Source organism: Chenopodium album, chromosome 9 (genome assembly GCF_948465745.1).
Source record: "Chenopodium album chromosome 9, dcCheAlbu1.1, whole genome shotgun sequence".
In the NCBI taxonomy this organism is placed as follows: Eukaryota; Viridiplantae; Streptophyta; class Magnoliopsida; order Caryophyllales; family Amaranthaceae; genus Chenopodium; species Chenopodium album.
Window position 1 is genome coordinate 35,257,193 of NC_137842.1, and position 144,179 is coordinate 35,401,371.

A 144,179-nucleotide genomic window follows, 5' to 3' on the forward strand; every position below is an offset into this window, starting at 1 on the left:
ACCATTCAGCAAAGCTCCTGTTCGCAGCCAACCGAACGATCGCAGCAAACATTCAACTATCAAAGCTCTTTTGTTCAGAGACGCGTGGACATATCATCAAAGCTCTATTGTTCAGAGACGCGTGGACAACCCTATCAAAGCTCTATTGTTCAGAGACGCGTGGACAGTCCTTTCAAAGCTCTTTTGTTCAGAGACACGTGGACATATCATCAAAGCTCTTTTGCTTAGAGACGCGTGGGCATATTATTCAAAGCTCTTTTGTTCAGAGACGCGTGGACATATTATCAAAGCTCTTTTGTTTAAAGACGCGTGGACATATAATCAAAGCTGGTTTGTTCAGAGACGCGTGGACATATCAAAAAGCTCTTTTGTTTAGAGACACGTGGACATATAAAAATGATCTTTTGCTCAGAAACGCGTGGGCACATTATTCAAGCTCTTTTGTTTAGAGACGCGTGGACATATCATCGAAGCTCTTTGTTCAGAGATGCGTTAACATATCCAGAAAAGCTCCATTGTCCAAAGACGAGTGAACAATCCTCAAAAAATAAGCTCTTTGTTCAGAGACGCGTGAACATATCCAGAAAAGCTTCATTGTTTAGAGACGAGTGAACAATCCTCAAAAAAGAAGCTCTTTGTCCAGAGACGCGTGAACATATCTAGAAAAGCTCCATTGTTTAGAGACGAGTTAACATCAAAACAGCAGGATGGCGTTCCCTAGCTTGTGGAAGGTTGTCACAACAGCAATGCAGCAACAAATACTATATGCGGTTTGGTTCTTATATGCGGCCCAATGATCTAGAGGAGGGCCTATTATTAATTATCATTCCTAAATATATAAGAATTGATTGTAGTATTCTAGAATACTCTAGAAGGTTCTTCTAAATCCTAATAGAGTTAGGATTGATAATTATGTTTCAAAGAGGTTTGAAATTGAATAAAACTACTCCTTTTTAGAATCCTTGTTTTGCACGAAGTAGAATATATTCAGATTTTATTTTTGTGCCTCATAATCTTTATCCAAATTTTATATTATTGGATAGATCTTGAAATTATATTTCTAATTATATATTATAATATTAAATCCGAGCTATAACGAAAAAGATATGAATTAGATATGAAACTCTATCCAAAACTGACACCCTTTCACTATTTCTACCATATCTTTTTATCTACAAAATATTTTAATCTAATTCTAATTGGGTTGGAAATTATACTTCAAGATATTTCCAACGACATATTATATGACTTTTTTGGACTTCTGGATCAAAAGATATGATAAAAACAAAATCCGCAAAAACTATTTTGCAGCGCCGGACGCCAAGCCTAGCGTCTGGCGCCAGACTTAGCGTTTGGCGCTTGTAGACACCCATTTGTGTCTCCCCAAAACCAAACCCAGTGATGAGTATCTTTCACGTTGAATCATAATCGAATGAAGTGAAAGTGTGGAAAGTCTAGTGTTGCGGATAGTTTTTAATTTCTTTTCTCTTCTCTCTGTTTTTGAAAACTTATTTAAGAAAACAGCCAATCCAGTTTGGTTGGTCCATGATATGGGTCTAATAGTAGTGTAGTTGGATGGGGCTTGACAAGAGCTTTCCAACGATATATTATAAGCCCAATTCCGATGAATATTGAGGAAGTTATGGCCAATTTACCAAACTGGGCCCGGTTTGAACCTTATATGCGGCCCAATGATCTAGAGGAGGGCCTAATATGATTTATCATTCCTAATGCAATTAGGAATGGTTTTAGTCTTCTAGATTCTTCTAAAAGGTTCTTTTCATTCCTAATTCAATTAGCATTGATAAATTGACTTTTGTTGACTCTTCAAAGTTTTAATTAAAATCAAAGAACATTTTTGAGGAAAAGATACGATTTTATCCTCCTGTATGGCAAAATTTATCTAATTTGAGAAAAAACGCGTCAAAAACTGGGTTAGCGCCAAACGCCAGGCATTGGCGCCTGGTGCTAGCATTGGCACCTGGCGCCAATATCTGGCGATGGCGCCAGCTCTGTTCCAGTTGCGCCAATGCTCTGTTTTTTTAATTTTATCTTTTTGGCTGATTTTCTCTATAAATAATGTCGTAAAAACTCCGTTTTCATTCACCTACAACCAGTTTTCAATTCTCTTTCATTCTCTTTAATCATTCGCTAATTCTCATCAAGATTTCTTTAATCATTCACCATCTCTCTCTTTCTTTCTCTTTTCTAAACTAGCTTTCACATACAAAATTCCGCATTCATTAGATCTAGAAACACCTAGCCATATTCAAAGTTGCCTTCACCCTAGACGTGAAAGGTTTAATTTCTGAGGGTTTAGTCCCAAATCTCTCTTTCAATTATTTAATTTAATTGTTTTGTTCATTATTTTCCTTGAGGTTACTAACGTGTGTGTTTTGTTATTAGAAAGAGGTACGAGGCATCAAAGTAAGTAATTTAATGGTCTTTATTGATGTTATGATGTAGAAATCATGTTTAAATTGTTATTATGATATTCCTAGTATCATGTCTAGGGTAATTTTAATATTAAATATGATTGTTACGATGCCTTTTATTTTCTTCCTAATATTTATGATTATTAGTATCATGCCTAGGATCTTGCTATTTTTATTATGCTTTAACGTGATTTATGATTATTTTTATAATTGTTTTGATTGTGATTATAATTTTATTATTGCTATAATCATTATTATTATTATTGTTAACATGATTATTATGATTAATATGATTGTTATTATGATGATTATTGTTTTGATGATTATAATTATTATTTTGATTATTTATTATGTTGCTTTATTATTTTATTTTTATTGCTTGATCACGCCTTTTATGCATGTTTAAAGGGAATTTGCACTTGTAATCACGCTTAATAAGATAATTAATAATCTTGTTTAGGGTTAATATGATTATAATTTCAAGTGATCGCCAATAATATTTTTGTTTGTGCATTAAATTCAACCAACATAGATAAACAGGTTTAGGGTTAATCCTATTGCTTGCATGTTAATCGAAAAGCGCTCATGAATACGATCAGAATAAAGTAGAGGCCTATTATTAGGGCAGGTTCAATCTCTTTTAGGTTGGATTTGTACCTTCATCCCCAAACCCTTATTTGGTTCTAGACCTTATGGACTTGACAATATCTTGGATCGTTAAGGGGTGTAACCTTCACCTCGTGAACGGCTTACAAGTTCCTAAAACTTGTTGGCGACTCTTTTGCTCTATCTTCTTTCCCTTTGGAGGCCACCGTACTTAAGTGTATGATCACAGTGAGATTCAAGCTAGGGGTAATGCTTGAAATATTCCCTACAGCGCTGCACTTTAGCGTTTGGTAACACGCGCGTGTTTGGCGCTGCGATCGTGTTTTATTCTTTTCAAAACTCTGATTCGTTTTTTATCATATCCGGCTGATTTTCTCTATAAATAGCCTCCTAAAATTATGTTTTCAATCATCAACAATTCTCATCAATTATCATCAACTCTCTAATTCTCTCTCTCATCAAGAATTTCTTGATTCCCTCTCTCTTTCTAAACCAACCCTTTTACAAACACAATTCCTCATACATTAGCACTAGACACACCTAGCCAAATTCGAAGTTGCCTTCGACCTAGACGTGAAAGGTTTTAATTTCTGAGGGTTTGGTCTCAAATCTCTATTTCAATTATTTAATTTAATTGTTAATTTTATTACTTTCATTGAAGTTACTAACGTGTGTATTTTGTTATTAGAAAGAGGTACGAGGCATCCAAGTTAGTGCTTTAATTGATTTATTGATATTATGATGTAGAAATCATGTCTAGGTTATTGTTATGATCCCTAGTGTCATGTTAGGGAGTTTTTTATTTTCCTAGTATCATGTTTAGGAAAAAGGTTATAATATCAAATATGACAATTATGATTCCTGTGATGCTTCCTGTTCTTTTCCTAATATTCATGTTAGTATCATGTTAGAGCTATATATTTGATCTTTATTGTTTAGTAACATGCTAGGTGTTGTTATTAATCTTGTTAGTATCATGCCTAGGATCTTGTTATTAATATTATGCTTTAACATGATTATGATAATTATGATTATGATTGTTGTGATGATTATTATTATGTTGCTTGATATTTATTGTTATTTCTTGATCACGCCTTTTATTGCATGTTTAAAGGAAATTTTGTACTTGTAATCACGCTTAATAAGATAATTAATAATCTTGTTAGGGTTAATTTGATTATAATTCAAGTGATCACCAATAATAGATTTATTTGTGCATTAAATTCAACCAACATAGATAAACAGGTTTAGGGTTAATCCTGTTGATTGCATGTTAGTCATAAAGCGCACATGAATACGATCAGAATAAAGTAGAGGCCTATTATTAGGGCAGGTTCAATCTCTTTTAGGTTGGATTTTTACCTTCATCCCCGAACTTCCAGTTTTGGTTCCACACCTATTTGAGTTAACGATCTCCTGGATCGTTAAGGGGTGTAACTTTCACCCTGTGAACGGTTTACAAGTTCCTAAAACTTGTTGGCGACTCTTTTGCTCTAGCTTTCTTCCCTTTGGACGCCACCATACTTTAGTGTATGATCATAATGGGGTTCAAGCTAGGGATAATGCTTGAAATATTCCCTAAAAAGTGATATTGTAATAAATTCATCCTGTCCTACAAATGGGGGAAATCTGCCTATTTATAGGGTCATTTTGGAAAGGTGTGCCCTTACGTAGGTCATTTGACCTAGATTTGTTGGGCTGCTCGCTCTTTTGGCGGCTTTTCGAGAATTGGGCCTATGAAGGCTGATTTGGGTATTTTATACCCGGCCAGGTGGCCCAATCAGAAAGTGCCACGTGTCCTCTGTATAGGTGCCATTTGGACCTATGGAATGATGACACGTGGAGGGTGGACTCTTCTCCGTCCTACGTGGACTGAAGGTCCAGCAGGGACCATTCAGGTGGCGAAACGTGTCACTCAGGAAGTGCTTCAGAATCCTTTTGGGCACAGTGACACGTGTCACTCAGGCATTGGCCCTGGGATGGCGGCCTTCCAAGGCCCAAATCCCGAGGCGCCGCAAAACGGCGTGACCTAATTCCTAGGTCACCAGATCCTAGGAAGGGACACTCTTCAAAAGGACCCTATAAATAGGGACATTATGTCATTTATGACAGGGAGAGAATTTTTGACACGCAATACGAGACAATACGTCACTTATCACACTTTACCTGAGCTTGGAATCCAAGCAGATAACTTTACTTCCGCACGTTTTATTTCCGAACGGTTGCTGACTTAATATTCAGAGGCAGACCCCCAACCATCCGGAGGTCCGTTTGCTTTGCAGGTACAGGCGTCCTCAGTTGAATCCAGTTTCAGTGTTGTAACTCTCCCAAGGGACAAAAACCCCGAAACATTTGGCGCCGTCTGTGGGGAGAGTACCTCTGAAATGGCTTCACAAGAACTTGTACCAAATCCGGAGGCCATTCGGCCTCCAAATGATGTACTAGTCCAAACGGACCATGACTCAGGTGACGACGCTGATGTCGAAACCTATGTGGATCCAAATGGATCCCTTATCTCTAAATGCATCCGTAGTAAGGAAAGGCGGGAGCGCCACCATGACCAGGCAGGGCCAAGCAAAACTGCTGGTCAGCCAAAGAAGCTCTCGGGGCGGCCGGTTGATCCTTCCCAGGCGGCAGGATCAACTCCCGTCACTCGGGATGAGCTAATGACTCTCCTGAGCAGTCTCAGGGGAGAAATCAAACAACTCGCCTCTAAGAAGTCGCCTGCCCCTAGAAAGGAGCAGTCGGCCAAGAAGCCAGCCCAAGTTGGCAAACAGAAGTCGGTCAGGGACCGTCAGCCAACTCCTCATCCTGCCCCTAAGGAGAAGGCCCGGCCCCAATTTGATCTCACTCGGCTCTGTTTCCCAGAAACGAGCACAAGAAAGCCCATCCGGCATGTACAGCCGGATGGCAGCAAGAAGACGTTCTCCGACGCTCGGCAATACATCGAGGAGAAGAGAACTCAGCTATCAGAGTCGGTTTCAACGTCGACTTATCATGATAGCTTTCGGAATACCTCTGTGAGTGTTCCCAGTTTGTACATGAGACCCCAGCAAGCAGCCAAAGGGTTCAGTCTGGGCCTCATGTGATTCAATCCGCCCAGTACATGGCACCGCCACTGTACCAGGCGCCAGTAGTACCTTACATGCAGCCTACCGTCTACGGGGGACAGGCGGCATACGGCTATCAGCCGATGGACTGGCAGCTTAGGCTGCAGCACCTTGGAGACCAACCCTCTGCTTTCTCCAGAGAAATAACTGACGAAGCCGTGCAGCCGGCTAAAGTTAAAAACGTTCTGGTTGGAGCCTATGACGGGACCTCCAACCCAGAGGACCACCTGTTGGCATACACCCACCTCATGTATTTACAGGGGTTGGATGATGCCGCATGGTGTCGTTGCTTTCCAGCCATCCTGAAGGGCATAGCCCAGCAGTGGTTTGGCAACCTGCCGGCTGGCTGCATAAATAGCTTCAAGACGCTTGCGTTCTTGTTTGCATCAAACTTCTCTATGAACATCCCTGCCAAAAAGACAAGTCTTGACTTGGGCAATGTACAGCAGGGAGATAAAGAAGGTTTGCGATCCTACGTCAGGCGGTTCAATCTGGTCCGAATCCAGATTCATGGGCTGTCTGATGAGGTCGTCTTCACAGACTTCTTTAAGTGTCTGAAAGACGGGTCTACTTTTAAGTACGAACTCGTCCGCAAACAAATCTTTACCCTACAAGGAGCCTTGCGAGAGGCGGAAGCCTACATACAGGCGACCGAACTCTGCTCCTCCAATAAGCAGTCGGACCATAAGAAGTCCGACCGGCAGAAAGAGAGTCGGCCTGCTCAGCCGGCTCCTAAGCCAGAAGAGAGCAAAAAGAAAAAGCAAGTCTGGGCCATTGATAACTCTGATCAACCGGCCCAGAAGAAGAAAAAAGAGTGGAAACCGTACGTCCCAAGGTACGAATTCCACAAGGACTGCTGCTCCATCCTTTTGGAAATTAAGGATCAGCTAACTCTTGAAAAGCCGACTGCTATGAAAGGTTCCGCTGAAAATCGGAACAAGAACAAGCATTGCCATTTCCATGAGGATGTTGGCCATGACACGAACGACTGCTTTAGTCTCAAGCAGGAGCTCGACCGTCTGGCTGACAAAGGACAGTTGAAGTCCTATGTGAAGTCCAAAGTGACTTTAAAAGCAAATCCGGGGCAGTCCAAGAAAAAGACTCCCCAGCCTGCTGTGAGTGCCGAAACTGATGAAGAACCGGTGTACACAATAGCAGGCGGATTTGCCGATGGTGGCCCGACCATTCGGGGTACCAAGGACCATCTGAGAAAGATGGTCAATTCTGTCGAGGAGGGGGGTGCAGCTAGCACATCCACCTTCCCTAAAGTTGTCATCACCGAGCAGGACAGAGGCAAAGTCCGTCGGCCGCATGATGACCCTGTTGTCATTGAGTGCAAAGTCGCCAACCAGCTGGTTGGCCGAATTCTGATTGACATAGGAAGTTCCTCTGACCTCATCAGCCTCAAATGCTTATCCAATCTCAAGTACAAACCGGATAGCATGATGGAGGTCACCCACACCTTAGTTGGGTTTGGGGGAGGACTTGTGCACCCAGTCGGACGAATTGACCTACCTGTCCGTCTGGGAAGCAGGGGAGACGGTCGGCACATGACCATCCGTTTCCTAGTGGTTGAAGAGCTCACGGCTTACAACCTCATCTTTGGCCGACCCACTCTTAATGAGTGTAAGGCCGTCATCATCCCTGCTCTCATGCTACTCAAGTATGAGAAGGATGATGGAACAGGTGGTTCCCTTAATGGGGACCAAAAGACGGCTCAAGAGTGTTACCTCTCGGACGTCAAGCCTGCGGCCGCAGCATCCGGCCGGGGCAAGCAAATGATTGACCTCGACGATGTCGAGGAAGAACAGTCGGCCCCACCAGCCGGAAAGAAAAGAAAGACTGATCAGCTGGTGGTGGTAAAAAAAGAAAAGCAATAGCAATCACTGACCGGGGAACGGTCGGATGATCTTCGTCCCCAGCCTGCTGGTGAACACATTGATATCCCTCTGGATGACAGCCGTCCAGAGCGGACTGTTAAGGTGGGGACGATTGCCTTTGCAAAGCTGGGTGAAAACCTTCACCAGTTGCTCAAGGAATTCAAAGACATCTTTGCCTTTGAAGTGGAGGAGATGCCAGGCATCAGCCCGGATCTCGCTGTCCACAAACTCGCCGTGGATCCTAAAAAGAAGCCCATCCGGCAAAAGAAAAGAAACCACGGCGAAGAAAGAAGTCAGGCGGCAGCGGCCGAAGTAAAAAAGCTGTTAGATGCCAAGTTCATTCGGCCGTGCAACTTCCCTGAGTGGGTAGCTAACGTTGTGTTAGTAAAAAAGCCGAATGGAACTTGGCGGATGTGTGTTGATTACACAGACCTCAAAAAGGCATGTCCAAAGGATAGCTATCCACTGCCTAAGATCGACAGTCTGGTCGACTCAACAGCCGGACATGCCCTGATGAGTTTCATGGATGCCTATTCAGGTTTCCATCAGATCCCCCTGTGGAAAAAAGATCAAGAAAAGACGGCATTCGTCACTGATCAGGGGTTGTTCTGTTATACGGTGATGCCGTTTGGTTCAAAGAATGCGCCTGCTACCTTCCAACGAATGATTAACACGGTCTTCATTAATCAAATCGGAAGGAATGTAGAGGCGTACATTGATGATATGATAGTCAAATCCAAACAGCAGGCGGATCACCTTGTTGATCTCCGAGAAACATTCGTCACACTCAGGCGGCACAAGGTCATGCTTAACCCAAAAAAGTGTGTCTTTGGTGTTGAGTCTGGGAAGTTTCTCGGATTTTTGATTGACCAAAGGGGAATAGAGGCCAACCCTAAGAAAATACAGGCGGTGATCGACATGCAGTCGCCCCGTACTGTGAAGGAAGTGCAAAAACTAACAGGTTGTCTGGCGGCCCTGGGGAGATTCCTCAGCCGGTTAGGCGACAAGTGTCTTTACTTTTTCCAGGTAATCAAAAAGAAGACAAACTTTGAATGGGGGGATGATGCAGAGGCGGCCTTTCAAAGGCTAAAAACTCATTTGCACTCTTTGCCAAGGCTTGTCAGCCCTTTGCCTAAAGAGAAGCTCTTCATGTACTTAGCCGTCTCTGATCATGCCCTCAGTGCCGTCCTCTTAGCTGAAAGAGACGGCATCCAGCTCCCGGTGTATTTCATAAGCCATGTTTTGAGAAACGCGGAGCTTCGGTACCCCATGGTTGAGAAATTCGGCCTTGCCCTTTACATGGCCATCAAGAAGCTTAAACCTTACTTCTTGGCGCATGCGGTAGAGGTCTATACTGACCAACCGATCAAACGGCCACTCACAACCTTGGAGTCTTCTGGACGAATGCTCAAATGGGCGATCGAAATGCAAGGATTAGAAATCACTTACGAACCAAGGAAGGCCATAAAGGGACAAGCATTCGCTGACTTTATTGTCGAAATGACAAGGCCGGTTGTTCCGGACAATACAGACCAGGTTTGGAAAGTGTATGTGGATGGGAGCTCCACTGTGAACGGCTGTGGTGCGGGGATTATCTGTCAATCTCCTGAAGGAGATAAGTACGAATACGCACTACGGTTCAAGTTTCAGGTCTCTAATAATGAGGCCGAGTATGAGGCCCTGCTGGCCGGCATCCGGTATTGCAAGGCGACAGGGGCGAAGAAGATATCCGCCTGCTCTGATTCTCAATTGGTCGTACTCCAAGTTAATGGAACGTACGAGGCCACTCATCCGGCCATGATTAAATATTTGCAGGCGGTCAAGAGTGAAGTTGGGTCACTTGAAGAATTTCATCTAACTCAGGTGCCCAGGTCTTCAAACAATCAGGCGGATGCTCTGTCCAAGTTGGCATCATCCGCCTCCTGTGAAACGCCTCGGTCAGTTTTCTGGGAGGTCATGGAAAAAAGAAGTATATCTGAGGAAGACCCCATTGGAATTCTTGACCGAAGCTCAACCTGGATGGACAGCATCCAGGCCTATCTTGCAGACGGCACGCTCCCTGACTCACCACGGGAGGCGGCTGTTCTAAAAAAACGAGCAGCTAACTTTGAGTTGCGACAAGGAGAACTCTTCAAGGCTGGCTTTTTGAAACCCCTGTTGAAGTGTGTTACCCCTGAAAAGGGGAAGGAAGTCCTCGAAGAGTTGCATTCGGGATTCTGCGCCTCCCATATAGGCGGCAGATCCCTCGCGGCCAAGGCCAGGCGGCTTTACTTTTGGCCAACTCTGGAGTCGGATGCCATGGAAATGGTAAAAAAATGTGACAAGTGCCAAAAGTTTGGCAAGCTCATCCATCGTCCGGCTACAGACCTGACGGCCATCCACAGCCCAATACCCTTCGCCAAATGGGGCATGGACATTCTGGGGCCATATACAACTGCACCAGGCGGCAAGCGCTATATATTGGTGGCTGTGGATTACTTTACCAAGTGGGTAAAGGCTGAGGCAGTCAAAAACATCAAGACTAAAGACGTCATTTCCTTTATCTGGAGGAACATAATAACTCGTTTTGGGGTGCCCATGTCTATGGTTTTTGACAATGGTCCTCAATTTGAGACGCCTCAACTGAAGACTTGGCTGGGAGACCAGGGGGTCTCAAGCTTCTTCGCATCAGTCGGCCGGCCGCAAGCAAATGGCCAGGTCGAAGCCTTCAACAAGTTAATCTCAGACGGGATTAAAAAGAAAATTGAGCGGGCTGGTGGCCTTTGGGCGGATGAATTACCACATGTCCTTTGGTCCATCAGAACGACTGTTAAAGGGGCAACGGGAGAAACCCCATTCCTAATGGTGTATGGCGCAGAAGCTGTTCTGCCCATTGAGCACTATGAGCCGACCCTTCGAATCATGTTGTATGATGAAGAGGCGAATTGGGAGGCCATGCGCTTAGCATTGGACTCACTTCCAGAGCGCAGGGGCAATGCTGCCTTGCGTCATGAGATATACCGTCTGAGAATGACTCGGGCTTACAACAAAAGAGTACACAAGCGTCCTCTCAAAGTGGGGGACTTTGTGCTACGGAAAATGGAAGCGGTCGGTAGGGCGAATGAACAGGGAAAGCTAACCCCAAATTGGGAAGGCCCCTACCGAATCTATGAGGAGGTAAGAGACGGCACCTACCGCCTGGAAGAACCAGACGGCAGGCAGCTGCCCAGAACTTGGAATGTAGACAACTTGAAAAAGTACTACTTCTAAGTACGAATGTAAAGACCTCAATTTGGTAATCTCAAGTTTTGTTAATGAGAATATGCCTTCATTTCCCAACTTCTCTTTTTATTTAAGTTTTTTAAGTGTCGCCTGTACCAAATACAGACGGCCAATATGTTTGGAAAGCGTCTGTCCCAACAGCAGACGCCCCAATCCCTCTTAAGGAGCCGATTGTTTTAGAACAGTCGTTCCTACGAAATTCATCAAGTTTACACCAACACTTGACGAATATTTACTTAATCATCTAAGAGGCCTAAGGCCAGATAAAATCATGATGAGGCCCATGGCCGGATGTTAATAAACAAAAAGAGACCGAATGGTCACAGTCTGCTCCAACATGAGTATGACCGTCTGCTCCAACATGAGTCAGCTAACCGGCGACGTCCATTCGGGCGAATTTGTCGAGGAGAAGCATCTCCCATTTGGGTGGCACATTGCTCTACGAATATATCAAGCGGCCCTACCGAATGCTAAGGCAGCATTCGCAGTCGTTTGTTTTAATCGAAAGTGAAATCTAAAAGACCTGACTTTTCTATCTAGCGCAGTTCAGAAATGGTCACTGTTTCATAAGTAGAGGCTAAGCGAGGCATAAAGCCGGATGCGCCTGTTATTGCTCAGGGGCAAAACAGGCGGAATATTTGATTAATATACAAGTTAAGTTAACTACTTAGCACTTATTGAGGCTATTGGCCGGATGACGCCTGATCCTTGCCTATGGGGCAAGACAGGCGGACAATTATTTTTAAAGAAAATTGGTTAAGTTACAAACTTAGCATTTTATCTCAAAGAGGCCTATGGCCGGAGGCGCTTGTTTTTTCTTATGGGGCAGAACAGGCGGAGGTTTACCCTTAGCAAATTAGCTAAGTTGGAAATTTGAGTTAGTTCGAGCCAATGGCCGAATGAACACTTATGTTTGCCAATTTTGGATGGATGTCTGCCGCGTGGTTTGGGGCAATCACCATAGTGATTGATTGACTTAGAAACCATGCATACCCTTCTAAGTATCAAAAATTTCTAAGTCAATCAATCCAATAAACCGAAACCACTCGACATCCGTCCAGGGGCAAGAACATTCGCATGGTATACAGGTTATAATACTTAGCCAAAAACATTCAATGAAAAATTCAAAATGCAAAGGACAACAATATGGATAACTTTAGCCAAATGGCCGAATGATTCAAATTAAAAAGCCCAATCGTCCCCAGACGATTGGTTAAGATTGTTATCTGGCAAAGCCAGAAAGATTGTCAAATTACCCGACCCCTTGGTCGGTAAAGATACAAATACTCGGCACGCAGGCCGGAAAAGAAAAGTACATGGCCATTCGGCCGCAGAAAAGCATAAAAGCTTAAGTGATCAGGGGAGAGCCTCTTCAGTGGCAGCCGGCCTGTCATCCTTCGGCTGCTCTTCATCCTTTTTCTCTTGCTCCTCCGCCTGATCCTCCTCCTCGCCACCAGAGGACGACTCCCCAGAAGAGTCGGACCCATAACTTTCCTCGGCCTCAGCATTCTCAGCCTCTTCAATAAGGCGAGCGTCGAATGCTTTGCTGGCTTCGTCAAATTTGGATTTCCAAATCTGATAGTCCGAGTCCGGCTGTACAGCCGCCCAAGTGTCCCGCATGATGGCTTCATAATCGCTCACCATTTTCTTAACAAGAACCTCTCTCTCTTGATCAGCCACGGACTCAAACTTGGACTTTAGCTGATGCTCCTGGTTGCTGAGGCGCTGCTCCAGGCGGCCCACCTTCTGCTTGGCTCTCTCGGCCTCTTCTTTGGCATCTTGAAGAGGCTCGAGCTTCTCCTTAAGAGTTGTAATCTCTTTCTTAAGGGAAGTGATGCGCAGGCGGGCCGAGTCCAGGTCCTTCTTCACCTGCATATTGGCTTCCGCCTGCGAATACATCATATCAAGCGTCAGATACTCATTCTGAGCAATATCAAATTGAGCTCGATCCAAGGCGGACTCGGCCCGAGCTTTAGCGACTGTTACCTCTTTGGATTTCTCCTTGAGGGGTTGCATGAGCCCTTGGACGCGCAGCATGGCCTGCAAAAGAGCCGAATGGTTAAAACCAGGCAGAAAAAGACAAAAAAAAAAATTTCTTGAGCTAAGACTCATACCTTGCAGAGGTTCCCCAAGATGCCATCCAAGTCAAGGGTGTCGACTCTTCTGACAGACGCCTTGTCGTCAGGATCAACCGCCCTCAGCATGGACTTCACCATCTGGACTACAGTCAGCCTCTGCACAGGAACTGAGAAGGAAAGAAAGTTAGAAAAATAACTTAAGTACATCTAAATGGAAGAACAATAGAGGCGAATAGGTTTTACCGTCGTCCTTATGTTCCTCCTCTCTCCCCAGGCTCCCCTTCTCTCCTGCTGAGCCGACAGCAGTGGTGGGTTGCTTGAAGCCACCCTTCGATGCCCTCTGGGCGTCCGGTTTGCTGATCTCCTTTTCAGCTTCGAGAGAAGAGGCGTCTGGGCCCTTCTTGGGCTTATGAGCAACGTGCTTCCGGCCACCCTTGCCGGATGCGCTCACATCACCCGTCCTAGTCTTTTGGATTTTAGGGTCGGATGGTTTTGAAGGAGATTTGGATGGCGCACCCTACATCAATACAAGACAAACACAAATTAGAAATCATTCGGGCAAGTTAAATATTGGCCAAGAATGAAAGTATAACAATTTCCTACCTTGGAGGTGCCGCCAGTTCTCTGCTCATCCACTTTGGTGTGAGTGGTTGCTTCTGCCCTGTTTAGGACATTCGACCTGTATCGAGCAGCAGATACAGCCGGTTTCCTTGTGGCCGAGAGCTTCTCCATTGCTTTGTCTGCAAAAATGAACAAGTGTTAGCACCATTGAACAGGTACTGAAAAGCAAAAGTAAATTGCATATAAAACAGACGGCCGACTACCTCTCGGCATTTCAGAACTTAGCCCACAAGCGGCTAAGAATGTCCCTTCTTCAAACCACTTGTACAAAGGGAGATAGCATTGTGGGGTGACCTCCTTGTCCCCCTCATCATTCGTCCACACGGACACGGTAAACAACCCCGCGTCCATGATCTCCTCCTTTGCCCGCCTGGGAATAGGCGGCAATGCGCTCCTGCCTGCTAGGAGAGGTGGATCCTTATTCCACCTGTTATACTTTTGGTTCAGGCGGCTGTCGGCAGACTTGACTATGTAGAACTTAGTCCTCCAGTCTTTCCACTTGTTCTCTTTGCCAACAACCATCATGTACCCCTTGCAAGTGGTCAAGGTGTACCAGCCCTCGCCGCCCCTAGCAGGCGCCCTGCTCAGATAGTGCATGTGGGCGAACGCTTCAAAGCTCGCCTCCACCTGCAGCATCTCACAGGCGGCAACGTACCCTAGAATATTAATCCAGGAGTTGGGTACAAGTTGCCAGATACCCAGTTGGTATCCGTCCAAGATCCTCTCCACGGCCGGATGGAGAGGGAAGCGGAGGCCAACCTGTAAGGCCGCTTCATAGCAGCCGAATGCTTTGTCTTGATAGCTGGCCAGGCTCGGCCAGGTTATGGTGTCGCCCTTGTTAGGGACCGACAAAGTGTAGCCATAGCCTAGGACGACCTTGCGCCTAAAATTGGCAAGGCCGGATGCCATGGCGCTCCGCCTGCCTGGCGGAACATGCTGATAGTAGGGGGCTCTCTCCAAGCGCCTGAAAGCACTCGGCTCGGCCCAGCTTTCCCCCCTATCCACTGTCAGGGACTCTCTGGCAGAATCTATTTTTGATCTAGCCTCCTCTGAAGTTACGGAGGCATTCTCTGAAGAAGATGACGAGGCCGACTCGTCATCAGAGCTCTCATCAGAGCTAGGGGACCGCCGACTGGTGCCAGCGGGGTCCTCCCCTAAACTCTCTTCCGGCGCCTGTCCAGAAGGCCCGGGGTGATATTCTTCATCCGCCTCCCCCAGGATTCCATCACTGGGAGTTCCACTAGATGTGGGCGAATGGTAATAGGTGGGGGTAGGAGGAAGATAGGAAGGGCTGTCAGGGTGTTCCGACAGCTCACTTCGAGGCACTCTTATTGAGCCGTCTGAATAAACAGTCGACCCATCTGAATGGTAGAAAACTCCATCGGAGCTACACTGCCTTGCTGTTCTTTTGATTCTGGCCATAGTGTCCTGCACAGACACGGAAACGGTCGGATTCGGAGAAGTTCGCAAAGCAGGGTCTTTGGCCAGGCATTCGGCACTACTAGTTCTAGATTCAGCCGTCCCCGGTGACCGACTGATCACTATCCTACGCCGTGCCGCATGCAATTGGGGAGCCATTTTTTTGAAAACAAAGAAAAAATGAAGAGTAAAAAGAGAAAAAAAAACAGGCGTTACCTTACAAGAAGGGAGAAAGACGCCTGGTTGATTTAAGAACGGTCGGACTGTTGGCCGAGTGTCGGATGCTTGAAAAACGCTTATGGAATTTTGAGATTCTTTAAGTCAAAAAGTCCAAGATTCTCCAGAGATTCGCCAAGGTGTGAATCTAAGGGGGGGTCAAACCTCACTATTTATAGGGGGGTAAAACCCTAATTTTTTCCCTCCAGTAATTTTTTAATCTGACCACTCAGATAATGACACCTGTCACAGGAGTCACGTGCAATGCACGTGACCCCTGTGAGGGGCAAATGATTTGGGTATTTTATACCCGGCCAGGTGGCCCAATCAGAAAGCGCCACGTGTCCTCCGTTTAGGTGCCATTTGGACCTATGGAATGATGACACGTGGAGGGTGGACTCTTCTCCGTCCTACGTGGACTGAAGGTCCAGCAGGGACCATTCAGGTGGCGACACGTGTCACTCAAGAAGTGCTTCAGAATCCTTTTGGGCACAGTGACACGTGTCACTCAGGCATTGGCCCTGGGATGGCGGCCTTCCAAGGCCCAAATCCCGAGGCGCCGCAAAATGGCGTGACCTAATTCCTAGGTCACCAGATCCTAGGAAGGCACACTCTTCAAAAGGACCCTATAAATAGGGACATTATGTCATTTATGACAGGGAGAGAATTTTTGACACGCAATACGAGACAATACGTCACTTATCACACTTTACCTGAGCTTGGAATCCAAGCAGATAACTTTACTTCCGCACGTTTTATTTCCGAACGTTTGCTGACTTAATATTCGGAGGCGGACCCCCAACCATCTGGAGGTCCGTTTGCTTTGCAGGTACAGGCGTCCTCAGTTGAATCCAGTTTTAGTGTTGTAACTCTCCCGAGGGACAAAAACCCCGAAACAAAGGCCGCCATTTCCTTCTCTTAACAGTGGATTCCACGTGTCAAGCTGTTATTGGCTTCTTTGGAACCAATTACGAGTGGACTAGTCTCCCGATTTAACTAGTCCACGGAGCGGGGTAATTTTTTCCTAAACATTTGCCCCTCACAGATTTGATGTGGCATGCCACATGACATCTGTGACACTTGTCACTCAACAACTAGTATAACAAATTATACTGTTCACCTTTTGGGAAAATTACCATGGTGTCCCTGGAATTACCCCTTCATAAATAAACATTTCGCCCCTCTCTTTTTCGCTCATTTACAAAAAATCCTTGAGAAAATCTAAGAGAATGTTTGACTTTTTCTTGAAAAAATGCTTTCGCCTGCCGCTTGCTTTTTGCCGCCTGACCTAGTCGGCTCGATCAACTTCCAGTAGTACCTCTTTAAGGTAACTGCCTGCTCTTTCTCTCTCTTTTTATTTTACTTTCATTTTCCCTGTGTTTTTTTTCTTAGAAATGGTATCACAAACACACACGGCAATGCCTAGGATAGCTGTTAGCCGGTCACCTAGGACGACTCAATCTAGAACTAGGGGTGCCGCATATCTTGAACTACTCTCGCCAACGAATCCGTTTGTGTCTGTGCAGGACACTATGGCTAGAACAAAAAGGACAGCTCGGCCGCCTCGTGATGAAGAGGACGAGAGTTTTATTAGGTTCCTAGGAGCAAAGTCTCCTACTATCCATCAGGCGTCCCAATGACGCTGGATGAATCGATTTTGGGTGAACTAAAAAATGATTCAAGCGATGAGGTATCCGGCTTTGAAGAGGGCTCATCTTAGTCGGATGCTAACACAGGAGGTCTTAAAAGTGAGGAAGAGCAGCTTGTGGATGCTGAAGAAGCATACGGAGAAGAGGCCGCCTCAGTAGAGCGAGGCCAGGAAGAAACTTCTTCTTCCCTTCAAGAAAAATTCACTCCATACTTCACCCACATATTCGCACCTACTTAAAGAACCATGCGGAAACTTAGAAGATTTCAAGGACACCTATGTCATGGGTGTCGGCTACAAAATAAACGTCCCTTCCCTTGACGACGCAGTCCTCTGGCCGCTTGATCGGAGCTTTGGGGATTCATGCTTTGGGTGCTATGCGACTTCAATACAGGCGAGCCTTAGATTCCCATTAGATCTGACTATTGAAAGGATCTTGGATCGGTTTAATATCTTAGGGTTTGAAGCCGCCTGCAGGATGCAGGATGTTGAGCCTAGCTTTGAGGCCTTCGCCCATATGCATTACCTAAGCACAGCTCCTAAATTAGCCGGGCTCGGAGGGTTCATTTTGCCATGTAACAAAGGTTACATGATGAATTTGGGGAAAGAAAATAAATGGAAAGATTAGAGAAACAAGTTTTACATCATTTCCTCCCCCGACACCATCAAGAAAAGGAAATTCAATTCCTGGAATCAAAATCCCTATCTACTAGGTCAGAAAGCCATCCTCCTGCTTGTGTCTGATGAAGGCTGAGATCAGATTTTGACGCCTGGGCTTTTCAAAGTTGAAGTAAAAACTGTTACGGGGGGAACTGAGAAAGAGATAATCCCCAAAAGTTATATCCTTGAGTTTAGCTGGCTAACTGATCCCTTCTATCTGGCCGCTTGTGGCCTCAGTTGTGAGAAGGGAAGAGGTGGTCAGCCGCATGAGTCTTTTAGGTAGCTTGTTTGTTTCCCATTTTTTTTACTAACATCTCATTCGGCCTTTTGCAGAAGAATCCATGTCTCAGTTAGACCCCAACAAGAAACCAAGAGGCAGCGCCTCAGCTTACAGCCAGATGGTTAAGCATAAAAACCAAATGTTAAAAAAGGAGCAGCTTGAGCATGTAAGTTTCTCAACATCCGTCTTCTTGTCGTTAGCCTTTTTAAAATTCCTCATTTAAAATTTGTGTTTTTTCAAGAAGGGTCGGTGAAGTTGCCTGTGCTGCTAACGCTTAGGCTAAAGACCCCGAAGCAGCTAGCTCCAGATGAGGGCTAGACTCCGGCCAAGAGGAGGAAGACGGTTGCTCACAAGCCGTCTGCAAGCCAGTCCGAATCCCATCCCTCTACAGGCGGCAAATCACCGGCTTTCATGGCTGCTCTTAAACAATCGGAGGAGTCCAAGTTGAACAGGGACAAACCTCCAACTGGGGCCGCCGACTCTCCAGGTGGCCTCTCCAACACGCGGTGGGATAAAAATACCAATGATCTAGTAGTTATCCTAGGTACCTCCGCCTTTGATCCTTTACCTTACCCTTGTAGGCTTAAGACTTATAGTCATTCGCTAACCAACTCTGAAAACAGCCGGTCTATTAGCCAGATCTATGCCAGCCTCTCACCAAGTGTTAATTGTGTAGATGCTCCCTAGGCGCCGAATGTGAAGTGAATCGCCAAGGATATAATCGCCGCCGTCTTTGCTGAACAGCGCGACTCTATTAAAGGAGTCGGCTCCCTGAACTTTGATGCCATCCTTCTAAATTTGGCATAGGTATTTTCTCAAGTTATTTTCCAAGTTTTTCCTTTGCCGACCATATACTAGCACTCATATTCTTTTGGCCGGATGTAGGCCATGTTGCGAGTTAATGGTCTTAAAAAACCATTCAACGACAAGCAGAAAAGAGGTAAGGGCTGCCAACTTAAGGGCTGCTTCCAATCTTGACAAAGCCATGTTTGGTGTAAATAAAACTGAGTTGTTGAATCGAGATATCCTATACTCACATGCGACTGCGAATTAGCAAGTGAAGAAAGATTTAGAGGCGACCCAACAGAGGGTGACTGAGCTGAAGGCGACTAAAGAAAAAGTTGAAGAGCTTCAGGATGTTGGCAAAGAGACCAATAGTCTCAAGCGCAAGAATGAGAAGTTGCAACACAAGCTAGCCAGCCAAGAAAAGCAGCTCGCATCCAAATGGGCCGCCAGGGTAGAGGAAGAGAAGAAGCGGCTCATTTAGGAAAATGAGGCCGACTGCGTTACTCCCATGAAGATGGCGTGGAAGGCTCTCTTTCCCAAGGATGATTACTCTATTTTGGAGTATCGTTTTGAGCAAGCTACGGAGGAGCTGGATGCCCAAGTGAACCAGGGAGCAGATAGCGACGAGCCGATATAGAATGAGGATGGGGCTAAGGAGGGCGATGGAGAACATCCGACCAATGATGAAATTACAGATGAAAATGAAGCCGAGTCCTCTCCTAAAGCTGATTAAATTTGATATTTCTCTGCGGCCGAATGGCCATTTTAAATACATTTCTGGTCTGCGTGCCGAGTATCTCTTGTTTCTTTACCGACTTTAGAGGAGATTAATCAACAATTTCTTTTTTCTTACTTTCACCGGCTGTTTAGCCGGTTAACAATTTGTCTTTTGAATTTGGCTGGCCAAGGGGTCAGCTTTTAATGATGAATCATTTGACAAGTAGGTCGGTTTTTAACGCTTGCATTTGGTTTCTAACACTTTCGTTTTATTTTTTTAAATTTGAATTTTGTATTTGGATGGTATACCAGATGGTTTTGCCCCCGAGCGGTTGTGCGCTTGGATTTACAAGTTGGTTGATTGACTTGAAAATGTGTGATACCAGATGGGGGTATGACTAATTTTCTAGTCAATAAATCACTAAGGTGATTGCCCCAAGCCAATCGCGCAGTCGACCAATCGAGCAGCCGGTGCTTATTGCACGCAGTCATTAGACCTTTTTGCCATGGTCGGATGGTTGTTCATGCAACAAGTACTACAAGTTACATGAACTAGAATGTAAAGTTGGCATTGGTCCGCCTGAAGTTCTTATACAGTAACAAGCGGTCCTATATTTTCCAAGCGGCCTTTTGCGCCTACACAATTTAAAATGGGTCCGGATGAGTGGTCATACTACAAATATTACATGTTGCATGAACAAGGAAGTAAAGTTTGTACTTGTCCGCCTACTAATCTTTTATCACAATAGCAGGCGGTTCTATAGGCCTTATGTTGTCACCCCATTTCAGATGGGTTTTTGAGACTTAGTCATCCTACTTGGGCCAATTTTAAAACTAGCCGTCAATGTAGGTTGGTAGCCATAATCTAATTATACTAAATGTCCATTTGCCCCTGCTGGGAGGACTTGTATAATTTCGCGAGGTAACTTAAGTTAGAACTTCGGTCGGCTGCCGATTGATGTGTCTAACATCCGGCTTCCGCAGTCTTAGTCATTCTTTAGATTACCCTGGTCAGGCGGCTATGAGTTAACCAATTAGGTCGTTCAATTTTTTCCGTTTGTATATGGTTGTAGAGCAGACGATAGAATGCCCTATGTGACGATAACACCTGGAGGGGCGTCGTCGGACGCCATATTTCATATTAGAGCAGGCGAATTTATAATGGGTAACCACCCGGCCATCGGCCTCATGTCTCTTTTTAAAAGACGGTTGTGTAGCCACTAAACCTTTTTGTGCTAGCTTATTATCTGGCCATTAGACTCACATTACTTGGACGCTAGCAGTTAACTTCCAATTTCAATTTTCAAGTTATTAGGCGAAGGTGTACCGTCTGTAAATCAAATAGGCGGCACTTGTGATATGACGCATGTATAAATAGGAATAGATAAAATAATTTTTAAACAAAAATCAGCTTTTCATTGATAGGCTTTCTATTTACAAATATTTACAGCACTTAGAAGTAGTATTTTTTGAGGTTGTCTACATTCCTAGTTCTGGGAAGCCGCCTAGCGTTTAGGGTCTCCAGGCGGTAGGTGCCGTCTCTTACTTCCTCATAATTTTGGTAGGGACCTTTCCCATTATGAGTCAGATTTCCAAGCTCATTCGCCCTACCGGTTGCCTCCATTTTTCGTAACACAAAGTCCCCAAATTTCAAAGGGCGCTTGTGTACTTTCTTGTTGTAGGCACGAGTCATTCTCAGACAGTAAATCTCATGACGCAGGGTGGCTTTGCCCCTGCCTTGTGGGAGTGAGTCCAATGCTAGCGGTATGGCTTCCTAGTTTGCCTCTTCATCGTATAGCATGACTTATAGAGTCGGCTCGTAATGCTCGATAGGCAAGACGGCTTCAGCACCGTAAACCATGAGAAATGGGGTTTCACCTGTTGCCCCCTTTGCAGTTGTCTAGATGGCCCATAGGACATGAATTAATTCCTCAGCCCATAAACCTCTGGCTCTTTCAATTTTCTTTTTAATGCCGTCTACGATGAGTTTGTTCAAGGCTTCAACTTGGTCGTTTGCTAGGGGTCGGCCGACTGATGCAAAATAATTTGAGATCCCTTGATCTCCCAACCAAGCTTTGAGTTGAGGCGTCTCAAATTGACGGCCGTTATCAAACACCATAGACATAGGTACCCCAAACAAGGTGATAATGTTCTTCCATATGAAAGAAATGACATCCTTGGTCTTGTTGTTTTTTACCGCCTCCGCCTCCAGCCACTTGGTGAAGTAATCCATTACCACTAAGATATAGCGTTTTCCATATGGAGCAGGCGTGTAAGGACCTAGAATGTCCATGCCCCATTTAGCAAACGGGACTGGGTTGTGGATTGCCGTCAGGTCAGTAGCCGGACGATAGTGTAGCTTGCCAAATTATTGACACTTGTTGCATTTTTTTACCATCTCCATGGCGTCCGACTCCAGATTAGGCCAGAAGTAATGCCACCTGGCTCTAACGGCTAATGATTTGCCGCTTGCGTGAGAGGCGCATTATCCCGCATGCAAATCTTCAAGAACTTCCTTCTCTTTTCTCAAGGGTAACACACTTCAATAAAGGCTTCAAGAAACCTGCTTTGAAGAGTTCTCCATTTTTATATCTCAAAGTTTGCAGCTCGCTTTTTCATGAAGGATGCTTCCTGAGGTCAATCAGGAAGCTTGCCATCTGTTAGGAAGCGTGCCATTGGTCAAGAATTCCAATGCGTTCCTCATGTATACTTTTTTTTTCTAGAAATTCCTAAACGATTGACTAAGGCGTATCACAGCAGGCGGGGGATGCCAGTTTGGGCAATGCATCTGCCTGATTGTTCTCTAACCTGGGCATCTGATACAGATTTAATTCTTCAAGTGTCCCAGTCTCCTCTTTGGCAGCCTGAAGATATTTGATCATAGCCGGATGGGTGGCTTCATACTCACCTTGGTAATGGCTAATGACCAATTGCAAATCAGAGTAGGCGTGAATTTTGGTTGCCCCTGCCGCCTTGCACATGCGGATACCGTCTAGCAGGGCTTCATACTTCGCCTCATTGTTTGAGACTTGGAACTTGAACCGTAGTGCATACTCAAATTTGTCCCCCTTAGGGGACTCATAAATAATTCCTGCTCCACAACCGTTCATAGTGGAGCTCCCGTCCACGTACACTTTCCAAACCTGATCAGTATTATCCGGTGGAACCGGTCTTGTCATTTCGACAATGATGTCGGCAAACGCCTGACCCTTCACTGCCTTTCTTGGTTCGTAAGTGATTTCAAGACTTTTAATTTCAATAGCCCGTTTTAGCATTCTGCCGGATGACTCCAAAGTTGACATAGGACGCTTGAGGGGTTGATCTGTGTATATCACAACCGGATGCGCCAAAAAGTATGGTTTCAATTTCTTGACTGCCATGTAAAGGGCAAGGCCAAAATTTTCAACCATGGGATACTGGAGTTCAGCATTTCAAAGCACATGGCTAATGAAATAGACCGGGAGCTGGATGCCATCTCTTTCAACAAGGAGAAAGACACTGAGGGCATAGTCTAAGACGGCTAAGTACATGTATAAAGTCTCTTTGGGAAAAGGGCTAACTAGCCTTGAAAAAGAGTGCAAGTGTTCTTTTTAACTTTTAGAAGGCCACCTCAGCATCATCCCCCCATTCAAATCTAGTCTTCTTCCTGATTGCTTGGAAGAAATATAGGCATTTGTCACCTGACCGGCTGAGAAATATTCCCAATGCCGCCAGACAACTAGTTAGTTTCTGAACTTCCTTGACAGTGTGGGGTGACTTCATGTCAATGACCGCATGTATCTTCTCGAAGTTAGCCTCTATCTCCCTTTGATCAAAAAGGAATCCTAGAAATTTTCCAGACTCAACACCAAAGACGCATTTCTTGGGATTCAACATAACCTTATGCCGCTTGAGTGTGATGAAGGTTTCTTAAAGATCAGCAAGGTTATCCGTATGGAACTTGGTTTTGACTATCATATCGTCAATGTACGCCTCTACGCTCCTTCCAATTTGATTAATGAAGACTGTATTAAACATTCGCTAGAAAGTAGCAGGCGCATTTTTCAAACCAAACGGCATCACAGTATAGCAGAATAACCCTTGATCTGTGACGAAGGTCGTCTTCTCTTTATCTTTTTTCTACAAGGGTATCTGATGGAAGCTAGAATAAGCATCCATGAAACTCAACAAGGCATGGCCGACTGTAGAATCAACAAGGCTATCAATGTTTGGGAGCGGATAACTGTCCTTTGGACATGCCTTGTTAAGATCTGTGTAATCAACACACATGCGCTAGGCTCCATTTGGCTTCTTTACAAGCATAACATTCGCCACCCAATCAGGGAAGTAACATGGCCGAATGAACCCATCATCCAGCAGCTTTTTAACTTAGGAAGCTGCCGCCTGACTTCTTTCCTAGCCGTGATTTCTTTTCTTTTGCCAAATGGGCTTCTTTTTTGGATCCACGACGAGTTTGTGGATAGCAAAATCCGGGCTAACGCCTAGCATCTCTTCCACTTCAAAGGCAAAGATGTCTTTGAATTCTTTCAGCAGGAACCCAACATTTCAAAAGCAGCCGTCCCCACCTTAACAGTTCTCTTTAGATGGCTGTCGTCCAAAGGAATATCAACATGCTCTCCAGCCAGCTAGGGACGGAGATCATCTGACCGTTCCCTGGTCAATGAGTGCTATTTCTTCTCCTTCTTCACCTCCACCAGTTGTTCAGTTTTTTCTTTTCTTTGCGGCTGGAGGGGGTAAATCATGGTCCTTGACTTCGTCAAGGTTTATTGGCTCCTTCAGCTGTCCGGTTGCTGCGGTAGTTGGCTTGACGTTTGGGAGATAGCACTCCCTTACCGTCTTCTGATCCCCGTTGAGGGAGCCAACAGAGCCATCATCCCTTTCATACTTTAGAAGCATGAGAGCTGGGAAGATGATGGCCTTGCACTCATTCAAAGTGGGTCGACCGAGAATTATGTTGTAGGCGGTCAGCTATTTAACCATCAGGAACCGGACGACCATGGGTTGCTCTATCCCCTTCTCCCCCAGCCGGACGGGTATATCAATTTGTCCGACTAGGTGCACGACCACCGAATCCAACTAATGGATGGGAGACGTCGCGCAAATTGTCAAGCTTGTAATTAAGCTTAGACAGACACTTGTAGCGATGAGGTCAGAGGAGCTACCTGTGTCTATTAGGATCCGGCCAACTAGGTGGCTGGCGACCTTGCATTCAATAGCGATTGGGTCGTCATGCGGTCGGCGCACTTTGTCCCGGTCCTTTTCAATGATAAGGACATCTGGAAATGTTCCACTAAAGGACGCTTGTCCATTATCAACTGAATGGATCATCCTTTTCAGGTGATCCTTGGTGCCCCGGATTGTCGGGCCACTACATGCAAATCCGCCTGCTATTGTGAAGACCAGATCCTTGTTGGTATCCGAGCTACAAGCAGGCTGGACAGTTTTTGACAACTGTTCCGGATTCGTCTTAGAAGTTGCTTTGGACCTCAATACATAGGACTTTAGCAAGCCCTTGTCCGCCAAACGGTCCAACATCCGCTTGAGACTGTAGTAGTCGTTCGTGTCATGGCCCACTTCTTGATGGAAGTGGCAGAATTTATTCTTGTTCCGTGACTGAAGGAAACTCTTCATAGCATTCGGCTTCTTAATGGCCAGCCGATCCTTCACCTCTGTAAATAAGGTGTAGCAGTCTTTATTGAATTCATACCGCGAGATATACGGTTTGAATTCTTTCTTTTTCTTCTTAGACGGCTGATCAGGTTCCTCAACCGCCTAAACTTCCTTTCTCTTTTTGCTCTCTTTAGATTTCTAAGCCGGCTGAGCAGACTGACTCTCTTTTTGCTTGTCGGACCTCTTGGAGTCCGACTGATGGCTGGACGAGCAGAGGTCGGTAGCTTAAATAAAGATCTTCACCTCTATCAACGCCTCTTGAAGGGTGAAAACCCTCTTTCGGACAAGGTCGAACTTAAAGGTCGACCCGTCCTTCAGACGCTTGAAGAAGTTTGTATAGGCTACCTCGTTAGACAGCCCCTAGATTTGGATTCTTACCAGGTTGAACCGCCTGACGTAGGAGCGAAGGCCCTCTTTGTCTTTCTGCCAAATGGTGCTAAGATTAGGACTGGTTTTCTTAGTAGGGATGTTCATTAAGAAGTTAGAGACAAACAGCAAGACAAACTTCCTAAAGCTATCAATACACACGGCTGGCAAGTTGCCAAACCATTGTTGGGCAATGCCCTTCAATGTAGCTGGGATGCACCGGCACCACATAGCATCCTCCAACCCCTGCATGTGCATGTGGTTAGAATAGGCCATAAGGTGGTCTTCTGAGTTGGTGGTACCATCATAAGCACCTACAACACATTCTTAACCATGGCCGGCTGTGCGGCCTCGGTTATCTCCTTGGTGAACGCAGAAGTTTGTTCACCAAGTTTGAGCTGCCAGTCCAAGGGTTGGACGTTAAATGCCGCCTGACCCCCAAAGAGGGCCAGATGTATGAAATGAGGAGTATATGGACCGTAGACCATAGGGGGTATGCACGGTGCATTCCCAATCATCTGAGGGCTAGAGTGGATGGTATTATTGCTTGTATGGATCTCATGCAAGGATTGAACATTCCCTGCTGATGTATTCTTAAAGCTGTCTGGAAAGCTCGAGGTAGAGGCTAACTCAGACAGTTGCTGACTTCTCCTGCGGGTGATGATTTCCCGGGCGTCTGAAGTAGATTTTTTGTTACCCACTGGTTGTTCACCCCGGCAGGGGTTTCTTGTATTCTTTTGGGGCAGAAGAATTTTGGACCAGTCAAGGGTCCCGACTGCCTTGTACTTTGGATGCGGAGTTGGCTGCCTTTCCTTGACGGGCTTCCTCCTCTATGGAGGAGTCTTCCTTGTTGACTGACCCTTGTTTGGGCCAGCCTTGCTCATGGTGATCAGATCCTTAATTTATCCCTTGAAACTAGTAATGAATTTCATGAGCTCGTCCAGAGTGACTGGGGCGGATCTGTTTGCCGTTTGGATTTCCCCTTCCAGCTGACCAATGGGCCTGCTTGTACCCGCCTAGCTTACACCCCGCTCCAGAGTGTCTCCAGAACGGATGCGTTTGGTGATGAGAGAGCCATATTTGGCTATGTACGTTTCAAACTGAGGATCCTCATCCTCTTGGTCGGTGAAGACCTCTAGCTGATAAATAGTGAGGACAGGAGGCGGTACAGACTCTTGAACCATCTTTGAAGTACTCTCCCCACAGACGGCGCCAAATGTTTGGGTGTTTTTTGTCCCTCGGGAGAGTTACGACTCGAAGACTGGTTGAGTAGTGCATGTACCTGCAAAACAACGGAGACTCCAGGTGGTTGGAGCTCCACCTCCGATGATCAAGTTAGAACGTGATGGAGTAAGTAAGAAGTACGAAAAAATGTAAAATTGAGATCTTCTCGGATTTCGAGATCAGGGGATTTCTCTAATGTATGAGAATGTCAGTGACATTGTAATAAATTCAATCTGTCCCACAAATGGGGGAAATCTCCCTATTTATAGGGTCATTTTGGAAAGGTGTGCCCTTACGTAGGTCATTTGACCTAGATTTGGTGGGCTGCCCGCTCTTTTGGCGGCTTTTCGAGAATTGGGCCTATGAAGGCCGCCATTTCCTTCTCTTGACAGTGGATGCCACGTGTCAAGCTGTTATTGGCTTCTTTGGAACCAATTACGGGTTGACACGTGTCTTGATATAAGTGGTCCACGGAGCGGGGTAATTTTCCCCAAAACAAGGCTCATGTCAAGGATGTTACTAGTAAAGCAGTTTGTTTGGCGGGTGAAGTAGAGAAGGCAAATAAATGTAATGCCATGGATAAGAGTGCAGGGAGCTCGTCGTCTCAAAAATGGATGGCACCTAACTAAGGCTACTATAACATCAATTGAGGATATTCTAGAGCTTGCAAATTAGTGTAATGTCTTTAATTTTGCTCATGTTAGCTCCCCATTGAGAGAAAACATATTTAACATGGAGAATGGTGTCTATTCTTGGAAAAGTTTTCTGATTCTTTGCGATCATTTTGTGTTGGGGTTTTTCTCATTTATTCTATGCATTGTTCTTCATACGGTGAGGGGAACTGCATTATGCATTTGTTTAAGACACCATGAAAAATTTGAGAATTGCAAGCATATTGAATAGATAGTGGTTTTTCTATATATTTTTACTTTTGTCTAAAAAAAGTTTTTCATTTCTCTGTTAATACAAAATATGATGTTCGCCGATAAGGCTTAGATACAATGTGTATGCGTGTATATTGGATGTTTCTAATGTGGTCCTCTTTATTTGGACTACCACTATACTCAAATATCATTGGCTGATTTTACCTTCTTTTTTTTAGCTTAGTCAAACCTTATTTTAGGTATTTTCCTTTTTTATTATTTTCCATTATTCAATTAATAATTTTACAAATATATTTTAATTATATATTCGAAATATAAAATTAAATTTATTTTTTAATTAAATCAAAAATTAAGATATAATTAAAAACAAACAAAATCAAAAAGAAATTCATCAACGTTCTTCATAGTTCATCATTGTTCATCGAGCATTCTTCAACAACCTTCAAATTTGTTCAACAATCGATGCATTTCTCTATAAATTAAGACCTACAGTGGTGAAAATAGTATAGTGCACGGAAAGAACATTAGACATATTTCAAAGAACATGGGCAAAAAAAAAAAGAACATGCTAGTCTTTGAAAAAGAACATACATGTGTTTGACAAAAGAACATGTTTGTGTTTGACAAGAACATGACATTACAAAGAACATAAAGTCTTTGCAAAAAGAACATGTTATTTTTCATGGTTATTTGGGTGGTTAAACGTGTTTGAAAAAGAACATTATATTTGACAAAAAAGAACATGTTCGTGTTTGATAAAGATATAGGTGATCATTGGGCGGACCGGGCCAAGGTTAAAAAATCAGCTCACTTCTCGAGTCGGGCCAAGTTTTGGGCTGAAGTTTTTGTGCCCAAACCTGCCCAAAATGGTCCGGCCGTGCGGGCTTTTCATGTTGAGTATAAAAAAATCAACTAAAATGCATAATAACGCAATCCCAAACCCGCCCAAAAATTTAAATTTACGGGCCGGGTCCGACCGAATTTAGTGGTGAAATTTTTTTTGCCCAAAATCCGTCCAAAATCAAGTCGGGTCGGTCTAACTTTGATCACCTCTAACCAAATAACATAAAGTTTTTACAAAAAGAACATGATAATACAATAAAGAACATGTTCTTTTTTCTAGTTACTCGGGTGATTTTTATTTTTTTTAAATGTACATACATTAAAGAACATATTGTATAATATAAAGAACATATAGTTCAAACTCAAAGAACATATTAATCAAATTTAAAGAACATATTATGCTCATGTTCTTTGTAAATATCTATAATGTTCTTTTTTTCGCCCATGTTCTTTTAAATATACCTAATGTTCTTTCCGGGTGCACCATGCGCATGGTGCACCCGGGTGCACCAACTATACATTACCTACAGTCGTGCGTCGATGAAGAAACCGCAGTCAGATCTACAGTCGAGCGTGGTTGTAGAAAACGAAATACGATCCCTCGTCCCGATTCATATCGAATTTGCAAAGTCCAGGTTGTAATGCGTATCGGCGTCAATTGTAGGAAATTAGTTTTTTAATTTGTACAATATTCAATGGAAAATGCAAAAACATCAAATTCATGTTTTCGATCACAAATAAAACTCAATTATTTCGGTAATCCAGGTTATTCAAGACACCTTGTTTAGAAACCGTAAGGTCTTTCTTCGAAACGCTGTTTTATCTGAAAAATTTTGAGTCGTAATTACAAATTGTGTTTGTATCTAAGGAATTAACCCACATATGCATCAGACATTACCTATTGTATTCATCTTTAATTATAAACAGTTATGACTCGACAATATGTTGGACATTACCAATTAATTTAAAGTTCAGAAATGCGACCATTGCAAAATATTTATAGATACACATGTACAAAAGTTTAAACTGAATCTAATTAAAAAATATAGTATAAAAAAATAGAATCTATATCTTTTAGGATATCTTTTAACATTTGATATATTTTTTAAAAAACATTATAATCACCAATTATAATAATGATAGTTTCCTAATTTTTTTTATCTTATTATTATAATAAGGATAATATTTATGGAAGATTTTAAAATCAGTATAACTTTCAAATTTGAAAATATTATATTCTAATTTTTTCAAACTATTAAACGTTGTACATCTTCATCGTTCTACACTGAAAACTCTTTGCAAATTTGCGACTTCCGAATATTGTGTTTGAACACCAAACATGGTTAAAAAGAAAGCAGATGTAAGTGTACTCAACACAGATTTGTTTACCTGTAGTTGTACTATAACTTAATTATGAAATATTTGTACTATAATTTAATTATGAAATTATGTATTTGAAGAATTGGACAACAAATTAATTTCATATATTTAGGGTTTATGTTATCGAAAAAAAAATTTCAATTTCCTGAATCATGAGTAATTTAAATTCAAATTATTATTGCTTTTTCGTTGTAGAAAGATAAGGAAATGATGAAAGAGATTCACAGCAAAGTATCAAACATGGAGGTATCATTGGCTGCACTAATTACCGAAGTTGCTAGTATAAACAAATGTTTATCCAATAGTATCTCCAAGGTTCCAGAATCAATTGGTACCATTGCGAGTCAACCACTTTTAAATCGTTCTAAGTCTCCTTTCCTAAGCCCTAATGGTGAGTTGATTATTAGTACACGGGTCTCAACCACTAAGCGAAAGCTAGATGTGGAAAACTCTGCCGACAAAGAAGATGAACAAGCGAAAGGCTTCGATATTGATTCATTCAACATTCGTAATATCCGTTTTAATGAGCCTCAATTTCCGCCGAGACTTGAAACACTAAAGGACCTTATTGAGAAGGAGGAAACATTGAAGGACAAAAAAGAAAAAGAGAAGGCGAAAAGCCTTGACATCAAATTGAAAACTCCAAAGGAAAAATCAACATCAAAGACTGGTAACAACAAATCAGATGACATGATTTCGTCAGATTCATATTCAGAGAAGAGGCCGCATAGGAGGCTAAGGACTAGACCAATAAGTCAATTAATAGAGATCTTTGTGATTGTAGAAAAGGTAATCTTTAATTATTTTATTGTTCCTTACATTTAATAATTAGATTTTGGATTTGTTGTAATCATTCATTAATATTTTGGTCACTACATTTAATAAAGGCTTTAGCGTCCTCAAATCCAGAAAAAAGGAAATAAGAGCAAATCAAAAGAAAAAGTGGAAAAGGTAATACACTTGAATAATTCCTTACAATTAAATTTTTATACTGAGTTTTTTGTAACTCTTTATTGTAGCAACATACGCCTGTTCATGAAAAAACATCAACGTGCTCTACCGAGAAGGAATACCAAACTCTTGGAGAATTGGTAATCGTATTACCATTATGTTTCTTATTTTTTATATTCTTCTCTATTTGATCCAAAAATGTGACATCATAGACACAATTATATGCAGGCCGAGTTATGAAAATCAAAGAGGCAGAATAAATGCATCACGAATGCAATTACCGGCGAGGTGATCTTGTATAAAATTAATTGTTTGTATAGCAATGACTAAACACAGTATTGGTTAATGCATAATTAATTTATTACACTACGTTTTATGGGTCATTGTTATCTAAATTACCACGCATAACACGCAGGGACCAAGAAATAAGGTTAAAGTACAAAGTTGTGATGATAATGGTGATGTGAAACGGTATCAAGATCAGCATTCTCCAACTCCCCTATTTCTTGAATATGTATCACAACTAACATCCTTAGAGAAACATATATGTATCATGGTTCACAAAGAACGACATTCTAAAGCATTTTATTGTGCCAAAAATAAACCAATTATCAGGTTGACCATTGGTGAGTCTTGGTCTTTGTATCCAGATAGATTTTTATTTGATCAAGTATGCTATATCGTAATCTTCCAACCCTTTTTAGTTTAATGTACATAGACATGTTAACCTATTAAATGGAATTTGTTGTGGTTTTTTTTTTCTTCATATGCAGGTTATAAATGTGTACTTATATGATATGGTAATGGGATTAAATGACCTAACTAAGCTCATATTGCTGGCAATATTTCAGGTATTAACAATAGTTGATACTACACATGTCAATTTATTATGATATATAACAGTAGTATAATTACATGCTGCACCCAGACTATAGTAATGAGATCAGATGATCGGAGCCCGCATATGATAAATCAATAGAATCTTAATTACTGTCACAAAGTGTTTGAACCCTTCATACCATGTGGAGATCTCGACAAGATTGAATAGGTTTGAGTTTTGTTTTTTTTGTTCAAAGTTTCATATGTGTTTAATGATATGTGCGTCACAAAATGATGTATGTTCATCAGATATTCATCCCAATTATTGAAATAGGCGCACTTAATTGGTTCCTTCTAGTTTACAATGTCTTCGATAAAATGGTGCACATCGTTGATTCGCAACAAAATACTAATAGCTGATTCGTTCTTTCAATGGATATGGTAACTACGTGACTATGTGTTAGCCTTATAAACACTTGTTATGTGATGATGATGGAACCTTTAAACTGTGAATAGATGAAATATGCTTGTTTAGGGTAATTTTACCCCGCCACGTGGTCCAATTAGAGGATGACACGTGTCAGCCTCAGGATGGCCCAAAGTGGACCAATCCCTGCTTGACACGTGTCACTCCAGAAATTAAGGGAAAAAGGCAGCCTTCAGGCCCAAATCCCGAGAAAGCCGCAAAACGGCGCGGCCCACCAATGATTATGGTTCAGTGACCTAATCAGGGGCACAATTCCCAAAGACCCTATAAATAGGGAGATGTCCCTCTTTTTGAGGGCACGTTTTACCATCTATTACACTTGCATTCTCTCACATCAGAGAAACACCTGAGCTTGGAATCCGAGCAGATACCCACCTAAATTTCCGTCCTCTTTATTCCTTTTCAAGTTACTAACTTGACCATCGGAGGCGGAGCTCCAATCACCCGGAGTCTCAGTTATTTTGCAGGTACAGCTTGGCCGGATCAGACATCGTGTTGTAACTCTCCCGAGGGACAAAAACACCCAAAACATTTGGCGCCGTCTGTGGGGAGAGTACCTCGAAGATGGTTCAAGAGTCTGTACCACCCCCTAACCGTCTGGGCGATGACCCAGAAGTCTTTACAGACCAGGAGGATGAGGATCCTCAGGTCGAAAACTTTACAGCCGATGATGGCTCGCTCAGAATCAAGAGCATCCGGCCTAGAGATATTCTGGAGCGGGGTGCCTCCCAGGCGGGTCCAAGCCGACCCACTGGGCAGCCGGAAGGGGAAACCCAAACGGCCGCTGGATCATCCCCTGTCACCCGAGACGAACTTATGAGATTCATGACAAGTTTCAAGGGTGAAATTAAAGAGCTGATCACCAAAAGCCGGACTGGCCCAAGTAAAGGTCAGTCGGCGAAGAAGACTCCTCCAGAGAAGGGGAAGTCAGTCAGAGACCGGCAGCCCACTCCTCATCCAAAGGAGAAGGCAGCCGGGACCATTGATTGGTAAAAAATTCTCCTTCCTAGGAAGAACACCAATAACACTCGCCGGACTCAACAAGAGGTGAGAAGTAAAAAATCAACTCTTGATGCCCGGGAGATCATAAACCGAAAGAGAAACCAATCGCTGTATGAGTCGGCTTCAACGTTGAACTTTCCAGACAGCTTCAACAACATTTCTGCAGGGAGTGCACCCTCCTTGCATGAGAGCCAGACAGGCAGAAATACCGTCCATTCTGGCCTTCACATGATTGGAGCTGTACCGTATGTGCCTACTCAGGCTTACGGACAGTATCCCCCTCACTTCATGCAGCCAGCCTTCTTTGGAGGTCAGGCGGCATATCCAAATGTCCAGCCATTGGACTGGCAGCTTCGTCTGCTGCGCCTGGGTGAACAGCGTTCTGCGTTCACCCGGGAGATAACCGAGGCGGCCTGGCCGGCCAAGTTTAAGAATGTATTGGTTGGTACCTATGATGGTACCACCAATCCGGAAGACCACCTTATGGCTTACACCAACCTCATGTATCTACAGGGGTTGGATGATGCCACTTGGTGTCGGTGCTTCCCGGCTACATTGAAGGGTATTGCCCAACAATGGTTCGGTAATCTGCCAGCCGGGTCCATCGATAGTTTCAGGAAGCTCGCCTTCCTGTTTGCTTCCAACTTCTCAATAAACATCCCTGCTAAGAAAACAAGCCTTGATTTGAGCACTGTTAAGCAGAGAGAGAGAGAAGGGATGCGCTCATATGTCAGGCGGTTCAATCTGATAAGAATTCAAATTCAAGGACTGTCTGATGAGGTAGCTTTTACAGACTTTTTCAAAGGTCTGAGAGACGGGTCGACCTTTAAGTTTGACCTAGTTAGAAAAGGGGCTTTCACCCTACAGGCGGCCCTGAGGGAGGCGGAAAGCTACATTCAAGCTACCGACCTCTGCTCGCCTGGTAGCCAGTCGGATTCTAAGAAGTCCGACAAGCATAAAGACAACCTGCCTGCTCAGCCGGCTAAAAAGAAAACAGACAGCAAAAAGAGAAAAGAAATCTGGGCGGTTAGTGATTCTGACCAGCCGTCCCTGAAGAAAAAGAAAGAGTTTAAACCGTACGTCCCCAAGTACGAGTTTAATAAAGACTGCAACTCCATCCTCATGGAGGTAAAGGACTGGCTGTCCATTGAGAAGCCGAATCCTATGAAGAGTTCTGTTCAGTCACGGAACAAAAATAAATTCTGTCAGTTCCATGAGGAGGTCAGCCATGATACCAACGACTACTTCAGTCTTCAGCGGGCGTTGGACCGTTTGGCTGACAAAGGGCTGCTGAAGTCCTACATTTCTAAGTCCCCAGCCGGGGCAAAAAAGAAAAACAAGGGTCAGTCCTCTAAGACTACCCCCAGCCTGCTAGTAGCTCGGATACCGACAAGGAGCCGGTCTACACAATAGCAGGCGGGTTCTCCTGTGGTGGCCCTACCATCCGGGGCATCAAGAGCCATCTTCGAAAGATGGACAAGGATGATGACGAGCAGGCGTCTGCAAGCACCTCCTTCCCAGACGTCTTGATCACTGAGAAGGATAGGGGCAGCGTCCGCCGTCCGCATGATGACCCGGTTGTCATTGAATGTAAGGTTGCCAACCAACTGGTTGGAAGAATCCTTATTGACACCGGCAGCTCATCAGACATCATCAGCCTCCGGTGCTTGCAAAAGCTGAAATACAACGTCATCAGCATGCATCTGGTCACCCACCCCTTGGTTGGTTTTGGGGGTGGGATGGTCTACCCAGCCGGAAGAATTGACTTACCCATCCGGCTGGGAGAGAAGGGCCAAGGACGACATATTGTCGTCAGATTCTTGGTCGTTGAGTAGTTGACCGCCTACAACATTATCCTTGGCCGGCCGACCCTCAACGTAGCCAAGGCAGTAATCATCCCGTCTCTCATGCTCATCAAGTATGAGAGGGATGACGGCACTGTTGGTTCCCTGAATGGGGATTAGAAGACGGCCCGAGAGTGTTATCTCTCAGCCGTCAGAGACACTGTGGCCCTAGACGGCCAGGAACCAATAGACCTCGACAATGTCAAGGATGCCGACCCAGCACCTGTCCCACCAGCAGCCGGGAAGAAAAGAAAGGCACCTATGCTGGTGGAGGTGAAGAAGGAGAAAAAATAGCAATCACTGACCGGTGAACGGTCAGATGAACTCCGTCCTCAACCGACTGGTGAAAGCATTGATCTCGTTCTGGATGACAGCCGTCCAGAACGTACTGTAAAGGTTGGGACGGTTGCTCATGCTACTTTGGGTGCAAGCTTACACCTTCTACTGAAGGAATTCAAAGACATTTTTGCCTTTGAAGTGGAAGAGATGCCAGGCGTCAGCCCGGATCTCGCTGTCCACAAACTCGCCGTGGACCCCAAAAAGAAGCCCATCCGGCAAAAGAAAAGAAACCACAGTGAGGAAAGGAGTCAGGCGGCAGCTGCCGAAGTCAAAAAGCTGCTAGACGCCAGGTTCATTCGGCCTTGTAATTTTCCCGACTGGGTGGCCAATGTGGTCCTTGTTAAGAAACCGAATGGGTCCTGGAGCATGTGTGTTGATTACACAGACCTCAACAAGGCGTGTCCAAAGGACAGTTACCCGCTTCCAAAGATCGACAGTCTGGTCGACTCTACAACCGGTCACGCCTTGATGAGCTTTATGGATGCCTACTCCGGCTTCCATCAGATACCCCTGTGGAAGAAAGATCAAGAGAAGACGGCCTTCGTCACTGATCAGGGGTTATTCTGTTATACTGTGATGCCGTTTGGCTTGAAAAATGCGCTTGCCACTTTCCAATGGATGATTAATACGGTCTTCATTAATCAGATTGGGAGGAATGTGGAGGCGTACATTGATGACATGATAGTCAAATCCAAGTTACAGACGGATCACCTTGCTGATCTCCGAGAAACATTCACCACCCTCAGGCGGCATAAGGTTATGTTAAATCCTAAGAAATGCGTCTTTGGTGTTGAGTCTGGGAAGTTTCTCGGATTCCTGATTGATCAAAGGGGGATAAAGGCTAACCCTGAAAAGATACAGGCGGTGATAGACATGAAGTCACCCCGTTCTGTCAAGGAAGTGCAGGGGCTCACCGGCTGTCTGGCTGCCTTGGGGAGGTTCCTCAGTCGGTCAGGCGACAAGTGCCTCTACTTCTTCCAAGCAATCAGGAAGAAGACCAGATTTGAATGGGGGGAGGATGCTGAGGCGGCATTCCAGAGGTTGAAAGAGCATTTACATTCTCTACCTAGGTTGGTCAGTCCTTTACCTAGGGAGACGTTGTACATGTATTTAGCCGTCTCAGATCATGCCCTTAGTGCCGTTCTCCTTGCTGAGCGAGACGGCGTGCAGCTCCCGGTTTACTTCATTAGCCATGTTCTTAAAAATGCTGAACTCCGGTATCCCATGGTTGAAAATTTTGGCCTTGCTTTGTATATGGCATTCAAAAAACTGAGGCCTTACTTTTTGGCCCATCCGGTGGTGATTTACACCGACCAGCCACTCAAGCGGCCAATGTCTACTTTGGACTCATCCGGGAGAATGTTGAAATGGGCTATTGAAATGAAAAGTCTTGAAATCACTTACGAACCAAGAAAGGCAGTGAAAGGTCAGGTGTTTGCCGACTTCATTGTTGAAATGACCCGTCCGGTGGCTCCGGATAATCTTGATCAGGTTTGGAAAGTGTATGTAGACGGGAGCTCTACTAAGAACGGTTGTGGTGCAGGCGTAATCTACGAGTCTCCTGAAGGGGACAGATTTGAGTATGCACTACGCTTCAAGTTTCAGGCCTCAAACAATGAGGCGGAATATGAAGCCCTGCTAGTCGGCATTCGCATGTGTAAGGCGGCAGGGGCCATGAAAATTGACGCCTACTCTGATTCCCAATTGGTTGTTAGCCAGTATGAGGGAAGCTACGAGGCTACTCATCCGGCTATGATCAAATATCTTCAGGCAGTCAAAGAAGAGGCCGGGGCACTTGAGGAATTCCGGCTGAATCAAGTGCCTAGGTCAGAAAACAACCAGGCGGATGCGTTGTCAAAATTGGCGTCTTCCGCCTGCCATGATACGCCTCGGTCTGTCTTTTGGGAAGTTCTTGAAAAGAGAAGCATCTATGAAGATCCCATTGGAGTGTTGGACCGAAGCTCTACCTGGATGGCAAGCATCCAGGCTTATCTTTCGGACGGCACCCTTCCTGATTCGCCACAGGAAGCAGCCGTCCTGAAGAAGCGAGCTGCAAGCTTCGAGTTGAAAAATGGAGAACTCTTCAAGGCGGGGTTTCTTAAGACCCTGTTGAAATGTGTCACCCCTGAAAAGGGGAAGGAAGTTCTCGAAGACTTGCACTCGGGATTCTGCGCCTCCCACATAGGCGGCAGGTCCCTAGCCGTCAGAGCCAAACGACATTATTTTTGGCCTACTCTTGAGGCAGACGCCAGGGAGTTGGTAAAGAAATGTGACAAGTGCCAAAAATTTGGCAAACTCATTCACGGTCCGGCTACTGATCTGACGGCCATCCACAGCCCAATCCCGTTTGCAAAATGGGGCATGGACATTCTAGGTCCTTACACGCCTGCTCCAGGCGGAAAGCGCTACATCTTGGTGGCTGTGGATTATTTCACCAAGTGGGTGGAGGCTGAGGCGGTTAAAAACATCAAGACCTCAGACGTAATTTCCTTCATTTGGAAGAACATTATCACCCGGTATGGGGTACCTATGTCTATGGTTTTTGATAATGGTCCTCAGTTTGAGACGCCTCAGCTAAAAACTTGGTTGGGAGATCAGGGGATCTCAAGCTATTTTGCATCTGTTGGTCGGCCCCAAGAAAACGACCAAGTTGAAGCCTTCAACAAACTCATCTCAGACGGCATTAAGAAGAAAATAGAAAGAGCCGGTGGCTTATGGGTAGAAGAGTTAATCCATGTCCTATGGGTCATCCGGACAACAGCAAAAGGGGCAACCGGTGAAACCCCATTTCTCATGGTTTACGGTGCTGAAGCCATCTTGCCCATCGAACATTACGAGCCAACTCTTAGAGTCATGCTATATGATGAAGAGGCAAACTAGGAAGCAACGCGCCTGGCATTGGATTCACTACCAGAACGCAGGGGCAATGCCGCCTTGTGTCATGAGATTTACCGTCTGAGAATGACTAGAGCCTACAACAAGAAAGTACACAAGCGTCCGTTGAAAGTTGACGACTTAGTGTTACGAAAAATGGAGGCAACCGGTAGGGCCAATGAGCTGGGAAAGGTAACTCCAAATTGGGAAGGCCCCTAGCGGATCTATGAGGAAGTGAGAGACGGCACCTACCGCCTGGAAACTCCAGACGGCAGGCACCTGCCTAGAACTTGGAATGTAGACAATTTGAAAAAGTACTACTTCTGAGAATGTAAGATTTTGTAAACAGTCAGTCAATTAATAAAGATTCAGACTTTGTTTGCAAAATTGTTTTGTTGCTTTTTGATTATCCGCCTGGGTAATACTCAAACGAATTCTTCACTTACCTAACTAGGTTTGATACTTAGTTGGTTTGCTTGACCGCCTGGGTAATACTCAGATGGATCCTTTGTTTATTTACTTAAGTTTGATACTTGGTATGATTTAATAAATGCCCGTCCGTCTGGGTAATACCCAGACGGGCTTTTTGGTTTAACCGACTAAGTTCGACACTTAGTGTAAATTAACTGATTAAAAGCTAAGCACAAAAACGCTTGGCGGCTATACAACCGGTCCTAAACAAGACCAAAGGCTAAAATGGTCGGATGGTTGCTCATTCTATAAAATCGCCTGTCCCAACATGGACAAAGGCGTCCGGCGACACCCCTCCAGGTGCAATCGTCGCAGAGAACAGACTATTTGTCGGTTCTACGTGCCCATGCAGACGGCAAAAATTAAACGACCAAATTGGTCAACTCATAGCCGTCTGACCAAAATGACCTATGAAGAACGATAAAGTTCCCAGATACCGGATGCCCAGAGGCATCAGTCGGTCACCGGCTGAAGTTCTCACGTAGGTTATTTATTCTAAAAATTGCACTTCCCACCCCAATTGGGGCAAAAGAGTTGTTCAATGGCTACGAAATATCTACCAAGACGGACAAACGCCGTCTGGGTAGTGATTGGAGCGCCTGTTGGTGTACGGCTGTGCACTTGGTTTGGGGAAATCACTACTGTGATTGATTGACTTACAAACATATCATGCTCTTTGCAGCATCAGACGTTTTCAAGTCAATCAACCAACTCCACTTGAAACCAATCACACAGCCGTCCAGGGGCAAGGACAGCCAGACTATTGATTAGTTAGGCAAAAATGAAAAATTAAAATTCGCAAAAATTGAAATTTAAACGCAAACGCAAGATGATCGAAACCGACTCAGTGGGTGCATTTCATAAAGTCCACCCAACCAAACGGTTGAGGTGGAATAAAGTGTTAACCGGACCTCGTCCGGGAGAAATGAGAAATTGTTAATTAACCCGGCTCCTTCGCCGGTAAATACAAATGTACTCGGCACGCAGGCCGGAAAAAACAAGTTTTGGCATACTGCCGCTGAATAAAAGAAAAAATAAAAAAGAGATTGGCATACTGCCGCTGAATGGTCACTTCTTGCCTGTAGGCGGTGCCTCCTGGTCCTCCTCCTTCTCCTCATCGTCTAAGGGCATCTCTTGTGCTTCACCAGGACCCGGTAGCTGAGGCACGGACGGCTCATTGTTGGAGTTGACCCAGGCTTCGAAAGAGTCAGGCTCTGGCTCACCTTGCTCTCTCAAGTACACCACGTACTCGGCATAGCTGTGCACCAGTGCCCCGACACTGTAATCCGTGTCTGGGTACAAGGCAGCCTAGGCGATCTTCATACGGGCGTCATTGTCGGCGTCACTCTCAGCAACAAGGCGGTTTTGCTCCGCCTCCAGGGTTGCTGCAAAGTTCTTCTGAGCCTGAGCAGCCTCCTTCTCCAGTTTTTGAACCTTGGCCTTCAGTTTGGTGTTCTCTTCAGAAACACCCTGAAGTATGCCAAGGTCCGTCTGGGCCTTCTTGAGCGCCTCATCAGCCTTTTTGGCGCTCTCATCCACCTTTTTCTAGGCCTCCTCCGCCTTCTTCTGGGCCGTCTCAGCATCACCCGCCCGCTGTTTGGCCGTCTCCAGATTCGCCTCCAGCTGCTGGATTCTAGACGCCAGTGTCATTATGATTGCTTTAGTTTCAAGTTCATTTACGATAGTGGAGTGTAAAGCAATATTGTCAGCATCTATGGCGGACTTCTTGGCCCTTTTTACCTCTTCCCGTTTGCGGGAATAAGGACGTTTGAGCCCGTCCACCCGCAGCATGGCCTACAAAAAGCAGGCGGTATAAGTATTGCAGGCGGGATAAAACACTTGGAAAAAATAAAATTGAATTGACAAGTTTCCTACCTCAGCCAGAAGGGATAGAATACGTTCCAGATTGAATGTCTCTATCCCAGGGATACTGTCTTTATCCCTCTTCCGGACGGCTTCCAGCATGGCCTTGGCATGCTTCTAGACGTCTGGCCAGCGGGGAGATTGATCTGCACCACAATCAATACGTGATGAGTGCGAAACTAAGGCAGCACCTATTTGTTGCCGACCGTCTGAAGATGACGTCTGTTGAGAATGGGATTTCACCCGCAAAAGCCACCCCACCCCAGCTCAAGCGGGGATTCAAAAGGGTTCTTACCTTCAGAGCTGGCCAAGCGGGAACCGCTTGCAGGCGTGCTGAACCCCACCGCTGTTGATAAGGGGTTGACGAGATCAAGGCACAAGCTGCCGCCTATCTTCTCGTTTCGCCCCGCTATCCGCATCTGCTGATGCCCGGCTGAGGCGCCTAGAGTTGACGCGGAGGTGGATTTTTTGATTTTGTTGAGAACGGCGGGGGTCTCCTCTCTAGCCCATTTGAGTTGTTTCTCAAACGACTTTCCAACCTCTCCTCCCTGCAAAAATAACCAAAGTTAAGGTAAGCATCCGGGAAAAATAATTTTAAAAGATCAACTTATGAAAGGGTCAGGCGTTTGTTACCTTGGCTTTGACCTCAGCCGCAGCCTTTTCCGCAAGCTCCTTGCGGATGACTGCAGAGGATCGCTTGGGGGTTTTATCTGTCTGCAACATGTTTAATGCTTCTTCTGCAAAAAGAAGGAAATTGGTCAATATCATAAATCAATTTCGATAGAAAAATACTACAGACGGATATAAACTCAGGCGCATACGTTTGGTACACATGTGCCCTAGCCCGCAGGCGGCTAGGAAACACTCGTCCCTGAACCATGCGCTCTTGGGGATCCAGTTATTGGGGACTTTTATTGTTTCCCCGGTTGACAAGGTCGCGTCTGTGAGGCCAAAAAAGTCTGCCTCAATGATCTTGTCAGCCCGGATCTCGCTGTCCACAAACTCGCAGGCGGCAACATACCCCAGAATGTTTGTCCAAGAGTTGGGGGTAAGTTGCCAGACTCCGAGGTCGTAGCCTCTCAAGATTGCCTTCACCGCCTAGTGAAGGGGAATGCGGAGACCAGCCTTGAACGCCGCCTCATAACAGCCAAAATAGTTGTTGGCGTTCTCTTGATCGTCCTCCCAGGCGACGGTGCCATTCTCAGGCGGCACCCGGATCCTATACCCGTCTCCTAGCGGGTGCATTTTAGTAAAATTCTTCAAGTTTTCCTCCATTTGGATCCGGTCCTTGGAGGAGACGTGGATGTTGAAGGGATCATCCTTCTAGTTCCACTTTTTCCTTTCTTCCTCCTCGCTATCCGGAAGCGGGGGTAAATCGTCACTGCTCTCAGAGGTAGAGGCGGAGCTGTCGCTCTCCGTCTCCTCCTCACTTTGACTCAAGGGGGCAGAGACGGCCTCGTCGCCGCCTTGGTCGCATTCCTCCAAGAAGGAATCAACAGGAGTTGAAGGGGCGCGCGGAGGGGATCTCTCCAGAGCCGTCTGGTCTCCCTGACCAGACGTTTCTCCCTCAGGCGTTTGGCCGCTTGAGCCTTCGCTCTTGTAATTTGGATCAGTTTCCGTCTGCATTGTCCGAGCCATGGTGTCCTGCACAGACACATAACTGGTCGGAATCCAAGGCAAAGGGTGGTCCCAACACCCCGAGACGACACTCCCAGTCCTAGGCTCAGCCGTCCCTGGTGACCGGCTGGACTCTAACCAAGGCTGTGCCGTGTGTGTTGGTGATGCATCCATTTATTGCAGGAAATATATACAAGCGGTGATAAAAGAAAAAGAGATGAGAGAGGCAGAGACGGTACCTTTTGAAGTGAAATCTGAAACTAGGCGGATCCGGCTGGGTCGGTGGAAAACGAGCTCTCTTGCTTGCGCCTGACTCAGACGGATGACTTCTGCTCTCTCAAAGTTTTCTCTATAGAAAATTTTTGTAAACGTACAAAATTATGAGGGTAAAACGGCTATATATAGAGGGTAAATATGGGGGCATTTCCGTAATTTACCCAGAAGGTGAACAGTTACTCTTTAATGGTAAAATTACCGCCAACCGGAGCGTGACATGTGTCACAGATGCCACGTGGCGTGCCACGTCACATCTGTGAGGGGCAAATGTTTAGGGTAATTTTACCCCGCCACGTGGTCCAATTAGAGGATGACACGTGGCAGCCTCAGGATGGCCCAAAGTGGACCAATCCCTGCTTGACATGTGTCACTCCAGAAATTAAGGGAAAAAGGCGGCCTTCAGGCCAAAATCCCGAGAAAGCCGCAAAACGGCGCGGCTCACCAATTATTAGGGTTCAGTGACCTAATCAGGGGCACAATTCCCAAAGACCCTATAAATAGGGAGATGTCCCTCTTTTTGAGGGCACGTTTTACCATTTATTACACTTGCATTCTCTCACATGAGAGAAACACCTGAGCTTGGAATCCGAGCAGATACCCACCTAAATTTCCGTCCTCTTTATTCCTTTTCAAGTTACTAACTTGACCGTCAGAGGCGGAGCTCCAATCACCCGGAGTCTCCGTTATTTTGCAGGTACAGCTCGGTCGGATCATACTTCGTGTTGTAACTCTCCCGAGGGACAAAAACACCCAAAACAATGCTAGCTTTGCTACGCGGAGAAATCCATTGGGTCGATTTTTCAAAGACTACAAAGTTATTTCACATGAAGTTCTAGATGTTCATCATGATGCGCAACCACACGGGTATATATTTCTAAGACCATACCATTAACATTCGCATGAACATGTTTAATTTATATTGCTAATTTAAATTATTTTTCTCTCTCTTCAGTCGTGATTGTGGAATGTATGTGTTGAAGTACATCGAGTGTGGTGATATCAATGCCATGAAGGACATTACCTATATAGTATAATTGAAACTATATTACTTGTGAAAATTATACTATTGTATAATTGCAAAAAATTTAACTCTCTTTTTTCTTGTGTCATTAAATAGACTGGTGAAATGCGTGTTGAACGGTTAAAGTACCTGGCAAAGCTTCTTACCAGCGAGCATAATAATGATGACAACATCAAGAGATTGTGTAGTGATTTTTCCGGTTGAGCGGTGCTAATTACATTGTTTAGCCAACGAACATGTTTTCATTTTTGGCAAGAATCAAGTCAAATTCGTGTTATGTTAATATTTTTCCTAAATGATCACATTCTAGCATTATCTAATCAATTTTTTATATGGATATGTAATGCCTTATTTATAATTAACACAATACCTTTGTTTTTTTTTTTCTCTTCTTTGTTGTATCATGTAAAAACTTGCACTATATTTTTGTGTACATGGTACGATTGGGCAATGTCCTACTCATAAACATGACAATACATACTTAAAATTAAAACTAAAAAACAGTAATACTTTCTTGTTTATTTGTATTACCTTCGGTCATTTTTTTTAAAGTTATAGGCACAATTACAACCACAAAAGGAAACAAATAACACCAAGCCTGTGTTTTTTTTTTTTTTTTGGTTTTATCATGTTAAAACTTGCACAACATTTTTATGTACATGGTACGTTTGGGCAATATCCTAATAATACACAGGACAATACAAATGTTAAATTAAAACAAAGAATAGTCACCCCAAGCCTGTGTTTTTTTTTTTTTTTTGGTTTTATCATGTAAAAACTTGCATTATATTTTTATGTACATGGTACGATTAGGCAATGTCCTAATAATAAACTGGACAATAAAAATGTAAAATTAAAACAAAGAAATAGTCACCCCAAGCCTTTTTTTTTTTGGGTTTTATCAGTAAACACTTGCACTACATTTTTATGTACATGGTACGATTGGGTAATGTCCTAATACTAAAAAAGGCAATACAAATGTAAAATTAAAACAAAGATATAGTCACCCCAAGCCTGTTTTTTTTTTTTTTTTTTTATCAATAAAAACTTGCACTACATTTTTATGTACATGTACGATTGCGAAATGTCCTAATAATAAATAGGACAATACAAATGTAAAATAAAAACAAAGAAATAGTCACCCCAAGCCCCCCCCCCTCCCCCCGTTTTTTTTGGTTTTATTAATAAAAACTTGCACTACATTTTTATGTACATGTATGATTGGGCCGTGTCCTAATAATAAACAGGAAAATACAAATGTAAAATAAAAACAAAGAAACAGTAACCCCAAGCATGTGCTTTTTTTTTTTTTTTTTTTTTTTTGTGTTTTATCATGTAAAAACTTGCACTACATTTTTATGTACATGCTATGATTGGACAATGTCCTGATAATAAACAGGATAATACAAATGTAAAATTAAAACAAAGAAACAGTCATGCTTTCTTGTTTACTTATATTCCCTCTTGTCATATTTTTTCTGATAAATTAAAAATGCTAATATTTGGAAAGACTGTTATGCAAATTAATTAAAATTAAATTAATCGAAGTGACTTTAAATTAAAAAATATAAACAAGTCTAAAGCATCAAACATAAGGGTTATTTGATATAACAACATATACTGTTTCTACAAACATACTACTACTACGTAATTGTTAATGCAATCCTATAAACATTTAAATCTTAACTTGTGCAAATAAAAACATAAACATGTCCATGACAGAAATAATAAAATATCAACTATTTTACATATGTAATATCTAATAATGTGTCATGTTAAAACCAGTTCAACCTAAATAATCTTCATGTAGCAGAGACCTCTGGACCATCACCACTTTGATCAGCTGCCCTCTCAACAGGTTCATCACCTTACTGACCAGGCCCTGTGGCAGTAGCAGATACATCATGGTAACCAACATTTTCAGCAGGTTCATCAGTTGTACTGCAAACTGGTGGCTCATCAACTTCTTTTGCATTGCCACTCTTGTCCTCCTCCTCCTCTTTAGCTTCACCATCTGTCACTGAGGCAGCGTTCTCAATCACAGCCCCTCACACACTGGTGGATTCTTCTTGCACATCTACAAAAATTTTAGCTGATTTAAAACTAACATCCACACCATCCTTAAATTCTTCCGTTTTTTTTAACAATTTCAACATCAACATCACTTTTCGGGACATCTTTTTCAGCCACGGGAACATCGGTTTTTTTCTGCCATACTATCATCGTCGGCATGTGGCTCACGAATAGTGTGCATGTATGGATTTTGAATAGAAGATGACATGCGTTGAATGACCAAGTTCAAGCTTTCTTATTTTTCCTCGTCTTCATCCTCCTCCAAATCAGCATCTAGGTCTTCTTCAGCCACTGTTTCAGATTTCTCCTTAGCCATTCTCTTCTTTTTCTTATTTGAAACCCCCACTTCAGATTCTTCAGTGTGGTCCGCTTTCTTGCCCTTTTTTGTTTGGCTAACTTCCGCGGGGGCCCCAACAACTTTCTCTTTTTCTCCCTTTTATTTTCCTTCAAAATCAATCTTCCTTTTCACAGCTCCTTGTTTGCCCTTAGTTTTTTTCTTTGGCACTTCCTCCTCTTTCTCTTCCACTGATTCTGTTTCCTCCTCATCTTCATCAACCTCCTTGAGTGCCTTCTGAGAATGGAGGGCAGTATTCATAAAGATATAAAAATGCAAATAACATATTTGTATAATGACTATCAGTAATATAGGTTAATCCATATTTGCATAATATATACATGAATACCTCCTTTGTAGCTTTCTTCAATTTTATTTTGCCTTTGGGTTTTTTCTTTTGTATTTCCTTCTCCTCCTCTTCCTCTGGTTCTTCCTCCTCATCTTCATCAGCCTCCTTGAGTGCCTTCTGAGAAAGGAGGGCAGTATTCATAAAGATATAAAAATGCAAATAACATATTTGTGTAATGACTGACAGTAATATAGGTTAAACCATATTTGCATAATATATACATGAATACCTTCTTTTGCAGCTTTCTTCAAATTATTTTGGCCTTCGTGTTGTTTCTTTTGTATTTCCTTCTCCTTCTCTTCCTCTGGTTCTTCCTCAACATCTTCTTTAGCCTACTTGGTACTTTCTGAGAAAGGAGGGAAGTATACATTAAGTTAATAAATGACATATCACATATATATGTAATGACAAACAATAATATAGGTTACACCATATGTGCTTAATACATAAATAACATATATAACAGCACACAAATAACATAAATATGTAATGACAGACACTAACATAGGTTTAATCATATATAAAAGACATATATAGAATATATACCTGCACATTATTAGCATAAAAATGTAATGACAAACTAGATAATAGGTTAACCCATATAAAAAAAAACAGCATTATATTTATATATCATACTTTAGTGATCATATACATACAAATAAATAATAATAATATAATAATGGTGATTACCTCCTTCAAAGCTTTCTTCCCCTTTTTTTTTTCTTTTTTCTTTCCTTCTCACCGTCAGATTCATCAGCAAAATCATCATCTCCAATATCTTCTTCCTCCTCATAATCACTTCAATTTTTCCTTTACCCTTACTTTTTTTTTTGCTTGCTTCATTGACATCACTATCACTATCTTCATGCAAGTCAGCCAAAAAGTTGCCCATCAACCTCCACATTTGGTTCATGGCAGCACCCCGTTAATGGCAGCACCCCATCTACCAATCTTATCTTGAATGAGGTCAAATGTTTCTCTACAACTTGAATATGTTTTGGCGGATGCTTTTCAACTATCATTGCCTTTTCTTTGTCAATCACCGACAACAGATACAACAGAAAACGTTATCAATTAATTATAGGTAATAAAAAGATGGAAGATTACGCAACATAAAAAAAATATACCATGGCACTTACTTTACTTGTTTTGTATCCATCTTTTAGCTCGTGAATTAACTCGTGCAAACTCTTCGTATTTGCATCGGTCCAATCCCTAATCCTAGGTAAGTCATATTTCTAGATGTTGTATAGTCCATCCTGAGGAGAATACTCACAGAATATTGCCTGAACATGCATCAAAAAACAATCTAATTCATACTGTCCTGTACAATGTGTATGTAATAACAAACAAGATAATAGGTTAACACATATTTAAGCATCTAACATTAAAGTAGGATATCACACCTATGTAATCATACACTTACTATTTGGTCATTACTTAAGATAAAATAAGAACGATGATATTATACTTTGGTTGTGGTATTAATAATAACTAAAAGCACTTTTTGGTAAAAATACCAATACAACTACAATAAAATAGTCAGTGTCATTAAATTACTGGTGATCATTCACATTCCTTGTCTAAAAAGAACAGTACTGTAGTAGAGTCATGTTAAAGAATATGTAATCACACAAATAAAATTGGTTATAACCCGTATAAACAAACAAACCTTATACCATTAAAAAAAAATTTTTGAACAGAGTTTCTATTATGGTTTAGTAATCTTTTATATACTGATTGGTCTATACCTATTAAAATGCATAACAAAATCTTTCTTCATAAACAATGTATCTTATATGGTTTTGTAATCATTTATAGATTAATTGATCAATACCTAATATAATGTAGCACAAAAACAGTTTTTTATACTGTATCTTTTTTTGTATTGTAATCACATATATAAACATTGGTCAATACCTAAAATAAGCAGAACATTAACATACCATCATCAGCAGTGTACAACCACCCAAATGCAGAGGAGTATCTTGGGACTTGAAATCTTGTATGGCATCAATTATACTATCCAGAAGTGACATATACAGTCTTCTTCAACTATAAGATGAAGCCATTCGGTATGTTGCTTTTCCTCCAGGTTTGGACATATTAAATCTGCCATGACAAAAAGCGTAAACATTCGATCAAAGTTTTGATCGTCATGTGCAACTTTCCTTAACTTAGATGCCATTCCTTGTACTTTCAGCGTCGTAAACCTATGTAATGCTCCATCTATGGCACTCTTGTCATCTAACTCTACGCTATCAATATCAAAAACCATGGTCCTTAAACCCCAATAGGTACTCTACATGGTTAGGTTTGATTTCCATTCTTTCACCATACACCCCAAGAGTTCTTGTGCTCGGATCAAAGTATTTAATGACCCACTTACACATCGTTTTCCTAGTTGTTTTGGTGTTGTAATGTACAAGGAATCCAAATCCTATGGCCTCCAACTTCTCCTTCTTCTCTCTTTGTATGCCTTTAACTAATGCAACAAATTCTTCAAGGTTGCACATTGGGTCCTGTTTTGGGGTGTTTTTGTCCCTTGGGAGAGTTACGTCACGAAGTCTGATCCGGTTGAGCTGTACCTGCAAAATAACGGAGACTCCGGGTGGTCAGAGCTCCGCCTCCGACGGTCAAGTTAGTAACTTGAAATGGAATAGAGAGAACGGAAATTTAGGTGGGTATCTGCTCGGATTCCAAGCTCAGGTCTTTATCTGATGTAAGAGAATAAGGGTGTAATAAATGATTGAATTTGTCCCCAAAATGGGGAAATATCTCCCTATTTATAGGGTCGTTGGAAAACGTGCCCCTTCCTAGGTCACTTGACCTAGATTTTAGTGGGCTGCGCCGTTTTACGGCGCTCCTAGGAATTTGGGCCCTTGAAGGCCGCCATTTCGGAAACATATCTGAGGGCGCCAAGTGTCAAGAGGATGTTGAGCCACATGGGCCATCCTGAGCTCGACACGTGGCGACCTCTCATTGGTCCACGTGTCTAGGGTAAAAATACCCTAAACATTTGCCCCTCACAGGTCGCACGTGCACATCACGTGGGGCCTGTGACACGTGTCCACCTTTCATAGGTGAACAGTAACGGACAAAATTTTTGAATTTCAAATCAAAAATTTTCCCCCCACTTTTACTTTCTATAAATAGAAAGTTACCCCTCTCCTTTTCACACCTTACGTTCACATTGACTTTTTAGAGAGAGATTTCTCTGCTCCCGTCTGCATCACAACAAGTTTTAAGCTTCCGAGTGCTAGCAATTCATCACCCGGTTCACCGACTGTAGCGGTTTTCAAGCCAAACGGCATCACCGTGTAACAGAATAGCTTCTGATCAGTGACGAAGGCCGTCTTTTCTTGATCTTTCTTCCACAGGGGTATCTGATGGAAGCCGGAGTAGGCATCCATAAAACTCATCAAGGCATGCCCGGCTGTTGAATCGACCAGACTGTCGATCTTAGGAAGCGGATAACTGTCCTTGGGACATGCCTTGTTGAGATCTGTGTAATCAACACACATCCGCCAGGTACCATTCGGCTTCTTTACAAGCACAACATTTGCCACCCAGTCGGGGAAATTACATGGCCGAATGAACCCAGCATCCAACAGCTTTTTTACTTCAGCAGCTGCCGCCTGACTTCTTTCCTCGCCGTGATTTCTTTTCTTTTGCCGGATGGGCTTCTTTTTAGGGTCCACGGCGAGTTTGTGGACAGCAAGATCTGGGCTGACGCCTGGCATCTCTTCCACTTCAAAGGCAAAAATGTCCTTGAATTCTTTCAGCAGAAGGTGCAAGTCTGCACCTAACTTAGCAAAGGCAACCGTCCCAACCTTCACAGTGCGCTCCGGACGGCTGTCGTCCAGAGGTATGTCAATATGTTCACCAGCCGGTTGGGGACAGAGCTCATCTGACCGTTCACCGGTCAGTGATTGCTATTTTTTCTCCTTCTTTACCTCCACCAGCATAGGTGCCTTTCTTTTCTTTCCGGCGGCTGGTGGGGCAGGTGCTGGGTCAGCATCCTTGACATTGTCAAGGTCTATTGGTTCCTGGCCGCCTGGGGTTACAGTATCTCTGACGGCTGAAAGATAGCACTCTCGAGCCGTCTTCTGATCCCCATTCGGGGAACCAACAGTGCCATCATCCCTCTCATACTTGATGAGCATGAGAGATGGGATGATTACTACCTTGGCTACGTTGAGGGTTGGCCTGCCAAGGATAATGTTGTAGGCGGTCAACTCCTCAACGACCAAGAATCTGACGACAATGTGTCGTCCTTGGCCCTTCTCTCCCAGCCGGATGGGTAAGTCAATTCTTCCGGCTGGGTAGACCATCCCACCCCCAAAACCAACCAATGGGTGGGTGACCGGATGCATGCTGCTGACATTGTATTTCAGCTTTTGCAAGCACCGAAGGCTGATGATGTCTGATGAGCTGCCGGTGTCAATAAGAATTCTTCCAACCAGTTGGTTGGCAACCTTACATTCAATGACGACCGGGTCATCTTGCGGACGGCGGACGCTGCCTCTGTCCTTCTCAGTGATCAAGACGTCTGGGAAGGAGGTGCTTGCAGACGCCTGCTCATCATCATCCGTGTCCATCTTTCGAAGATGGCTCTTGGTGCCCCGGATGGTAGGGTCACCACAGGAAAACCCGCCTGCTATTGTGTAGATCGGCTCCTTGTCGGTGTCCGAGTTACTAGAAGGCTGGGGGGTAGTCTTGGAGGACTGACCCTTATTCTTATTCTTTGCCCCGGCTGGGGACTTAGAAATATAGGACTTCAGCATTCCTTTGTCAGCCAGACGGTCCAACGCCCTTTGAAGGCTGAAACAGTCGTTGGTGTCATGGCCAACTTCCTCAAGGTATTGGCAAAATTTATTTTTGTTCCTTGATTGAATGGAACTTTTCATTGGATTCGGCTTCTCTAGGGACAACCGGTCCTTAATTTCCATGAGGATGGAATTGCAGTCCTTGTTAAACTCGTACTTGGGGACGTACGGTTTAAACTCTTTCTTCTTCTTCTGAGACGGCTGGTCAGAATCACTAACCGCCCAGATTTCTTTTCTCTTTTTGCTCTCTTCTTTTTTTTTTAGCCGGATGAGCAGGCCGGTTGTCTTTCTGCTTGTCGGACTTTTTAGAGTCCGACTGGCTACGAGGCGAGCAGAGGTCGGTAGCTTAAATGTAGCTTTCTGACTAGGTCAAACTTAAAGGTGGACCCGTCTCTCAGACCTTTGAAAAAGTCTGTAAAAGCTACCTCATCAGACAGTCCCTGAATCTGAATTCTGATCAGATTGAATCGCCTGACATATGAGCGCAGCCCTTCTCTCTCTCCCTGCTTAACAGTGCTCAAATCAAGGCTTATTTTCTTAGCCGGGATGTTCATTGAGAAGTTAGAAGCAAACAGGATGGCTAGCTTCCTGAAGCTATCGATGGACCCGGCTGGCAGATTACCAAACCATTGTTGGGCAATGCCCTTCAATGTAGCCGGGAAACATCGACACCAAGTGGCATCATCCAACCCCTGCATACATGAGGTTGGTGTAAGCTATGAGGTGGTCTTCCGGATTGGTGGTACCATCATAGGTACCAACCAATACATTCTTAACCTTGGCCGGCTGGGCCGCCTCGGTTATCTCCCGGGTGAACGCAAAAGGCTGTTCACCCAGGCGCAGCAGACGAAGCTGCCAGTCCAATGGCTGGACATTTAGATACGCCGCCTGACCTCCAAAGAAGGCCAGCTGCATGAAGTGAGGAGGATACTGTCCGTAAGCCTGAGTAGGCACATACGGTACAGCTCCAATCATGTGAGGGCCAGAATGGACGGTATTACCGCCTGTCTGGCTCTCATGCAAGGAGGGTGCACTCCCTGCAGAAATGTTGTTGAAGCTGTCTGGAAAGTTCGATGTTGAAGCCGACTCAGACAGCGATTAGTTTCTCTTCCGGTTGATGATCTCCCGGGCATCAAGAGTTGATTTTTTACTTCTCACCGGCTGTTGAGTCCGGCGAGTGTTATTAGTGTTCTTCCCAGGAAGGAGAATTTTTGACTAATCAATGGTCCCGGCTACCTTCTCCTTTAGATGAGGAGTGGGCTGCCGGTCTCTGACTGACTTCCCCTTCTCTGGAGGAGTCTTCTTCGCCGACTGACCTTTACTTGGGCCAGCCCGGCTTTTGGTGATCAGCTCTTTAATTTCACCCTTGAAACTTGCCATGAATCTCATGAGTTCGTCTCTGGTGAAAGGGGCTGATCCAGCGGCCGTTTGGGTTTCCCCTTCCGGCTGCCCAGTGGGTCTGCTCGGACCCGCCTGGGAGGCACCCCGCTCCAGAATATCTCTGGGCCGGATGCTCTTGATTCTGAGCGAGCCATCCTCGGCTGTAAAGGTTTCGAGCTGAGGATCCTCATCCTCCTGGTCTGTAAAAACTTCTGGGTCATCGTCCAGACGGTTAGGGGGTGGTACAGACTCTTGAACCATCTTCGAGGTACTCTCCCCACAGACGGCGCCAAATGTTTTGGGGTGTTTTTGTCCCTTGGGAGAGTTACGTCACGAAGTCTGATCTGGTTGAGATGTACCTGCAAAATAACGGAGACTCCGGGTGGTCGGAGCTCCGCCTCTGACGGTCAAGTTAGTAACTTGAAACGGAATAGGGAGAACGGAAATTTAGGTGGGTATCTGCTCGGAATCCAAGCTCAGGTCTTTCTCTGATGTAAGAGAATAAGGGTGTAATAAATGATTGAATCTGTCCCCAAAATGGGGAAATATCTCCCTATTTATAGGGTCGTTGGAAAACGTTCCCCTTCCTAGATCACTTGACCTAGATTTTAGTGGGCTGCGCCGTTTTACGGCGCTCCTAGGAATTTGGGCCCTTGAAGGCCGCCATTTCGGAAACATATCTGAGGGCGCCAAGTGTCAAGAGGATGTTGAGCCACATGGGCCATCCTGAACTCGACACGTGGCGAACTCTCATTGGTCCACGTGTCTAGGGTAAAAATACCCTAAACAGGTCCCATGATACCTACATAAACAATGTGACATGTTGCGTTATGATAGGTACAAACATATATCCTAACGAATATACAACAAAATTCAATATATAAAAAATGTACCTTGTTTTTGTTGAACTTCTCACAGGGAAAGGTTTAAGTTTCTTATCCACTTGAGCAGGAAAAGCACTTGCACTTGGCTTTCTCTTTCGGGAAGACATGGTTATCCTTGTTTCTGTTTACAGAGAAATCAAATTTATATTCAAACTAATACAATTCGAATTGAGTAACAACAAGCGAAGACAGAATCAAAGAATTCGAACAAAAACAATTAATTAAATTAGACAAATAAAAAATAATTACACTTCATACATAATTCAAGTAATTTTAAAATTAAACATTCGTTGAAAATTACATTCACATCCTTTACAATCAAGCCCATATACATATACACACATTACTTAATTTCAAAAAATTCAGCAACCCAAAAAAAATATAAGAAAACCACCCAATTGAACTAATTGTAGTTCGGAATCACTACTAACATGATTTCGTAAGTGATAAAATGGTGCCAAAACAAGTAATTAAACCATCAATCAACAAATTAAAATCATGTATCATATACCTAAAAACCCAATTATCCAAAAATAATACTTGACATTGTTCATACTAAATTTCGGAAGTTGCAAATTTACAATCTATAGAATACATATGAAAAGTCGAAAAAAAATATACACAAATAACATGAGTAACAACGATGATGGTTGAATGGTACTTACAATACTAACGTCGGTTAAAGTGAGAAAGAGTTGTCGTCGCCTCCGTCACCGTTCGTTTCTCAAAAATTGAACTACAATGGTGAATGCTTTTTGTTGAAGGAAACTAGAGAGAGAAAGAGTGAAATAAAGAAAGTGGTGAATAGTAACTGCAAACCCACCCTTGGTATATGTGTGAAGTATAAAATTGACGGTTGTAACTTTTTTTTTGGTTTAAAATTTGGTTTTATTTCCTTTTATTTTTTAATTAAAAAAAAATTTTACTCCAAAAAGTCTTTAACTATGGTAATGTTTTATTTGCAAATGAATATGACTATATGAGTATTTTTTATATAATATGTACACTTTCCTCTAAAAAACAAAGATAATATGTTATTGCTATTTATATGATTTTTTTTTTTTTTTGGAAATTAAATAATTTGGTATATTTAAAATAAAATTATATGTTTATCTAACATCAAAGATTCTGAACTATCTTCTGCTGTATGGAATAATATATATTTTCCAATTATTATCTTGTTTACTTAACTATTATTGTTCGTTTATGCTTAGAGCAATTCCTATATAACATACTGTTTTGAAATTTGAATTTTAAACTAAAATATTAAACAAGAACATCGTGTTACATTTGTTTTGGGTGTTTTTGTCCCTCGGGAGAGTTACAACACGAAGTCTGATCCGGCTGAGCTGTACCTGCAAAATAACGGAGACTCCGGGTGGTTGGAGCTCCGCCTCCGACGGTCAAGTTAGTAACTTGAAATGGAATAAAGAGAACGGAAATTTAGGTGGGTATCTGCTCGGATTCCAAGCTCAGGTGTTTCTCTGATCTGAGAGAATGCAAGTGTCATAAATGGTAAAACGTGCCCTCAAAATGAGGGACATCTCCCTATTTATAGGGTCTTTGTGATTTGTGCCCCTGATTAGGTCACTAAACCCTAATCATTGGTGGGCCGCGCCGTTTTGCGGCTTTCTCGGGATTTGGGCCTGAAGGCCGCCTTTTTCCCTTAATTTCTGGAGTGACGCGTGTCAAGCAGGGATTGGTCCACTTTGGGCCATCCTGAGGCTGCCACGTGTCATCCTCTGATTGGACCACGTGGCGGGGTAAAATTACCCTAAACATTTGTCCCTCACAAATGTGACGTGGCATGCCACGTGGCATCTGTGACACATGTCACGCTCCGGTTGGCGGTAATTTTACCATTTAAAGAGTAACCGTTCACCTTCTGAGTAAATTACGGAAATGCCCCCGTATTTACCCTCTATATATAGCCGTTTTACCCTCATAATTTTGTACGTTTACAAAAACTTTCTAGAGAGAAAACTTTGAGAGAGCAGAAGTCATCCGTCTGAGTTAGGCGCAAGCAAGAGAGCTCGTTTTCCACCGACCCAGCCGGATCCGCCTAGTCAGATTTCATTTCAAAAGGTACCGTCTCTGCCTCTCTCAGCTCTTTTTCTTTTTTCACCGCTTGTATGTATTTCTTGCAATAAATGGATGCATCACCAACACACACGGCACAGCCTAGGTTAGAGTCCAGCCGGTCACCAGGAACGGCTGAGTCTAGGACTGGGAGTGCCGTCTCGGGGTGTTGGGACCACCCTTTGCCTTGGATTCCGACCAGTTATGTGTCTGTGCAGGACACCATGGCTCGGACAATGCAGACGGCAACTGATCCAAATTACAAAAGCGAAGGCTCAGGCGGCCAAACGCCTAAGGGAGAAACGTCTAGTCCGGGAGACCAGACGGCTCTGGAGAGATCCCCTCCGCGCGCCCCTTCCACTCCTGCTGATTCCTTCTTGGAGGAATGTGACCAAGGCGGCGACGAGGCCGTCTCTGCCCCCTTGGGTCAAAGTGAGGAGGAGACGGAAAGCGACAGCTCCGCCTCTACCTCCGAGAGCAGTGACGATCTACCCCCGCTTCCGGATAGCGAGGAGCAAGAAAGGAAAAAGTTGAACGAGAAGGATGATCCCTTCAACATCCACGTCTCCTCCAAAGACCGGATCCAAATGGAGGAAAACTTGAAGAATTTTACTAAGGTGCACCTGCTAGGAGACGGGTATAGGATCCGGGTGCCGCCTGAGAATGGCACCGTCGCCTGGGAGGACGACCAAGAGAACGCCAACAGCTATTTTGGTTGTTATGAGGCGGCGTTCAAGGCTGGTCTCCGCTTTCCCCTTCACCAGGCGGTGAAGGCAATCTTGAAAGGCTACGGCCTCGGAGTCTGGCAACTTACCCCCAACTCTTGGACAAACATTCTGGGGTATGTTGCCGCCTGCGAGTTCCAGGGGCTTAACCCCCGCTGGGAGGCTTTTGCTAGTATGCACTATCTTAGCAGAAGCCCAGGCGGCTGGAGGGCGTGGTACACTCTAACCACACAGCCCCAATATATGATGACCTTGGACAAGGTCTCGAAATTCGATGGCTGGAAGCACAGGTTCTACCTGATGTCAGCTCCAACCAGACGGGAGAATTATGAATTCCGTCTGTACAATAAGAAGCCCGACTTGCTGGGCCGGAAGTGCGCTCTTCCCTGGATCCCAGAGGAAGACTTTGACAAGATTATTGAGGCAGACTTTTTTGGCCTCACAGACGCGACCTTGTCAACCGGGGAAACAATAAAAGTCCTCAAGAACTGGATCCCCAAGAGCGCACGGTTCAGGGACGAGTGTTTCCTAGCCGCCTGCGGGCTACGGCACATGTTTACCGAACGTATGCGCCTGAGTTTATATCCGTCTGTAGTAGCTTTTTACTAGAATTGATTTATGATGTTGACCAATTTCCTTGTTTAGAAGAGGCATTAAACATGTTGCAGTCGGAGAAAACTCCCAAGCGATCCTCTGCAGTCATCCGCAAAGAGTTTGCGGAGAAAGCTGCGGTTGAGGTCAAAGCCAAGGTAATAAACGCCTGACCCTTTCGAAAATTGATCTTTAGCAATTATTTTTCCCCAGATGCTAACTTTAACTTGGTTATTTTCGCAGGGGGGGGAGGTTGGAAAGTCGTTTGAGAAACAACTCAAACGGGCTAGGGAGGAGACCCCCGCCGTTCTCAACAAAATAAAAAAAATCCTCCTCTGCGTCAACTCCTGGCGCCTTAGCCGGGCATCAGCAGATGCGGATAGCGGGGCGAGTCGAGAAGATAGGCGGCAGCGTGTGCCTTGATCTCGTCAACCCCTTAACCGCGACAAGGGGGTTCTCCATGCCTGCAAGCAGTTCCTGGTTGGTTGGCTCTGAAGGTAAGAACCCTTTTGAATTCCCGCTTAAGCTGGGGTGGCCTTTGCGGGTAAAATCCCACTCTCAACAGACGTCATATTCAGACGACCGACAACAAATAGGTGCTGCCTTAGTTTCGCACTCATCACGTATTGATTGTGGTGCAGATCAATCTCCCCGCTGGCCAGACGTCCAGAAGCATGCCAAGGCCATGCTGGATGCCGTCCGGAAGAGGGATAAAGACAGTATCCCTGGGATAGAGACGTTCAATCACTTCTGGCTGAGGTAAGAAACTTGCCTTGCCAATTCAATTTTATTTTTTCCAAGTGTTTTATCCCGTCTGCAATACTTATACTGCCTGCTTTTTTGCAGGCCATGCTGCGGGTGGACGGGCTCAAACGTCCTTATTCCCGCAAACGGGAAGAGGTAAAAAGGGCCAAGAAGTCCGCTATAGACGCTGACAATATTGCTTTACACTCAACTATCGTAAATGAACTTGAAACTAAAGCAATCATTATGACACAGGCGTCTAGAATCCAGCAGCTGGAGTCAGATCTGGAGACGGCCAAACAGCGGGCGACTGATGCTGAGACGGCCCGGAAGGAGGCGGAGGAGGCTAAGAAGAAGGCTACTGAGAGTGCCAAAAAGGCTGATGAGGCGCTCAAGAAGGCCCAGACGGACCTTGGCAATCTTCAGGGTGTTTCTGAAGAGAACACCAATCTGAAGACCAAGGTTCAAAAACTGGAGAAGGAGGTTGCTTAGGCTCAGATGAACTTTGCAGCAACCCTAGAGGCGGAGCAAAACCGCCTTGTTGCTGAAAGTGACGCTGATAATGACGCCCGGATGAAGATCGCCTAGGCTGCCCTATACCCGGAAGCGGATTTTGGCGTCTGGGCACTGGCTCACAGGTACGCCGAGGACGTGGTGTACCTGAGAGAGAAGGGAGAGCCAGAGCCTGAGTCCTTCGACGCCTGGGTTAACGCCAACAATGTGCCCCTCGTGCCTGAGCTACCTGATCCGGGTCAAGCGCAAGAGATTCCCTCAGACGGTGAGGAAGAGGACCAGGAAGAGCCGCCTGCAGGCAAGAATGGACTTTTCAGCGGCAGTATGCCAATCTCTATTTTTGTCTTTTTCTTTTATTCAGCGGCAGTATGCCAAAACTTGTTTTTCCGGCCTGCGTGCCGAGTACATTTGTATTTACCGGCTATGGAGCCGGGTTAATTAACAATTTCTCATTTCTCCCGGACGGGGTCCGGTTAACACTTTATTCCACCACAACCGTTTGGTTGGGTGGACTTTATGAAATGCACCGACCGATCATCTTGCGTTTGCGTTTGAATTTTAATTTTTCAATTTTAATTTTTCATTTTTGCCTAACTTATCAAAAGCATGCGGCGACTTTTTGCCTAACTAATCAATAGTCCGGCTGTCCTTGCCCCTGGACGGCTGTGTGATTGGTTTCAAGTGGAGTTGGTTGATTGACTTGAAAACGTCTGATGCTACAAAGAGCATGATATGTTTGTAAGTCAATCAATCACAGTAGTGATTGCCCCAAACCAAGTGCACAGCCGTACACCAACAGGCGCTCCAATCACTACCCAGACGGCGTTTGTCCGTCTTGGTAGAGATTTCGTAGCCTTTGAACAACTCTTTTGCCCCAATTGGGGTGGGAAGTGCAATTTTTAGAATAAATGACCTAAGTGAGAACTTCAGCCGGTGACCGACTGATGCCTTTGGGCATCCGGCATCTAGAAACTTTTATCGTTCTTCTTAGGTCATTTTGGTCAGACGGCTATGAGTTGACCAATTTGGTCGTTCAATTTTTGCCGTCTGCATGGGTACGTAGAACCGATAATTAGTCTGTTCTCTAAGACGATTGCACCCGGAGGGGTGTCGCCGGACGCCTATGTCCATGTTGGGACAGGCGATTTTATAAAATGAGCAACCATCCGGCCATTTTAGCCTCTGGTCTTGTTTGAGACCGGTTGTGTAGCCACTAAACGTTTTTGTGCTTAGTTTTTAGTCGGAGTATTGAATTTACACTAAGTATCGAACTTAGTTGTTTAAACAAACGAGTTTGTCTGGGTATTTCCCAGACGGACAGGCAATTATTTAATCTTACCAGGTATCAAACTTGGTTAGGTAAATGAAAAATCCGTCTGAGTATTACCCTGGTGGATAATCAAACTTAGTTAAATGAACAAAGTATCAAACTTAAATAAACAAGAGATCCGAATATCCGAGTATTACCCAGGCGATCAAACAAATGGAACCTTTACTAAGTATCGAACTTAGTTAGGTAAATGAAAAATCCGTCTAGGTATTACCCGGATGGATAATCAAACAATAACTCAATTTTGCAAACAAAGTCTGAATCTTCATTAATTGACTCACTGTTTTTAAAAAGTTTACATTCTCAGAAGTAGTACTTTTTTAGATTGTCTACATTCCAAGTTCTAGGCAGGCGCCTGCCGTTTGGAGTTTCCAGGCGGTAGGTGCCGTCTCTCACTTCCTCATAGATCCGGTAGGGGCCTTCCCAATTTGGGGTTAGCTTTCCCAGCTCATTTGCCCTACCGGTTGCCTCCATTTTTCGTAACACTAAGTCGTCAACTTTTAAGGGACGCTTGTGTACTTTTTTTGTTGTAGGCTCTAGTCATTCTCAGACGGTAAATCTCATGACGCAAGGCGGCATTGCCCCTGCGTTCTGGGAGTGAATCCAATGCCAGGCGCATTGCTTCCCAGTTTGCCTCTTCATCATATAGCATGACTCTGAGAGTCGGCTCGTAATGTTCGATGGGCAAGACGGCTTCAGCACCGTAAACCATGAGAAATGGGGTTTCACCGGTTGCCCCTTTTGCTGTTGTCTGGATGGCCCATAGGACATGGATTAGTTCTTCTGCCCATAAGCCACCGGCTCTTTCTATTTTCTTCTTAATGCCGCCTGAGATGAGTTTATTGAAGGCTTAAACTTGGCCGTTTGCTTGGGGCCGGCCAACAGATGCAAAATAGCTTGAGATCCCCTGATCTCCCAACCAAGTTTTTAGCTGAGGCGTCTCAAACTGAGGACCATTATCAAACACCATAGACATAGGTACCCCATACCGGGTGATAATGTTCTTCCAAATGAAGGAAATTACGTCTGAGGTCTTGATGTTTTTAACCGCCTCAGCCTCCACCCACTTGGTGAAATAATCCACAGCCACCAAGATGTAGCGCTTTCCGCCTGGAGCAGGCGTGTAAGGACCTAGAATGTCCATGCCCCATTTTGCAAACGGGATTGGGCTGTGGATGGCCGTCAGATCAGTAGCCGGACGGTGAATGAGTTTGCCAAATTTTTGGCACTTGTCACATTTCTTCACCAACTCCTTGGCGTCTTCCTCAAGAGTGGGCCAAAAATAATGTCGTCTGGCTCTGACGGCTAGGGACTTACCGCCTATGTGGGAGGCGCAGAATCCCGCATGCAGGTCTTCGAGGACTTCCTTCCCTTTTTTTTGGGTGACACACTTCAACAGAGGTTTAAGAAAACCCGCCTTGAAGAGTTCTCCATTTTTCAACTCGAATCTTGCAGCTCGCTTTTTCAGGACGGCTGCTTCCTGTGGCAAATCAGGAAGTGTACCGTCTGAGAGGTAGGCCCGGATGCCATCCATCCAGGTAGAGCTTCGGTCCAGAATTCCAATGGGATCCTCTTAAATGCTTCTCTTTTCAAGAACTTCTTAAAAGACTGACCGAGGCGTATTATGGCAGGCGGAAGACGCCAGTTTTGAAAATGCATCCGCCTGATTGTTTTCCGACCTAGGCACTTGGTCTCTTCTTTGACTGCCTGAAGATATTTAATCATAGCCGGATGAGTAGCCTCGTAGCTTCCCTCATACTGGCTAACAATCAATTGAGAATCAGAATAGGCGTCAATTTTCATGGCCCCTGCCGCCTTACACATGCGAATGCCGGCTAGCAGGGCTTCATATTCCGCCTCATTGTTAAAGGCTTGAAATTTGAAGCGTAGTGCATACTCAAATCTGTCCCCTTCAGGAGACTCGTAAATTACGCCTGCACCACAGCCGTTCTTAGTAGAGCTCCCGTCTACATACACTTTCCAAACCTGATCAAGATTATCCGGAGCCACCGGACGGGTCATTTCAACAATGATGTCGGCAAACGCCTGGCCTTTCACTGCCTTTCTTGGTTCGTAAGTGATTTCAAGACTTTGCATTTCAATAGCCCATTTCAACATTCTCCCGGATGAGTCCAAGGTAGACATTGGCCGCTTGAGTGGCTGGTCGGTGTAAATCACCACCGGGTGTGCCAGAAAGTAGGGCTTCAATTTTTTGAAAGCCATATACAGAGCAAGGCCAAATTTTTCTACCATGGAATACCGTAGTTCAGCATTTTTAAGAACATGGCTAATGAAGTAAACCGGGAGCTGCACGCCGTCTCGCTCAGTAAGGAGAACGGCACTGAGGGCATGATCTGAGACGGCTAAGTACATGTACAACGTCTCCCTAGGTAAAGGACTGACCAACCTAGGTAGAGAATGTAAATGATCTTTCAACCTCTGGAAAGCCGCCTCAGCATCCTCCCCCCATTCAAATCTGGTCTTCTTCCTGATTGCTTGGAAGAAGTAGAGGCACTTGTCGCCTGACCGACTGAGGAATCTCCCCAAGGCAGCCAGACAGCCGGTGAGCCTCTACACTTCCTTGACAGAACGGGGTGACTTCATGTCTATCACCGCCTGTATCTTTTCAGGGTTAGCCTTTATCCCCCTTTGATCAATCAGGAATCCGAGAAACTTCCCAGACTCAACACCAAAGACGCATTTCTTAGGATTTAACATAACCTTGTGCCGCCTGAGGGTGGTGAATGTTTCTCGGAGATCAGCAAGGTGATCCGTCTGTAGCTTGGATTTGACTATCATGTCATCAATGTACGCCTCCACATTCCTCCCAATCTGATTAATGAAGACCGTATTAATCATCCGTTGGAAAGTGGCAGGCACATTTTTCAAGCCAAACGGCATCCAGTATAACAGAATAACCCCTGATCAGTGACGAAGGCCGTCTTCTCTTGATCTTTCTTCCACAGGGGTATCTGATAGAAGCCGGAGTAGGCATCCATAAAGCTCATCAAGACGTGACCGGCTGTAGAGTTGACCAGACTGTCGATCTTTAGAAGCGAGTAACTGTCCTTTGGACACGCTTTGTTGAGGTCTGTGTAATCAACACACATGCGCCAGGTCCCATTCGGTTTCTTAACAAGGACCACATTGGCCACCCAGTCGGGAAAGTTACAAGGCCATATGAGCCTGGCGTCTAGCAGCTTTTTGACTTCGGCAGCTGCCGCCTGACTTCTTTCCTCGCCGTGGTTTCTTTTCTTTTGCCGGATGAGCTTCTTTTTGTGGTCCACGGCGAGTTTGTGGACAGCGAGATCCGGGCTGACGCCTGGCATCTCTTCCACTTCAAAGGCAAAAATTTCTTTGAATTCCTTCAGCAGAAGGTGAAAGCTTGCACCCAAAATAGCATGAGCAACCGTCCCAACCTTTACAGTACGTTCTGGACGGCTGTCATCAAGAACGAGACCAATACTTTCACCAGTTGATTGAGGGCGGAGCTCATCTGACCGTTCACCGGTCAGTGATTGCTATTTTTTCTCTTTCTTCACCTCCACCAGCAGAGGTGCCTTTCTTTTCTTCCCAGATGCTGGTGGGACAGGCGCTGGGTCGGCATCCTTGACATTGTCAAGGTCTATTGGTTCCTGGTCGTCTGGGGCCACAATGTCTCTAACGGCTGAGAGATAGCACTCTCGGGCCGTCTACTGATCCCCATTCAGGGAACCAACAGTGCCGTCATCCCTCTCATACTTGATGAGCATGAGAGACGGGATGCTTCCTGCCTTGGCTACGTTGAGGGTCGGCCGGCCAAGGATAATGTTGTAGGCGGTCAACTCCTCAACGACCAAGAATCTGACGACAATATGTCGTCCTTGGCCCTTCTCTCCCAGCCGGATGGGTAGGTCAATTCTTCCGGCTGGGTAGACCATCCCACCCCCAAAACCAACCAAGGGGTGGGTGACCGGATGCATGTTGCTGTCGTTGTATTTCAGCTTTTGCAAGCACCGGAGGCTGATGATGTCTGATGAGCTGCCGGTGTCAATAAGGATTCTTCCAACCAGTTGGTTGGCAACCTTACATTCAATGACAACCGGGTCATCATGCGGACGACGGACGCTGCCCCTATCCTTCTCAGTAATCAAGACGTCTGGGAAGGAGGTGCTTGCAGACGCCTGCTCGTCATCATCCTTGTCCATCTTTCGAAGATGGCTCTTGGTGCCCCGGATGGTAGGGCCACCACAGGAGAACTCGCCTGCTATTGTGTAGATCGGCTCCTTGTCAGTATCCGAGCTACTAGCAGGCTGCGGGGTAGTCTTGGAGGACTGACCCTTGTTTTTCTTTTTTGCCCCGGCTAGGGACTTAGAAATGTAGGATTTCAACAGCCCTTTGTCAGCCAGTCGGTCCAACGCCCGCTGAAGACTGAAGCAGTCGTTGGTATCATGGCCGACCTCCTCATGGAACTGACAAAATTTATTTTTGTTCCGTGACTGGACATAACTCTTCATAAGATTCGGCTTCTCAATGGACAGCCGGTCCCCTACCTCCATGAGGATGGAGTTGCAGTCTTTATTAAACTCGTACTTGGGGACGTACGGCTTAAACTCTTTCTTTTTCTTCTGGGACGGCTGGTTAGAGTCAGTAACCGCCTAGACTTCTTTTCTTTTCTTGCTCTCTTCTTTGTTTTTGACCGGCTAAGCAGACCGGCTGTCTTTCTGTTTGTCGAACTTCTTAGAGTCCGACTGGTTACCAGACGAGCAGAGGTCGGTAGCTTGGATGTAGCTTTCCGCCTCCCTCAGGGCCGCCTGTAAGGTGAAAGCCCCTTTTCTGACTAGGTCGAACTTAAAGGTCGTCCCGTCTCTCAGACCTTTGAAAAAGTCTGTAAAAGCTACCTCGTCAAACAGTCCTTGAATCTGAATTCTTATCAGATTGAACTGCCTGACATATGAGCGCAGCCCTTCTCTCTCCCCCTACCTAAAGTGTTCAAATCAAGGCTTGTTTTCTTGGCAGGGATGTTCATTGAGAAGTTGGAAGCAAACAGGAAGGCGAGCTTCCTGAAGCTATCGATGGACCCGGCTGGAAAATTGTCAAACCATTGTTGGGCAATGCTCTTCAATGTAGCCAGGAAGCACCGACACCAAGCGGCATCATCCAACCCCTGCAGATACAAGAGGTTGGTGTATGCCATGAGGTGGTCTTCTGGATTGGTGGTACCATCATAGGTACCAACCAATACATTCTTAACCTTGGCCGGCTGGGCCGCCTCGGTTATCTCCCGGGTGAACGCAGAAGGCTGTTCACCCAGGCGCAGCAGACGAAGCTGCCAGTCCAGTGGCTGGACATTTGGATATGCCGCCTGACCTCCAAAGAAGGTCGGCTGCATGAAGTGAGGGGGATACTGTCCGTAAGCCTGAGTAGGGACATACGGTACAGCTCCAATCATGTGAGGGCCAGAATGGACAGTATTACCGCCTGTTTGGCTCTCATGCAAGGAGGGTGCACTCCCTGCAGAAACGTTGTTGAAACTGTCTGGAAAGTTCGACGTTGAAGCCGACTCAGACAGGGATTGGTTTCTTTTCTGGTTGATGATCTCCCGGGCATCAAGAGTTGATTTTTTACTTCTCACCGGCTGCTGAGTCCGGCGAGTGTTACTCCAATCAATGGTCCCGGTTGCCTTCTCCTTTGGATGAGGAGTGGGCTGCCGGTTTCTGACTGACTTCCCCTTCTCTGTAGGAGCCTTCTTCGCCGGCTGACTTTTACTTGGGCCAGCCTGACTTTTGGTGATCAGCTCTTTAGTTTCACCCTTGAAACTTGTCATGAATCTCATGAGTTCGTCTCGGGTGACAGGGGCTGATCAAGCGGCCGTTTGGGTTTCCCCTTCCGGCTGCCCAGTGGATTGGCTTATACCCGCCTGGGAGGCACCCCGCTCCAGAATGTCTCTGGGCCGGATGCTCTTGATTCTAAGCGAGCCATCCTCTGTAAAGGTTTCAACTGAGGATCCTCATCCTCCTGGTCTGTAAAGACTTCTGGGTCTTCGCCCAGACGGTTAGGAGGTGGTAAAGACTCTTGAACCATCTTCGAGGTACTCTCCCCACGGACGGCGCCAAATGTTTTGGGTGTTTTTGTCCCTCGGAAGAGTTACAACACGAAGTCTGATTCGGCTGAGCTGTACCTGCAAAATAACGGAGACTCCGGGTGGTTGGAGCTCCGCCTCCGACGGTCAAGTTAGTAACTTGAAATGGAATAAAGAGAACGGAAATTTAGGGGGGTATCTGCTCGGATTCCAAGCTCGGGTGTTTCTCTGATGTGAGAGAATGCAAGTGTCATAAATGGTAAAACGTGCCCTCAAAATGAGGGACATCTCCCTATTTATAGGGTCGTTGGGATTTGTGCCCCTGATTAGGTCACTGAACCCTAATCATTGGTGGGTCGCGCCGTTTTGCGGCTTTCTCGGGATTTGGGCCTGAAGGCCGCCTTTTTCCCTTAATTTCTAGAGTGACACGTGTCAAGCAGGAATTGGTCCACTTTGGGCCATCCTGAGGCTGCCACGTGTCATCCTCTGATTGGACCACGTGGCGGGGTAAAATTACCCTAAACAACATTGTTTTGTAATTTAAGCTTTTAAGCTCACAATGGATTTTTTTCTTAGAAGACAACGTGTCTGATATGGAGGAAACTCCTATACAACGAGTAGATGGTAGCGTATGTGATTTGAAGGTATGTGTTATTAAAATATACTGCTTAATTTATATATTATTTTTTTAACAGAAGAAACTTTTCACATCAAAACTGTATGTATAGGCCATGTACTAACGTCTAGTTTATTGTAATTGCTTTGAAAATCTTTCCACAAGACAAATAATCAAGAGATATCCAAGAATGAGGAATGCGATTATTGAAATACAAGAACTTAAGGTATTACTCAAAAACTACCAATACGGAATTGACCTTTATTCACATTGATCATTACCTTTCATTTTAATAGACTATGTACAACTAGACAACACAATCTTACTTTAGATACATTACCTATATTATGTAGGATACTAACAATGGGGATGATAGCAATGGAGATGATGACAATGGAGATGGTGATGATAGAGATGAAAATAACAATGAAGACGATGAAATAAAACGACACAGAAATTAACTATGAGATACTAAAATTGTTTAGAGGTTTAGAAGTCTGGGAAGAAATTAGCAAGATATTAGAGGATTTTACATTGGAAGAGATGCAACAATTATCGTTAAAAGATCTTCAAACATGCTTTGATTTTTACAAGATGTATGCCAAGTGCACGGGGTTTGGAATACGCCGTAAGCATACAAGACTAAGCAAAATTGATGGACACCCGACCTCACAAATCATTTGGTGCAATAGGCAAGGTTTTCGAGAAGCAAAACACCTTCTCAGACCTGATAGGAAGCGTAAGGAAAAACCAATAACTCAATGCGATTGTAAAGCATTGATTAATTTTAAGTGGGATCAGCAAAAGGATTCATGTTATGTGAAATATTTTGTGGCTGAACATAACCATGACCTAAAAACCATGAACCATGTCTATTTTGAAAGGTCGGTAATTAATTCTATTCACAACAAATTTAAACCAAATACGATTTATCGAGTATCAATTGTAATAGTTTCTTTTGAATTGGAAAATACAGGACATTCCAAGACGTGACCGAAGCTGATCAGATTTATATGAAGTCTCTAATTGATTCTGGAGTGAAGCCATCTATCACTATGAGAAATATTGCTCGTAATGCCGGAGGTATACGTGGTGTAGGTGACAAGGGAATAAACGCGTCGTCAATTGTCTATCCCTAGATCAAATACAATTTATACAACCTAAACAAACCTAATACGAGTATAAGGCAAGCATAGGGGTCGAACCACAGAGAACGGTAAACACCACCAAATGTTATCAACAATTAAGCTAGTCCGGAATAGGGGATAAATAAACTAAAGTCTAAAAATGCTAAAACAAGAAATAAAACATTAAGGGAAATGGTTTAGGTATAGCATTCACTCGAACATAAACAAAGGCATAGAAATTGAATTAATTATGAACTAAACATGCTCGAATATCGAAATTAAGAATCCAATCTAGCCGCCTTCCGGGGTCAATTGGCTTCTCCTAACATAGCCTCTATGTTTCCACATTAGAACCATATACTAGGAGGTACTATTAAATAACAATCGATAGTAATGAACCTTAACTAAGTCAACTTCCGTTTCTTGTTAGCAAAGATTCACCTTTAATCAACCAACAATGTGCACTTGCAAGAAGATTAAAGAATATCAAGCATATAAAGACTTTAATCACAAATAAATCAATTCTAAACCCTAGAACATGCTCAAGGTCCAACTACACCACAACCATCCCCTCTTTTCCTCATCAACAATGAAAGGGTTAGGGGCTTTGGAAGCTTGAAAAGGAAGAGGATCCCTAAGAGGTTCTTTGAGAAAAGAAGGGAGGAACATAGGATAGTAGGAGATATGGTTAAACCTTTGGGAAAAAGGTGTATGAGAAAGGCAAAAAGGGGTAGCTAATCCCTCATCACAAGATCTCACATCACTAATGAGGGAATGAAAATCAATCATGGAATCCTCAAATGAAGAACCCTCATGTTCTACATCTCCCTCAAGCTCAAAAACTCCAAAGTAATCAACCTTATCCTCCTTTTCACCACGATAAACAACCTTTCCTTCTACTATCTCAACATCAAGAGTGAATGGGGGCAAATTTCTCTCAAACTCATCTCTTTCTAATGAAGCCTTATCAATGAACTCACTCATAAGGTTATGGGCTACCGTTTGAAACTCAAGAAATATTTGGGCCATAATCTCAAATGAGTCCAAATCATCGTGGATAGACGAGTCAAAAGCTTGCTCATTGGAATCATCTAGGGGACTGTGGGGCACACCTTTAGAATTCATGCAAAAATCGGATGCAAAATGAGAAAGAACATGCACTTCATCATCATTAGAATGTACCTCATTACATTGAGTTATAGAGGGAGGGGAGTTGAAATCATGCATTACATGGTCACTATGGGGAGCATCAAGCACATCATGGGAATTCATATTAGACAAATCATGACAATTAGCATCAACATTAAAAGCATGAGAATCCCGAACATAAGTCTCATGATTGGCCCTCTCCCAATCATAATTATCCCTAGCTAACCATGAATAGAAATCCCAAGCTTCATCCGAAGACATGTCTTGAAATTTACCATTTAACATATTATCAACTACTCCTCTAAAATTCTCATTTAATCCCAAATTGATGATTTCACAATAATCACCCTTGGTTAAACCTTTAACACCATCTAGGAAATCCTCAAGTCTATTGAAATACACCCAAAACGGTTCATTATCAAATTGAGGAATAGAAATATAAGCCATTTTTTCTCAAACAAAACAAAGAAAACAAAAACAAATCAAAAGAAAATATAAACAATGGACTAGTCTCAATAAGATAACATGACGGTAATGGAAGCCGTTCCCCGGCAACGGCGCCAATTTGACAAGGGAATAAACGCGTCGTCAATTGTCTATCCCTAGATCAAATACAATTTATACAACCTAAACAAACCTAATACGAGTATAAGGCAAGCATAGGGGTCGAACCACAGAGAACGGTAAACACCACCAAATGTTATCAACAATTAAGCTAGTCCGGAATAGGGGATAAATAAACTAAAGTCTAAAAATGCTAAAACAAGAAATAAAACATTAAGGGAAATGGTTTAGGTATAGCATTCACTCGAACATAAACAAAGGCATAGAAATTGAATTAATTATGAACTAAACATGCTCGAATATCGAAATTAAGAATCCAATCTAGCCGCCTTCCGGGGTCAATTGGCTTCTCCTAACATAGCCTCTATGTTTCCACATTAGAACCATATACTAGGAGGTACTATTAAATAACAATCGATAGTAATGAACCTTAACTAAGTCAACTTCCGTTTCTTGTTAGCAAAGATTCACCTTTAATCAACCAACAATGTGCACTTGCAAGAAGATTAAAGAATATCAAGCATATAAAGACTTTAATCACAAATAAATCAATTCTAAACCCTAGAACATGCTCAAGGTCCAACTACACCACAACCATCCCCTTAATGGGGAAATTACTCACTAATCATGATAATAACAAGATTAATCAACAAATAATCAAGAATCAACTTGATCAACAAGCAATACCAACAACTAAAATAATCAAAATAAACAAATAAAAATAGAGGAGAGAGAGTAAGAAATTGCTCATTAATTGAAGATGAAGGTCTACAAAGGATTGAACAAGCTCCTTCTTCAAAATCCAAGTTCATTAATGAAGAAAACCTCACTTTCTCTCTCTACCAAAGAAGACTAATCCTAACCTAACCTAAAACTAATTAGAGAGTTGAATAGATAGTTATTGAATTCCCCCCCAAAACGTTCTAAAAAAGGGACTTATATAGTCCGTACAGAGTCAGCTGAGAAAAGGAGAGGTCCGACCGAACAAATGGGAAGGTTCGGCCGGACTACAGGGTAGGTTCGGCTGGACCATGGGTAGGTTCGGCCGAACCATGGGTAGGTTCGGCCGAACCATGGGTAGGTTCGGTCGAACCTCCCTGATCCTGGTCTAGTCGAACTCCTGTGGTTCGGCCACTCCTGCAAAACTGCCAATTTTCATCTTGCCCCTGCCTCGAAGTTCGGCCGAACCACTGAGCAGGTTCGGCCACACTTTGGTTCGGCCACACCATCAGGAGGTTCGGCCGAACCTCTTCTGAATCATGCTTCCTCTAGCTTCCTTTGAGCTTAGCTTCCTCCTCTTGAAAATCTCGATGGTTCCTACAAAGCATAAGCATGGAAAGCACAATAAGAACAAAGCGGGAAGACTAAGAAAAGGGAGGATAAAGGAGAAAGAAAAGAGAAAGCAAAGCTAAGTAAAAATGCTTAGAAAGAGGGCCAAACAAGTGTAAACGAGGGGAGAATCCTTAGAGAAAAAGGATAAAAGAGTGGCATAAATGCCACTCATCAAAATAAAGAACAAAATATAACAAATCAAAAGCAAATAAAATACGAAAATAAACTAAAAACTACGAAAAGAATTAAAACACGACAAAATTACCAAAATAAACTAGAAACTTTATTAAAGAGAAAGAAAGGAAAATAAGATAAAATAAACACGAAAATGACTCTAAAACTACTCCCTAAGAGTGACATAAATGTCACTCATCAAATTCCCCCAAGCTAAACCTTTGCTCGTCCTCGAGCAAAGCTAAGGCAAAAGAGAACAAGATGGAATTATTAAAGGCAAAAGAAACAAAATAGAAACAAAGAGAAAGAATGTACACTAACTCACTGTCGTAGGAATCACGGATGCATTTAGCGTATGCATCAAGCCCTTTAAACCCCTATGTCGCCAAAGAGGACAAGTAAGCTCTCGTGAGGGTTTCCTAAGAGGTTTAACCCACAACTCTCGACAACACATAACATTCAAGGCAAAGGTGAAATCAAGAAAACTCGAGTTTTGATATTTCAAACCAAACACAAACAATGGGCTAAATGCACAAGAATACAAACCTTTCTAGACATTAAAGGTAGCCAAGCAAAAGAATAGTTAAGGTTGGTACACACATAAAGCATGCAAAGGGTAAAGAACTTAGAGGGACTTACACTCCTCCTTATCTCCAACCAAACTCCCGCATCCTCACTAGTTTTGCATCCACTTTTAAGGTGATATCTCGAGATTCCTCGAAGGAATCGGAAGAAATAATCAATGAAAAACATTTAGGCTACCCGACATCTTGGCATTGATAGCTCGCTCGATAGGCTTGGCTTGATTACCCTCCATCGGTAGTAACTAAACCTCACTAAGGTCAAAAGGTCTTAAAAGGGTTGAAACGTTTAGGCTAGGGTAAAGGGTGTGGAAATAAATTTGGAAATTGGTGGTAAACTTAGAAGTGAAGCAAGGTTGATCATTCCTCAATTCAAATTCAATAAAATACCAACTTTCAAATAAAAAATTCTAGCAACACCTCCCCCAAGCTTATTCTTTTTCAACCAAACAACAAATATTTTTGTATTTTCTCAATATTTTCTTCTTTTTTTTTCATTTCTTTTTATTCTTTGCTCTCGCCTCTTTTAACTTTGAGCGGCTTTTTCTTTCATTTCCTTTATTTTCTTCTCATTTACTCAACCCATTCAACATAACAAATATAAACACAAGTACCAAAATTTGAGTTTTTTTCACTTCTTTTTCATTCTTTTTCTCACTTTCATTAACCAAAAATACAAATCAAGTCCCAAGAATGCTTCACAAAAACTAATAAAGGTGAAAATAAAGCAAAGGTCCATTGGTTTGTAATGTGGTTATGCCAAAGAAGGGAAAATGGCTCAAATTGGGTTACTAAATGAGCAAATGCAAAAGAAAAATAAAGGAAAAGAAAATAATAAAACAAAACAAAAATCCTAATTGCCTTCGTCTTCCCCTAGGTTGGTTCGGTCTCGATCTTGGGTAGATTAAGCCAAATTCTCGATATAAGCTAGCAATGCCAAGGATCCAAACGCCATACATGCAAGAAATGTAGAAGGCTAGAACAAAATAGACACATCCTCACAAAAATGACGGTAGTGGAGTAGCAAAAATCACCTTTAAAGCTTCAACTAGCTAGAGAGCGGCAACCATCTTACCACAAACCAAGTGAGCTAAGGTCTCATAGCCCTTAAGTTCTACTACCTTGGCAATGTTATATGTGTGAACCAACCTCGACATTCAAGTGCATGAAAACCTCTAACAACTAGCAAAGAGGGTATTCTAGGTGCTAAAGCCCAATTATGTCCAAGTTTAAAACAAAACATTTTGAAACTTGCCTTGAATGCCATGGAAAGACACTATACACACAAATATTCACAAAACCAACAATACTCAAGAATGCATATACAATAGTGCAATATGAAAGCATGATCAATCAAAACTACATATACCAAAAGTCAACTCAATAAGGCGCTCATGGCCATCCAAACATAGAAAACCAATCTCAATAATAGACTTTGGCAAGTATGAGAGAAATAAATCAAGCAATCATGAGACTATGGATTAAGAAACCACCAAGAGATATAGATAACCCCCCCAAGCTAGCGAATAGCTACTCCCCCAAGCTAGAATGGAGCATTGTCCTCAATGCTCAAAATAAAGGCACAAAGGGTGGGTGGGAGGGGAAGGAAGAAAACTCATTCACACAACAATTCATAATCATACAATCCAAATGCAATTAAGAAAGCAAATCCAAGATGAGGGAAGAAGGAAAGAGTAAACCAAATTTGAGGTGGGTGTTGAAACCCGCAATTGAGCACATCGTCCACAATTTCATCTAATTCCTCGTCTTCGTTGCTTTTCCAAATGCAAGCAATCATTGGTGTGCTTCGTCTCAAGGAGCTCAATCCAAAATCTTTGCACATGAGTATATGCATCGAGTACCTATACACATAGACAAGAGAGTAAACAAAAATGAGAAACACAAAAGAAAGAAAAAGAAAGCAATAAAACACGGGTTACTTCCCGCAAAGGCTTGCTTAACGTCCAAGCATGACCAATCTAGTAAATAACCCGACAAAGAACGCAATAACTTGTCATATGCACCGACAAACATATCAAGAAATAGAGCATACGCGATGCTCATATGACAAGCAAACATAAAGTACAAGGAGACTTTATGCTTGAGAGAAGGGAGAAAAGAAAAAGTAAAAGAATCAAAAGAAAAATCAAGAAAATAAGAAGAAAAAGTAGAAGAAGAAAAAGAAAAGTCCTCACAAAAATCTTTTTGGTTGGCATTATAACTCTTTTCCTCATCAACAATGAAAGGGTTAGGGGCTTTGGAAGCTTGAAAAGGAAGAGGATCCCTAAGAGGTTCTTTGAGAAAAGAAGGGAGGAACATAGGATAGTAGGAGATATGGTTAAACCTTTGGGAAAAAGGTGTATGAGAAAGGCAAAAAGGGGTAGCTAATCCCTCATCACAAGATCTCACATCACTAATGAGGGAATGAAAATCAATCATGGAATCCTCAAATGAAGAACCCTCATGTTCTACATCTCCCTCAAGCTCAAAAACTCCAAAGTAATCAACCTTATCCTCCTTTTCACCACGATAAACAACCTTTCCTTCTACTATCTCAACATCAAGAGTGAATGGGGGCAAATTTCTCTCAAACTCATCTCTTTCTAATGAAGCCTTATCAATGAACTCACTCATAAGGTTATGGGCTACCGTTTGAAACTCAAGAAATATTTGGGCCATAATCTCAAATGAGTCCAAATCATCGTGGATAGACGAGTCAAAAGCTTGCTCATTGGAATCATCTAGGGGACTGTGGGGCACACCTTTAGAATTCATGCAAAAATCGGATGCAAAATGAGAAAGAACATGCACTTCATCATCATTAGAATGTACCTCATTACATTGAGTTATAGAGGGAGGGGAGTTGAAATCATGCATTACATGGTCACTATGGGGAGCATCAAGCACATCATGGGAATTCATATTAGACAAATCATGACAATTAGCATCAACATTAAAAGCATGAGAATCCCGAACATAAGTCTCATGATTGGCCCTCTCCCAATCATAATTATCCCTAGCTAACCATGAATAGAAATCCCAAGCTTCATCCGAAGACATGTCTTGAAATTTACCATTTAACATATTATCAACTACTCCTCTAAAATTCTCATTTAATCCCAAATTAATGATTTCACAATAATCACCCTTGGTTAAACCTTTAACACCATCTAGGAAATCCTCAAGTCTATTGAAATACACCCAAAACGGTTCATTATCAAATTGAGGAATAGAAATATAAGCCATTTTTTCTCAAACAAAACAAAGAAAACAAAAACAAATCAAAAGAAAATATAAACAATGGACTAGTCTCAATAAGATAACATGACGGTAATGGAAGCCGTTCCCCGGCAACGGCGCCAATTTGACAAGGGAATAAACGCGTCGTCAATTGTCTATCCCTAGATCAAATACAATTTATACAACCTAAACAAACCTAATACGAGTATAAGGCAAGCATAGGGGTCGAACCACAGAGAACGGTAAACACCACCAAATGTTATCAACAATTAAGCTAGTCCGGAATAGGGGATAAATAAACTAAAGTCTAAAAATGCTAAAACAAGAAATAAAACATTAAGGGAAATGGTTTAGGTATAGCATTCACTCGAACATAAACAAAGGCATAGAAATTGAATTAATTATGAACTAAACATGCTCGAATATCGAAATTAAGAATCCAATCTAGCCGCCTTCCGGGGTCAATTGGCTTCTCCTAACATAGCCTCTATGTTTCCACATTAGAACCATATACTAGGAGGTACTATTAAATAACAATCGATAGTAATGAACCTTAACTAAGTCAACTTCCGTTTCTTGTTAGCAAAGATTCACCTTTAATCAACCAACAATGTGCACTTGCAAGAAGATTAAAGAATATCAAGCATATAAAGACTTTAATCACAAATAAATCAATTCTAAACCCTAGAACATGCTCAAGGTCCAACTACACCACAACCATCCCCTTAATGGGGAAATTACTCACTAATCATGATAATAACAAGATTAATCAACAAATAATCAAGAATCAACTTGATCAACAAGCAATACCAACAACTAAAATAATCAAAATAAACAAATAAAAATAGAGGAGAGAGAGTAAGAAATTGCTCATTAATTGAAGATGAAGGTCTACAAAGGATTGAACAAGCTCCTTCTTCAAAATCCAAGTTCATTAATGAAGAAAACCTCACTTTCTCTCTCTACCAAAGAAGACTAATCCTAACCTAACCTAAAACTAATTAGAGAGTTGAATAGATAGTTATTGAATTCCCCCCCAAAACGTTCTAAAAAAGGGACTTATATAGTCCGTACAGAGTCAGCTGAGAAAAGGAGAGGTCCGACCGAACAAATGGGAAGGTTCGGCCGGACTACAGGGTAGGTTCGGCCGGACCATGGGTAGGTTCGGCCGAACCATGGGTAGGTTCGGTCGAACCTCCCTGATCCTGGTCTGGTCGAACTCCTGTGGTTCGGCCACTCCTGCAAAACTGCCAATTTTCATCTTGCCCCTGCCTCGAAGTTCGGCCGAACCACTGAGCAGGTTCGGCCACACTTTGGTTCGGCCACACCATCAGGAGGTTCGGCCGAACCTCTTCTGAATCATGCTTCCTCTAGCTTCCTTTGAGCTTAGCTTCCTCCTCTTGAAAATCTCGATGGTTCCTACAAAGCATAAGCATGGAAAGCACAATAAGAACAAAGCGGGAAGACTAAGAAAAGGGAGGATAAAGGAGAAAGAAAAGAGAAAGCAAAGCTAAGTAAAAATGCTTAGAAAGAGGGCCAAACAAGTGTAAATGAGGGGAGAATCCTTAGAGAAAAAGGATAAAAGAGTGGCATAAATGCCACTCATCAAAATAAAGAACAAAATATAACAAATCAAAAGCAAATAAAATACGAAAATAAACTAAAAACTACGAAAAGAATTAAAACACGACAAAATTACCAAAATAAACTAGAAACTTTATTAAAGAGAAAGAAAGGAAAATAAGATAAAATAAACACGAAAATGACTCTAAAACTACTCCCTAAGAGTGACATAAATGTCACTCATCAGTAGGTTTCTTAGTGAAAGACCTGTATAATACTTGTGAGAAGTTCAAAAAAGAAGAGATAAAAGACGGCGATACCGAAACTGTCTTGGCATACTTACATGGGAAAACAGCTTCGGACCCAAACTTTTTTCTGAGATTTAAACGACATCCAGTTACAGGGATAGATAAAATGTTTTGGTGTGATAGGATAATCCAAGGGGATTACAAGGCTTTTGGGTCGATAATTGCGTTTGATACGACTTACAAAGTCAACGCATACCATAAACCTTTTGTTGTTATTGTTGGTGTGAATCACCAAACAAAGACTATGCCATTCGGTGTTGCTCTTGTTCCAAACGAATCAACAGATACCTAGATATGGGTGTTAAAACAATTACTTTAGGCAGGTGGCGGTGTCGCTCCCCACACTGTTGTCACAGACGGGGACAATGCCATGTCAAAAACAATTGTGGAGGTGTTCCCAAACGCTCATCACAGATGGGTTTGCAATGTCTTTGGCATGTAATGCGTAATATTAAGGGCCACACAAATAGACGGTTTGGCAATGGGTTCATGAAATGCGTGGATGGAGCTCGGACATCAACTGAGTTCGAGGAGGCGTAGGAAGATTTGATGAAAGCATACCCTAAAGTCAGAGATAAAAAGTGGGCAAAAGATCTGTATAGTAACAAAACCAAATGGGTTGAGGCTTTCATGGTTGGACAGTTTTATGCAGGTAAGTGTATTTAAATTTATATGTAATCCGTAGACCCATGATAGGTTATAGCCTATATGTGAATGAAACATGTCTTATGTCTCGTGATTAGAGAATCAGATATAACATGTTTTAACTAATATTAATAGGGTTCATTACCTATATATTGAATAGATTTTTAACTTTTTTATTGTGGTCATGTTTAATGATAATTGGTCATTACCTATAAAATGGTATATGTATTCAGATGTTAAAATCATTCTACAGGTTTTACATAATATCTAATATGGACATTACATATATGTTGTGTTTGCAGGTATGAGAAGCACCCAAAATGTGAGTCCATGAATAACACATTTTAAACGGTAATAACATCAAAAATAATGTTGTACCGGTTTGTTGAGCTATATGATCAAGTTCTTGAACTTATCCGGTTTAAAGAAGATAAATATGATTACACATCCACACATAAGTTCCCTGTTATTGGTGGTGTTTTGACCGAAATAAAAACCCAAGCTGCGCGAACATATACAAGGAATGCTTACAATTTGTTTTGCAAGGAACTCGGTTTTGAATCAAGGCACATCATGACTAAAATAGAGGAAGACGATATTGAAGGAGTTGTGTCTTCGATAAGTGCAATTACTAGATATATCAAGGATCACTATAATGGAGATAATAAGTTCATTCTCTTGGGGCGTCATCATCTGTTTCTAGACTATGAGAGATGATCTTTGGGCTAGTAAAATAGTCCAAAGCCCGCTAGAATGGATCTTATGAGGTCACACACAAAGGTGTTGGGTTAAGCAAGTAAGAGGCCCATTAACGGGCCTTATGAGCAATTAACTAATCATGAATAGGATTAGGCTAGTGTAGTTTGATTGGGATTAGGAATTGGGCTTTGTCATGGACTCTTATTTAGAGATGTGATCTATAAATAAGATCCATGCCTAGGGTTGATTAATTAAGTCACAATTAACTTACAGTGAATTGTGAATCAAGGCAACCAATTCCCAAAAACCCTAATCTCCCTCTCTCTTTCTCATGGTACCCCTCCCCTCTCCCTTGGACTTGCGGCCGACCACCCCTAGTGGCGTTCGCGGTGGTTCGTGGTGGTTTGTGACTAGTTCGTTGTTCATACTTCTCCGTAAAAAGTCAATTGAAGAGTTAGATCGCAACTAACTAGCATTAGTGGAGGTCTTAATCCGTGCCTGTGGACCAAGTAGAGGAATCACGTTTAAGGTTCTTTGTCTCCCTTATTCTTGCTCGATTACTAATGGAATCACGCTTCAAAGGTATAATTCTTACTCTTTATGTGTTATGCATGAGATCCTTGGTTTGGTGCTTTGCATGGTGCCTATAATTCCCTACAGTGGTATCAGAGCCTCTTGCAATTACATATATTAAGTATTAATTCTTTGATAATCCACAATTTTAATTCATTAGGAGAGAGAGTAATTTAATTATGGGCCAATTATTATATTAAATGTGATTTAATAATATAGAATCATTAAAAGTTGTTTAATTTGCTCCATTATTATATTAAGCATGTTGATGGGGCTTCTATTACCTTTTGATTAAATGAGTGTGTGATGAAAGAGTGTAGGTACGTTTTCTGTTTCAACAAGAAACTACAACAAATGGTATGTTGATGTATGAAGTTTGAGTCCATAGGCATTCCATGTCGACATATGTTTGCATGTATGAAACATTATGGAATGGTTGAGCTACCAGTGGGTGTAATACTCCGAAGATGGACAATCAGAGCAAAGCTGCATCTTCCTAATAATTACAAGCAAATTCAACTTAAGAAGATAAACAATCAGTCAGCATCAAATGGTTGTTTTGCATTTCTAACTGCATTGAGCAACCAGCTTGTTAGAATGGTGTCTACCTCTTATGATCGATCCATATGGCTAAAGGACAAACTAGCAAAGATGATTTTGGAAGTTGAGAAGGAGAAAACATTCCCTAACAAAAAGGACATTATTTTTGAACAAAATTTTGTTAAAAAAAGGGAAGGGGAAGACCCAAACGTATGTTCGATGAAGTTGAACCCAACAATGATAAAACGAACGGTTTGGATGGACAACCTGTAGGTGAGGAGGGTAATGACATAGATGAACAGGTTCCTGATATTAATTTTACTGCGCAAACTGATCATCCTAATGTTATTAAATGGGGTGGTTTTGTTGACCTCTTAATACAGTTAATGCCAAGGATATATCAACCTGGTGATGTTGCAAGAGCTACCGATAGTTATGAGGTTAGCATATTCGAGAGAATTCCCACCATTTTTGATTGGGATCCGAATGTCGGCTATTAGAGATATTATCAAGTAACCTATTTGATAGGTAGTGTCCTATAGTTTGATTGAGATTACCATGTTTATTGTTAATGTTACAAAACATTCGATTGTTCAATAAAATTGTTTTAAGTATTGTCAATCTATATGATATGTATTGACCTATTGTTAACTTCTTGCTTACCTGTTTATCTTTCTTCTAAATGTTTAATTTTCAGTCCACTTTCGAAATTTTGAAAACATAATTACCAGCATATAAATTATCCCAAATTAACGAGTATAATTATTCTTTAAAATTTATCCAAAAGTAACACGTGTACATAAAAAAATCATAGTTAGCTGTAAAATGGTGTTACCATGTACTATATCTTGAATTACTATTTTTAATTTTATATCGTTTCAGTAATCTAAAAATATCCAATAACTTGTATAATTTTATATGATACTTGTATAGGATAGCTCCCGCTGAACTATCGCCCAGCCCCAGGGTGCACACTCACCGCCGAATAAGCAACTAATGGAGGGCTCATCAGCCCGGCAGAGTCAGCCCGCAGGGCTGACCAGGCTAAACTCTCCACGAAGAAGATAGTACGCCTATAAATAGAGGGTAAAGTACAATGGAAAGGAGGTTAGACACTCAAGTTACTACACTTTCTATATCTCCCTAAGTACACTTTCTCTCTCAAAACACTCTCTAACTTAAGCTTCGGAGGGGGGTTCCTCGAGCCACCCCCGAGGGCAGTTTACATGTGCTGTCGTGTGTAGGTTGTTAACGGGACCCAGCTTACCCAGCAGAACCCTTGGATCCATACCTGGAACAATTGGCGCTAGAAGGAGGGGATTGGATCATCTAACCTGAGGTTCACCAACTGAGCTAGGGACAAGTTAAATAACCACCTTGGCCGGAGAAGAAACTGTACAAACACCCACGTCCAAAACTAATGAGACCAGCCAAACACCACAAAAAACACCCCCAGTAACCAACGATCCAAAAGGATCCACCGAAAACCCCAAATCAACCATCTCACAGAAATCCAACCCCATCGGATCGACATCATCCACTGCTAAAGCAGCGGCGAAACCAGTAGATCCGGTAGGATCTATCTCTATTTTCAAGTACGGAATGCCGTTAACAGGCGCGGACAATGAGCTTATTGTGTCAGCACCTGTAACCAACAAACCGCAGCCCGTAAATATGCCAGCCATTCTGCAGAACCTCTCTAAGGGCAGCAAGGAGCAGCTGGCTGCAATGATAGCGGTCCTTACCAATATGGGTAAGGGGGCAAGCCCATCACCGACAACGGCAGCTGCGGAGCCCGCAGCGAAAAAGCCGGAAGTCTCAACTCTCACCCCCGAGCAGAAAGAGCTCATTTAGTTGAGGAAAAAGGTATTGGAGCTGGAAGCTCGCAACCTGAATCGAGAATGGAGCGTGGAGGAAATAACCCCCACTCGAATCAGCCCGGAGAAGCGGGTCCCTCGCAGTAGGTCACCGGCTGTAGAGCGAGGACCTAGCCCGGAGAGAGACAAACGAGCGCGAATCCAGGTTGTTCCAGATGATTCCCCATTTTGTCGGGAGATTCTGGAAGAACCCATGGAGAAGGTGAAGATGCCGAGCTGCAAGTACAATGGAACCACAATACCCAAAAGCCACATATCAGCTTTCGAGAATCATATGGTACTCTACACCATGACAAACTCAACTCTGGAGGGGCTGGCAGCGGAATGGTACGGCGCCATCCCCAAATGTTCTGTGTACTCGTACAGTCAGCTGAAGAGAATGTTCATGGAGCATTTCATAACCTTGGTGGACAGGACCAAGATAACAACCGAGCTGATGTCCCTAGTTCAGGGAAAGGATGAGCCCCTGAGGGAGTTCATCACCAGATTCAACAAGGAGGCAACAACCATCCCAAATATGAGCCAAGAGGTAGCGCTGTTAGCAATGCAGAGTGGCCTACTACCAGGGTCACCATTCAGAGCATACATGGGGCATAAGAGCCTCAAAACGCTCGTTGAAGCGCTGGGTAAAGCGCATGAGTTCATCAAAGCAGACGAGACTGACAGAGCAATGCTGAGTAGGAAAGCAACAAGTGACTCAGTTAAGCAGGTAGAGGTCACCCAGGCAGAGAACACACCCTGGGTGGACCAGCCAAGCAGGGCTGAGCAAAACCGCAGAGAAGCGGACAGGGCAGTGGGACCGAAAAGGTCCGATCCAAGGAGAGGGCCAAGGCCTGGGAAGTTTGATCAGTATACCCCACTAACCCATTCCAGATCTCACATATTCAGCGTAAATAAGGCTGATGATAAGTGGCAGAGGCCTCCAAAGATGGTAAACAGGAGTCGTGATACTTGTAAGTGGTGTGACTTTCACGGGGACTATGGCCACACCACTGAAGAATGCACGCACTTGAAGGACAACATAGATGACTTAGTCATTAGAGCATACTCGAGTCAATTTAAGCAGCGTGATGACCCTCCCAGAAGAAGGGAGGGGGATAGAGCGGGCCGAGCTGACCGCAGAGGAGGTCATAGGGGCCCAACTGGAGACAAAGATAGAGATGGCAAGCCAGAGGGCAGGGTGTACGTGATCAGCGGGGGTCCAGTACATGGGGGGACAGTTAATAGAGCGCGGGCTGACCTGCGGGCAATGATACATCAAATAAACGACAATGATAAGCGTAGATGGCCACCTCTTCCCCCGCAGCCACGAGCCATGTTTGACGAGTATGACCAGAAGGGCATAATTTACCCTCATGAGGACCCGCTGGTGGTGACAATGACAATTGCAAACTGGGAGGTGGATAGAATACTGGTAGACGGAGGCAGCTCAGCCAACATCATATACATTAGTGCGTTCAATGAGCTGAAGTTGGACAGAAAAGACATGAAGAGGGTAAACTACGAGGTCACCAGGTTTAATGGCTCGGGGCTTACCCCAGAAGGCATAATTGAACTCTCAGTCCGGGTGGGAGAGAGGTCAAGAAGGCGTGATGTCCGAGCAGAATTTCTCGTGATAAACTCCCCTTCAACCTACAATGTAATCATGGGAAGACCGCTCATCCACAAGATAGGCGGGGTGGTATCCACTTACCACCTTGCCATGGCTTACACAACTAATGAGGGTCGGTTAGCAAAGCTCAGGGGAAGCCAGAAGACAGCCCAACAATGTTACATAACTGCCTTAAAGCAGCCTGCCAAAACCAGACAACAGTCCAGTTCCGAGAGAAGGCTCCCTGAGCAACCTGAGAGGAAGTCGAGGAAAAGGAAGCGTGAAGAGTATCACAGGGAAAAAGATAAACAGAAGTTTATAATGGAAAACTTCAAGCCTGCAAAAGAAGAAATGGCCAGACCACTTCCCAGCGGGGAGCATGTCACAATCGAGCTCACAAAAGGTGATCCCTCGAGGACGGTGAAGATTGGGAAAGACATTGATCCAGGAGTAGGGGTGCACCTCATAGAGCTGCTAAGAAAGAATAAAGACATTTTTGCATTTTTCGCAGATGAGATGCCCGGAATTGACCTAGCAGTCCTGGTGCATAAGCTTAATGTGAAGGAGGATATTAGGCCAGTCAGCAGAAAAAGCGAATCTTCTTCACGGAGAAAAACCAGGCAATCCAGGAAGAGGTGGAAAAACTCTTGGAAGCAGGATTTATTGAACCCTGTGACTATCCAGAATGGTTAGCCAACGTGGTCATGGTAAAGAAGGCAAATGGCCAATGGAGAATGTGTGTTGATTTCACGGATCTTAATAAAGCCTGCCTGAAGGACTGTTACCCACTGCCACGGATAGATCAACTGGTAGACTCAACCAGCGGGCACGCCCTGCTAAGCTTCATGGACGCCTTCTTAGGGTACCATCAGAACAGCCTGCACGAGCCAAACAGGCAGAAAACTGCATTCATTACCGAAGGGGGAGTTTATAATTACATAGCTATGCCCTTCGGGCTGAAGAACGCTGGAGCAACTTTTCAGAAGGCAATGGATAGAGTGTTCCTTCACCAAAAGGGAAGAAATGTGGAAGTATACGTTGACGACTCAATTGTTAAGAGCGTCACGCAGGCTGGACATATCATGGATCTGGAGGAAACATTTGCCACCCTGAACAAGTATAAAATCAAGCTCAACCCGAAGAAATGTGTCTTTGGAGTGAGCTCCGGAAAGTTCTTGGGTTTTCTGATCAGCGAGAGAGGAATAGATGCCAACCCAGAAAAGGTCAAAGCAGTCCTCAGTCTGCCCGAGCCTAAGAGCATCAAAGATATCATGCGGTTGACAGGAAGAATGGCCGCACTAACAAGATTCATCATCAATTCAGCAGACAAAGCCTTGCCATTTTATCAGCTGTTGAAAGGAAACAGAGAATTTAAGTGGGGGACTAAGGAGAAAGAAGCCTTTGAGGGTATTAAGGAGCATCTGACTAAGCTCCCAACAATGATCAGCCCGGAGCTGAGGGAAAAACTGCAGTTGTACATCTCACCGTCAATACAGACAATCGCAGCCGTTCTGCTGGTAGAAATACAGAAGCAACAAAGGCCGATATATTTCGTGAGCCACGTGCTGAACGAGGCAGAGCAAAGATACTCCCTAGTAGTGAAGATAACCTTCGCAGTGGTCACATCAGCAAGAAAGCTAAAACCATATTTTGACGAGCATATAATAGAGGTCCTCACAAACCACCCGCTGGAGAAAGCATTACAAAAGATGGATGCATCGGGTAGACTCTTAAAGTGGGCAATCGAGCTTTCTGAGTATGAATTCGAGGTCAAGCCTAGAGCAGCCATCAAGGTACAAGCTTTAGCAGACTTCATAGTGGAAGCCTCCTATGAGGAGAAAGAGGATGACATTGGGGTCTGGAAGGTGGAAGTGGATGGATCCTCAGCCCAAATCGGGAGTGGGGCAGGAGTCATAATGACGTCTCAAAAAGGAAACGTATTTGAGTATGCCATCAAGTTCAAGTTCAAAGCGTCTAATAATGAAGCAGAGTACGAGGCGACGCTGGCAGGACTGCGTATGAGCCTCGCAGCCGGAGCCCACAAAGTACACCTGCAGACTGATTCTCAGCTCGTTGCCAGCCAATTGCAGGGGGCGTATGAGATAAGGGAAGCCACTATGATGAAATATGTAACCAAAGTGAAAGAGCTGGCAACCCAGCTAGTCCATTTCCAGATAGACTTGGTTCCCAGAGCAGGAAACTCTCAGGATGACGCCTTATCTAAGTTAGCCAGCTCCACCTTACAAAGCCTCACAAGAACAGTGATGGTCGAAGTGTTAGAGGAAAGCAGCATCGCTGAAAAGGAGCTGGTAAACTGCGTCAGGAGTCAAAGAGCCTGGTTCTCAGACATCTTGGCATACAAACTTCATGGCTCGCTGCCCGATGATGAAGTACAGACTAAAAAGGTGAAGAAAGACGCAAATTGGTATATAGTGATGAATGGAGAGCTCAACAAGAAAGGCTTCTCAAAGCTGCTGCTGAGGTGTATTCCGGAATGGGAGCAGGAGGGCATTATGGAAGAGGCCCACTCCGGAATATGTGCCAACCATATCGGCGAGAAAGCATTGGGAGTAGAGGTCCTTAGAAGAGGGGCATATTGGCCAACTCTCACGCAAGATGCACTAGCATATGTCAAAAAATGCGACAAGTGTCAAAAATATTCACCAGTCATAAATCAGCCAACAAACGATCTGACTCCAATCCTTAGTTCGATCCCGTTCGCTCAGTGGGGAATGGACATATTGGGACCTTTCACCACTAGGTCAGCGGGCAGGAAGTATCTTATTGTGGCAGTAGATTACTTTACAAAGTGGATAGAAGCTGAGCTTACCAAGTACATAAAAGCAACCCAGGTCAGAACATTTATATGGAAGAGCATCATCACTAGATTCGAGGTGCCACAGTGCATAGTCTTTGATCATGGGTGCCAATTTGATTGCGACACCGTAAAGGACTACCTTGGGGATTTGGGCACCAAGTATGCAAGTGCCTCAGTCTGCCACCCGCAGAGCAATGGCCAAGCAGAAGCAGCAAACAAGCTGATCCTGACAGCCCTACAGAGTGGGCAGACTTAGTCCCAGAGGTCTTGTGGGCAAATAGGACCACTAAGAAGGAGTCAACCGGTAAAAGCCCTTTCACCCTGGCCTACGGGGTTGATGCAGTTGTCCCTGTGGAAGTGCAAATCCCTAGCCTGAGGATACAACACTATGAGCAGCAAGGAAATGAAAAGCGCATGCTGGAAGAGCTAGACTTCCTGCCATAAGTAAGGCTAAAAGCAGCCCTTAAGCTGGCGGCCTAAAAGAGCAGGATCTCAAAAGCTTTCAACAAAACGGTCAAACACAGGGAGCTTCTGCCAAGAGACTTAGTCCTCAGGAGGACAACAACAGTTGGAAGAGGAAATCAACATGGAAAGCTGTCAGCAAACTGGGAAGGCCCTTTTCATCATCCACGAGCAGGTGGGACCAGGCGCGTTCCTCTTTGCAGATCAAGAAGGTCAGGTCTTAAGAAACAGTTTCAATGCTGATGTGTTAAAGAAATATTTTGTTTAAATAGCGTGAAATATAGCTGTTTCAAGTCGATAAACCTTTATTCAGTCCATGTTATGTTAACTAAGGCATTTGAGCCATTTTTATTCAATGAAATACAAGCCTCTGCGTGAGGAGTATGTTGCATAAATTTGTTTAATATAGTATGCCCAAGCATCATATACTAACATGCAGAAATCAAACAAGAATAATAATAAAGTGTTAGAGGCAAGAAGCACTCTAGCACAAAATGACAAAGTGAAAGCATTCCTCCTTAAAACCTCACTTCACCTGCAAAAAGCAAAACAGGGCACCACCTCGGGGACGCCTGAGCGGGAGCCTGACACGTTCAGCTTGAGCAGGGGAGAAGAGAAGAAAAGAAGAAGATGAACTACATGGGCAACACTAAGGTTCTCTTAGTCCTATTCAGCCCATCTCTTCGAGGGGGAGAGGAAAGGAGAAGACAGTCAGTAAGCCCTTACAAAAAGAAGTAAGTAGGCAGTAAACAAGCTGAATGACATAAATAAGTCGCAGCATAAACAAGCTGAATGACATAAATAAGTCGCAGCATAAACAAGCTGAACGACATAAACAAGTCGCAGCATAGATAAGCTGAACGACACAAATAAGTCACATCAAAGCAAGCTGATGACACTGAAGAAATAAGCAAAAAGCTGATCGACACAAACAAGTCTCAGCAAGGATAAGTCAAATAACGCTCAATCAAATATGTCAACCAGCACGCAGACGAAGCCTTTGGGCAAAGCCAAGTGAAGTACACAACGCGCAAACACTTGAAGCAGATAAAGCAAGAAGGACAAAATGTAACAAAGTCCCTGCTGAAGCATAGCGGAGCGCAAAAGAAACAGAAAAGCGCTAGGAAGCTAAATTAAAAGACAGGAACGCCCAACCTACGAGGCCCCACCAAACGTAATAAAGAGCAAGCATGCAAACAATGAAGTAAACAGCAAGAAAAGCAGCAAGAGGAGATCATAAGGAACATACATTATAAGGCCGAACCCCTGCCTACCAAGGCAGGGTAGACATTCAGTAGGTTAGTCACATAACAAATAAAGCTGAGCCCTCATCCACCAGGATAAGGAAACACTCAGCGGGTAAAGTTAGAAGATCACAAATTCAAGCAAAGCTGGACAGACCCAGCAACGAAAGAAAAAGTATTCTGAAAATACAAAGAGAAACATAATCTTTGGCAGCTATACACCCCAAAGATAGTAACAAAAACTACCTAGTTACAACAGATCTGGGTGAGGGAAACTCTGAGGAATCACTGGAGTAGGAGGGTGACAGCCGCCATAACCTTTATTGATCATCAGTTAGAGACTCCACTCCAATAGCTGCAGCAACGTCAGGGTAGAGAGGCACCTCTAAGTTTAGCACAGCCTGGTTGGGGATCTTGCAGCCAGCAGCGCGAGGGTGATCGGCGGGAAGATCGAACTAACCAGCCTCACCTGCAGCTTCAACCTTAGCCCAGAAGGCATTAAAGCGAGCCTGCTGCTATTCACCCTCACCATACAAGCTGCTAACGCATCGAGCCGCAGCTTCCCATCCTCCATCATGGCGATCAGCCAGGAGCTTAGCAAAAGCAGGAGAGAGCGCAAAAGAGTTAAGAGCCTCTCTCCTAGCAGCCTCCAGCGCAACAGCATGCGCAGCCTGTAAATCTGCCACCTCCGCCTCTAACGTCTTCACTCTGGCCTGAGAAGTCCCCAACTGCTCCTCGCAGTACTTCAGCTTGGTCTGAGTGAGCTAAAATTCTCCCAATTGGAGCTGCAAGGCATCCGCTTTCTCCCTTAGCGGAGTCACCTCATTGGCCATAGCATCTCTCTCATCTTAAGCCTGCTGAACCTCCAGAGTCTTCTGGGAAAGAGTTATACCCTGGTTCTGATATTCCTTCTCCACTAACAGCAAGGCATTGGACAAATCCCCCACATACATAACAAGCTGCAAGAAAAGCAGAAAAGAAGAGTCAGCTAAAGTGGGAGTTAACAAAAGAAGTTAACAATAAAAAAAAATTAAAGTATAATAATAAGTAAAACAAGACAGCAGCAACAAAACAAGCAGAGAAAAGCTGAAACGAGAAAAAGAAAAGCCAAAAGCAGAGACTAACCTTCTGCAAATCATGGCAAGCAGTAGCTGCTAGAAGGCTGACTGAGCTGCGCGTAGACTCCGCAGGGAGACGAACCCCCTGAGTCAGGCGGTATCCTAGAGTACCACCCTTCTGAGGGTCGTCTACAAATAAAGACTCATCAGCCCTCACATTCATCAAAGGCCGAAAGGGAGCGTTCTCAGCTCCAGAAGGACAGAGTATTGGGCGAAGATGAATGTCAATAGGGACCTTAACAAACTCAATGGCCCCAATAGGGCAAAAAGTCCCTCCAGCAAAGAGTGAGGACGCAGAAAGAGGATTCTCAAAGGCATCACCCAAGAACTGATGAACGCAGCGGTTAAGCTCACTGAAGTTCTGAGTGTCTCCCCCACCAACGTTCCCACCTGGAAGTCCAGTGTTGGCAGACGTGGAAGCAAGAGGGTTTGGGCCAGAAGAAGTGCGAGCCTTTTTTGCCTCTGGCTCATCCCTAGCAGGGGCAGAAGACACAAGATAGTCCTCCAGGTCAATCACTAGACGATCCTGCTGAAGAGAGCCCGTAGCTAAGGAGAGCCCACCCCGGGTAGCGCTTTGGAGCCGCCCCTTCAGCCCGTAGGGACGCGGCGGAAACCTTGGAAGCTCCATGACAGATTCATCAGGGAGCTGAAAATCAGTAGCTGCAACAGAAGGAACTGCAGTGCCCTTCGCAGCAGCAGTATCATCAGTAGAAGTAGGAAAGAGCAGAACATGCTCAGCAGAGGAAACGGGTTTTTCACCCGCAGTAGTGGTCTCAATCCCCTCAAAAGGAAACTGGAGAACACTATAAGCAAAATCATCGGCAGTAGCCTTTGGTTCTTCAGAAGCTTGTTCACGTGGTCTTTTGGCAGCAGAAGTCTGAGGTGCCACCCGGCCGGAAGCCGCGACAGACTGCTTCTCAGGGGAAGCAGCAGGCGCCACTAACGCCTCAGAATCTGAAGCCACCTTTTGAGGAGCAGGGCGAGTATCACGCTTACTCCCAACATTAGAAGACGAAGGCTCAGGCTCAGCGCGGTTAGACCCAGCACGCTCGCCAGTAGCCACGGTGCCAACAACAGCCCGCAGCTCAGCAGGAGCCAAACGCACCTCGCCCTTCAGGGAACCCGCAAACACCTCCAGCGTATCAAAGAGCTGAGGAGGGTTCTCAGGAGTGGCAGTCAAAGGGTCCTTCCAATTATCGGCCAGCCCGAGCATGCGTTTGTCCAACTTGTCATAGCCTAAAGACACAAAATAACAAAAAGTCAAATAAGGCAGAGAGGCAAAAAAAAAAGAAGAAAAGACAGAAAACAGAAAAAAGGCAGAAGGCAGAAAAAGCTTACCAGACTCATGTGTACGGCACAAACGCATGGCAGAAAGCTGCTCATTACCCACGATGTAAATAGAGTTGGGCAACCAGACCTTGGGAAACTTGGAGTCACCTGTCCCCGCTCCCTACAGATCTTCAAAAGCTTCTGTCTCACGAGCAGGTTTAGAGGGAGAAACTGTGACCCCAGCCATGTTGGTGCGAATCTCTCTGAAGTTGCGCGGAGCAGCAAAATTGGAAGGCACCCTCACCTAGAAGAACTTGTCAGTCCAGTCCCTGAAACGCCTAAGTTTTGGGTAGGACAAGACTCTACTCTCTTTGGGAGCGACATAGTACCACCCTAACTCAGTCCCAGAGGCTGATCTTTTCAGGCTCATGAAAGACTTGAACAAATGCAGAGACTCAGGGTACCTTCGAAACCTCAAAAACCAAAGTAGACAAATCAGGGTATGAAGGGAGGCAGGGTGCACCAAAGATATGCAGATGTTAAAAGCACGTAGCAACTTCTCTAAGGTGGGGTCCAAGGGGAACCTCAAGCCCAAGTCTAGCTGCGAGGCAAACACAACAATATGACCTACAGGAGGGGCTGATAACTTCGCAGCATTAGCAGGCAGAACCAGCTCGTAGCCTTCCCCAAAACCGTAAAACTTCTGCCCAACAGCAGCCAGGCCTTGTCTCTCAGCGTCCTTACGCCAACTGGAATCTAGCACGCAATTCTTAGGCACATAACACTTTTCATCAAGGATAGCTCCCGCTAAACTATCGCCCAGCCCCCAGGGTGCACACTCACCGCCGAATAAGCAACTAATGGAGGGTTCATCAGCCCGCAGGGCTGACCAGGCTAAACTCTCCACGAAGGAGATAGAACGCCTATAAATAGAGGGTAAAGTACAACGGAAAGGAGGTTAGACACTCAAGTTATTTCACTTTCTATATCTCTCTAAGTACACTTTCTCTCTCTAAACACTCTCTAACTTAAGCTTCGGAGGGGGGTTCCTCGAGCCACCCCCGAGGGCAGTTTACGTGTGCTTCCGTGTGTAGGTTATTGACGGGACCCAGCTTACCCAGCAGAACCCTTGGATCCATATCTGGAACAATACTTATATTCGAATTTTTTTTAACTTACTATAAATCACCGTAATACCTTTGACTGTAGAGTATATCTTAGAATATATGATATGATTTTCTTATATTAGGTTTGTTGTACACATCTTTAAATTAGTTAAGTATATATTTTTATGTATATCCTTGCGTTGTAAGTTCCCTTGATTGTAGGCTACAATTTGGCTATAGTTTGACTTGTAACTTGAATATATATTCCTTGTACAATGTTTAGTTTAATTATAATTATAATAAATAATTAACAAAAATAATATAACTGTTATCTTAATTATAGTAAATAAAATGTTATTTTTGAAACTTATTTTTCCAAATTGATAATGTACCCCTTTATAGTCGCCTAATGCATGCATCATGTAGAAATATAAGCAATAATATTAATATTGATTATATGTTTAAGTAAAAAAATCTTAACTTAAAACTGTTTATTCGTGTGTTTTTTTAATTTATTTAATTAGAATAAATATTTATGCGAATAAATATAAAAATTTATTGATTTTGTTTAAAACAAGTATTAACTCAATTAAACAGGTACTAACCTATATAAATATATATTAAAGCCAACAAATTAAGGAAATTAGGATACTATATATTATTGAATAAAAAAAGTACATCTGTGATAGCCGTAAACCCTAATGGTTAAACCCGATATTATTTTAAGGTTTAATGAAAAAACAATAAACTAAAAAATTGAAAACATCTAATCCTCCAACGTAAGATCAACAAAATCTATAAATTTTGTTATTTTGGGTACTTTCTCAGGACGCTTAGTAAAGGCAGTTGGCGTCCATGTTTCTTCATTTGAAACCATATTGTTTAGGGTAAATATACCCTAGACAAGTGGTCAAATGAGAGGAGGCCTTGTGGTGAGTTTAGGATGGCCAAAGTGGCCCAATACCCTCTTAACACGTGGCCCTTTCAGATAAGCCCCTAAAATAGCGGCCTTCAAGGGCCCAAATCCCAAAAAGCGCTGTAAAACGGCGCAGCCTACTAAAATCTAGGTCAAGTGACCTAGATAGGGGCACACTCTCCAATGACCCTATAAATAAGGAGATATTTCCCCATTTTGGGGACACATTGAATCATTTATTACACCAACTTTCTCTCTCATCAAAGAAACACCTGAGCTTGAAATCCAAGCAGATCCTCACCTAAATTTCCGCATTCTTTATTCTTCTTCAAGTTACTAACTTGATCGTCGGAGGCGGAGCTCCACCACCCGGAGTCTCCGTTGTTTTTGCATGTAAAGCTCAGCCAGACCAATCTTTGTGACGTAACTCTCCCGAGGGACAAAAACACCCAAAACATTTGGCGCCGTCTGTGGTGAGAGTACCTCAAGGATGGTTCAAGAGTCTATACCGCCTCCTGAGCGCCCGGTCAATGAACCGAAAGTTTTTACTGACTAGGAGGATGATGATCCTCATGTCGAGACCTATATAGCCAATGATGGCTATCTGATAACCAAGCGTGTCCGGCCCAGAGACACTCTAGAGCGGGGTACCAACCAGGTGGGTACAAACCGACCCCTTGGATAGCCGGAAGGGGAAACCCATATGGCCAGTGGATCAGCTCCCGTCACTTGAGATGAACTCATGAAATTCATAACAAGTTTCAAGGGTGAAATTAAAGATCTGATCACGAAGAGCCGGGCTGGCCCAAGCAGTCAGTCGGCAAGAAAGACTCCTCTAGAGAAGGGGAAGTCAGTTAGAGATCGGCAACCAACTCCTCATCCAAAGGAGAAGGTAGCCGGGACCATTGATTGGTCCAAGATCCTTCTGCCTAAGAGGAACACCAACAATCCCCGCCGGACTCAACAGCCGGTGGGAAACAAAAATTCAACTCTTGACGCCCGGGAGATTATCACCCGCAAGAGAAATCAGCAGCTATTTGAGTCGGCTTCTACATTGAGCTTTCCAGACAGCTTCAAGAACACATCTGCAGGGAATGTACGTTCCCTGGATGAGAGCCATACAGGCGGTAATACCGTCCATTCTGGTCCTCAGATGATTGGGACTGCACCGTATGTATCGTCTTTGGTCTACGGTCCGTATTCTCCCCATTTCATGCAGCCGACCCTCTTCGGAGGTCAGGCAGCATACAACAATGTCCAGCCACTGGACTGGCAGCTTCGTCTGCTCCACCTAGGTGAACAACCTTCTACGTTCACTCGGGAGATAACCGAGGCAGCATAGCTGGCCAAGGTTAAAAATGTGTTGGTAGACACCTATGACGGTACCTCCAACCCGGAAGATCATCTTATGGCTTACACCAACCTCATGTACTTACAGGGGTTGGATAATGCCACTTGGTGCCGATGCTTCTCGGCTATATTGAAGGGCATTGCCCAACAATGGTTTGGCAACTTGCCAGCCGGGTCCATCGATAGTTTCAGGAATCTTGTCTTCCTGTTAGCTTCCAACTTCTCGGTGAACATCCCTGCGAAGAAAACAAGTCTTGACTTGAGCACCATTAAGCAGGGAGATAGAGAAGGATTGCGCTCCTATGTCAGGCGATTCAATCTGATCAGAATTCAGATTCAAGGACTATCTGATGAGGTAGCTTTTAAAGACTTTTTAAGGGTCTAAGAGACGGGTCGACCTTTAAGTTCGACCTAGTCAGAAAAGGGGCTTTCACTTTACAGGCGGCCCTAAGGGAGGCGAAAAGCTATATTCAAGCAACTGACCTCTGCTCGCCTAGTAACCAGTCGGACTCTAAGAAGTCTGACAGGCAGAAAGACAGCCATCCTGCTCAGCCGGCCAAGAAAAAAGAAGAGAGCAAGAAGAGAAAAGAAGTCTAGGCGGTTAGTGATTTTGACCAGTCGTCCCAGAAGAAAAAGAAAGAATTTAAATCGTACGTTCCTATATACGAGTTTAACAAGGAATGCAACTCCATCCTCATGGAGATCAAGGACCGACTGTCTCTAGAGAAGTCGAATCAAATGAAAAGTTCCATTCAATCAAGGAACAAAAGTAAATTCTGCCAATACCATGAGGAAGTTGGCCATGACACCAACGACTGCTTTAGCCTTCAACGGGCATTGGACCGTCTGGCTAACAAGGGGATGTTAAATTCCTATATTTCTAAGTCCAAAGGGACTAATAAGAAGAACCCGGGGCAGTCATCTAAGACACCCCAGCCTGCTAGTAGTTTGGACACTGATAAGGATCCGGTCTACACCATAGTAGTCGAGTTCTCATGCGCGGGCCCTACCATCCGGGGCACCAAGAGCCATCTTTGAAAGATGGACAATGATGATGATGATGATCGGGCAGGAAGTTCCTCCTTCCCAGACGTTCTGATCACTGAGAAGGATAGGGGCATTGTCCGGCGTCTGCATGATGACCCGGTTGTCATTGAATGTAAGGTCGCAAACCAGCTGGTTGGACGAATCCTTATTGACACCGGCAGCTCGTCAAACATTATCAGTCTCCGGTGCTTGAAAAAGCTGAAATACAACCTTAGCAGCATGCATCTGGTTACCCACCCTTGGTTGGTTTTGGGGGTGGGATGGTTTACCTAGTTAGTAAGATTGATTTACCAATCCGGCTGGGTGAAAAAGGTAAAGGACGACACATGGTCGTCAAGTTCTTGGTCGTTGAGGAACTGATCGCTTATAAGATTATCCTAGGCCAGCCAACACTCAACGAAGCCAAGGCTGTAATCATCCCTTCTCTCATGCTCATCAAGTATGAGAGGGATGATGGCTCTGTTAGTTCCTTAAAGGGATCAAAAGACGGTCCGGGAGTGTTACCTCTTAACCATCAAGGATATGTGGTCCCAGACGGGCAGGCCCCGGAACTAATAGACCTTGATAATGTCAAGGATGCCGCCCCAGCCCCACCAGCAGCCGGGAAGAAAAGAAAGGCTCCTCTGCTGGTGGAGGTGAAAAAAGAGAAAAAATAGCAATCACTGACCGGGGAGCGGTCAGCTGAGCTCCGTCCCCAGCCGGCTGGTGACCATATTGATATACCTCTGGACGACAGCCATCTAGAGCGTACTGTTAAGATTGGGACGGCTGCTTATGCTAAGCTGGGTGCAGACCAGCACCTATTGCTGAAAGAATTCAAAGACATCTTTACCTTTGAAGTGGAAGAGATGCCAGGCGTTAGCCTGGATCTTGCTGTCCACAAACTCAAAGAAGCCTATCCGGCAAAAGGAAAGAAATCACGGCGAGGAAAGAAGTCAGGCGGTAGCTGTCGAAGTAAAAAAAAGTTGTTGGAAGCCGGGTTCGTTCGGCCATGTACGACTGGGTGGCGAATGTGGTGCTTGTAAAGAAGCCGAATGGTACCTGGCGTATGTGTGCTGATTACACAGACCTCAACAAGGCATGTCCCAAGGACAGTTACCGCTCCCAAAGATCGACAGTCTGGTCGATTCGACAGTCGGGCATGCCTTGATGAGTTTCATGGATGCCTACTCCGACTTCCATCAAATACCCCTGTGGAAAAAAGATCATGAGAAGACGGCCTTCGTCACTGATAAGGGGTTATTCTGTTACACTTTGATGTCGTTTTGTTTGAAAAATGCGCCGGCCACATTCTAACAGATGATTAATACGGTCTTCATTAATCAAATTGGGAGGAATGTGGAGGTGTACATTGATGATATGATAGTCAAATCCAAGCAGCAGGCGGATCACCTTGCTGATCTCCGAGAAACCTTCACCACACTCAAGTGGCATAAGGTTATTATAAATCCTAAGAAATGTGTCTTTGGTGTTGAGTCTGGGAAGTTTCTTGGATTCCTGATTTATCAAAGGGGGATAGAGGCTAACCCCGAGAAGATACAGGCGGTAATTGACATGAAGTCACCCCGCACTGTCAAGGAAGCACAGAGACTAACCGGTTGCCTGGCAGCACTAGGGAGGTTCCTCAGTCGGTCAGGTGACAAATGCCTTTACTTCTTCCAAGCAATCAGGAAGAAGACCAGATTTGAATGGGGGGATGATGCTGAGGCGGGCTTTCAAAAGCTAAAAGAACATTTGCACCCTTTTCCAAGGCTTGTTAGCCCTCTGCCCAAAGAGACGTTATATATGTACCTAGCCGTCTCAGATCATGCTCTCAGTGTTGTTCTCCTTGCTGAGAGAGACGACATCTAGCTCCCGGTCTATTTCATTAACTTCGGTACCCTATGGTTGAAAAATTTGACCTTGCTCTATATATGGCCTTCAAGAAATTGAAGCCGTACTTTCTGGCTCATCCGATGGTAATTTACACCGGTCAGCCCCTCAAGCGGCCAATGTCTACCTTGGAGTCATCCGGTAGAATGCTGAAATAGGCTATTGAAATGAAAAGTCTTGAAATCACTTTTGAACCTAGAATGGCAGTGAAAGGTCAGGCGTTTGCCGACTTCATTGTTGAAATGACACGACCGGTACCACCGGATAATATTGATCAGGTTTGGAAAGTGTATGTAGACGGGAGCTCGATGAAGAACGGCTGCGGTGCAGGAATTATATATGAGTCCCCTGAGGGGCACAGATTTGAATATGCACTGCGGTTTAAGTTTCAAGCCTCAAATAACGAGGCGGAATATGAAGCGCTGCTAGCCGGAATTCGCATGTGTAAGGCAGCAGGGGCAACCAAAATTGACGCCTACTCTGATTTACAGTTGGTCGTAAGCCAGTATGAGGGAGCATATGAGGCAACTCATCCGGCTATGATCAAGAATCTTAAGGCAGTCAAAGAAGAGGTCGGGACACTTGAGGAATTCTGTCAGAGTCAAGTGCCCAGGTCAGATAACAACCAGGTGGATGAGTTGTACAAATTGGCATCTTTCGCCTGCTGTGATACGCCTCGGTCAATCTTTTGGGAAGTTCTTGAAAAAAGAAGTATATATGAAGAGCCCATTGGAATCTTGGACCGAAGCTCTACCTGGATAGATGGCATTCGGGCATATTTAACAGACGGCACGCTTCTTGATTCACCACAGGAGGCAGCCGTCATGAAGAAGCGAGCAGCAAACTTTGAGATGCGAAACGGAGAGCTCTTCAAGGCGGGTTTCCTTAAACCTCTATTGCAGTGTGTTACCCTAGAAAAGGGGAAAGAAGTTCTTGAAGAATTTCATGTTGGATACTGCAACTCTCATATAGGCGGCAGGTCCCTAGCCGTCAAAGCCAGGCGGCATTACTTTTGGCCTACTCTTAATGCAGACGCTAAAGAGTTGGTGAAGAGGTATGAAAAATGCCAGAGGTTTGGCAAGCTTATTCACCGTCCGGCTACTGATCTGACGGTAATCCTGATCGAGGGTTAGAATAGTGTCGTTAGTCTACTAACCCTAATCAAATTAACAATTTATAATACCTAAACTACCCTAATACGAGTATAGGGGTAAGTAAAGGGTCGAACCCAAAAGGACTAAGTGTATCAATCTATGCTAATTAGACTACTAGGAAAGCTTGTGAGGTAAGAGAGGTTCAATTAAACACTACTAAGAGAAAATAACTAAAACTAGGGAAAGTGGAATCCAATTAAATTAATGCATTCAACAACATCAAACAATCAGATGAAAATGACCTCAATTAGGACGATTTACACATTTAACTCACTCTCGCGCAATTAAACATGTTAATAATCCTACTAGACTAATTCACTCTCGTGCAACTAGCCTAGCAAAGATATGGAGGAATTTAGGGTTCTCAAACAACTCACTTTCGCACAATTGATTGAAAACACAATTAAAAGCATAGAATCAATTAGCTAGAAAGATTCTAATCCATAAAAGCATCATCCATACACAATAATCAAGAAACAATTTCATACTAACCACAATCAATCATTAAATTAATTAACATAACCTTCATCCATTTCCCTAGAACAAAACCTAAACTAACATAATGAACAAAAATATGGAAAACAAGGTAAAATAATAATAAAAGCAAGAATCAACAACTAAACTAATTAATCTACTCAAATAAACAAATAAATAAGCAAAAACAATAATAAATGAAAGCAATAAAGGTGAGAGAAAGTTAGGAAGACTCATTGAATTTATGAGAGGGAAAATCCACAAATTTGCTTCTTCAAAATCCCAAAAACTCCATGAAAAATCCAAGCTTTCTCTCTCTAAACTACTCCTAAACTAGAGAGAGAAACTCCTAATCTAACCCTAAGAGAGAGAAGCTCTCCTAAACTAACTAAGAAAATAGCATAATAGATCCCCCCCATTTTACAAAGAGTCCCCTCTATATATATGTGGCTCCCCCAAAAAAAAGAGACTTGGATAACAAGGCGCAAATAAATCGTAAACCCAGTCGTGCGCGCCCGCACATGAGTCCTGTGCGCCCGCACACAGGTGTGTGCGCCCTCTCATCGTAGTGTGCGGCCGCAACTTTGTGGGTACGGGGAAAATAAGTGCGCCCGCACATAAGTCATGCGCGCCCGCGCAAAGGTGTGTGCGCCCGCACAGAGGTCGCGCATAGGGTCGCGCAAACTCTCTGGTTTTGCTCTGTTTCTTCAGTCTGGCTGTGCGGGTTCTGACAGGGCTGCGCGCCCGCACAGCCGCACATGTGCGCCCGCGCATAAGCCGCACAGCACCCCGCGCACAACAGATAACTTGGCTTCTTGATATCCTCTTTCTTTCGGCGCATAATTCCTACAAAACCAAAGCATGGAGATCAAAATAAAAACAAAGAAAATAAGATAAATTAAATAAATTAAGAAAATAAGCTAAAAACTATTAAAAACTACTTAAATACTCAAAAACAAGATAAAAGACGAGAATAAGTAAATAAAGAAATAAAGGACAAAAAGGGTTAAATTATTGGAAAAATAAGCCGAAAAACGACTCAACAAACACCCTAAAAAGTGGCATAAAAGTCACTTATCAAATCCACAGCCCATTCACGTTTTCTAAGTGGGGCATAGGACATCCTTGGTCCTTATATGCCTGCTCCAGGCGGGAAACGTTATATTTTGGTGGCTGTAGATTATTTTACCAAATGGGTAGAGGTTGAGCCGGTCAAGAACATCAAGACAAAGGATGTCATCTATTTCATTTGGAAGAACATCATCACCCGGTTTGAGGTACCTATGTCTATGGTGTTTGATAATGTCCCTCAGTTTGAAACGCCTCACCTTAAGACTTGGTTGGGAGATTAGGGTATCTCACATTGTTTTGCACCAGTCGGCCGACCCCAAGCAAACAGCCAAGTTGAAGCCTTCAATAAGCTTATCTCAGACGGCATAAAAAAGAAAATTGAAAGAGCCGGTGGCTTATGGGAAGAAGAGCTTATTCATGTCCTATGGGCCATCCGGACAACTCCCAAAGGGGCAACCAGTGAAACCCCATTTCTTATGGTATACGGTGCTGAAGCCGTCTTGCCCATTGAACATTATGAGCCGACTCTCAGAGTCATGCTTTACGATGAAGAGGCAAATTGGGAGGCCTTGCGGCTAGCATTGGACTCCCTCCCCGAATGCAGGGGCAATGCTGCCCTACGCCATGAGATATACCGTTTGAGAATGACGAGAGCCTACAACAAGAAAGTACGCAAGCATCCTTTGAAAGTTGGCGACTTTGTGTTACGAAAAATGGAGGCAACCAGTAGGGCCAATGAGGCTGGAAAGCTAACTCCTAATTGGGAAGGCCCATACCGGATCTATGAAGAAGTCAGGGATGGCACTTACCGTCTGGAAACTTCAGACGGCAGACGTCTACCTCAAACTTGGAATGTAGATAACTTAAAAAAGTACTACTTCTGAGAAATGTAAATTTTTTGTAAACAGTGAGTCTATCAATGAGAAATCAGGTTTTGTTTGTAAAATTGCTTTGTTATCTTTATAATTACTTATCCGCCTGGGTTATATTCAGACAGAACTTTTGCTTAACTATCTAAGTTTGATACTTAGTGTAGTTTCAACGATATAATTACTTGACTGCCTGGGTAATACTCAGACGGACTATTTGTTTAACCAACAAAGTTTGATACTTAGTGTAATTTAATGTTATAATTACCTGTCCGCCTGGGTAATACCCAGACGGACTAATTGCTTAACCAACTAAATTTAACATTTTGTGTAACTTCAATGTTATAATAACGCGTGGCCAATGGCCAAACTAAAAAAAATAGAAAAAAAAATTAAAAAAAAATGCTTAGTGGCTATACAACCGGTCTAAAACAAGACCAAAGGCCAATGACCGGATGGTTGCTTATTTTATAAAACCGCATGTCCCAATATGGACGATGGCATCCGGCGATACCCCTCCGGGTGCAATTGTCGCAAAGAGTAGACTCTTTGTCAGTTCTACGTACCTATGCAGATGGAAAAGATTGAACGACCAAATTGGTCAACTCATAGCCGTCTGACCAGAATAATCTACGAGAACGATTAAGTTTCCGAATACCGGATGCCCTAAAGCATCAGTCTGTTACTGGCTGAAGTTTTTACTTAGATTATTTATTCCAAAGTTGCACTCTTTCTCCCAATTGGGGAAAAATAGTTTGTGTAATGGCTGTGTAATAATCCCAGACGGAATATTACCGCCTGGGTAAGAGGTTCAAAGCACCCGTTCTAATGGCTGGTTGTGCACTTGTTTTTGGGCAATCACCATTGTGATTAATTGGCCTAAAAAACACTTCATACTTCTCCAAGTATTGAGTGTCTTCAAGCCAATCAATCTATTCGGAATGAAACCAACCACACAACCGTCAAGGGGCAAGAGTAGCCGGATTACAAATTGCCGCATGCTTTTTTAAGTTAGGCAAAATATTCAAAAATTGCAGTATATACGCAAAAAATTCAAATTGAAAAAATTTAAACACAATATATATAAACAACCGACTGAGTCGGATTACTTCATAAATATTTGAAATGGCACAAAGGCCAGAATAAATTGTTAACCGGAATCACATCCGGTGAAGAAGCAAAATAAATTGTTTACCCAACTCCATAGTTGGTAAAAATACAATATTACTCGGCATACAAGCCGGCAAAGAAAAGAGTTGGCATACTGCCGCTGAATTTGGGGAGGCTTATTCAAGGCTGAGGGGGAGGCTGCTGCTCCGGCTGGTCCGGACCGGTAGGGAGGGCTTCAAATTGGTCGTCAGCCACTTGAGGCTGGTCACCTTCATTTTGCTCTTCCTCCACCGGCTCCTCATTGTCTGAGACATCATATCCCAGCACTGCAGCCCAATCTAGGAAACGAGGCGGAGCTGCCTCACCCAGCACTTGGGCATCATACACCGCTGTGGCGTTATCATACCTAAGTTTGTAGACCTCAAAGTCTACATCCGGGTAGAGGAGCCCCCATGCTATCTTCAAGCGGGTTGCATTGTCCCGCTCATTCTCTTCAATCAGCCGCTTCTGCTCCCGGGCGATCTCATCCGACTGCTTGTTCCGCAGATTGGTGATCTCTACCCCTAGTCGGGAGACGTCTGCTTGTAGTTTTGTGTTTTCCTTGTCAGCATCTTCTAATGCCTTGAGTTCAGATTGAGCATCCTTTAGTTTTTGCTCAAGGTCATTAGCCCGGCTAGTGGCTTCATCATTTGCAGCCGTCAAGCTCCGGATCAGCTCCTCCTGTTTCAACTCTACTGCTTTAATCTCTAAATCACAGATATAATTAGCATATTCAGCAGAGTTGAGGTTTCCAAGGGCCCTCCGTTTTGCGTTATTTACCTTTTCTTGCTTCCGCCTGAAGGGGCCTCGGAGCCCGTCTACCCTCAGCATTACCCGAGGAAAGAGCAGCCGGATTATGACATACTTAGTAAAAATGAGGAAAAATATAAGAATTAAGGTGAGGATTCTTTACCTCAGCCCGCTGGCCCATTATCCGGTCAAAGTCCACTACATGTAGATCAGGTATGAAATTTTTCTCCGACCGGGTGAGGGTCCTCACCATCCGTTTGGCAAACCCAACAAGATCCGGCTCGTCGGATGTAAGATCTGCACCAAAAGTAGAAGTACTTTGTGAGAAGGAAGCAGCATAGTTGGCACTCATCCGTTGCCGGCTGCTGACTGAACCCCCGGAGGGATCTACCTTAGTCTTGACTCTCATGAAGTCAAGTGGCCAGGGTATTTCAATCTTTCCCTTACCTTGGGTATCCGGATGGAGTGTGGGAATCCCCTCCCCAGTTGTTGCTGCACCGGCATCAACATTAGGTGGTTGGCCACCTTTCGATGCCGTAGAGGCATCCAGCGCATTCTTCTGCGAGCGCTCTGAGCTTTCGCTCAGAATCTTCATTGCAGAAGGCTATTTGCCACCGGTCGTTGGTTAATCGGTTTTTGCAATAGAAGGTTACTAGGGGGGTCCCTCCTAGCAGCCTTGGCAGCTGGGGCCTTTTCCAGATCCTCCCCTTTCCTTTTAAAAAGCTTGGAGAAGGAGCGTGGCACGCGTTTAACAGAGTCCTGCAAATTAAGAAATTAAATATACCCAACCGGCAAACTGCTTTAAAAATAATAATAATACTAAGTCAGGCGGCCTTATCCCGCCTTTCTTGGACTCTTTGGCTTCAACGACTGCTTTCTTTGCAAGAGCGGCTTCTTTGCGCAGCAGCGCTGCTGACTTAGCCGGAGTTTTGGCTGGGTCAACCATGTTGTAGCCAAGCCTAACAAATTGGTTATGGACGTTTCTTTTGTTCAAGATGTAGCATCATGCATTGGTGCTATGCGTTCTATCTATGTGCAGCAAGATATTCAATCCCTTGAATTTCTTGTTGTTCTTATTAACTAGTTCATTCTAGTTCATTTTATGCTTTGAATAAATTGTAAACTTTAGTCTTTTATAAGTTTGCAAATTAGTTATATTTTCTTTAGTTCTTTTTAGCTGATTAAAGTTCGAAAATGTAATGTCACATTCACACAAAGTATAAGTGCAAGATACATCAAGAAGGCAGCCATTTAAGCTTGTGAAAGAAGCCTAGATTTCGAAATTCTTTTAAAGGAATTTCAAGGCTTTAACTTGGGTGATACAATCAGCTTCAATGAGGAGTTACAAACTTTCAATTGAGCCTTCAAGTGGGCGTTTTTTCAGTCAGCAAAGGAGCATCTAAAAGGCGTCCAGATACACTCTTGTCTACATACATTCAAGCTTATTTCAAGGCTTGAAACCAGGAGGAGTTACACTTCTTTTTTGCTGTTTGAATTGGGCGTAAACAATGGAGCTGTTACACTTCTTTTTGCTGCTTTGTTGGGCGTGAATCAAGGGGGAGTTATGCTCTCATTTCTGATTTTATTTTCAGCCTTAATTTGGAGGTTACAAACCACCATTTTCTCTTTGATGTATCTAGTTAAATAAAGCTTCATTTATTATTGTATCTAGAGAACAAAAGTTGATCTTGTACTTAGCTTAGGCGTGTAACAAGTGAGCTGAAAAGTCACTTAAGTTAGCTTGTACTTAAGGATGCTTGTTTACTATAAATATCAAGCAAATGTGAATAAAAAAAATCAGATTATTTCGAACAAACAACTTTGTTTTACACTCATTTCTTGGATTAGAAACAAACCTGAAATTCTTGGATTTGGAATTTCGTTTCCTTTGCTTAGTTATCTAGTTTAGGCTACTAGTTGGCTTGTGATCTTAGGAATCCAAACCGTTTCATAGTGGTGTGACTATATCTAAGAAGCCTTTGGTTCTTAAGCCATAACTATCCTTTGGTTTATCTCTTGTATATCTCGAGTTGCTACTCCAAATATACAACATTTGGCGCTAGAAGGAGGGGGATCTAGCAAAACACAAACCCAAACACAACCCAAACACAATCCAAACACAACCCATGGCAAGCGTTCCACCACCTAATTGGCAAGAGTATGTCAATAAGGTTGAACAAGAGAAAGAAGACATGGAGCAACGAATGCAATATCTGCAAGATCAATTAAAAGATCTTACTACTAAGTTGCGTCATCAAAGAGAGGGCTCACCCAATCACAGTGATGAAGAATTGAGTGAATCTAATTTCAATCACAATGAGAGACCTTTTAATGAAAGAGAAAGGTCATGGCCTAACAATGATATTAAAGCTGACATTCCGAAGTATGATGGCAAACTCGATGCTGATTAGTTTGTAGAATGGCTTAGAACGGTGGAGAGAGTGTTTGACTACAAGCAAACAATGGAAGAGAAAAAGGTGAAGATTGTGGCCTTGAAGTTACGGAAATATGCCTCAACTTGGTGGGCTAGTGTGTGCGCCAAGAGGAAAAGGCAAGGCAAAGAGAAGGTGAGATCGTGGACCAAGATGAAAAAGATGTTGAAACAGAAGTTTCTTCCCACATATTATGTGCAAGAAAACTTTTCAAAGTTCCACAACCTCAAACAAGGTACAAAATCAGTAAAAGAATATGCTAGGGAATTTGAAGGATTTATCATGAAATGTGGAGTAGAGGAAGATGAACCTCAAACATTGGTGCGCTTTTTGGGAGGACTAAACCCAAAAATAGCCAATGTGGTCGAGCTACACCCTTACACCACCCTTGAAGAGCTCATTATCTTAGCACATAAGATTGAGCAGCAACAAAAAGCAAGAGGCAAAAGTGATTCGTCACGTTTTGCAACTCAAGCCTCATTTCCCCAAAAAAAGCAAACAACCAACTTCCCACCTTACAAACCCACATCCAATCAGCCTACTTCTAAACCACCTTCACAAACCACCTAAAATTCCAACTCAAAACCAGCCCCAAGAAGATGTTTTAGGTGTCAAGACCTTGGACATTTGGCTAGTGATTGTCCAAATAAGAAGATTGTTACTTTGATTGAGCATGAAGAGGAGGACGAATTAGATGTTAAAGAGGACAGCAATCTTGAGGAGAATGATGAGTATGCGTGTCTAGGACCGGATGAAGGAGAATGCTTGGTGGTTGGACGTACGCTAATCAATATGTTGGGAAAAGAAGGGAGCTTGCAATGTGAGGCGATCTTTCACACTCGTTGCACCATTGGTGGTAAGGTATGCACCTTGATTATTGATGGAGGTAGTTATACCAATGTAGCTTCACAAGTAATGATAGACAAGCTGAAATTAAAAACCGTCCCTCACCCTAAACCTTATGTGATTCAATGGCTAAATCATTGTAAAGGGATTCAAGTAACACAACAAGTCTTGTTATCATTTAGCATTGGTAAAACTTATGAGGAAGAATTATGGTGTGATGTTATACCTATGGATGCATGTCATATTTTACTTGGTAGACCTTGGCTATTTGATAGGTGTGTGATGCATGATGGGTATAAAAAACACTTATTCCTTCACTAAGGATGGACATAAAATAATCCTTACCCCTCTAAACCTCAAAAACGGCCACCCCACATCCACACCCCTCACTTCCCTTACCACTCTCATCAAATCAGAATTGCATGAGTATAAAGCTCACAAACAATTCATTTTGAGCCAACTTGACACACCTTCCCAACTGTCATAAAAAGAACAACACCCACTCCTCACCCTTCTTCTCAAAACCTATTCTCATGTTTTCCCCGAAGACATTCCCCATGGCCTACCCCCAAAACGTGATATACAACACAAGATTGATCTTGTTCTCGGATCAATGCTTCCAAACAAACCAGCCTATAGAACCACTCCAAAAGAAACCGAGGAGATTAGAAGGCAAGTGGAAGAATTATTGTCCAAGGGTCTTATTCGTAAGTCTCTTAGTCCATGTGCTTGTCCTACTTTGATTGTGCCTAAAAAGAATGGAGAATGGCGAATGTGTGTTGATAAAAGATCAATCAACAAGATCACTATCAAGTACCGGTTTCCTATTCCAAGATTGAATGATTTTCTTGATGATTTGCATGGTTCTAAAGTGTTCTCTAAAATTGATTTGAGAAGTGGCTACCATCAAATTCGAATTTTTGAAGGAGATGAATGGAAGACCGCTTTCAAGACAAAGGAGGGCCTCTATGAATGGCTTTTGATGCCATTTGGTTTGTCTAATGCACCATCTACATTTATGCGACTTGTGAATCAGGTTATGCAACCTTTCATGGGTAAATTTGTTGTAGTTTATTTTGATGATATTTTGGTGTATAGTAGGGAGGAAGAAGAGCATTCTATGCATTTGCAACAGGTTTTTGAAGCCCTTGAACGTGAGAAATTGTATGGTAACTTAGAGAAATGTCATTTCTTCACTTCCCAAGTTATTTTTCTTGGCTTTAAAGTCTCATCACAAGGCATTGAAGTTGATGAAAAGAAAGTTGCTGCAATTCGTGAGTGGCCCACGCCAAAAACAATTCAACAAGTTCGTAGCTTTCATGGACTTGCTTCTTTCTATAGGAGATTTTTTGCGGAATTTTAGTACTCTCATGGCACCTATCACCGAGCTAACTAAACATCAAAAGTTAGTTTGGAGTGACAAGGCTCAAAAGGCCTTTGATGAGGTAAAACGTCAACTTACTAGTGCACCTATTCTTGCTTTGCCTAACTTTGATGAAGTTTTTGAAGTTGAATGTGATGCTAGTGGAGTTGGCATTGGTGCTGTTTTGTCACAAGTGGGCCGTCCCCTTGCCTACATTAGTGAAAAACTCAACGAAGCACAACGAAAGTATAGCACCTATGATAAGGAGATTTTTGATCTTGTTCGTGCTTTGGACCATTGGCGACATTACCTCATTTCCAAGGAGTTTATCCTTCATTCAGATCATGAAGCACTCAAATATTTTCAAAGCCAACAAATAATCCAACCACGCCATGCCAAATTGGTGGAGTATTTGCAAGCTTTTCATTTTTTTATCAAGTATAGGAGAGGTGCCATGAACAAAGGGGCTGATGCACTTGTAAGGAGATACAAACTCTTGAATTCTTTCAAAGCAAGAGTGATTAGTGTTGAAGAAGTGAAAGCAAGTTACAAAAATGATCATGATTTTGGTGATTTGTTTTCAAAGTGTTCTAATCATGCTTACAAAGATTATTACATTTTAGATGGTTACTTGTTCAAAGGAAACAGGTTGTGCATTCCAAGATCAAGCCTAAGAGAATCTCTTATCAAAGAGTTTCATGAAGGAGGAATGGCGGGACACTTTGCCATAGAGAAGACTACTCTTCTTGTACAAGAATACTTTCATTGGCCTAGATTGGTCCGTGATGTGGAGTTCATTGTGAAGAGATGTGTGATATGTCAAAAGGCCAAGAGTCATAGTCTTCCACAAGGCTATCTTTTGCCCTTACCTATTCCACAAGCACCATGGGAGGATGTTAGTCTTGATTTCGTTGTGGGGCTTCCTATTACCCAACGAAAGAAAGATTCCATAATGGTTGTGGTGGATCGATTTTCTAAAATGGCTCATTTCATTGCTTGTCATTCAACTTATGATGCTACTCATGTTGCTAACTTGTTTTTTCATTGAGATTGTGCGTTTACATGGTGTACCTAAATCCATGGTGAGTGATCGTGATCCAAAATTTCTAAGTCATTTTTGGCTTACATTATGGAGGAAGATGGGCACGAAATTGAACTTTAGCACTTCAAGCCATCCTCAAACAGATGGTCAAACCGAAGTGACTAATAGAACTTTGGGATCCTTGTTGCGGTCTTTGGCTACCAAACGTCCCAAGCAATGGGATGAGATGATTCCTCATGCGGAGTTTGCTTACAACCGTGTGCCTAGCAAGACAACAGGTTTGAGTCCTTTTGAAGTTGTGTATGGCTTCAATCCTTGCACTCCCATTGATCTCACTCCCATCCCATCACCAAACAAGTTCAGCAATGATGCCGAGGTGCGTGCAAAAGAAATCAAGTCTATGCACGACCAAGTTCGTTCCAAAATTGAACAAGCTAATGCAAAGACAAAGGCCTACTATGACAAGAAGAGAAAGGAGGTCCGTTTTCAACCCGGTGACTTATTTTGGATTCATCTTCGAAAGGACAGATTTCCTTCCAAAAGGCGGTCTAAGGTTAGTCCTCGTAGTGATGGTCCATTTGCTATTGTTGAAAAGGTGAATGATAATGCTTACAAAGTTGAATTGCCCAGAGATTATGGTGTTTCTAGCACCTTTAACGTGGCTGATTTATCACCTTACTATGATGAGTTTGAAGAGTTGCCGAGTTTAAGGGCAAACTCTTTTCAAGAAGGGGGGAATGTTGTAGCCAAGCCTAACAACTTGGTTAAGGACGTTTCTTTGGTTCAAGATGTAGCATCATGCATTGGTTCTATGCGTTCTATCTATGTGCAGCAAGATATTAAATCCCTTGAATTTCTTGTTGTTCTTATTAACTAGTTCATTCTAGTTCATTTTATGCTTTGAATAAATTGTAAACTTTAGTCTTTTTTTAAGTTTGCAAAACTAGTTATATTTTCTTTAGTTCTTTTTAGCTGATTAAAGTTCGAAAATGTAATGTCACATTCACACAAAGTACAAGTGCAAGATACATCAAGAAGACAGCCATTTAAGCTTGGGAAAGAAGTCTAGATTCCGAATTCTTTTAAAGGAATTTCAAGGCTTTTACTTGGGTGTTACAATCAGCTTTAATGAGGAGTTACAAGCTTTCAATTGAGCCTTCAAGTGGGCGTTTTTTCAGTCAGCAAAGGAGCATCTAAAAGGCGTCCAGATACACTCTTGTCTACATACATTCAAGCTTATTTCAAGGCTTGAAACAAGGAGGAGTTACACTTCTTTTTTGCTGTTTGAATTGGGCGTAAACAATGGAGCTGTTACACTTCTTTTTGCTACTTTGTTGGACGTGAATCAAGGGGGAGTTATGCTCTCATTTCTGATTTTATTTTCAGCCTTAATTTGGAGGTTACAAACCACCATTTTCTCTTTGATGTATCTAGTTAAATAAAGCTTCTTTTATTAATGTATCTAGACAACAAAAGCTGATCTTGTACTTAGCTTAGGCGTGTAACAAGTGAGCTGAAATTCACTTAAGTTAGCTTGTACTTAAGGATGCTTGTTTACTATAAATAGCAAGCAAATGTGGATAAAAAAATCAGATTATTTCGAACAAACAACTTTGTTTTACACTCATTTCTTGGATTAGAAACAAACCTGAAATTCTTGGATTTGGAATTTCGTTTCCTTTGCTTAGTTATCTAGTTTAGGCTACTAGTTGGCTTGTGATCTTAGGAATCCAAACCGTTTCTTAGTGGTGTGACTATATCTAAGAAGCCTTTGGTTCTTTTGCCTTAACTATCCTTTGGTTTATCCCTTGTATATCTCGAGTTGCTACTCAAAATATACAACAAACCATCTTCAAGGCGTCGGCTGTATGAAGAAAATAAAAGTTAGAAAAAATCATGAAAAGTTTTTAGTACAAAATTAACATTACAAACATTCCAGATGCAAGTGGATCTACCCTTGGGAAACATGGGACTTAACCTACAGGCGGACAAGAAGCATTCGTCTTTGAAGTAGTCCGGGTGGGGGATCTAGTTTTTTGGAACAATGATATGAGTCCCATCCCCCATGGGCTCAGTAGTAGTTTCAAAGAAACCCGGATCCATTATCTGCTCCCGGGCCCTAGTAGAAAGTGCCGGGAGGGGGCATTTCCTGCCTAGAAGAACCGGTTCCTGGTTGTACTGGCGCAGTGTCTGGTTGTGTCTCAGGGTTGGAGAAGAAATCAAATAAAACTTATCTTTCCACCCTGACCACTTGGACACCTTGTCCAAACTCATTAAGTATTTGGGCAAGGTAGAAAGAGTGTACCACGCCCCATGACCGCCTGGTGCCTTGCTCAAGTAATGCACATGAGCGAAGGCGGAGAAGCTGGGAGCTATGTTCTGGGGGTGAGCTGCCAAACTCCCAGATCATACCCCTTTAGGATTTCCTAATCTCGGTAAGGAGGGGGAATCGGAGGCCTGCTTCTATTACCGCCTCGTAGCAGACAAAATAATTGTCTGCGTTCTCTATGTTATCATCCCATGCCATCACTGCATCAGCAGGCGGGATGATAATGTTCCACCCCTTTCCAAAGGGGTGCTTTTCCTTGAAGGCCCTGAAGCCACTTTTCTGCAGAGCAATGTCACCCGGAAGCATTCTAATTTTCTTTGGGTATGGGTCGTCAGCAACTTTCGTCGGCTGCTGGTAGTCAGCAGCAAAGTTATCTTAATCGGAGCTAGAAGCCTCGCCCCCCGATCTTTCAGCGGCCTCAGTACCGCCGGATCCTTCCCCGGATCCATTAGAGTAGGCAGCCTCTTCTCCGGCTACCTCCCGCACCCCAAAGCTCTCGGAAGAAGAGGGAGCCTCTCCATCAGAGTCACTGCTCTCCTCTAAATCCTCATGTTCCCAGTCTGGAACAACCTCATTGGCTGGCACTTCCATAGTGTGCCGACTCTTAGACTTTCTTGCTGTCTATTTGACTCTGGCCATTATGTCCTGCACAGACACAGAGAGGGAGGAATTCGGAGATGAGCACAGCAATTCCTGACAGTCCAGAAAAGGCACCCCTTGTTCTAGACTCCGCCGTTCCGGGAGACCGGCTGAGTGTCCTAGGCAGTGCCGAGTATGTGGATTGAGAACTCATTTTATTTCTAAAACTATGTATACAGGCGGAAAAGAATGTATACAAGTTGAAAAAGGAAAACTAAAAATGGTACAGGCGGTTACCTTGCTTTAGCTCTGAAAAATCTGAAAACAACTACAGACGATGAACCGGGTGTTGCAAAGTTAGCACACGGAAATCCTGAAAATTCTGATGCAGACGGAAGCAGAGAATCTCTCTCTAAAACTCTCCTTTTTCTCTCTCTAGAAAAGTCAAATGAAAGTGAAGTTAGAGAAAAGGGGGGGGGGGGGGGGGTAAACTTCTATTTATAGAAGGTGAAAACGGGGGAATCCCCGTTTAAATTTCAAATTTTACTATCTGTTGTTACTGTTCACCCTTGATGGATGGACACGTGTCACAGGCATCACGTGACATGCGCGTGACCCCTATGAGGGGCAAATGTTTAGGGTAAAAATACCCTAGACAAGTGGACCAATGAGAGGAGGCCAAGTGGTGAGTTCAGTATGGCCCAAGTAGCCCAACACCCTCTTAACATGTGGCCCCTTCAGATAAGCCCCTGAAATGGCGGCCTTCAAGGGCCCAAATCCCAAGAAGCGCTGTAAAACGACGCAGCCTACTAAAATCTAGGTCAAGTGACCTAGATAGGGGCACACTCTCCAATGCCCCTATTAATAGGGAGATATTTCCCCATTTTGGGGACACATTGAATCATTTATTACATTAACTTTCTCTCTCATCAGAGAAACACCTGAGCTTGGAATCCGAGCAGATCCTCACCTAAATTTCTGCACTCTTTATTCTTCTTCAAGTTACTAACTTGATCGTCGGAGGCGAAGCTCCACCACCCGGAGTCACCGTTGTTTTTGCAGGTACAGCTCGACCAGACCAATCTTTTGTGACGTAGCTCTCCCGAGGGACAAAAACACCCAAAACACATATCATAAAGGGTTTCCGCAACCTCAAGTACATGCTTTCCATTTACGTTTAATGGCAATTATTCGAACATAAATTTCTCTTTATAATAAGAGTTACGCTCGAGCCGAAATATTTTTTTTAAGAAACTCTGCCTGACATTCAATCAAAGGCTTAATCTGTGTTACACCACATGCTATGATTAGTCTTTTCATAAATATATGAAATTGGATATAATCTCGAGCTTGACTCACATCATCACCAAGTATCCCGGGAAAATGTTCACCATCCAGGTTGTCATCGTATGGCATTCCATTATATGTACGATACACTGAAACTTCATCGCGAAATATCATTTCAACCGTAGGTAATTGCCCACAGTCATACAAGATGTCGCTAACTTTTTTCCCCCAATAGTGTAAAGTAAGTGTGAGATAAATATACTAAAGTGAATAATGTCAAACAAATGATTAAAGACTGCTTCTGGATTTGGAGGCATTTCTGAAGAAACTGAAATTATAAAGATAAAGGGTTTGATGATTAAAAGAGAAAGCAATTGCATATGAATAACTGTGATTATGTAATTTTGCGTCGTGCACTTAACACGTATTTATATAATTATTATGGCGCAAAAATATATCAATTTTCCCACCAAAATATGGGGCCATAATGTGTGCACTGAATTCCCTCAAATATATTACTTTAATTTTAAAAAAATATACGTCTAAGAAATAAAAAGTAATAAATAGATAATAGGTCATGTAATAAAATGTATTTGGTGATTACATATATAAGTTTAGTCTGCTAATTACGAAATATCATACATTCAATTTCAATAATAACAAAATTAGATAGTATGTAGGCATGTCTGACATTGTATATATAGTTTTGACATTATGTATTCTATATTTGGACATTAAATGTTGGTTTTGAAAAAACAAGTGTTTGTATTATAGGTGTACGAGTTATATACGAGTTTTTATGCATTTTACGAATTAATAATCCATACATAATCAACACCAAATATTAATGTATTGGTATTGACATAAACTATAGTCTTCAACTACATATTGACTGTCTCATCCTTATTAAACGTAAAATAAATCATATTGATAAGAGTTACCGGTAAATGATAAATTTTCGTACTATCTTATAGTCAAACCTTTTTTTAGTTAATCAAATATATATTATATCTATTTATTGAAAAAATTGTAAAGTAAATAAATTTGAAGGTCCACAGGATAATGTTCGAAAATCTTTAAATAAAATATATATTATATCTATTTATACATGTTCACATGATTTTAAATAGGAAGTTGTTGACAAATTAATAAAAAAAAGAATATTTTTTTTAATTTTTCTTTTTGTTAAAAATAAAAGGAAAATTAAAACCACTAATTCATAGTAATTACTTAGTACATTAAAATCTTTGACGTGCTTACAATAAAACCAGTTAAAAAAAACAAATTTTTTTTTTAAAAGATAAACAATAATAAAGTGAGTAAGAAATAAAAAATTTAAAATTACATAATAGGTGTTGTCATAAATTGTGTTTGGCAATTGCATATAAGGGTTTATTCTGCTAATTACAAAGTACAACATATTCAATTTCAAAATTAACAAAATTAGATAGTATGTAGGCATGTCTGACATTTTGTATTCTATATATGGATATTAGATGTTGGTTTTAATTGGTGTTTATGTTATAGATGTACGAGTTTTATACGAGTTTTTATGCATTTTTCAAATTAATAATCTATATCTAATCAACAGGTAATATCAAAGTATTGGTATTGACCTACACTATAGTCTTGTTCTACACATTGTCTTTCTCATCCTTGTTAAACGTAAAACAATTTATATTGATAGTTTCTTTTTTTTTTTGTTTAAATTGACACATCTTGTTAAAATTTAAAAAAAAATCACATTGATAGAGGTTATAGGTAAACGATCAATTTCAACAATTTTTGGATGGGTTAGAATAAATTTTCGGCATATCTTGAAGTCAAACATTTACTTTTAATAAATATATATGATAACTATTTATAATGAGAAAAATATAAAGTAAAAAAATTTGAATTTTAAAAAGGGTATTATTCAAAATTAATTAAGTCAAACATATTCATACATGTTCACACGATTTTAAATAGGAAGTTTAATTTATAAATTTTATTTTCTATTTTTGGTAAAATAAACTAGATTATGTCATTATTCTAGGCACTTCGTGTGGATTATGTAGGATATGGTGGTATCACGAAATGATACTTTTGGATTTAAATAACAATTACAGTTTTTTTTTTTTTTTTTTTTGGGGGGGGGGGGGGGTTTAAATTTAAAAAAGAAGGTATAAAATATGTTAGGTTTCCAATATGGAAACTGTAATCTTAAAATGATGAATTAAGCAATTACAATATGCCGCAAATACAAATTCAAAACTTCTTATTTCTAAAAGAAAAAATAAAATATAATCATATCTTCTCCTATGTATAAAACTGTTATTGTTTAGGGTAATTTTACCCCGCCACGTGGTCCAATCAGAGGATGACACGTGTCAGCCTTAGGATGGCCCAAAGTGGACCAATCCCTGCTTGACATGTGTCACTCCAGAAATTAAGGGAAAAAGGCGGCCTTCAGGCCCAAATCCCGAGAAAGCCGCAAAACGGCGCGGCCCACCAATGATTAGGGTTCAGTGACCTAATCAGGGGCACAAATCCCAAAGACCCTATAAATAGGGAGATGTCCCTCATTTTGAGGGCACGTTTTTCCATTTATTACACTTGCATTCTCTCACATCAGAGAAACACCTGAGCTTGGAATCCGAGCAGATACCCACCTAAATTTCCGTTCTCTTAATTCCATTTCAAGTTACTAACTTGACCGTCGGAGGCGGAGCTCCAACCACCCGGAGTCTCCGTTATTTTGCAGGTATAGCTCAGCCAGATCAGACTTCGTGTTGTAACTCTCCCAAGGGACAAAAACACCCAAAACATTTGGCGCCGTCTGTGGGGAGAGTACCTCGAAGATGGTTTAAGAGTCTGTACCACCTCCTAACCGTCTGGGCGAAGACCCAGAAGTCTTTACAGACCAAGAGGATGAGGATCCTCAGCTCGAAACCTTTACAGCCGAGGATGGCTCGCTCAGAATCAAGAGCATCCGGCCCAGAGACATTCTAGAGCGGGGTGCCTCCCAGGCGGGTCCAAGCCGATTCACTGGGCAGCCGGAAGGGGAAACCCAAACGGCCGCTGGATCAGCCCCTGTCACCCGAGACGAACTCATGAGATTCATGACAAGTTTCAAGGGTGAAATTAAAGAGCTGATCACCAAAAGCCAGGCTGGCCCAAGTAAAAGTCAGCCGGCGAAGAAGGCTCCTCCAGAGAAGGGGAAGTCAGTCAGAAACCGGCAGTCCACTCCTCATCCAAAGGAGAAGGCAACCGGGACCATTGATTGGTCAAAAATTCTCCTTCCTAGGAAGAACACCAATAACACTCGCCGGACTCAGCAGCCGGTGAGAATTAAAAAATCAACTCTTGATGCCCGGGAGATCATCAACCGGAAGAGAAACCAATCCCTGTCTGAGTCGGCTTCAACGTCGAACTTTCCAGACAGTTTCAACAACATTTCTGCAGGGAGTGCACCCTCCTTGCATGAGAGCCCGATAGGCGGTAATACCGTCCATTCTGGCCCTCACATGATTGGAGCTGTACCGTATGTGCCTACTCAGGCTTACGGACAGTATCCCCCTCACTTCATGCAGCCGACCTTCTTTCGAGGTCAGGCGGCATATCCGAATGTCCAGCCACTAGACTGGCAGCTTCGTCTGCTGCGCCAGGGTGAACAGCCTTCTGCGTTCACCCGGGAGATAATCGAGGCGGCCCAGCCGGCCAAGGTTAAGAATGTATTTGTTGGTACCTATGATGGTACCACCAATCCGGAAGACCACGTCATGGCATACACCAACCTCATGTATCTACAGGGGTTGGATGATGCCGCTTGGTGTCGGTGCTTCCCGGCTAAATTGAAGGGCATTGCCCAACAATGGTTTGGCAATTTGCCAGCCGGGTTCATCGATAGCTTCAGGAAGCTCGCCTTCCTATTTGCTTCCAACTTCTCAATGAACATCCCTGCCAAGAAAACAAGCCTTGATTTGAGCACTGTTAGGCAGGGAGAGAGAGAAGGGATGCGCTCATATGTCAGGCGGTTCAATCTGATAAGAATTCAGATTCAAGGACTGTCTGACGAGGTAGATTTTACAGACTTTTTCAAAGGTCTGAGAGACGGGTCGACCTTTAAGTTCGACCTAGTCAGAAAAGGGGCTTTCACCTTACAGGCGGCCCTGAGAGAGGCGGAAAGCTACATCCAAGCTACCGACCTCTGCTCGCCTGGTAACCAGTCGGACTCTAAGAAGTCCGACAAACAGAAAGACAGCCGGTCTGCTAAGCCGGTCAAAAACAAAGAAGAGAGCAAGAAAAGAAAAGAAGTCAAGGCGGTTACTGACTCTGACCAGCCGTCCCAGAAGAAAAAGAAAGAGTTTAAGCCGTACGTCCCCAAGTACGAGTTTAATAAAGACTGCAACTTCATCCTCATGGAGGTAAAGGACCGGATGTCCATTAAGAAGCCGAATCCTATGAAGAGTTCTGTCCAGTCACGGAACAAAAATAAATTCTGTCAGTTCCATGAGGAGGTCGGCCATGATACCAACGACTGCTTCAGTCTTCAGCGGGCGTTGGACCGACTGGCTGACAAAGGGCTGTTGAAGTCCTACATTTCTAAGTCCCCAGCCGGGGCAAAAAAGAAAAACAAGGGTCAGTCCTCCAAGACTACCCCCAGCCTGCTAGTAGCTCGGATACCGACAAGGAGCCGGTCTACACAATAGCAGGCGGGTTCTCCTGTGGTGGCCCTACCATCCGGGGCACCAAGAGCCATCTTCGAAAGATGGACAAGGATGATGAGGAGCAGGCGTCTGCAAGCACCTCCTTCCCAGACGTCTTGATCACTGAGAAGGATAGGGGCAGCGTCCGCCGTCCGCATGATGACCCGGTTGTCATTGAATGTAAGGTTGCCAACCAACTGGTTGGAAGAATCCTTATTGACACCGGCAGCTCATCAAACATTATCAGCCTCCGGTGCTTGCAAAATCTGAAATACAACGTCAGCAGCATGCATCCGGTCACCCACCCCTTGGTTGGTTTTGGGGGTGGGATGGTCTACCCAGCCGGAAGAATTGACTTACCCATCCGGCTGGGAGAGAAGGGCCAAGGACGACATATTGTCGTCAGATTCTTGGTTGTTGAGGAGTTGACCGCCTACAACATTATCCTTGGCCGGCCGACCCTCAACGTAGCCAAGGCAGTAATCATCCCGTCTCTCATGCTCATCAAGTGTGAGAGGGATGACGGCATTGTTGGTTCCCTAAATGGGGATTAGAAGACAGCCCGAGAGTGCTATCTCTTAGCCGTCAGAGACACTGTGGCCCCAGACGGCCAGGAACCAATATACCTTGACAATGTCAAGGATGCCGACCCAGTACCAGCCCCACCAGCAGCCGGGAAGAAAAGAAAGATACCTCTGCTGTTGGAGGTGAAGAAAGAGAAAAAATAGCAATCACTGACCGGTGAACGGTCAAATGAGCTCCGCCCTCAACCGGCTGGTGAAAGAATTGATTTCGTTCTAGATGATAGCCGTCCAGAACGTACTGTAAAGGTTGGGACGGTTGCTCATGCTACTTTGGGTGCAAGCTTGCACCTTCTGCTGAAGGAATTCAAAGACATTTTTGCCTTTGAAGTGGAAGAGATGCCAGGCGTCAGCCCGGATCTCGCTGTCCACAAACTCGCCGTGGACCCCAAAAAGAACCCATCCGGCAAAAGAAAAGAAACCACGGCGAGGAAAGAAGTCAGGCGGCAGCTGCCGAAGTCAAAAAGCTGCTAGACGCCAGGCTCATCCGGCCTTATAACTTTCCCGACTGGGTGGCCAATGTTGTCCTTGTTAAGAAACCGAATGGGACCTGACGCATGTGTGTTGATTACACAGACCTCAACAAGGCGTGTCCAAAGGACAGTTACCCGCTTCCAAAGATCGACAGTCTGGTCGACTCTACAGCCGGTCACGCCTTGATGAGCTTTATGGATGCCTACTCCGGCTTCCATCAGATACCCCTGTGGAAGAAAGATCAAGAGAAGACGGCCTTCGTCACTGATCAGGGGTTATTCTGTTATACTGTGATGCCGTTTGGCTTGAAAAATGCGCCTGCCACTTTCCAACGGATGAGTAATACGGTCTTCATTAATCAGATTGGGAGGAATGTGGAGGCGTACATTGATGACATGATAGTCAAATCCTAGCTACAGACGGATCACCTTGCTGGTCTCCGAGAAACATTCACCACCCTCAGGCGGCACAAGGTTATGTTAAATCCTAAGAAATGCGTCTTTGGTGTTGAGTGTGGAAAGTTTCTCGGATTCCTGATTGATCAAAGGGGGTTACAGGCTAACCCTGAAAAGATACAGGCGGTGATAGACATAAAGTCACCCCGTTCTGTCAAGGAAGTGCAAAGGCTCACCGGCTGTCTGGCTGCCTTGGGGAGATTCCTTAGTCGGTCAGGCGACAAGTGCCTCTACTTCTTCCAAGCAATCAGGAAGAAGACCAGATTTGAATGGGGGGAGGATGCTGAGGCGGCATTCCAGAGGTTGAAAGAGAATTTACATTCTCTACCTAGGTTGGTCAGTCCTTTACCTAGGGAGACGTTGTACATGTACTTAGCCGTCTCAGATCATGCCCTCAGTGCCGTTCTCCTTGCTGAGCGAGACGACGTGCACCTCCCGGTTTACTTCATTAGCCATGTTCTTAAAAATGCTAAACTCCGGCATTCCATGGTAGAAAAATTTGGCCTTGCTCTGTATATGGCTTTCAAAAAATTGAAGCCCTACTTTCTGGCACACCCGGTGGTGATTTACACCGACCAGCCACTCAAGCGGGCAATGTCTACCTTGGACTCATCCGGGAGAATGTTGAAATGGGCTATTGAAATGCAAAGTCTGGAAATCACTTACGAACCAAGAAAGGCAGTGAAAGGCCAGGCGTTTGCCGACTTCATTGTTGAAATGACCCGTCCGGTGGCTCCGGATAATCTTGATCAGGTTTGGAAAGTGTATGTAGACGGGAGCTCTACTAAGAACGGCTGTGGTGCAGGCGTAATTTACGAGTCTCCTGAAGGGGACAGATTTGAGTATGCGCTACGCTTCAAATTTCAAGCCTCTAACAATGAGGCGGAATATGAAGCCCTGCTAGCCGGCATTCGCATGTGTAAGGCGGCAGGGGCCATGAAAATTGACGCCTACTCTGATTCTCAATTGGTTGTTAGCCAGTATGAGGGAAGCTACGAGGCTACTCATCTGGCTATGATTAAATATCTTCAGGCAGTCAAAGAAGAGACCAAGGCACTTGAGGAATTCCGGCTGAGTCAAGTGCCTAGGTCGAAAAACAACCAGGCGGATGCATTGTCATAGTTGGCATCTTCCGCCTGCCATGATGCGCCTCGGTCAGTCTTTTGGGAAGTTATTGAAAAAAGAAGCATCTATGAGGATCCCATTGGAAATCTGGACCGAAGCTCTACCTGGATGGATGGCATCCGGGCCTACCTCTCAGACGGTACACTTCCTGATTCGCCACAAGAAGCAGCTGTCTTGAAAAAGCGAGCTGCAAGATTCGAGTTGAAAAATGGAGAACTCTTCATGGCGGGTTTTCTTAAACCTCTGTTGAAGTGTGTCAGCCCTGAAAAGGGGAAGGAATTCCTCGAAGACCTGCATGCGGGATTCTGCGCCTCCCACATAGGCGGCAAGTCCTTAGGCGTCAGAGCCAGACGACATTATTTTTGGCCCACTCTTGAGGCAGACGCCAAGGAGTTGGTGAAGAAATGTGACAAGTGCCAAAAATTTGGCAAACTCATTCACTGTCCGGCTACTGATCTGACGGCCATCCACAGCCCAATCCCGTTTGCAAAATGGGGCATGGACATTCTAGGTCCTTACACGCCTGCTCCAGGCGGAAAGCGCTATATCTTGGTGGCTGTGGATTATTTCACCAAGTGGGTGGAGGTTGAGGCGGTTAAAAACATCAAGACCTCAGACGTAATTTCCTTCATTTGGAAGAACATTATCACCCGGTATGGGGTACCTATGTCTATGGTGTTTGATAATGGTCCTCAGTTTGAGACGCCTCAGCTAAAAACTTGGTTGGGAGATCAGGGGATCTCAAGCTATTTTGCATCTGTTGGCCGGCCCCAAGCAAACGACCAAGTTGAAGCCTTCAATAAACTCATCTCAGACGGCATTAAGAAGAAAATAGAAAGATCCGGTGGCTTATGGGCAGAAGAACTAATCCATGTCCTATGGGCCATCCGGACAACAGCAAAAGGGGCAACCGGTGAAACCCCATTTCTCATGGTTTACGGTGCTGAAGCCGTCTTGCCCATCGAACATTACGAGCCAACTCTCAGAGTCATGCTATATGATGAAGGGGCAAACTGGGAAGCAATGCGCTTGGCATTGGATTCACTCCCAGAACGCAGGGGCAATACCGCCTTGCGTCATGAGATTTACTGTCTGAGAATGACTAGAGCCTACAACAAAAAAGTACACAAGCGTCCCTTGAAAGTTGACGACTTAGTGTTACGAAAAATGGAGGCAACCGGTAGGGCAAATGAGCTGGGAAAGCTAACCCCAAATTGGGAAGGCCCCTACCGGATCTATGAGGAAGTGAGAGACGGCACCTACCGTCTGGAAACTCTAGATGGTAGGTGCCTGCCTAGAACTTGGAACGTAGACAATCTAAAAAAGTACTACTTCTGAGAATGTAAACTTTTTGTAAATAGTGAGCCAATTAATGAAGATTCAGACTTTGTTTGCAAAATTGAGTTATTGTTTGATTACCCATCCGGGTAATACCCAGACGGATTTTTCATTTACCTAACTAAGTTCGATACTTAGTAAAGGTTACATTTGTTTGACCGCCTGGGTAATACTCGGATATTCGGATCTCTTGTTTATTTAAGTTTGATACTTTGTTCATTTAACTATGTTTAATTATCCGCCTGGGTAATACTCAGACGGATTTTTCATTTACCTAACCAAGTTTGATACCTGGTAAGATTAAATAATTGCCTGTCCGTCTGGGTAATACCCAGACAGACTCGTTTGTTTAAACAACTAAGTTCGATACTTAGTGTAAATTCAATACTCCGACTAAAAACTAAGCACAAAAAACGTTAAGTGGCTATACAACCGGTCTCAAACAAGACCAGAGGCTAAAATGGCCGGATGGTTGCTCATTTATAAAATCGCTTGTCCCACCATGGACAAAGGCGTCCGGCGACACCCCTCCGGGTGCAATCGTCGCAGAGAACAGACTAATTGTCGGTTTTACGTACCCATGCAGACGGCAAAAATTGAACGACCAAATTGGTCAACTCATAGCCGTCTGACCAAAATGACCTAAGAAGAACGATAAAGTTTCCAGATACCGGATGCCCAAAGGCATCAGTCGGTCACCGGCTGAAGTTCTCACTTAGGTCATTTATTCTAAAAATTGCACTTCCCACCCCAATTGGGGCAAAAGAGTTGTTCAAAGGCTACGAAATCTCTACCAAGACGGACAAACGCCGTCTGGGTAGTGATTGGAGCGCCTGTTGGTGTACGACTATGCACTTGGTTTGGGGCAATCACTACTGTGATTGATTGACTTACAAACATATCATGCTCTTTGCAGCATCAGACGTTTTCAAGTCAATCAACCAACTCCACTTGAAACCAATCACACAGCCGTCCAGGGGCAAGGACAGCCAGACTATTGATTAGTTAGGCTAAAAGTCGCCGCATGCTTTTGATAAGTTAGGTAAAAATGAAAAATTAAAATGAAGAAAAAATTGAAATTCAAACGCAAACGCAAGATGATCAAAACCGACTCAGTCGGTGCATTTCATAAAGTCCACCCAACCAAATGGTTGTGGTGGAATAAAGTGTTAACCGGACCCCGTCCGGGAGAAATGAGAAATTGTTAATAAACCCGGCTCCTTAGCCGGTAAATACAAATGTACTCGGCACACAGGCCGGAAAAACAAGTTTTGGCATACTGCCACTGATTAAAAGAAAAAGACAAAAACAGAGATTGGCATACTACCGCTGAAAAGTCACTTCTGGCCTGCAGGCGGCTCTTCCTGGTCCTCTTCCTCACCGTCTGAGGGAATCTCTTGCGCTTGACCCGGACCAGGTAGCTCAGGCACGAGGGGCACATTGTTGGCGTTAACCCAGGCGTCGAAGGACTCAGGCTCTGGCTCTCCCTTCTCTCTCAGGTACACCACGTCCTCGGCGTACCTGTGAGCCAGTGCCCAGACGCCATAATTCGCGTCCGGGTACAGGGCACCCTAGCGATCTTCATCCGGGCGTCATTATCAGCGTCACTTTCAGCAACAAGGCGGTTTTGCTCCGCCTCCAGGGTTGCTGCAAAGTTCTTTTGAGCCTGAGCAGCCTCCTTCTCTAGTTTTTTAACCTTGGTCTTCAGGTTGGTGTTCTCTTCAGAAGCACCCTGAAGATTGCCAAGGTCCGTCTGGGCCTTCTTGAGCGCCTCATCAGCCTTTTTAGCACTCTTAGTAGCCTTCTTCTTGGCCTCCTCCGCCTCCTTCCGGGCCGTCTCAGCATTAGTCGCCCGCTGTTTGGCCGTCTCCAGATCTGACTCCAGCTGCTGGATTCTATGACTCAAGTTCATTTACGATAGTTGAGTGTAAAGCAATATTGTCAGCGTCTATGGCGGACTTCTTGGCCCTTTTTACCTCTTCCCGTTTGCGGGAATAAGGACGTTTGAGCCCGTCCACCCGCAGCATGGCCTGCAAAAAAGCAGGCGGTATAAGTATTGCAGGCGGGATAAAACACTTGGAAAAAATAAAATTGAATTGGCAAGGCAAGTTTCTTACCTCAGCCAGAAGGGATAGAATGCGTTCAAGATTGAACGTCTCTATCCCAGGGATACTGTCTTTATCCCTCTTCCGGACGGCATCCAGCATGGCCTTGGCATGCTTCTGGACGTCTGCACCACAATCAATACGTGATGAGTGCGAAACTAAGGCAGCACCTATTGTTGCCGGCCGTCTGAAGATGACGTCTGTTGAGAGTGGGATTTCACCCGCAAAGGCCACCCCAGCTCAAGCGGGAATTCAAAAGGGTTCTTACCTTCAGAGCCAGCCAAGCGGGAACCGCTTGCAGGCGTGGAGAACCCCCCGGTCGCGGTTAAGGGGTTGACGAGATCAAGGCACACGCTGCCGCCTATCTTCTCGACTCGCCCCGCTATCCGGATCTGCTGATGCCCGGCTGAGGCGCTAGGAGTTGACGCAGAGGTGGATTTTTTTATTTTGTTGAGAACGGCGGGGGTCTCCTCCCTAGCCCGTTTGAGTTGTTTCTCAAACGACTTTCCAACCTCTCCCCCCTGCGAAAATAACCAAGTTAAAGTTAGCATCCGGGGAAAAATAATTCTTAAAGATCAATTTTCGAAAGGGTCAGGCGTTTATTACCTTGGCTTTGACCTCAGCCGCAGCTTTCTCCGCAAGCTCTTTGCGGATGACTGCAGAGGATCGCTTGGGAGTTTTCTCCGACTGCAACATGTTTAATGCCTCTTCTGCAAAAAAGAAGGAAATTGGTCAACATCATAAATCAATTCTAGTAAAAAGCTACTACAGTCGGATATAAACTCAGGCGCATACGTTTGGTAAACATGTGCCCTAGCCCGCAGGCGGCTAGGAAAAACTCGTCCCTAAACCATGCGCTCTTGGGGATCCAGTTCTTGGGGACTTTTATTGTTTCCCCGGTTGACAAGGTCGCGTCTGTGAGGCCAAAAAAGTCTGCCTCAATAATCTTGTCAAAGTCTTCCTCTGGGATCCGGGGAAGAGCACACTTCCGGCTCAGCAAGTCGGGCTTCTTATTGTACAAACGGAATTCATAATTCTCCCGTCTTGTTGGAGCTGACATCAGGTAGAACCTGTGCTTCCAGCCATCGAATTTTGAGACCTTGTCCAAGGTCATCATATATTAGGGCTGTGTGGTTAGAGTGTACCACGCCCTCCAGCCGCCTAGGCTTCTGCTAAGATAGTGCATACTAGCAAAAGCCTCCCAGCCGGGGTTAAGCCCCTTGAACTCGCAGGCGGCAACATACCCCAGAATGTTTGTCCAAGAGTTGGGGGTAAGTTGCCAGACTCCGAGGCCGTAACCTCTCAAGATTGCCTTCACCGCCTGGTGAAGGGGAAAGCGGAGACCAGCCTTGAACGCCGCCTCATAACAGCCAAAATAGCTGTTGGCGTTCTCTTGGTCGTCCTCCCAGGCGACGGTGCCATTCTCAGGCGGCACCCGGATCCTATACCCGTCTCCTAGCGGGTGCATCTTAGTAAAATTCTTCAAGTTTTCCTCCATTTGGATCCGGTCTTTGGAGGAGACGTGGATGTTGAAGGGATCATCCTTCTCGTCCCACTTTTTCCTTTCTTCCTCCTCACTATCCGGAAGCGGGGGTAGATCGTCACTGCTCTCGGAGGTAGAGGCGGAGCTGTCGCTTTCCGTCTCCTCCTCACTTTGACCCAAGGGGGCAGAGACGGCCTCGTCGTCGCCTTGGTCACATTCCTCCAAGAAGGAATCAGCAGGAGTTGAAGGGGCGCGCGGAGGGGATCTCTCCAGAGCCGTCTGGTCTCCCTGACCAGACGTTTCTCCCTCAGGCGTTTGGCCGCCTGAGCCTTCGCTTTTGTAATTTGGATCAGTTGCCGTCTGCATTGTCCGAGCCATGGTGTCCTGCACAGACACATAACTGGTTGGAATCCAAGGCAAAGGGTGGTCCCAACACCCCGAGACGGCACTCCTAGTCCTAGACTCAGCCGTCCCTGGTGACCGGCTGGACTCTTACCTAGGCTGTGCCGTGTGTGTTGGTGATGCATCCATTTATTGCAAGAAATACATACAAGCGGTGAAAAAAGAAAAAGAGCTGAGAGAGGCAGAGACGGTACCTTTTGAAAGAAAATCTGACTAGGCGGATCCGGCTGGGTCGGTGGAAAACGAGCTCTCTTGCTTGCGCCTAACTCAGACGGATGACTTCTGCTCTCTCAAAGTTTTCTCTGTAGAAAGTTTTTGTAAACGTACAAAATTATGAGGGTAAAACGGCTATATATAGAGGGTAAATACGGGGGCATTTCCGTAATTTACTTAGAAGGTGAACGGTTACTCTTTAAATGGTAAAATTACCGCCAACCGGAGCGTGACATGTGTCACAGATGCCACGTGGCGTGCCACGTCACATCTGTGAGGGGAAAATGTTTATGGTAATTTTACCCCGCCACGTGGTCCAATCAGAGGATGACACGTGTCAGCCTCAGGATGGCCCAAAGTGGACCAATCCCTGCTTGACACGTGTCACTCCAGAAATTAAGGGAAAAAGGCGGCCTTCAGGCCCAAATCTCGAGAAAGCCGCAAAACGGCGCGGCCCACCAATGATTAGGGTTCAGTGACCTAATCAGGGGCACAAATCCCAAAGAACCTATAAATAGGGAGATGTCCCTCAATTTGAGGGCACATTTTTCCATTTATTACACTTGCATTCTCTCACATCAGAGAAACACCTGAGCTTGGAATCCGAGCAGATACCCACCTAAATTTCCGTTCTCTTTATTCCATTTCAAGTTACTAACTTGACCGTCCGAGGCGGAGCTCCAACCACCCGGAGTCTCCATTATTTTGCAGGTACAGCTCAGCCGAATCAGACTTCGTGTTGTAACTCTCCCGAGGGACAAAAACACCCAAAACAGTTATCATATATACTTTTGAAGGGTGGTATAAAATGGAATGGTGTGACAAAAATAATAAGTGTGATTTCTAAATCAATAATGACACATGTTCACATTATAAATCATTAATGAAATAAGGAGTATCAAAAGTACGGCTACAATTAATGTCGTGTTTACATACCATAAAAAGGAAAACACAATATTATATATTCATATTAGTAATTACCATTCATGACAATACTCATTACATAGAATTTGTTCAACACAACTACATAAAAAAAAATATGTTTAGAAGGTTTAAAACAATTAATACATAGTAATTACTTAGTACATAAAAAAAATCTTTGACGTAGACGGCGCAAAGTCATAAATCGATAGAAATCCGGCTTTGGCCTCTTGATTTGGTATTCATTGGGGTTGTCATTAAACCAAGTCCACCTCCTACACACACTATAATCATTCACAAAGAATGGTATAGCCCTCCCCCATTCACGACAGATAAGCATTGCTTGCGCTAGCCTTTTTTCACTCATTTTTTACCAAGTTAACTCCATAACGGTCTTCACTCCGCCTACACAAGGATTTTTTGGATCCTTAGGTACGACATCATGAAATGTGCACAATTGAAAGTACAAAGCTTTTGGCAACGGAGGAACAGACCACTTGACGTCCCTCATTTTATCTTCTGCTATATTTTGTAAACAATTGCACTCCCTAGTGTCCGTTTGTCCTTGTTGTTCATCAATGATCCTCTATCTTTTTAACTGCCACTCATAATAGTTAGAAACATCATGTGTGTTTTGTTTCTTGTTAGAAGATGTGTTGCATCCATCATTGTCTAATGGTCTTTTGCCTTCACTACGCACATCTCGTCAATCAAATTTCAATCTAAATCAACAATTTGATGTGGATTTAAATCCTTTAAACTTATAAAGAATCTAAATATCACAATTAGAACCAATTATCCGAACTTGATAGGAAATTCGAACAATTTGAAGAACAACGAACCAGATATGACTTGTAATTCGACCACTCCTGGAACGAATTCAAGACTACTCAAATTACTTAGACTACTCCTAGAACTAAGTATTTTGATGAACAAGACTTACACTACTCCTAGAACTAAGTATTGAACGTTCTAATTATCAAAACAACTCCTTGAATTGAAAACTAGCAAAAGATTTGTAAGCAATTAAGCAAAACAAAGCTATAAAACTTGTATTGAATTTTTCTGGTTGTGTGTGGAAGAAAGGCCACGACCAACCTCTATTTATAAGCTACAATAAAGCATAAACCTTGGGCTCCAATCATAGACCTTGGGCTACAAGCATAAACCTTGGGCTACAAGCATAAACCTTGGGCTCCAAGCATTAACCTATTAGAAGTAGGAAACTTCCCTTAGCTTGGTCTCCAAGTAAGAAACTAATTAAGATACTTCCTACCAACTTAGGAATTGTGATTCAACTAAAATACAAGAAAATAAAGAAAACTTAAGGTGCTTAAACTAAGAAAAACCCTCTCAAGTGAAAGGTAAAAACTTAGAAGCAAAACTGTAGAAAAACTGAAGTATTAATTTCCTTCTTCCTTGATAATCAAACAAGTGACCCATCCTTTACTTTTCCCTCCAAGTTTGAACCCTATTGGACTCAAAATCAATGTAATTGGATCTTCAAAAGAATTTCCCTCTTGATTCATATCATTCTCCCCTTCTTCAAAAGAATTTGCCCTGAAATTCACATCATCCAAGTAAGGAGACAAATCACCAACATTGAAAGTAGCACTTACATTCCCATATTCACTTGGTAAGTCAAGCTTATAGTGTTGTAGCCAAGCCTAACAACTTGGTTATGGACGTTTCTTTAGTTCAAGACGTAGCATCATGCATTGGTGCTATGCGTTCTATCCATGTGCAGCAAGATATTCAATCCTTTGAGTTTCTTGTTGTTCTTATTAACTAGTTCAATCTAGTTCATTTTATGCTTTGAATAAATTGTAAACTTTAGTCTTATTTTAAGTTTGCAAATTAGTTTCATTTTCTTTAGTTTTCTTTAGCTTGTTAAAGTTCGAAAATGTAGTGTCACATTCACATGAAGTACAAGTACAAGATACAACAAGAAGGCAGCCGTTTAGCTTGGGAAAAACATAGAATCCGAAAATTCCTTTTGGAGGAGTTTCAAAGGCTTTAACTTGGGTGTTACAATCAGCTTCAATGAGGAGTTGCAAGCTATCAATTGAGCCTTCAAGTGGGCGTCATTTCAGTCAGCATTTGAGCATCAAAAGGCGTCCAAATACACTCTTGTCTACATACATTCAAGCTTGATCCAAGGCTTGAATCAAGGAGGAGTTACACTTCTTACTTGCTGCTTGGTTGAGGCGTGATTCTAGGGAAGGTTATGCTCTTACTTGCTGCTTTGATGGGCGTAAATCAAGGGAGAGTTATGCTCTTTATTTCAGATTTGATGAGGCTTAATTGAGGAGGTTGTGGCCGCCACTTTTTAAGCTTATGTATCTAGTTAAGCACAGCTTCTTTTATTGATGTATCTAGACACAAAATCTGTTTTTGATGCTTAGTTTAGGCATGTAACAAGTGAGCTGAAATTTCACTTAGTTTAGCTTGTACTTAAGGATGCTTGTTTACTATAAATAGCAAGCAAATGTGAATGAGAAAATCAGATTATTCAAACATAAAAAAACTTGTCTTACATTCGTTTCTTGGATTAGAAACAAAACCTGAAATTCTTGGATTTGGAATTTCGTTTCCTTTTCTTAGTTAGCTAGTTTAGGCTACTAGTTGGCTTGTGATCTTAGGAACCCAAACGTTTCTTAGTGGTGTGACTTTATCTAAGAAGCCTTTGGTTCTTTAGCCTTATCTATCCCTTGGTTTATCCCTTGTGTATTTCGAGTGTTACTCCAAATATACAACATTTGGCGCTAGAAGGAGGGGGATCTAGCAAAACAAATACCCAAACACATACCCCAAACACATACCCAAACACATACCCCAAACACAAACCATGTCCGACATCCCACCCCCTAATTGGCAAGAATATGTCAATAAGGTTGCACAAGAGAAAGAAGATATGGAGCAACGAATGCAATATTTGCAAGATCAGTTAAAAGATCTTTCTACTAAGTTGCGCCATCAAAAAGAGGGCTCACCCAATCATAGTGATGAAGAATTGAGTGAATCTAATTTCAATCACAATGATAGACCTTCTCATGAAAGAGAAAGGTCACGGCCTAATAATGACATAAAAGCAGACATTCCTGAATATGATGGCAAACTCGATGCTGATGAGTTTGTAGAATGGTTAAGAACGGTGGAGAGAGTGTTTGACTATAAGCAAACACCGGAAGAGAAAAAGGTGAAAATTGTGGCCTTGAAGCTACGAAAATATGCCTCAACTTGGTGGGCTAGTGTGTGCACCAAGAGGGAAAGGCAAGACAAAGAAAAAGTGAGATCATGGGTTAAGATGAAGAAATTGTTGAAACAAAAGTTTCTTCCCACATACTATGTGCAAGAAAACTTTTCAAAATTCCATAACCTTAAGCAAGGTACGAAATCAGTAGAGGAATATGCTAGGGAGTTTGAAGGATTTGTTATGAAGTGTGGAGTAGAGGAAGATGAGCCTCAAACTTTGGTTCGGTTCCTAGGCGGACTTGACCCAAAAATAGCCAATGTGGCCGAACTACACCCTTACACCACCCTTGAAGAGCTCATTATCTTAGCACATAAGATTGAGCAGCAACAAAAAGCAAGAGGCAAAAGTGAATCATCACGTTTTGCATCTCAAACCTCATTTCCCCAAAGAAAGCAAACATCCAATTTCCCACCTTTCAAACCCACATCCAATCAGCCTACTTCTAAACCACCTTCACAAAACACCCAAAATTCCAACCCAAAACCAGCCCCAAGAAGATGCTTTAGGTGTCAAGGCCTTGGACATATGGCTAGTGATTGTCCAAATAAAAAAATTGTTACTTTGGTAGAGTATGAAGAGGAGAACGAATTAGAGGTTGAAGAGGACAGCAATCTTGAAGAGAATGATGAGTATGCGTGCCTAGGTCCGGATGAAGGAGAATGCTTGGTGGTTCGACGTACGCTTAGCAATATGTTGGACCAAGAAGGGAGCTTGCAACGTGAGGCAATCTTTCACACTCGTTGCACCATTGGTGGAAAGGTATGCACTTTGATTATTGATGGAGGTAGTTGTACCAATGTAGCTTCGCAAGTTATGATAGACAAGTTGAAAATGAAAACTATCCCTCATCCTAAACCATATAAAATTCAATGGTTAAGTCATAGTAAAGGGATTCATGTCACACAACAAGTCTTGTTATCATTTAGCATTGGTAAAACTTATGAGGAAGAATTATGGTGTGATGTTGTGCCTATGGATGCATGTCATGTTTTACTTGGTAGACCTTGGTTATTTGATAGGCATGTGATGCATGATGGTTACAAAAACACCTACTCCTTTTCTAAGGATGGAAAGAAAATTGTCCTTACCCCTTTAATCCTCAAAAATGATCACCCCATATCCACGCCTCCCACTTCTCTCACCACTCTCATAAAATCTGAATTCCATGAATATAGAGTTCACAAACACTTCATTTTGAGCCAACTTGATACCCCCTCTCAACCGTCCAAAGAAGAAAACCACCCACTCCTCACCTCTATTCTCAAAACCTATTCCCATATTTTCCCCAAAGATATCCCTCACGGATTACCCCCAAAGCGTGACATCCAACACAAGATTGATCTTGTACCCGGATCCATGCTCCCAAACAAACCAGCCTATAGAACCAATCCCAAAGAAACCGAGGAAATTAGAAGACAAGTGGAGGAATTGTTATCAAAGGGTCTTATTTGTAAGTCTCTTAGTCCATGTGCTTGTCCTACTTTGATTGTACCTAAGAAAAATGGAGAATGGAGAATGTGTGTTGATAGTAGGTCAATCAATAAAATCACTATCAAGTACCGGTTTCCTATTCCAAGGTTGAATGATTTACTTGATGATTTGCATGGTTCTAAAGTGTTCTCTAAAATTGATTTGAGAAGTGGCTATCATCAAATTCGAATTTTCGAAGGAGATGAATGGAAGACCGCTTTCAAGACAAAGGAGGGCCTCTATGAGTGGCTTGTGATGCCATTTGGTTTGTCTAATGCACCATCTACATTTATGCGCCTTATGAATCAGGTTATGCAACCTTTCATGGGTAAATTTGTTGTAGTCTATTTTGATGATATTTTGGTGTATAGTAGGGAAGAAGAAGAGCATGCTATGCATTTGCAACAGGTTTTTGAAGCCCTTGCCCGTGAGCAACTATATGGTAACTTAGAGAAGTGTCATTTTTTCACTTCCCAAGTTATTTTTCTTGGTTTCAAAGTTTCATCTCAAGGCATAGAGGTTGATGAAAAGAAAGTTGCTGCGATTCGTGAGTGGCCCACGCCACAAACAATTCAACAAGTTCGTAGTTTTCATGGACTTGCTTCTTTCTATAGGAGATTTGTGCGAAATTTTAGTACTCTCATGGCACCTATCACCGAGCTAACTAAAAATCAGAAGTTAGTTTGGAATGATAAGGCTCAAAAGGCCTTTGATGAGGTAAAACATCAACTTACTAGTGCACCTATTCTTTCTTTACCTAACTTTGATGAAGTTTTTGAAGTTGAATGTGATGCTAGTGGAGTTGGTATTGGTGCTGTTTTGTCACAAGTTGGGCGTCCCCTTGCCTACTTTAGTGAAAAACTCAATGAAGCACAACGGAAGTATATCACCTATGATAAGGAGTTCTTTGCTCTTGTTCGTGCTTTGGACCATTGGAGACATTACCTCATTTCCAAGGAGTTCATCCTTCATTCAGATCATGAAGCTCTCAAATATCTTCAAAGCCAACAAAAACTCCAACCACGCCATGCCAAATGGGTGGAGTATTTGCAAGCTTTTCATTTTGTGATCAAGCATAGGAGAGGCGCCATGAACAAAGGAGCTGATGCACTTTCAAGGAGATACACACTCTTGAATTCTTTCAAGGCAAGAGTGATTAGTGTTGAAGATGTGAAAGCAAGTTACAAAAATGATCATGACTTTGGTGATTTATTTCTAAAATGTTCTAATCATGCTTACAAAGATTATTACATTTTAGATGGCTATTTGTTCAAAGGAAACAGGTTGTGCATTCCAAGATCAAGCCTAAGAGAATCTCTTATCAAAGAGTTTCATGAAGGAGGAATGGCGGGACACTTTGGCATAGAGAAGACTACTCTTCTTGTGCAAGAGTACTTTCATTGGCCTAGATTGGTTCGTGATGTGGAGTTTATTGTGAAAAGATGCGTGGTTTGTCAAAAGGCCAAGAGTCATAGTCTTCCACAAGGCTATCTTTTGCCCTTACCTATTCCGCAAGCTCCATGGGAAGATGTTAGTCTTGATTTCGTTGTGGGACTTCCTATGACCCAACGAAAGAAAGATTCCATTATGGTTGTTGTGGACCGTTTTTCTAAAATGGCTCATTTTATTTCTTGTCATACAACTTATGATGCTACTCATGTTGCTAACTTGTTCTTCAATGAGATTGTTCGTTTGCATGGTGTACCTAAATCCATGGTGAGTGATCGTGATCCAAAATTTCTAAGTCATTTTTGGCTTACATTATGGAGAAAGATGGGCACGAAATTGAACTTTAGCACTTCAAGTCATCCTCAAACAGATGGTCAAACCGAAGTGACTAATAGAACTTTGGGATCCTTGTTGCGGTCTTTGGCTACTAAACGTCCCAAGCAATGGGAAGAGATGCTTCCTCATGCGGAGTTTGCTTACAATCGTGTACCTAGCAAGACAACAGGTTTGAGTCCTTTTGAAGTGGTGTATGGATTCAATCCGTGCACTCCTATTGATCTCACTCCCATTCCCTCACCAAACAAGTTCAGCAATGATGCCGAGGTGCGTGCAAAAGACATCAAGTCAATGCATGAGCAAGTTCGTTCCAAAATTGAACAAGCTAATGCAAAGACAAAGGCATACTATGACAAGAAAAGAAAGGAGGTCCAGTTTCAGCCCGGTGACTTAGTTTGGATTCATCTTCGAAAGGAAAGATTTCCTTCCAAAAGACGGTCCAAGGTTAGTCCTCGTAGTGATGGTCCATTTGCTATTGTTGAAAAGGTGAATGATAATGCTTACAAAGTTGAGTTGCCCGGAGACTATGGTGTTTCTAGCACCTTTAATGTGGCTGATTTATCACCTTACTATGATGAGTTTGAAGAGTTGCCGAGTTTGAGGGCAAACTCTTTTCAAGAAGGGGGGAATGTTGTAGCCAAGCCTAACAACTTGGTTATGGACGTTTCTTTAGTTCAAGACGTAGCATCATGCATTGGTGCTATGCGTTCTATCCATGTGCAGCAAGATATTCAATCCTTTGAGTTTCTTGTTGTTCTTATTAACTAGTTCAATCTAGTTCATTTTATGCTTTGAATAAATTGTAAACTTTAGTCTTATTTTAAGTTTGCAAATTAGTTTCATTTTCTTTAGTTTTCTTTAGCTTGTTAAAGTTCGAAAATGTAGTGTCACATTCACATGAAGTACAAGTACAAGATACAACAAGAAGGCAGCCGTTTAGCTTGGGAAAAACATAGAATCCGAAAATTCCTTTTGGAGGAGTTTCAAAGGCTTTAACTTGGGTGTTACAATCAGCTTCAATGAGGAGTTGCAAGCTATCAATTGAGCCTTCAAGTGGGCGTCATTTCAGTCAGCATTTGAGCATCAAAAGGCGTCCAAATACACTCTTGTCTACATACATTCAAGCTTGATCCAAGGCTTGAATCAAGGAGGAGTTACACTTCTTACTTGCTGCTTGGTTGAGGCGTGATTCTAGGGAAGGTTATGCTCTTACTTGCTGCTTTGATGGGCGTAAATCAAGGGAGAGTTATGCTCTTTATTTCAGATTTGATGAGGCTTAATTGAGGAGGTTGTGGCCGCCACTTTTTAAGCTTATGTATCTAGTTAAGCACAGCTTCTTTTATTGATGTATTTAGACACAAAATCTGTTTTTGATGCTTAGTTTAGGCATGTAACAAGTGAGCTGAAATTTCACTTAGTTTAGCTTGTACTTAAGGATGCTTGTTTACTATAAATAGCAAGCAAATGTGAATGAGAAAATCAGATTATTCAAACATAAAAAAACTTGTCTTACATTCGTTTCTTGGATTAGAAACAAAACCTGAAATTCTTGGATTTGGAATTTCGTTTCCTTTGCTTAGTTAGCTAGTTTAGGCTACTAGTTGGCTTGTGATCTTAGGAACCCAAACGTTTCTTAGTGGTGTGACTTTATCTAAGAAGCCTTTGGTTCTTTAGCCTTATCTATCCCTTGGTTTATCCCTTGTGTATTTCGAGTGTTACTCCAAATATACAACATATAGGCACTCTCACCATATGCTTCTAACACCTCAAAGGGACCGTCGGCTCTAGGCATGAGTTTGTTCTTTCTTTTGCTTGGAAATCTTTCTTTCCTCAAGTGTAACCAAACAAGATCTCCCGGTTTGAATGTAGGTTGCTTACGCTTCTTATTAGACCGAGCCTTGTATAAGTTATTCATCTTCTCAATCCTTGCCTTGACTTGTTCACATGGCTTCTTGAAAACCTCAAGCCTCTTCTTGGCATCAACATGAATATCCTCTTTGCTCAAAGGTAACAAATCAATCGGTAAGAAAGGGTTAACTCCATAAACTATCTCAAAAGGTGATTGATGTGTAGTAGATGAAGGAGAACGATTATAAGCAAACTCTGCATGACAAAGTCTCCTATCCCAATCTTTTTTGGTCTTACCAACCAATCCTCTTAACAAAGTACCCAAGGTTCGATTTGTGACCTCAGTTTGGCCATCGGTTTGAGGATGATGAGAAGTGCTAAACATTAATTTTGTTCCAAGAAGTCTCCATAAACTCTTCCAAAAGTGACTAAGGAACTTTGAATCTCGATCTGAAACTATGCTTCTAGGAACTCCATGAAGAAGAACAATCTCTTTGAAGAACAAGTCTGCTACATGTTGAGCATCATCTGTTTTTTGCATTGGAATAAAATGCGCCATCTTTGAAAATCTATCAACCACAACCATAATTGCATCGTTTCTTCTTTGGATTCGTGGAAGTCCAAAAATAAAATCCATGCTAACACTATCCCAAGGACAATCAGCCACTGGAAGAGGTGTGTATAAACCTTTAGAAAAAGAACTTTTTGCCTTTTGACAAGTAGCACACCTCGAGATCACACTTTGAACATCTTTAATCATCTTCGGCCAATAAAAATACTCACTAAGCATGTCGACCGTTTTGTGAACACCAAAGTGACCTGCAATTGCACCACTATGCACCTCCCTAATGAGTAATTCCCGTACACCACATTGTGGAATACAAAGTCTATTTCCTTGAAACAAAAATCCATCTTGAAGAACAAAGTTGTGCGAGGGATTCTTGTATTCTTGCGCCAAATCCGGGCAGGTTGCATATAAACCAAGTATGTGATCAAAGACAATGATTCTAGCATCTACCATGGCTAGCAAATAAGCTCTTCTTGACAAAGCATCGGCAACAATGTTTGCTTTACCCTCCTTATACTTCGAAGAAAAAGTGAAAGATTGTAGAAACTCAACCCATTTAGCATGTCTATAATTCAACTTTTGTTGCCCATGTATAAACTTCAATGCTTCATGATCTGAATGTAGCACAAAAGGTTTTGGTCTTAAGTAGTGAGACCAATGATCCAAAGCACGAACAATAGCATAAAACTCACGATCATAGTTAGAATAATTCAACTTTGCGCCATTTAGCTTCTCACTAAAATATGAAATAGGCCGTTTTTCTTGAAGTAAAACCGCACCTATACCTGCTCCACTTGCATCACATTCAACTTCAAAAAATTTATCAAAGTTTGGCAAAGCTAAAACCGGAGTATGACACAATTTCTCTTTGATAGTTTCAAAAGCTTGTCGTGCCGCATTAGTCCACAAAAATTCCCCTTTCTTCATCAACTCCGTGAAAGGTGCCATAATGGTAGAGAAGTTTTTAATGAACCTTCTATAGAATGATGCAAGACCATGAAAACTACGTGCTTCACAAATATTTCTAGGAGCTACCCAAGTAGAAATAGCAACTACCTTCTCGGGGTCTACTGCAATACCCTCTCCCGAAATAATATATCCAAGAAAAGAAATACTAGTGACCATGAATGAGCATTTTTCAAGTTTACCATATAGTTGTTGTTCTCTCAAAGTCTCAAATAATTTTCTAAGATGAGAAATATGCTCAATTTTGTCTCTACTATAGACCAATATATCATCAAGATAAACGACAATGAATTTATTTAAGAAGGGTCGGAGTACCTCGTTCATGAGCCTCATAAAAGAGCTAGGCGCGTTGCATAGACCGAAAGGCATGACCATCCACTCGTATAGGCCTTGTTTAGTCTTGAAAGCCGTCTTCCACTCATCTCCTTCTCGAATCCTTATTTGATGATATCCACTTCTAAGATCAATCTTCGAAAATATGGTAGAACCATGTAACTCATCAAGCATGTCTTCTAATCTAGGCATGGGAAAACGATACTTGATAGTAATATTGTTGACTGCTCTTGAATCAATACACATTCTCCATGTACCATCTTTCTTTGGCACTAATAAAGCCGGAACCGCACAAGGGCTCATGCTTTCACGAATATAGCCTATTTCCATCAATTCTTCGATTTGCCTTTGAAGCTCTTGGGAAGCCGTAGGATCACACCTATATGCGGGCTTATTAGGTAGAGGAGCTCCGGGAATAAGATCAATAGCATGCTCTATTCCACGCAAAGGGGGTAAACCCTTAGGTAACTCATCCGGGAAAACATCCTTGAATTCTTCTAGTAATTCCCCTACATATTTATCCGTAGAAGAACTAGTGTGCTGCCTTTCTTTTACTATTAAAGCAAAAACCATAGCTCCCTCCTCAACTTCTTTTTCAAGTTCCCTAGCATTCACGAACAAAGTGGAGCCGTGTTTCTCCTTTTCCTTTTCTTTTGTACGGCTTGGAATAGGAGATAAAGGAAGAAGTTTGATCTTCTTGTTTCCCACCTTGACCGAATATGTGTTAGATACACCATCATGTGTAACTTGTCGATCGAATTGCCATGGTCTACCTAAGAGAAGGTGACAAGCACTCATAGGAATAACATCACACCATAACTCCTCTTTGTAATTGCCAATGGAAAAATTCACCAAAGCTTGCTTCTTCACTTGGAGTCCTTTTGAATCATCAAGCCAACTAAACTTGTATGGTTTTGCATGTGGTCTTGTAGGAAGTTGGAGTTTAGCAACCATCTCTGTAGAAGCTACATTAGTACACGAACCACTATCCACAATCACTCTACATGAAGTATCACCTACTTTGCAACGAGTATGAAACAAACTCTCACGTTGAGAGTAGCCTCGGCATGAAGGATCTTCCTTATCACAAGACAATTATCGTCACTCTCGGGAAAAGCCTCATCCTCTTCTTGTTCATTAGTGTGCTCTTCCTTAGTTGCGGACTCTTCATCTTCACATTCAAAGGATATATGTTCCTCCTCCTCTTCCATTTGTCTATATTGCTTTAATGTAAGAGCCTTCTTTGTAGGACATTGATCGGATCTATGACCTTTTCCTTGACGCTTGAAACACCTAATTCGACTTTCAAATTCCTCTTTGGACACCTTGACGACCTTCTTGTCTCTACTCTTAGAACTTTCTCCTTTGTACTCGCTAGAACTAGTCTTGAATGGTTTATAGAAAGTTTTGTTTGCCTCGAACCCCTGTGAATTCTTGTTACTAGAACTCTTTACACCAACTTCCTTCTTATCTTCGAGCCAATGACTTTCAATCTTCAAAGCTAGCTTGCATACATCATTGAATGACTCATAGGCACTCAACTCAATTTTCCTAGCAATAGGCCCATTAAGACCTTGAGGAATCTAGCAATTCGCAATGGTTCTTTCTCCTCCAAATTACAAAGAGAGGTTAGTTTATCAAATTCAGCAATATATTCATTAACACTCTTAGTACCTTGAGACAACAAAGTGAGTCGAATGTATAGGGTTTGTTCGAAATCATGTGGAAGGTATTTAGAGCTCATCTTCTTCTTCAACACCGTCCATGTCTTGATTTTCTCTTTCTCTGCTCTAGCACGTCGAGCCTTTAAGTTATCGAAACAAATTCCTGCATTCTTAGTGAGTCGAATATAAGCAATTTTGAAACGTTTAACATCATCAAAACCCTTATAATCTGAAATTTTCTCCAATTGTCTCGCCCACTCAAGAAAATCTACGGGGCTTCCTAGACCCGTGAAATCATCAAGTTTGATTCCTCTATCATCGATCTTGTGTTTGCTATGATGATTATCATCATCACTACCAGAAGCATCGCTATCACTATCATGTTTTTTCTTCTTTTTATTACCTTGGAGTAACTTAGCAAAAGCCTCAAACCTTGCATCATTGCGGTCAGTCATCTTTTCTTCCATAATCTCAAGTTTCTCTTGAAACATATCAGCCAAATTTTTTAAAACCTCATCTGCCATGATTTATATGCAAAATACATGCACAAAACAAAGCAAAAATCGCAACACAACTTGAAACAAATTTGCACACAAACAACAATAACTATCAAGTCGGACTAAAACTGACACAGTTGCGGAAAACCGTCCAGTTTAATAGCAAACTAACTATGAAAATTCTGAAATTTTTCAGGAAGAAAGTAGACAAAATTTCACCCAAATTTAAAAAAAGAATCACCTTAAAAAACCTCTTAAAGACGGAGAACGAGCCCTCTGAAGTTGACAGAAAAAACTGATCCTCCGAGAACAAGTGCGACTTGAACGAGTTGTAGATCGATCAAACCTTTGAAGCTCTGATACCAATTTGATGTGGATTTAAATCCTTTAAACTTATAAAGAATCTAAATATCACAATTAGAACCAATTATCCGAACTTGATAGGAAATTCGAACAATTTGAAGAACAACGAACCGGATATGACTTGTAATTCGACCACTCCTGGAACGAATTCAAGACTACTCAAATTACTTAGACTACTCCTAGAACTAAGTATTTTGATGAACAAGACTTAGACTACTCCTAGAACTATGTATTGAACGTTCTAATTATCAAAACAACTCCTTGAATTGAAAACTAGCAAAAGATTTGTAAGCAATTAAGCAAAACAAAGCTATAAAACTTGTATTGAATTTTTCTGGTTGTGTGTGGAAGAAAAGCCACGATCAACCTCTATTTATAAGCTACAATAAAGCATAAACCTTGGGCTCCAAGCATAGACCTTGGGCTACAAGCATAAACCTTGGGCTCCAAGCATTAACCTATTAGAAGTAAGAAGCTTCCCTTAGCTTGGTCTCCAAGTAAGAAACTAATTAAGATACTTCCTACCAACTTAGGAATTGTGATTCAACTAAAATACAAGAAAATAAAGAAAACTTAAGGTGCTTAAACTAAGAAAAACCCTCTCAAGTGAAAGGTAAAAACTTAGAAGCAAAACTGTAGAAAAACTAAAGTATTAATTTCCTTCTTCCTTGATAATCAAACAAGTGACCCATCCTTTACTTTTCCCTCCAAGTTCGAACCCTATTGGACTCAAAATCAATGTAATTGGATCTTCAAAAGAATTTCCCTCTTGATTCATATCACAATTACTTCAACAAATGTAATAACCGAAATCCATTTATGACAATACATATTGGGGATCAAAATAAGAAATCATTTTCCCTACAAACAGAAACTTAAAGCGTTCAATATATCATAAACTACTTATTTAAATAAAACAGAAACTTAAAGTGTTCAATATATCATAAACTTAAAGTGTAATAAAACTAAATGCATAAACTGAACAATAGAAGATGTAACTATATGATCTATATTACCATATTCTTTAGGAAAAGCATCAAATAAAATAAATGCAAGTAATGAACATTTTAAGAAGTCATTATATGATCTTCAGTTATAAATGCTTTAGGAAATGAACCAAACATAGAAAATGCATCATATACGATATTAACAAAAACTAAGATACTAGTACTATATTTAAGTAGATTTGTATATTTTAGGATAGTCTAAATAATTTTACATAGTCAAAGAAAATCCTATCACTTACATTGTCTTGCTCCTCCTCAATTTTGTCTGAACTACTCTCATTTATCTCCATTGTGTCTTAATTAATGTGTTTGTTTTGTTTAAATGTATTTGCAAGGACAATAGAATGATTTATATAGAATCTGTAACCATTTTCTTTTTTTTTTTTTTTTATTTGTGGTGTTTTATTGTAACCATTTTTTTCCTTAGATAAGAACAAAAAAATTTTAGTTTTTTTTAGATAAGAACATAAAATTTCAGTTTTTTTTATAAAGATTTTTCTTTTTAATTTTTAAAAAAAGAACATGGGGGGAACGTGTGTTCAATTTCTTTTTTTTTAAAAAAATTATTTAATCATCAGTTATTTTAAATGTAATGAAAATAATTAATTAATTATGGACATGTGTTTCTGTCAAAAAAAAAAAAAAAAGGTTGAACTTGTGTAAACCAATAAAACTGTTAGTTGTTTTTTATTTTTATTTTTATGTTTTTTTTAGGGGGGAAGCGAAATTTATGTTGATAAATATTCTGTGTAAATCCACTAAACATAAATACACACCATATTATGTGCCTATAATTATGGTATATACATATTCACCACTATCTCTCATACGATTGTGTTTATCTATTTCCATTTTTTAAATCGTGTGAAGATATGTCAATACATATATAACTCAGTAAAAAGAATAATCACCTATACATGTGTATATCAAAACCAAAACAATTAGTAAATAAGGTAATTATGTATTATTCAATATAATAATAACTCCAACCTAAAAACAAAATTCGACAACCCTAATGGCATGGTTACTAAATGATAAAAACATATTGAGAAGATAATCATAAAAGCGTTACTTAATTAAAAAAAAGGATCTAATCCTCTAACGAAAGATCAATAAAATCAATGTATTTGGTTATCTTTGGGACTTTTTCAGGACGTATGATGAACGAATTTGGAGTCCATGTTTCTTCATTTAAAACAATATCATAAAGCGTTTCTGCAACCTGAAGAACATGCTTTCCATTCTCATTCAATGACAACTTGTTGAACATATATTGCTCTTTGTAGTAGGAGTTGATTTGGGTATTTTATACCCTGCCAAGTGGCCTAATCAGAGCATGACACGTGTCACTGGAAGGGGCACTTACTTGGACCTTCCAGATGGTGACACGTGTCGAGCAAATATTGCCCCCTAGGAATGGCGGCTTTCAAGGCCCAAATCCCAAGGGGCCCTTAAAAAACGGCGTGCCCTAATCCCTAGGTCACCAGATCCTAGGGAGGGCACACTTTCCAAAAGGACCCTATAAATAGGGACATTCTTACATTTATGACAAGACAGAGAATATACACGCAATACGAGACAACACGTCACTTATTACAGAGCTGTCGTTTTCAAGGAACATACAGCACTTTACCTGAGCTTGGAATCCGAGCAGATAACTTTATTTCCGCACGTTTTATTACCGAACGCTTACTAACTTAATCTTCAGAGGCGGACCACCGACCATCCGGCGGTCCGTTTGCTTTGCAGGTACAGGCATCCTTTGTTGAATCCAGTCTCAGTGTTGTAACTCTCCTAAGGGACAAAAACCCCCGAAACAAGACTGTTCATCAAGAATCTCCAAGAAAAATATTCCAAGTATCTCAAATATCAAAATAATCTCCATACTTTCAAGGCCGTTTATGACATTGGGATCAACATTGAAGATGGCCTGGCTAAATTAAAAGCTGCCAACAATAACTCCAACAGTGGCTGGAAAGGAAAGAAGAACAACAATCCTTCTTCTTCCAAAACCGCCCACTCAAACAATGTGAGCACCTTTAATTTAGGAGAAGTCCTTGCTATGAACAACCAAGGACAGAAGAAACCATTTAGGAGGAACTTCACTCCTATTGGCATGAGTTATGACACAACGTTTGATCGATTAAATGAAAAGGGTCTTATAACTCCTATTGGACCATTTGAGGACCCACCAGTTGAGAAGAGGTCAGCTAATTGGAACCCCAATGCACACTGCAAGTACCACCAAGGTAGGGGTCATCTTACTGAAAACTGTTGGAAGCTTAAGGAAGCTATCCAAGACTTGATCGACAACAACAAAATGTCGTTGCCCCTTGCCAGTAAGAAGCCAAGCATCGACAATGCACCTCTAGCTCATACCCTGGCTATCTCCGATGAGGAAAACGAGGTTGACCCCTCCTTTCTCATTAAACCTGTCAAAGAAATCAGTGTCATAGAAAAAGAAGAGGAGATCTTTTTCGATGTCAAGGATAACCTTCCAGAACCGGCGAATAAAGATGATATACAATTGCTCACACTGTCTATGAAGGAGGTATCGCAATTACTACGTGAAGCTCTCAAAGTTATGAACGAACTCCATAAGAAATATGATGAGCTTCCACTTCCGAAAGATGAACCTAAAAGAGAATCCACACCAGTGAGAACGACTTATGAGGCAAAATATTTTCCCTTACAAGTCACTGAGAGACCCAAGAAGAGCAATAGAATCTACACTCGAATCGGGATCCCATATGCGCAAATGTTCGAAATGATCTCCGAGAATGGCGAGATCAAACCTCTCGAGCCGAGACCATTCGAGTCATTGAAAAGGACAGATAGATATTACTATCAATATCATCAATCAGGGGGTCACACTATAGAAAACTGTTTCAATTTCAAGGATTTGGTACAGAAAATGATTGATGAAAAGAAACTAGTCCAAGTCCAACAAGAAGAAGATGCAATCTGTTTTGGGTGTTTTTGTCCCTTGGGAGAGTTACGTCACGAAGTCTGATCCGGCTGAGCTGTACCTGCAAAATAACGGAGACTCCGGGTGGTTGGAGCTCCGCCTCCGACGATCAAGTTAGTAACTTGAAACGGAATAAAGAACGAAAATTTAGGTGGGTATCTGCTTGGATTCCATGCTCAGGTCTTTCTCTGATGTAAGAGAATAAGGGTGTAATAAATGATTGAATCTGTGTCCCCAAAATGGGGAAATATCTCCCTATTTATAGGGTCGTTGGAAAATGTGCCCCTACCTAGGTCACTTGACCTAGATTCAAGTGGGCTGCGCCGTTTTACGGCGCTCCTAGGAGTTTAGGCCTTTGAAAGCCGCCATTTCAGAAACATATCTGAGGGCGCCAAGTGTTAAGAGGATGTTGAGCCACATGGGCCATCTTGAGCTCGACACATGGCGACCTCTCATTGGTCCACGTGTCTAGGGTAAAAATACCCTAAACATTTGCCCCTCACAGGTCGCACGTGCATGTTACGTGGGGCCTGTGACACGTGTCCACCTTTCATAGGTGAACAGTAACGGGTAAAATTTTGAATTTCAAATCAAAATTTTCCCCCCACTTTTACTTTCTATAAATAGAAAGTTACCCCCCTCCTTTTCACACCTTACGTTCATATTGACTTTTTAGAGAGAGAAAAAGAGAGATTTCTAGAGAGAGTTTTCTCTGCTCCCGCCTGCATAACAGCAAGTTTCAAGCTTCCGAGTGCTAGCAGTACATCACCCGGCTCACCGGCTGTAGCGGTTTTCAGATTTTTCAGAGTTAAAGCAAGGTAACCGCCTGTACCATTTTAGCTTTTCTCCCCTTCAATTTACATACCATTTTTTCCGCCTGTATGCCCGGCTTTCTTTAGAAAATAGAAAATATAAATGAGTTCCCAATCCACCCACTCGGCACTGCCTAGGACACTCAGCCGATCCCCCGGAACGGCTGAGTCTAGAACAGGGGGTGCCTCTTCTGGACTGTCGGAACCAATATGCTCATCTCCGAATTCCTCCCTCTCTGTGTCTGTGCAGGACACAATGGCCAGAACGAAACAAACGGCCAGGCGGTCTAAAAGTCGGCGCACCATGAGAGTGTCAACCGATGAGGTTTTCCCGGAAGGGGATCCGAGGAATTGGGAGGAGAGCGGATCTGACGAAGAGGCTCCTTCTACCTCCGGGAGCTCTGGAGTAAGAGAAGTGGACGGCGAGGGAGCCGCCTCCTCCAATGAAGCCGGCGACGCTGAAGCCGGCCAGGGATCAAGAGCGGAATCCTCCGGCTCTGACCAGGGAGATTTTGCGACTGACTATCAGCAGCCGCCCAAAGTTGCTGACTATCCCAACCCCAAAAGAACCCGGATGCTGCCGAGTAACATTGCCCTTCTTAATAGCGGGTTCAGGGCTTTTAAAGAGAAACATCCATTTGGAAGGGGTTGGGAAGTTATTGTCCCTCCGGCTGATGTTGTGATGGCCTGGGGGGACGACATTGACCATGCAGATGACTACTTCATCTGCTATGAGGCGGTTATAGAAGCCGGCCTCCGGTTCCCCCTCCACCCCGGGATTAGGAAAATCCTCAAGGGGTATGATCTGGGGGTTTGGCAGCTCACCCCTAACTCGTGGGTGAACATATTAAGTTACATCGCCGCCTGCGAATTCCAAAACTTGAACCCCAGTTTCTCCGCCTTCGCTCACATGCACTACTTGAGCAAGGCTCCAGGCGGCCATGGGGCATGGTATACACTAACTACCTTGCCCCAATACTTGATGACTTTGGACAAAGTGTCCAAATGGTCCGGGTGGAAGGACAAGTTCTATTTGATTTCCTCTCCAACCCTAAGACACAATCGGACACTGCGCCGGTACAATACTGAGCCGGCTCTTCTTGGACGTAAATGCCCTCTCCCGGCACTATCTACTAAAGCCCGGGAGCAAATCATGGAGCCGGGATTTTTTGAGACAACAACTGAGCCCATGGGGGATGGGACTCACATCATAGTTCCCAAGAACTGGATCCCCCATCCGGACTTCTTCAAAGATGAGTGCTTCTTGTCCGCCTGCGGACTGAGTACGATGTTTCCCAGGGGTAGAATACTTCTCATCCGGAATGATTGTCATTTTATTTTTATTGCAAACTTGCCTTAATTCTTTCTAACTTGACATTCTTGTTTTTGCAGAAGAAGCCCTGAGGATGGTTGACCAGGATAAGACTCCTGTGATGTGAATTATTGATCCGAAAATCAACAAAACACAAGGGATATGTTTAAGTCTAATTCTATACAGGAAATCCACCAAGAATTAAACAAATACTAAGATTAATCAATTAAGAATCCACCTAATTAATCAATCCAAACGAATGTTTTAACTAAAACAAGCAAAACAGCAATTGATCACAATCAACAAAACTCAAGTATGCAACTTAAGAAATAAATCTGAATATTAATCTATATGTTTATTCGTGTGTTTTACAGCCCTATTTATAAGACTTAGTTTACCTAGGAAGATTAGGACAAGATCCTAATTCAATCCTAATTAAACTAGAATTCTAACTTGCTTAAAGAGCAAGCACCTTGGCGCACAAGCATACACCAAACTCCTTGGAGAACAAGCACACGCCTAAACTGATTTATTTTGCTAACTAACTGATTTATTTTGCTAACTAACTGATTTTTTAAAGCAACTAAATAAATAAATAAAAATTAAAGAACTAAATAAAGATTAAAGATCCTAATGCTTGAACCAAGAAAAACCCTTTCAAGTGAAAGGTAAAAACTTTTAAGCAAAATCTAAGTAAAGAAAATTCAAGAAAGTTTAAGAAAGCGAACTAGACTCCAAGAAAAACCACTAAGCAAACCGTGGCTTTGCTTTGATATCCAAGAAAGTGTCCATGCAATGCTTGGCTTGAATCAATGTTTAGGGATAAACTATCTTGATGCATGATAAGCAAATCTTCGAAGTTCTCCATGCTTAGACTTG

At 43.0% G+C, this 144,179-nt stretch overlaps 1 protein-coding gene across 1 annotated transcript; it reads left to right on the plus strand.

Annotated features, from left to right (window-relative positions):
* Positions 1 to 84,035: 84,035 nt before the first annotated feature.
* LOC145557602 (uncharacterized) lies at positions 84,036 to 85,381 on the plus strand. The gene is made up of 2 exons (XM_081618774.1): positions 84,036 to 85,096; positions 85,144 to 85,381. The coding sequence occupies exons 1-2, from the start codon at positions 84,036 to 84,038 to the stop codon at positions 85,379 to 85,381; spliced, it is 1,299 nt and encodes a 432-aa protein (XP_081474900.1).
* The last annotated feature ends 58,798 nt before the right edge of the window (positions 85,382 to 144,179 follow it).

Excerpts from the sequence above, each read along its gene's own strand:
- LOC145557602 (XM_081618774.1), top strand. The coding sequence starts at position 84,036 with ATGACGTCTCAAAAAGGAAACGTATTTGAGTATGCCATCAAGTTCAAG. Across the intron at positions 85,097-85,143 it reads CTTGGGGATTTGGGCACCAA|AAGCAGCAAACAAGCTGATC; the intron begins GTATGCAAGTGC and ends ATGGCCAAGCAG.